Source organism: Cydia strobilella, chromosome 20 (assembly GCF_947568885.1).
Source record: "Cydia strobilella chromosome 20, ilCydStro3.1, whole genome shotgun sequence".
In the NCBI taxonomy this organism is placed as follows: domain Eukaryota; kingdom Metazoa; phylum Arthropoda; class Insecta; order Lepidoptera; family Tortricidae; genus Cydia; species Cydia strobilella.
Genome location: NC_086060.1, coordinates 6332905 through 6477083, shown reverse-complemented (window position 1 = coordinate 6477083; position 144179 = coordinate 6332905). Strand labels below are relative to the sequence as shown.

Genomic DNA, 144179 nt, shown 5'->3' with positions numbered 1-144179 from the left:
AAAAAAGTAGGTAAAAATATAATTCAAATACCGTTCTTCAACTATGTCGTTCTCAACAAAAGACGTCCTAATTACCTATTCCTAATTTTAAAGTTACATATTTTTATACAACAAAAATGTAGTTTGCAAATACTCTCAGGTTTTTTAAACAAACAAAATTACAGCCTTTACTGTGACATCCGACGCAGTCGTGTTCAATTTCAGAAAACATGCAATTCGGGTCAGCGTTCAACAATTTTCGCCGTCCAGGGCCCTACTAGTTACAATTTCAAAAGTCTAGAAATTATTTAAATACTATGCATATATAACTAGATTTCCAACATTTTAGCTACAAATTATTGTACGAGTAACTTTTACACGTACCGTACCTACTTAAATGCGCATAGGTACCCTGCTAGAATAGCTGGTAGGTAGCTTTTATGCCGGGTGGATTTCCTAAGTCTAGCTATAGTCAAGAAATTCATACACAAACAAACCAGAAAAAAAAAAAAAAAAAAAAAAAAAAAAAAAAAAAAAAAAAAAATGGAAAATAGGGGAATCTGTGCTACACATTTTCTTACAAATATACTAGCTTAGAAAATAATTAGGAAAATTTTAACAAATAATGTAACACTACTTTATTATGGACGCTAAATTGAACACAATAATGTTGATTTTGCTTTAAGTTGTCTGATAAGATACGGGGTTTAGAAATGATTTTCCTCGTACTTACATTGTCGTTATGAGGTGATGTTTGTGGTTTGCTAGCGGTCGAGAACAAACACCTCCAATGTTTGTTTAAACATGGTTGAGTAAATTTGTTCCAAATGGTGTTTCTAATGTGCGAGTACGTCAGGCTGTGGAATTACTATACAGAGACCTATTTGACACGAGAGATTCTCTCTTTCTTCCTAGCTATCTATCTCACATGGTGGTGGAGTCAGCTATCCTGTTTAACCTTCTCCACTTCGCCCTGTCCACGACATCGTCCTCGGACAACTTGCACTCATTGTAAAGAGAATATTCACAGTCACGTAGTATGTATTTTGGAGTAATCCATTCAGTCATTTTCAATTTAGAGCAGTTTTTGATCTCAACAGTGGACTATCCAACGTCATCAGTACGAAATCGTATAGAATTGGAATGGTTGAAGGGTTGTTTTAATTCATACAAGGTACTTACAAAGGGTTAAATTGAATTAAAAGGACAGGACGGACACTTATCGTAGGATTAAAATTGTATTTTTAAAAAAGCCAAATAATTGCATATGAGAAGAGAAAGCAATGCCTAGTTCTCGAAATATTCCTATTTGTATAGACATATTTTAATTCGCTTATGAACGTCAAATAAAGACTTGGTTTCTTTGACCTAGGTATGGTCAATGAAAATTACCTAAATAAAAAAGGACTAAATTTTCTAACTGCCGTTCAAGCGGCATTACCTGAAGGGAGCAGTGATTTTAAATTACGAGTTATTATTTTCTTTAGACACTGATATTACCCACCCTCGTAAATTAACTAGTACGATAAAATCAAAGTCAATTTCCATTCCCAGCGTTATTAATATATTAACACGGACAGCTGGGTTTATGCAAATCCAAAGGCAGTCAGTCCGGAAGCAATTCGTCTAAAACTCCCACTTTGGAGATTGTGTCCACTCGGAGTGAAGTGAACGAAGATTACATGCATTAGGGTCAGATGTTTTGCTAAAGTATTCACATTTGGGTAAAGGAAACGGAAATGGCTATCAAGTAGGAATTTTCTTTACATAAAATACCAACTAAATAGGTTATTAAAAAAACATGTAAAGCTACCTCCGAATTCCATTTAATTGTTAACTTATGATAAACAAATAAACAATTATTTGCAAGTTTGATAACAATAAGAGTTTACAGTAAAATTACATAAACAACTACTTTTCCGAATTCATCAAAAAAGGTTTAGGTACTTTAAGGTGTTACATGCCAAAAGTGATCACTTGTTGAAACGTATCGTGCTTATACTTATTTAATTTGATTTATAATCATATTTTTATGCCAGATATAAGGTGAAAAATACCTGACGGAGTGTACAACTCAAATATATATCTATATTTGCCAAATTCTTTAACAACTCCTAAGACACAAGATACTAACCGTAATGGATTAGTTGTGTGCACAAGCCTAATAGGATTAAGTTACACACATGTATATTTGGATGTTAGGCTGTCTGAACTATCTCGGCACACATGTCGAACAATTATTGATTAATCGTAAGTCATGTACCAGTTTGCATTACGCATCTGTGTTCTAATTTAATATATAATACTTATATTATAACTATTAGTGGGTGGGTTCGGCCTCGAGAGTCAGCCTATTGCTCGTAAAATACTTAGCCGATGCGGCAGAAAGTTCTTACATGGCGATCGTGAACTGGATGCAACAGGAAAAAGCTTTTTATAAGGTGAACTAATGATCTAGTCAAGATAATAATGGCATCACAGGACCGATCTTGATAAGACGCATACGCGTCTTGGAGGTTGAATCAAAAATTGAAATTCCTCAGGTGAACAACAGATTTATGTAGCAAAATTGCCATACTTAATGGCTTAATTCTCTTGGTCAGATGCAAACAAAGTATATAGGCATTATCATCAAGCTGTAGGTATGGTTGCATGCCCTGACGATATTTTATCGAGCGTATTTTATGTATCTAAAAGTGTGACCAAGCCTGAATTTGAACTAGCTGCAAAACTAAATAATAAGTGAAGTAGGTAGGTACCTAAGCACATCTAACACGGTTATTGATAGAGGTAATAAAAGCATGGTGATCTCTATCGAGATCTGACTTCTCCTTTTAAATCCAGGGGTTGAAATCTACACTCCGGTAGAAAACGTGCGAGAAGCCTTAAGAATGGCCATCATCAATCTAAGGCCCCCATTTTGTTTTATCCGAGACATCGATTACAGCGAGAAACCCGAGGAATCTTGATGAATCGATTGACATGACGCGGGTTCGTTAAAGTCGATATAGTTCGTGGACTAGCAGATTTTATGGACACTTATTAAGGCTTAGTTTTTGAATAGAGAAAATTATAAACTGGCTATGAACTGGTTGTACACACAGTCGATTGAGTGCGGTTTGGTATCCTGAAGTGCGATTGTGGCGCCATCTAACAAGTCGTTGTGAACTACAAATGGGCCGCCATTGTCAAGCAAAAACGCATCTCCACAATAAGATTTACGGTTCGAAATTAAATTACTAGTAGAAAGGAATGTCAAATGGTTTATGGGTTTATGCTATCTCAGATGATGTGACAAGCTTTTGTTTTTCTTCTCTTTTATTCTAACACAGCAATCATAGTTCATCATAACTAATGTGTCAAGTCACGAAAAATAGAAGAAATTAATGTCTTGTGCAATGTGTGCAATTAGGGACAACATAGCTTATAAAAGTAATTGCTTAAGATTGGGTTTAAGATATAAGTCTACAAAATTGATGTCGTTGTCAAAGTCAGTAAATTATGGGGTGTTGGGTTTAAGGCTAGGATAATGAATTGCGAATATGAAGATTGCGATAATGAACCTTTGGATACCTAAGTACATAATAAGGTTACGCCTCGATTAATTGATAGTAATCTGCCTTAGTAGTGGTCAAGGCTTAAAGAACACTACAACTGTAGCAAACAAGCGTATTACCCACAGCCTGATTACCTGATATAAACCAGACGAGAGAAGGAGGATTTAAATTTTTTAATAAAGCCTAATTCCACATAGGCATATCCAAATTATTATACTTCTCAAAAGCTTTATGATGAAAGCATTATGTACCGAAATATAAATATTCTCTACAGGCAAAGCTCGTTTTCCAGAAAGGTTTTGATTTAATGGAATATATATTATTTCCGTTTCAATTTTTTGTACCCTCATAGCTACATGCATACCAATTTCATTATTTATTTCTAGATGGAAGTTCCGATGGAACCTCATTTTTAGTATTTAGGAGGCGTACCATAAATACTAGATGTGACTGGTGTGTTGTGTTCTGGTGTGTATGTTGGTGTGTTCTGGTGTGTTGTGTGTGTATGGTGTGCAAAAACTGGGCAGAAACGGCTTTGGACAAAGTAGAATGGCGGTCTTTGTTGTCGGAGGCCAAGATCCACTTCAGGTTGTTGCGCCACAGTAGTAAGTGACTGGCGTGTTACCAGTTAAAAATATAAATAATAAGACTTTTATTACATAATAATAATCTGTTATTGATATGATTAATTACAGGATGCCTTCAAACACTACACTCCTCAATTAACATGTGTTCCACACATTCACTAATTGTAATTGATTTCTAAAAATCTTCAATCTACTCTGAATCATATAACTTTATTATTAAGATTGAATTTCAACTGTCATGTTTCCGAGTTGGATTTTAGTATTAAGGGTTGTAACACGGCAGATTCCGAGTCCATGCGCTTCTGATTAATGATTAAATGATTAAATCACACCACGCATCATTTGCCGCAATCAATCATTGTTGATAACGCGGCTTACGGGATGGTTATTAGGATTAGGTTTTCATAATGGATTTTGGGGTCTTAGTACATAAAATGGCAGGAGACTTCATAATTTTACAGCTATAGAAAAAAAACTCTTAATTTATTATTAATGGGTCATTAAATAACGTAGACCAACCGCTATATAAATACGAGTTTTAAATACGGGTTTAGTGTGAGCGAAGGCTTTAAATTGTGCCGAGTGAGCAGCATTAAACATGTGTTTTTTTTTAATATTTTTAAACTATATCTAGACATGTTGATTAGATTTTAAGCTTGCTTACTTATATATTATTCTATATTTTAATAGGCATGATTTTTGGTTTGCTCGAGAGAGAATATTTGATCCACTTATTAAAGCTACTTATTACCTAATATTTACAACCTGCTCAGGAGGAACCAGAGAGATTTTAACAGTATAGTCCTGATCATATTTAAAGACTAATATGTCCTATATTTTTTTTTTGTAATTTGCCTAGTTTCAGCGTTATAACCAGTTTTAAAAAAAAAAACATCTTTTTATTGTTACTTAAACTTGCCTCCAGAATTGAGCGATCTAAATTGACATGAGATTGACAGATAAAATGATACCAGGAATAGCAAAGAAAAAATAGTCGCGAGTATAATATGTCGATAAAATGATATCGATAAGTGAGATAGCAATTACTACCTATGTGATAATTAGTGATAAAGGGGTTACACACGATTTCGATTTATGAAAGTGACGAGAAAAGTGGTTGATTTGATTGTATGATTGTGACGTTATACTGACCTAATCAAGAGTTGCGGGTGCAAAAATTCCAAGTTTCGATGTTATAGCTTGTCAAACAACTTTGTCAGTAGAAAAATGCGCGAAAGTCAAATTGTCTGTGGGACGATAACTCTTCCCGTCTACATTTTTTAAATTTACCGCATTTTGCAGGCAACGAGCGCTCGATTGTCATCAAGAATCTAAAATTGGTCATTTAACTTTGTACATGTAGCCAACCGGTAGATGAGACTGATGCATATTTAAATTCTGACCTAATTGTCAACTTGAATATCCAGGGGGACTTGCTTCAGTTGCTTTTATTAGCAATAGGGATCACCGAGACGATTTAATTTTTGTGTCTACACCACAGAATGTAAATGACAAATTAATCAGATTGTAAGAAAAATTGCCCCGTCTGGGCTGGCCTTATTTGTATCTTGAGCACAATTTTCGAAATACCAACGAACATTTCTAAAATAACATAAAAAATTACTTAAAGTTACATTTGAACTGACCGCGCAACAGTAGCGCCCCTAGCGGTGAATTCTGGCGATATTCTCTAATTTAAACTTTTTTGAAAATATCGATATGAACAGTACTGGCCAAACTGTGGTATCATTTGTGCACATTGACTTTCATCATGTCAATTTAGTTCGCCTGATTCTGGAGGCAACTTTAGTGCGAAACGCCTTTTTGATGGCGATGTTGCCACTATGGAAGTAACACTTTGAAAAACTCGGTTTTATATAAAATAAGTTAAAATTATTTTTGAGTGAGTTACAAATAATATTAACATTTTGTGTACATTCATACAAAAATCAAAAAAAAAAAAAACTTTTTTTGCAAAATCGACCTAAACATATATTATTTTCCTTCTTTTGGCCTTAGATATGCGTGGTTAAAATCTCTCGGGTTTCTCGTGGATGCAGGGTGGCTAAAAAATAAGTACATTTCCGTTGCCAGGGAGGTTTTGGGATTAACTTTTTTTTCGCGATTTCGGGGTTGGTCCCATAGTAAAAGTTGCTCAGTATAGTCCCAAAACCTCCCTGGCAACGGGATTGCACTTAATTTTTAGCCACCGTGTATAACAAGCATTATGTCCTTTGACTTATTTTCAGAACATAAGATAAGAAATAAAGTTTTGCTACACCCCCACGTATCCTGTTTAACAGCGAAATAATTCATTCACTCAGACTTGAAGCCTACACAGAGAAGTCTTTATACTCGTAAATATAGATTGTACACAGATTCTGTTTAAAATAACTAATATATGTATATGTAAAGGATCGAAGACCTAAGCAAATCCAGGCTTTAGTAAGTAAGTACAAGGTTTTAGAACAAACAAACCTTCATCAAATTTTAATAACCATATTATTATCTCAGCCCACGTTAATATTTACTTAAAACGATTATATTAAAGGAAACATCCGGTGTTTATCGACCAATATGAATAAGCTGAACGCAGATCTTTCAAACAAACAATTCATACAATTCATATATAATAATTTAAATAGTTTTGTTACGGACCTAAGGCGATTCGACACATTAACAAGCCAAAATATAGTGGATTCCTTCAACCACAAATGTCACTTTCAACAGACAGATCATATTATCCATAACAAATCCAGATTAAATTAGTAACCTGTTTTTATAAGCAGAATACGCCTCCAGCGGCCGTAGCACGCTCGCATTCTTATCACCTATCACCATGCCTGTCACGTTCTAACAGGTACGTAAGTGCGAAAGTGACTAGCATAGTGACATGGAAGAAAAATGAAACCATGTTGCCACCGCTGGTTAACAAACGCGCGGTGCTACACTGGAAACACGTTTAATGTATTTATGATAGGTACTGCAGGCTTATAGTAACCCGCCGAGCCAAAAATAGTTGTGAGTTAGGTGACCGACCTGTTATTTAAATCGCTTACTAAACGATCGCCTCAGGAAGATCCACAGAGCAATGAACCTTTTTATTGAGTCAATTATTTATTCCCTTATCGCTCTATGTTTTGTTGCTGAATGCGCAAGCCTATTTGTCTTATCAAATCTAACGCAAGCCGTCCAACACTGAATTAACACATTTACTGCCAGCGATGCGCTAGGCGAGATCTATGTTCGTAGGTGCTTTTTGCTATAAAGCGTTTAAAACACGTTATCGGCCACGAATAAAGCGTGTGTTACCGCGCTGGGAGTGAATGCGTTAAAGATTTTCACAATGACATGGCGTGCAAGCAACAACGCCCTCGTCAACTATTTTTACTAAATTTTTAAGCTCCAAGGCTAAGTGATACCGTAAGTTATAAAAAGGGAAAATTGCCAAAAGTAGAATAACAAAAGATGTAGTTAAAACACCATTTATGTTCCAAAACATCCATCTTCTGATCTGACATGGTCTAATTTTGTGTTATTGCTGCAGCTCGAAGGATCACATCATCGCTCTTACACTGGTTACTCTAAATAAAAAGCGATAGGAACTACACAGGCTATTTGCCGCCCTTGAAACTTCCAGTCCTGGCATTGACAAATGGGTTTTCGGAAACAATGCCCTTTCATGCCATAAGTGCATAGGCTTTTGTAGTATACCTAACACAAGGAAGTAATTGAGTCGGTACTGAAAGTCAGTTAGGCCTTTTCCGATGAAATATGAGAAGCTGTGTTTTAGGTCCTTGTTTTAAACAACATTTGTGATACAAAGCCTCGTATCTTAACTTAAGGTAATGAGACTGAGAAACGGACGTAGACGTAACATGAACCATATAAAAAGATACCAGTTGTAAATCGTAAAACGATTCCTTATGAGGAGAGCAGTTAAGGCTCTTCGCAAGAGTCAGTGTAGCTCTGTGGAGCCAGATATTGCTTCTGGTTTGGGGGCTGCCACGCCGAATATCGGGCCTTCATGTTTCCGCCACAGTAGACGATGTGATAGAAGATGTTCGCTAGAAGACCCACTACAATACTAAACTTTTTTCTTATCTACAGAAGCCTACCAGACCTAGCTCTTCTGGGTACCCCTTAAGTACATTTAATGACCAAAGAATTTGATTCTTTTCTACTTCCTTAAAATAAGCTTCATCTTTCTCAATTCCCCGTTAATGTTCATGACATATTATTTCTTCGTGAATGAATTATCCCCCATCTACCTGACATCCTATTATTTAGTTGAACAGTCATTATCATAAACAAGTAAACACCTATTTACCTTATACCCTTGGAATAAGGTGAAAATGTGTATACATGTTTATGCCCGCTAATGTACGATGGTGTTGACAAGGATGACACTTATATTGTCTCCAGACGCTCGTTTATCAGTGACAGCGGCCGGTCGGCTGACCCTTTCATTAATGCCGTTAGACATACGGGTCTGAAGAGTGGAGAGCTATGCTAATTAAATTCTATTTTTCTTTATGACTAAATGAAAAAAAGCAAAAGAACCGAGCCCAATGCGTTGGACTGACTAGCAAGAGGATGCTGGATGACTTTATCCATGACAAAATAACCGTCACTTTTCATTTTCAACACGACGCGATTGAAAGTAACGGACAATGTCTTTATTATCACGCTGTCACGTAGACACGACCTTCATAACCATACAGGCCCACACTACACTCAAATTAAATTTGGCGAAACGGTTCATGCTGCCAAGAATCGGAAAAGATGGCGGAACATCGTATGGGAGAAACTGATGCCCTGATGAGTCACAACCCCCAGTATTTGGGGTAGGTACGCAAGGAAGAAAGTGCCAGAGACAACCAGCTATGACATTTATAACATACAACTATTGATTTTTAATACAATCTGTTTTTTTTAGATTTTTGTTGATGTTTATTAATTATTCAATATAATATTTTGTTAATATAACAATTACACATAAAATTAATAATAAAACTAAAACTAACTACAATTGTAATAACTAAAGCTAAAAATTAAAAATACCTATCAAAATTTTGTGCCCTTGGTAGGGTGCCCATCACGCAGGCAACGTTCCCGCGCTGGATTGCTATGGCCAATCTTTGCGCGAGAAAGCCGCCTGCGCGAGGCTCACCTGTGGCCTCCCTTAGGCGTTTGCTGAGCGCCTTGTGGAGCCCCCGTGCCCCTCTACCCCACGGGCCTAGTGTCTCGACGCCAAATGCTATACAAACTCGTAGTGTGCGCCGAGACACAATCTGTTTGTGTTGACGTAGTGACCTACTACTACCTACCTACCTACCTACCTATAATTATGCAATAAATGATTATCTTATCTTATAATACGTGGCTTACGTGCGTAAGCTTCGATTTTTTAGGCATTTAATAAAAAAACTATATTTGATGATGGATAATATAACTCGCTAGCAAACATAACTTTCAAAAGCATGGCGTTAATTGATTCTGTAATTTGAACCATGTGATAAATTCTCAGTTTTCACTAGGTAGGTACTCAGTTGTTTGTTACCCATATAATTCGCTGTGTCCCCTAAATACCAAAGCATTACCAGAAATATTTCAAGGGCACGTCGCTTCGATAATGGCGCCTCTCGCCCCTTCCTCCTCTGATGATGCCTTATTTATGTCACTGAATAATATTTAATGGTTTCACTTTATCTCTTACGAATTGAAGACTAAATGCAGGGCAATCAGCATGATTTTGAACTAATTATATTCTATAAACACTTAAAAGCAATATAAAATAGTCCATATATGTAGATATCTTACGGACAACGCATAGCTTAAACCGTTGAAGCATAGTTATTCCTAAGCTACTCGTAGGTAATGCCCGGATTTTAGACGTTCGTGAACGCAATGCAGGCGGCAGCAATGTCGCGCCGCAATATAATAACTCCACGGCCGATTCGGCCACGGCGACTGCTCACAACGTGACGTAGCCGATCTTGTTACCAAAAGTTTGCTTTGTACATGAGAAATTGGCCGCCCTGTTTCCGCTTGCACTCCTTAAGCTCAGAATAAAAGATGCGCTTAGCCACACGCTTGTCGTTCATCCGCGAAACGTGACCGCACCACCGAAGCTGACGTCGCCTGAGGTATACCTCGATACCACCCACATTTGCTCTACGCAGCACTTTGGTGTTCCGAACACGTTCAGACCATCGGATCTTCAGTATTTTGCGTAGGCATCTGAGGTGGAATCGATCCAGCATGCGAATATGGCGGCGATCTGGATTTGTCTGGGACCTTAACGCTACTAATATTCTTGCGACAGAAAACTGAAGTTAGAGATTGTGTTCTCCATGACATGTCCTTTATACGCCTTTGTCCTTCATGTCCGCATCCCTGGTGCGCCGGGTGCGCGCCAGCTCCAACATCATCATGAAGATGATAGGGAACAGCCTGGTCTCTTCCTATTTGCTACGCTGCAGTCGGCTACATGTGCCGTAGGTACTTTGCTGCAGCCTTTTATCGCCCACGGCTGCATATGTAGTTTATAGATGTAGAAATAATCCTATTATATTTAAATACCTAAATACCTATTAATACATAATTTAGAATTATTTTTTACTAACCAAGATATGAGTGTTAATCGAAATGAATGATTTATTATTATTTATTATGGTGGACTCGGCTCCACCACAGAATAAAATTGTGTTTTTGATAAAAAGTACTATTAACTATTTTTTTTTTTTTACAAAAAACTATAAATATTGATCCTGTATTGTAAATCGTATGTTATCATGAATACACATTACATCTGTAATTAATCTGTCATTTTGTTGTAATTTATTTTAATTTAAAAAATGAAGATGTTAAAGTTCTCAAAAACTTGTCTAAGATAATAAGGTTGTATGAACTTCTCGTATTGTTTGAATAACAAAAGATCGTTGTTTACCTCAACAACATATTTTGAGCAGTCAGATATCTGTAGGCATCACGAATTCTGATGAAAAACAAATTTCACCGGCGAAATTTAATAATAAACTTTAATCCACCTTAAATTAAATTTACGATCACAGAAACACTGATTCATTTTAAACTTTTGATAATTCTGAATTGAAATGTTCAATTGGTTCCTTTTATAAATGGAATTGGTGAAACAACTTGTTTCAATTATTTGGGACAGTGTGGGCGGGGATTTCGGAAACATGATTTAATATCGAATGTTTGTGTATTCGTGGTCTTCGTTCATTAGGGTTCACATTGGAGTTGAGTGGACCTTTTAAACAGACTCCTAAAAAAATACCCTAATACGAGTCGCTCATAATAATATTTACTCAGCTGTAACTTTTTTTTATATTGACTCACGGTGGCATTTTTAGGGTTCCGTACCTCAAAAGGAAAAAACGGAACCCTTATAGGATCACTCGTGCGTCTGTCTGTCTGTCCGTCTGTCACAGCCTATTTTCTCCGAAACTACTGGACCAATTAAGTTGAAATTTGGTATACATATGTAAGTTTGTAACCCAAAGACGGCCATGTAACGTAAACAAATGAATTTTAAACACGGGGGCCACTTTTGGGGGGTAAATGAAAGAGCCCATTGTGAGAATCCTAAATATATATTTTTTATAATTTTACGATAAATAGTTTAGAAGTTATTCAAGAAAATAGGCAAAAAATGACCATACCCCTCCTTTATCTCCGAGATTACTGGGTCAAAAATTTTGAAAAAAGTACACAAAATAGATCTTTACCTATAGATTACAGGAAAACCTATTATAAATGTGCAGTCAAGCGTGAGTCGGACTTAATTACTTAGTTTTTGATGCGACCCCTACGGGTTTTTTAAAGACATTTCACTCACGTTTCACATAAAAAAATACATTGTTTAAATCATGTAATGTACGGAACCCTTGGAACGCGAGTCCGACTCGCACTTGACCGGTTTTTTTATATGTAGGCTTTCCTGTTTTATATAGTTTTAATAAACTATTTTCTGTATTTTTTTTATTCTTCTGCGGTAGTTTCGGAGAAAAGGGAAAAGGGAAATGGTCAGATTTCGCCCATTTTCCTAGATATCTGCCTACAAAATCATCAATCATTTCTATTCAAAATCACTTCTATTTTTTTTAATAAAGCTCTTTCTTTTTAACCTACTTCCTTAATTATGCAGTGGCGGGAGCTTTTAATATCCGTCCTTCTTAACAACCGTATTGAGAGAGCTTTTGATGTCCGGACCGGATGCTAAAACCGTTCTTTCGACGAGATTCTAATACTGTCCTTTATAAACCTTTCTATTTTTAAATTTTTATTTATCTAATACAATTATTATTCAAAACAGGCATAAAGTCTGGATCGATTGTTTCTTTTCATACGTCAAAACAAACTCGCTTTGTGAACTTGAGTTGCTAAAATGTTTTTAGATTTATTTCCATCTACTAAATGTGTTTATATTCGCTATTAAATTGTGCTCACCGTCGCCGTTATAATTTACTACATGTCACCTTTCAGAGGTAATTCCATTTGCATGCAAAGTAAGGGCGAGTAGACAGTTCAAGCTAACCGCATTTTGCAAAGTGAGGCAATGTCATTGATGTTACATTTCTATGAACATTAGGCGTTTATAATGACACTCCCTCATTTTGTTATATAATATAGAAGTCAGTGAAAAGTTGGCTTAGACAGACTCTAGATAGCTCAGATAAAGAAGTAACTTTAATACCTAGAGATAATTGGTAGCCCAGTACCTGATATAGCAATAAGTTTTTTAGCATAATTTTCATTTTTGGTACAAGCTTTTATCTCTGACTGTACTTTTCTTTCCACAGGCCACTAATACTCATCGCGACAATTCTAACAACCCCAAACACAATAACGATGTGTTGATTTATCACAGAGTTCCTGCGGCCACCTCCTCTCTCCATCATCAGATAAACTCCATGCCATTATAATTTAATTTTAATCCGATTTACATAATGTATGCAAAATTTAAGCTTAATCGGAAATCAGAAAGTTGATCAAATTTAGCTTCCAAGGTTTGACCCACACTAACGTCTTAGCATACATACATACTAACAGGGTAAGTTAAATGCTTAAAAGTTTGTAAAAATGTATCCAAAGGGTATAATTTTGTTCAAAAACTCACTAAAAATGAAGATCTTCAAAAACCTTCCCAGCGTGTTAAGATACGGAAAATAAAAATCACCTTTCTCTATACTTTGAATTTCCTATCAAGTGCCCTATATAGGTATTTTTTTTGGCCACCCCGCCATTAAATGGGCTATTAACTCACAGTTTTTTCCTATTTCAAGGTATCTACCATTGTTTTCAATTAAACTGGATTCAGTCCACGGATGTATACCTACAGCGGATACCTATGACCAAATTATGACCAAAAGAGAAGACAAACTATGTAGAGAAATGCATCTCGTTTTGACTATTACATTAACTTCATTCGGCAACAATGATAAGTATGATAACGTGACAAAAAGCAACATGTTGATATGGTAACTTTACTTGTGTAAGTGTGCCACAGCTCCCGGGTTTGATGCTCTGTGTCGGTCCGTTTTCCCTATTCTCCTGACCTGTTTTGCTCGATAAGTTTAAATTTAGCTTGGAAATCAAGTAAAAGTATCATCCACTTTAGGTAGAAACTCATGACGCTGACTTAACAAACACTCGCTTAACGAATGAGAATACCGTGTCTTTCTCTGCAGCGACATTTAATTTTATCACCTCACGTTCTCGTATTTTTACTGCGCAAAGCGGGGGAGATATTTTGAGGGAATATGTTAATTATTCTACCTCTACCTTATAACGATATACACATAGCTACTTTTATGAAGATAAATAAACTTAGGATTCTAATTAATTTCATTATTGTCTATATTAAGCAATAATTTGCCAAACAACGACCGCTGCGCTGCCTTCTGATACCTAAGCAAATTAGAAATGAACGAAATATATACTTTTTTCGTTTTATTTTGAATTTTTTTATTTTTCAAATTTTTTACCGCTCGAATACTGAGTCAATTAGTTGATTCGAAAAAAATCGGCCAAGTGCGAGTCGGACTCGCCCACCGAGAGTTCCGTACTTTTTAGTATTTGTTGTTATAACGGCAACAGAAATACATCATCTGTGAAAATTTCAACTGTCTAGCTGTCGCGGTTCATGAGATACAGCTTTGTGACAGACAGACGGAGAGACGGACAGCGGAGTCTTAGTAATAGGGTCCCGTTTTTACCCTTTGGGTACGGAACCCTAAAAATATTCAGTTACTGTATGTACCTATGTAGGTAATGTAGTTAAACATATTGTAAGACTTATACGCGTTGCTAAGCAAGCCATCATTTTAACTGGAGGTCGATTCAAATTCAACAATTTCTTATGGTTTTAATACGAGCTTGCAAACTGCCAACGAGGACGATCCTCTTGATGATTGGCGCGCATCTCACGCACGACTTTTATTTCATTTCGCATGCACCAAGCAGTGTAAGCAATCTTTAAGATTGTATCAAAATCATTGAACAAAACAAGTTGTTTATAGTCTGCATCTTCTCAAATGATTTTTACGATTCTCTTCAGCTGAAATCAGTAATATCAGTAACGGTATAATACTTAACTTACTGATTTGATATCGATATTTCATTTTATTTTCGTATCTGTATTTAGATACAAGGCTCTGAACATCTGCTTTGTAAATCGTATAATTGTAATCAAACTTCACAGGTAAGTTTATTTGATTATTAATTATACTTCGTATCCACAACCACTATGCAATGGCACAGAAAGGCCGACCGATCGCACAAAAGAGACAATGGCTTTTGTTTAACAGATTAGCGTCTTAAGCATAAAAATGATTTAAGAAGATGCAGACTATAATCTGAATCGGGCTCCTGAACTCGTATGTTTCTGCTGAATGCGCCCGGCTAAGTGAAAATATGTTGTCTCAAGTGAGATTTGCAACATTTATAACCATTCCTCATCGCAAGAACCTGTTTGCAAGTAGTGCAAAAGTGATAAAAGACATGAAGCTGAACAGACAAGACTTTTCATACAATAAACGCTATTTTCAATAAGTGACTGTATCCGTCACGTGCGGCGAAAATGTCTTTCACGTCTTTCATATTTCAGATGAATCCTCGGCTTTCCAAAGAAAATTCGAAATGAAAGGGGTTTTGCTACGCTGTAAAAATATGCTATGAATTTAGACGATTTTATTTTTCTTTAGTCCCATATTAATAAAAGATTTATTTTGTAGAGCGGCGAGCGATTTTTGCCTCATATTTTGCTGTAAAGCTATTATTCGATAGAATAATGGATCAGTTTTCGAGTTTCAATTTGATCATAAAAAATATGTCGTGATTCTGTCCTGTTTTATTTATGTCCTATACTTTCCGACAGCTGACAAATGTAATTGGTTGTTTTTGTCAGTTGAGTTACAATATGTATATGTACTCCAATTAATTCTGAAGCGGTATCTGTTCAATAAAACCCCACAACAACATTGTTGTTGGAAATTGGAGTCGAGGACAAAAACATAACAATGTTGTAATCTAATTTTCTACCTATAAGTAAGTAGCTTTCCGGATATATACAAACAGAAATAGTTACCTGTAATAATAATTATTTTAAAAATAGAATACTCTTTATCAAATCTCTAGTGTCAAAAACGTCGAATGGCAAAGGTCAGTTGGACGGAGAAGAAAACAAATGAAGAGGTTTTACGCATGGTAGGAGAGAAGAGGAGTTTGTTGAGAACCATAGAAAATAGAAGAGGAAAGATGCTTGGACACCTGCTAAGACACGACGGATTTATCAAGAACATAATTGAAGGGAGAGTTGATGCAAGGAGGCGGAGGGGGAGACCAAGGAGAACATACATAGATCAAGTAAAGGAAAAACTCAACGTCGTGTCGTATCAGGCTGTCAAGGAGAAGGCAGAGGACCGACACTTATGGAAATCGCTCCACCGACAAGAGTATAACTCTTAAATATATGATGATGATGAGTGTCAAAAACATTTAACAGCACAGCAGAAGAAATCAATTATTAAAGATACGGGCGGACATCATTATCAGGTCTTATCGCTAAAAAGCGACTTCATACAAACAACCTCTGATAAACTAAATCAAAGGAAGTACCGTAGGAACCTATATTAAATATAAAAAAATAACTTGAAACAGGGTCAAGACTCAAGAATTACTCTTAATATTCTGTTTCACTTAATAAGATAAGTAATACTACTACTGTAGTAACTAACATTGGATAGGTAGGTAGGTACTACATAATTGCATTATTAGGTAACAAAGAACCATCCTAAGTGCTCAACCCACACGCGCCTAATGGATAATAGTACATTATTGCAGAGGCCGGGAAAAGGCAATTCGTGGACGAGTTTCGATTTTGTCGGACGACGCGAAGTGGAGTCCGACAAAGAAGACGAATCCAGGAATTGCTATTCCTGCCGATGCGTATATATTGCTTTTCTCCAAATATGCAGAGATAAGGTAAAAAAATCATTATTTAAGAATCACTCAAATCGAACCTTCACATCCAAAATAATCACATTCCAAACATAACTTTTTTTTTAGTTTACAATCTTGTTCAAAATGATAATTTTATTAAAATATCGTATAATATTGTCTTCGGTTACCGCGATAGTTACTCATGAAATAAAACTATGAAAACGGATTATATCGCGTATATTGAATTTATAATACATCCCGACGTTTCGAACCCTTTACAGCGCTCGTGGTCAACGGGTGACTGAGGAAAAATTACAAAGTGCAAAAATACCCACATACTAAAATAATGAACAATCATAGACTACAAACTTTAAGGCTGGTTGTACATGCAAAATCGGTTTATAAGGCTAGTTATACACGACAATTATTTTCAAGTAAAGATATATATATACGCGATAAAATAAAAAAAAGTACTCCTTTATCAGATAATAAATAAATAATAAATAAATATTATAGGACATTCTTACACAGATTGACTAAGTCCGACAGTAAGCTCAAGAAGGCTTGTGTTGTGGGTACTTAGACAACGATATATATAATATACAAATACATAAATACATAGAAAACACCCAAGACTCAGGAACAAATATCTGTGCTCATCACACAAATAAATGCCCTTACCGGGATACCAGATGGACTACAGGATCCCAAGCTGGTGGTAGAGAAACAAGGTTTTTTAAAAAGATGTGTCCCGCCGAGTTTGTTGCCGGTCCCATATTGGGATACCCTCCTACAATTTAGGAGGGAATTAAATCTTCTCGGGTCCGTGGTGTAGGGTTGGAACCGGCGTAGTTTTTTTTTATCGCGTATATATATATCTTTACTTGAAAATAATTGTCGTGTATAACTAGCCTTATGAACCGATTTTGCATGTACAACCAGCCTTAAAGTTTGTAGTCTATGATTGTTCATTATTTTAGTATGTGGGTATTTTTGCACTTTGTAATTTTTCCTCAGTCACCCGTTGACCACGAGCGCTGTAAAGGGTTCGAAACGTCGGGATGTATTATAAATTCAATATACGCGATATAATCCGTTTTCATAGTTTTATTTCATAAAATATCGTATTCAAACATTAAAGAAAATACCAAACGTACAGACAATTCTTTAATAATTTTAAACAAATAAGATTCTTCTTAGCATTTATTTAATACTGATAATTGGATAATTCAAGAAATATAAAATTATAGGGTACTTTAGTTTCTGAACGCATCGCGTAAAAGTTTAATAAGTTATTTAAATCACTTCGAAAAACGCCTTGCGTTATCCTTTTTTACACGTTTTATTGGCATTGATTTCTTAGTCTAAACATGTCTTTAAAACGTAAAAAAAAAATTAGAGTAATAACTTTCCGTCCGCTAAAACTGTACAGTAATGATTATTATTTTATTTTATTTTTTTATTTTGACATAATGAACATCTTTCTGTACTTAACTAGTTTTATTACAATAAGGCGAACAGTTCTGAGCATATTGGGGAAAAGAACATTCATTGTACACCAAGTCAAATGTAAGTCTGGGAATAAATTGTAAACGCAACATTATATAATTATGTACCAATACACAACACAATTTTAATACAATTCACCAATGATTTTTTGTTTTTTTGTAGGCCTTCAATCCAAGCTCATGTCGTAATATACGACTCATTGATCGTTGGGGTATTTTCATATCTTTAGCGAGTTTACTTGCACCTTGGGTTAGTTTTCGCCGAATACGCTCACGAACGCTTTTAAATATATTTTTGACACGATCAGATGGTTTTCGACCAGGTTTTGGACCTGATTATTGAAGATACTGTTGTTTTGTAAATCGCTTAATGGTCCGAGATATGAACCTTACATTAATATCTAAATGTTTTAGCTTCTTAAATGTCTCGCGCGGTCGAAATTTTTACTTGTATATAGCTGGCGTTTCGCTTCCATGTTTAAAACATGCCTTTTTACTGCCTATTTCTGTGCCATATTTGTATTCTGTGTTTTGTACAATAAAGAGTTTATACATACACACATACATACATACATAAAGCAATATAATATCAAGCTCACGTCTAAAAATCATAAAGACACATACATTAATAAAAAATTAAATAGTTAAAAAAAGTTCCGCTATATTTAAGTAAAATGGCATTACTAAACTAGTAACTAAACACTTAATCTGCCCAACCCTGTAATACCATCAGCTCAACCTACTCCACTAAAATATGAAATAAAAAAAGAAAATTTGATCCTCTTTGCTTGTGCAAAGCTCTGATATTCCTTTTATATTCTTCTTAAACTACTCGTTCTATTTTCAAACCGGAAAAGATTTAATATTTGTCGATGAGTAAATCTTTGTAAATCGACTTATGGTTATTTTCTATTCATTTTGCGGTAAAGATGGTTGAGCGCGTCGCTAACTGATATTGTAGTTCTGTTTCTATTGGTTAAGTCAGACATTTGATAAAGAAGTTTTTCAGTGATTTTTCAGTATAAAATAAGTATTATTTTGTCTTACATCATATAAGACATTTGCATTAGTGAACTAATAACTTCTTAGTTATAACAACTTTTAGTTACTTTCCGTCCAGCTCTAGTTTTCGACCACTTGACGAAATTTGAATATAAATCTACCTTTCCGCACAAATTTGAACATTGCAATCCTTAATGCCTAAACTAGCCATTCTCAGTGTGTTCCGCGGACCCCTTGGTCTCAGCATAGCCTCTGTTGGGGCTCCAAGAGAATACTTGTAATAATAAGAAAAAAATCCAGCTTTTCTATAGGTATATCTATTCCACAGTGACGATTTTTTTTTTTGGGACTCCGTCAAACATTTCGGTTTCCAAAAGGGTTCCGTCAGCAAAAAAGTTTGAGAACTGCTCAGGGACCGGACAACCCTTTCCGCGATAAAACCCTTTCAATGGGCAACACTTAAACACGGCTAACACATTGAAAGACTTTTCCTTTTGAACTGCAAGCCCATTCATACCCTTACCTTTGACTAACCCTTACCGAAATGCTAACCAAAAATAAGGCTAGCCCTTAATAAGGGTTACCCTTATCTTTAAGCGCTTTTTATAAAGGTTTCCCTTTGCGTGAAAGAGACAGGATTAGTATATATCTACGGTAGTGTATGAAAAGGAAAGAAAATACGTGCCTAGTCAAAGAACGCCGCCGTCGCCGCCGACGATCGCTCGGATTCGAAGTAATGTGTGCTTTATGAACAAGGTAGACGACTTAAATTAGCACGCTTATATGCTAAAAGGGAAGCCCTTTATAAGGCTAACCCTTATAAGCAATATGCAAGGTGTTGGTGAGCGGATGATACGGGTTTTGTAAGGGTATTTGGGCTACCGATCACTCAAATGTGGTAGCTTTATATAAGGGTTTTTAAAACCAAAACAAAGGGTTTCGTCTGGCAAAGGGTATGGTGAGTTAAGCCTTATGCAATACCCTTATAAAACCCCGATAAGGGATAGCGGGCCGGTCCCTGGAACTGCTGATCTAAACAATAGATCTATCTACACCGAACAGAGCTGATGACGGCACGACGAGATGTGGGGTGCGGGGTGCGGGGTGCGGGGTGCGGGGTGCGGGGTGCGGGGTGCGGGGTGCGGGGTGCGGGGTGCGGGGTGCGGGGTGCGGGGTGCGGGGTGCGGGGTGCGGGGTGCGGGGTACGGGGTGCGGGGTACGGGGTACGGGGTGCGGGCTGCGGGGGGCGGTCTACATAAAAATGAAAAAGTAGCGAATTAAAAATTAAATAAATTAGTTGCTACTCCGTCTAGTGGACGAAAACTGACGCAATGACCCTATTCGGCTCACATTCAAGATATTGAATGTATTTAAATCATTATGCCAAGAGACAACCCGGCAAGATTGTCGAATCATTACGTAAGTGCACCTCTTTATTATGTCATAAACATTTTATTTCTACCCTCAACATTATCGCCTCCAAGTGTCAGCCGCATTTTTATTTTCATCCTATAAACATTAATTCTTATAGCCCATGGTTTACGATATTGCCGAAAATTCCAACAGTTATAAAAGATCAACATTCGCACCGAGAAATTTACATGAACGTGGTAACATTGGGTCGGCAACGCGCGTGTAATATCTCTGGTGTTGCAGGCGTTCATAGGCTACGGTAACTGCTTACCATCAGGCGGGCCGTATGCTTGATTGCCACCGACGTGGTATAAAAAAAAACATATAATACATTTTTATATTAAATTTCATTTAAAATCAGTGCGACGCAGAACAAAACAACAAATCTGTCTAACGAGTGACGTCACGTGGCGTTTCGACCAATGGCGTTGCGTTTCGCTCATTAGCTTTTCGCGCACAATTTTTGTACTTTTTATTTATTCTTTTAAGCAATTAAATTATAATTTAATAACGTAAATGCATTTGTAACATAATATAACGGTAAGTCATCCGAATAAAAAATATTTGGATCTAAACCTCATGCATGAGGCTAATTATATTTCAAATTAACAACCAAAACCCTTTTCGGGGTGAATTATAATCAAAAGTAAATATAAAAGCTAAACCGATTCTCTTATCGTATTTTAACATGGCTGCTTCTGTTTGCTCGCCGGCGCTAATGTAAAGAATAAATAATAACACGACCCTTGCCCCGACCTAATCCAAAAAGTCATATGATCGTATGATATTCTTATATGCAAATACGATTTTCATGTAAATATTATACAGGATGGAAAAAATTTACGGGCCCTGGAGGGAGAGTGCTTTAAAACCTTCAGCTCATTATACTTAAAGGAAACATTCTTTTATTTTTTTAAAGAAACAAAACTGCGTGAAAACTGCATTCAAAGTTTTTATTTTTATTTCGCTTATCTAAAAATATTCTTGAGTATTAAATATTCGGTTTTATGGATATTTTCTACGTCAGACGAGTGTAAGACTATAATGATAATTGTTCAGGCATAATAAAACATGTCCATCGGCTACATAATTCAAATGACGCGGGAAAACGCCGTCGTTGCGCCGATCGCGCGACAGTCACGCCGCTCTCCGGTGAGCTCCGCCCGTGGCTAAAAAGGGAAACTAGTAGCAAGAGAAAACAAAATACGGGCGGCACGTTTTTGCTGTCGCGCTGTAATAAAAACGGTTTTATTGTGAAAATGCTATACTTTTGACCTGTGACGGTTCTGTGTTTGTGTAAAAGGTGTTAAGGAACTCGGAACATTAAATTTAAGAACCAACGAGAGCGGGGGCTCTGCCCCTTGCCCCATTGAAGCCGGCTTCGAGGCGGTTAGCAACAGGTAATTACCGTGTTATTTGTTTGTGTAGTTGATGATGTGTATTTGCCTGAACATGGGGTTTATGAGAGTATAGTTATTAACAATAATGATGATGTTAATGGTAACATTTCTCTAAGAAACATCCTAATGTTTCTTGGAGAAATGTTTATCGACTAGTAGAATAAAATAGCGAGTCAGTTCGATTCCCGGGCGAAACGCGAATATTAAAAAAATATTTGAATGCAGTTTTGTTTCTTTTTCAAGGCACTTTGCTTCCAGGGACCATACATTTTTTTCACACTGTAATTATCTTTAACGAAATAGCAAAAAGCCGTTTTAACACCAGGAAGATGATGATGCTATTTTTAACGAAAGAAATCACAACCGGAGACTAGTGTAAGTGCCTATTTTTTGTATAAAATAAAAATAATACTTTAAATTATAGTCTGCATATTTTCAAATTACTTTTTCGTCTAAGACGGTAATCTGTTAAATAAACCTTTGTTCCTTTTGTGTGTGCGGTCGCCCATTGTGTGTCACTGACAATGGCACGCGCCGTATCACGCGCTCATACTCAATGGTACATAATGAGCGACCGCTCGCACAAAAGGAACAATGGCTATATCTGACAGGTTGTTCTGTCTATGTTTTATGTTTTTCGCTATGTGTTTACATGTTAGTCGAGTTTTTAGATTGTCCTTTACAGTACGAGTAAACCCCACTAAATACGATTTACCAAGTAAAGCACCATTGTACACAGGTCCCTGTTTAATAATGGTTAATACGATTTTCGGAGTAATTCCTTAAAAACAATTTTGAGGGCATTTTTGCCATTAGTTATTTACCTCAAGAAAAAGATATTAGTGTCATACGTATTTAATTTTTTCATAGTCATAAATGCAAATTAAGAGCATAATATTGACAATAAAGAGGTCACATAATATATTATAATGCTACGAGATTTATTTTCAGCCGAACTTATCCAGGGTCATTTCACGATTCCCGGAGAGACTACGAGTAAATTACCTACGACTTAATTTTGTTTAGGCGAAACCCTTTACTCATTTGCCTGCGGCCATAAAAGATCCTTTGGGTTCGAACAGAATTTTATTAATTTAGTTAGTCAACAAAGTCGCAAACAATATCAATACGCGGACGTATTGTTTAATTTTCATTACTGAACTTGGGTCCAAAGGTTATTTCGGTGCAGCCAATATTTGCTTATTCAAGATAAGTACATATTTTAGGTAAATTGAGTAAATACGTTGAAGTCAATACTAATTTTGTGTTTGGTGTTCCTAAAGGGATACAGTTTGCTCCCAACGTGTAGGTACTTGGTTTCTTCGGCCATCTGAGCAGGACAGGGCCAGATAACCTGGAAAAGCTCATAATCACTGGCGGCATGGCAAGGAAGCGTAGGGATGGGACGCATGGCAACGCATTGGGCGGACAGAGTAACGTCAGAGACAAACGCCATATTGCAGGCTTGCATGCACTGAGTCCAAGATATAGCGGGTTGGAGAGCACTGGTGAAGTGTCAACAGCCGTCACGTCCCACAGCCATGATAATACGATAAGGAAGAAAAATAAAGTGTTTAACTTGAAGAAGTTACGCCGATACGAATGATAAATTAAACGGGATTTAAAATTATGAAATAAACTCACTACGAAGTATAATTGTTGCTACATACTGAGAGGCGTATTATGATTGTAATAACAAGTTATGAATTTCATCCATAACAAATCCAGATCAAATTCATAACTTGTTATTATTGTAAGTAGTTTAAGGAAATTACCTCTATGTATTTCTTAAACACAGTCGTCACGTAATCATAATATAAATGACACCAAAATGATATTTAAATGACGTCAGTCGCCCGTGCGTCTTAGTCGCGCCAATACATATACTGCACTAACATCATTTTGATATCACAATGTAAGTTTGAATTTTCCTCCTGGTTGAAGAAACGGAAAATCCATAATATAATATGCTATCGGTATTCATACAGCACTACGAAGCGTAGCTGAGCAGTGAATGAGAATAGTTGCGCAAGCTCAGCTTGCTACAAATACTACGCCGTAGCATAAAGCATGGCATTTCATAAATTATTTCGTAGCGAACATTGTATTCACTGCAATCGCAAACTACGCCCTACGAACGTAGCCGATAACACGGATTTGCCCATTCGTAGCAAAAAGCGCCTATTTACGAACAGAGAGCTCGCCTAGTGCGTCGCTGGGAGTGAATGTGTTATACTATCCCTCAACCAAACTGACGACCGGAGCCGTAAAACTTACGTGGTCATGGCAAGAGTGATAAAGATAGGGATAGTGATACTGTTTTGTTATATTGACAATGTATAATTAATACTGAATAAAAGAATATGAATATATGAATATGAATATGACCTCGGTTGTCAGTTTGGTTGACAGATAGTATAATCTAATGCAGTGGACATAATGCATCGTCATATCACACGCAATGAACCAATTTTATTAGGTTAATCATATGCTGAGGCAGATCTTAATCTCATTGACCCGACGAGCAATTCATGCTTATGAATGGGTGTAAGCAAGATATTTTAATAGATATTTTAATTATCAACAAATAGCATTATTATCAAAAGCAGATTAGAAATGCTCGAAAGCCGATCTAGCTATAACATCCTTTTTAACAGCTAAGCAGAAGTAACTTACAAATGTATTCAAATGTAATGAAGTAACGTAATTTTATAATGCATAGCTAGTAGACATATTTACTGCAAAAACGCATCCACTGAAACAAAATAATTCTTGTATGTTGTTTTTCTCTTCAGAAAGGTGCAGACGTGGTAAGTAAATATGTAATCAAGATGGACGAGTATGTATTACGCTTGCAGGGATTAAAACATTTCTGCCAGCAGTTTCGGGCAGGCCAATTAGGGATGTTTTGGTGAGCCCCCGGGATAAATGGAACGTTACGGGTTACTCCACTTGAGACTTGGTGCTTAGCAGAATGGGGTCCCTTTGTTTGACATATTTATTGAAAGTCATATTGTATTTTTTTTAATACCACGTCGGTGGCAATCAAGCATACGGCCCGCCTGATGGTAAGCAGTTACCGTAGCCTATGGACGCCTGCAACACCGGACATATTACACGCGCGTTGCCGACCCTTTAAAAACCTGTACACTCCTTTTTTGAAGAACCCCATACTGTAGTCCCTCGGGAAAACCTCGGCAAGGAGCTCATTCCACAGACGAAGTGTACGCGGGAGGAAATTCCTCTTAGACCGCACAGTACGCGACCATTGAGGTGCTAGGGTGTGAGGGTGAACACCCTGCCGATGGCGAGCGGTGCGGTGATAGAAAGCGGCCGTTGGTATCATGTCAAACAATTCTTCAGAGCACAGCCCATTGTACAAGCGGTAGAACACGCATAAGGAGGCGAAGTCTCTCCTTAGACTTAAAGGTTCAATACCGCTTGTGAGTTTGGGATCGTCGACGATTCGTATAGCGCGCCTTTTGACTGAGTCGAAGGGTCCAAGCTGACATCCAGGTGCTCCTGCCCAAAGGTGACAGCAGTACTCCATATGGGGTCATATTATCATTGTCATATTATCATTAGTCATAATTCTGAAACCGTTAACTCTTCAGGATTTTCCTCAGGTTATCCTATAGATAGGTTAGGTTAGGTTTGTTTTATGGCAATCCTGAAAAGTTACGCGTTTCTGAGAAAAAACAAATTATGACTAACGAAAATGTGGACAAACAATACATTATCACTTAAAACTATATGGGAAACAATAGAGACCTGCTAAGAATACCATAATACTAAATAAAATATTATATTTTTACGGGATTATCTGCTTCTGGCTTGGTTGGGTCAAACACATAACTGTGTTTGCGTCTTTCCTGTAGACATAAACTAAAAAACTTGTGTGTTCGTAAGAACTGTACAGTTTTCTCTCCTGTAGACAATCGTTAACACCTTGTGGGCATGTAGGTATTTTGTTCTTTTCTAACAATTTTCTCCAAGTGAAATAATATTGACTGTTCTTTAAAACTGTTGTCACAAGATTCAAGAGGAGTAAACCCGTATTCGGTCCATACCCGACCCATTCTCTTGTACCTTAATTAAATTACAAGAAAACCCCTTGTAAATGGTTAAAATTTACTCCTGTGTCACCCTGTCGTCATCGGTGATACCATAGAATGCAATTATATACATTAATCTTACTGAAGAGTGTATAGAGGGTTATTGTCATAGTAAATTTTGTAGTCACACTAAATTTACTGCCATCTATCGACACAGGATTAAAACTAAAAATGAAAATGTATAGAAATATCAAAACATATATATATATATTTAGAACGCCATATGACTTTGACCCATGTTCTTTCACTGATATGTGTTAAAACTGTTAAATATCAAACGGTGACGCCATCTACACGAGTATATAGGCCAAAGATATGGCGCCATCTATTTGAGCATGTTTTTTTCTTACGTTTTTACCTTAGACTTTATTCTTATACGGAGTTACATATATCTTTGATCTTACTCCTGGGTTATGATTAAGGTTCTAATTTGTCATCCCAGTACAGTTAGCAAAAGGGGAAGAGTAAGATAGATAATGTGACCCTAAATAAATGGTCTAAAAACCTGTTACACCATCCTAGCTTACCACACTAAAACCATACACTAGAATATAAAATCAAAGAAAGAACATTTGTAACGAGCAACCTTTTACCGCAAGCAAAGATCTTATTATATCCCTGAATACTCAATGTAGTTGACAGACTGGCTGCGGAAGATATCGTATAAAAACTACTAAAATCATCCCAACCACACACTAAAAAACATACACTAGAACATAAAAGCATAAAACCAAGGAATAAGCATTTGTAACGAGAAACAGCAATGATCCGTAATATATCCCTGAATATTCAGTGTACCTAGTGGACAGACTAGCAGCGAAAGAAATCGTCAAAAACTTCTAAAATCTCAACCACACAATAAAAAACACACTAAAACATAAAACCAAAGAATGAGCATTTGTAACGAAAAACAGCAAAAACCCGTGTTATGTCCCTGAATACTCAATGTAGCGGACAGACTGACCGCGGGAGAAATTGGCTGAAAACAGCGACGGCGGCGGTTACCAACGGCACCACACACGGGAACACAGCGTAGTTGGTGCAGTTAGACCACTTTATCGAACGGTAGAAGCGTTTGATAAAAAATTATATGCCGCAGCGGCTAGAGACGGACGGTACCATGTACAGGGACGCAGATTCGTTGTTGAAGTTGAAGACCAATTTTCCGTCACCATGTAACGTGTTGCAACATGTAACTTTGACGGTAAATAAGGTTAAATAAATGAATTGAGAACAGTATGTTCCACTTCTGGCTTTTCTAGTGCCTAATCTAGGATTGTCTCTAAGTAGCTTTTGATCCTGAATAGAAATGCAATTGATTAACGTCAAGCCACCCAAATAACAATAGTCTTAAATTGTGTTGTGAGTAATGTTGCAGAGCTCAACGAGGGTGCGGAGTGTTGTGGTTAGGATCGGCAATGCGCATGTAACACCTCTGAAGTTGCAGGCGTCCATAAACTACGGGTACTGCTTACCATTAGGCGGGCCGTACGCTTGTTTACTACCGACGTGGTATAAAAAAAACGACGATTTTGTCGCTGACTGTATATTTTTTCCAAAGTCTGTAAATGACAATCGTCCTTAATTAAAAAGTTGGGAAGTTCTAACACCATATTGGCGAAGCAGCACGGGAAAGTAGCTGCCCTCTGTACCCCATTTAAAATTCCCAACTGTATAAAATAAATTAAGTAAATATATACATATGATAACATTGTTAAATCTCCTTATATGATCATGTTTTTCTAAGAGGCGTTGATATTCGTAGACGTGGAAAAAATATATGTAGTTCTTGACTATATTGTCTTTAATATCATAGCTTCCGATACACGAATTATGACACTTCGCTCGATACAATTAATTCCCAAAGTAACCTCTAACTCGGACTTTTAATCCAACTTTACTCGGTTATTTATTATGTGATACTGAAAACAAAAAAAGAAGAACAAACAATCTTAACTTAAATAGTAATTTCATAGCTTTCGAATTTCGATATTGTAGGGTAACGTTTTTAAAATAAATAAAAATCGACAAAACTTGATCAAAATGGACACTTGGCGCGCATGCTCGTTCCCGTTCTTTCTTGCGAAATGTGACAGAGACAGCGGCAAACCGATGGAACGGCCTTAACCTTTTGGACGCCAATGACGGATATATCGGCACCGCAGGTCCAGCGCCAAAGACGGATTAATCCGTCACAGAGCACAGAGCAACATAGACACAGAGTGCATATGCATAAAGTTCAATTTCAGTTTTGATACTTCGGTGACGTGGCGTCCGAGTGACAGCTTTTGTGTTTGTCACTGCGTCGAAAAGGTTAATCTGATCACTTTGCTCTAAGCTGCAAAAAGGGCTAGTTGTTTGAAGTTAGCTATTTAGGTACAGCAAAACGACGGCGAGCTGTGTGCAAATGTCATTTACCCGTAGCTCGGCCTAATTTAAAACTAGATCCCCAACGCAAACGCGCCCCATTTTGTACAGGGCTAACTGGTTTTTAATGAAGCCTAACCGTTTCAATTCTGAGTTGTTTTGCGTTTTCAATTTGCATTTTTCCGTCATTTATAAACAGGGGTTAGAAGGAAATGGACTTAACGTCTTTGTATTTTTTATGAATGTTAAAACAGTTCGGATTGCTGGTTTTCGTTTGAGGGAAAGGCGGAATTAAAGACAAATATTTTTTCTTTTCTTACATAATGTAATAAGTCCATAATAATAAGGAAAGTTCATAAATAATTTAAGAAAATACTTGGGAATTTCAACACTCGCTGATACACATATCTCTCTCATTTAAGGCTGCCTTGCCTTTGTGCTTGAATCAATGTAATTTGTAATTCACATCTCTTCTCCGCAGGCAGCGAAAGGCAGGCTTAGCGTTTACTCCGGTTGCGTCTTCAGCTGCTGCTTTGGAAGCCAGTGTTATCTTTTTTACTTTTTCACCTCCACTTCGCACTATCATCAGCTTCCTCTTTTGCAATATTATTCCACAACGTAAACTTGCTGATACAAATTATATTTATTTATATTTAGTGGTAAGCAGTACTGAAATAAAAATTTCATTGATATACCTGTAAAATACACGTTTTTTAAATAAGAAATTTCAATTTTTAAAAGATTATTTTTTTATTATAGATATTTCAATTACAATTTGTCATCGATTTTGTCAACTTAAATTCTATTTTATTTAACAGATTTTTACCACACTTTAAAACACCCTAATATCGCTAAAAGCAGTCAAATTTTTTTTACGCTTTTAGACCGTTACTCTTGAGCGTATCTGCAGCAACTAAAAAAGAAAAAAGTAATGATATCGAAACTTGATGTCCTCTTATTATCCGACTATAGGACACATAATTTCTTTCATTTTTATAGGTACCTACTCGTATGATGGTTGTATCTCCACGTATAATTATTATAAATATGACAGAATAAAAGTCACTGGAACGTAAACGAGGCAATGTTGTCAAGTTACGAAGTTCCTTATAATTCGCAGCGAAAGTTTGAGCCGTGCTGTGCCTTCCGATTTCTCAGAACTTTTCAAGTTTAACCAGCCTTTCACTTTGGAAGAAAGCGGACATTGTTAGTTTTGACTTTTGACAGCTTTATTGAGGTCACTTGCCAGCAGCGCCATATTCGGTTGTGTTCAATTAACCTTTTCGACGCCGTGTCAAAAACAAAAGCTATCACTCGGACGCCACGCCAACCCACCAACGGAGCGGCAGCTGACGTTCACGAGGGTTCATCATACATAGCCGTTAACCACTATACGAGTTTTCGGCCGGGAGGCGATTGGTCATGGAAATCTGTTCCTGGCCCGCGGTCTATTAGCAATTTCTTTGATAAATGAGTGACGGAATGAACGTCATAATCGCGTCAGTAATACGGCGGCGAATGTCACTCATTATATTAATAGTACATTATTGCAGAGGCCGGGAAAGAGCAATTCGTGGATGAGTTTCACAAAGAAGACGAACCCACGAATTGCTATTCCGACCGAGGTAAATATAGTGTTTTTCTCCAAATATGCGAGGAAATGAGGTGAAATAATCATTATTTAAGCATCAAGCATCACTCCAATCGAACCTTCACATCAAAAACAATCACGTTCCAAACAAAACTTTTTTTTAAAGTTTACAATCTTGTTCATAATGCCAATTTTATTAAAATATCGTATTCATTAGTAAAACATTAATGAAATTACCAAACGTACAAACAATTCTTCAATCATTTTAAACAAATAAGAATATTCTTAGCATTTAATATTGATTATTGGATAATTCGAGAATATAGGTATTTTAGTTTCTGAACGCATCGCGCTGAGGGGTTTAAAAAAATACTGAGGGGTTTAATAAAAGTTATTTAAGACACTTCGAAATACGCCTTGCGTTATTCTTTTTTAAACGTTATATTGGCTATATACATTGATTTCTTAGTCTAAACATGTCTTTACAAGTCAAAAACAATACAGTAATAACTTACCGTCCGCTTAAACTGTCCAGGAATGATTGTTTTATTTATTTATTTGATTTTGACATAATGATCATCTTCCTGTACTAGTTTTGATACAATAAGGCGAACATCTCCGAGCATATTGAAGAAAATTATACCATACATCCAATATTTTACTAATATTAAACTTTACCGAAAAATAAGACGATTAAATTTACGCCATCATATTTTCCAAGCGTCCGGCTCTCAAACGAACAGGGCCGGGAAACAATATTTCTGTTCCGAAATTGCTTTCTTTGTGGTCGTTTTTCTTCGCAGTGTCTACAATGACGGTGGGAAAATATTATTTCTTACCTTCACAATGTCTACCTGAACCGGGTTACGGAAGATTTATGTGGATAAAGCATTAACCGAGACAGACAGCAAAACAGACAATCAAACTAAAATATGGGTTGTACAACAAATATGGATAATAATAATATAACACTCGCGTCTTTTAATTGTAAATCCATTAAAAGGTCGTTACAGTATGTAAATGAGTTGTGTGACACAGTGGATATATTGACGTTACAGGAGACCTGGCTTCTTTCTTATGACCTTGACATGATACATAGCATACATAAGGACTTCGATGGGATTGCAACGACATCTGTGGACACGTCGATCGGTGTTCTTCGCGGACGCCCATATGGTGGCCTAGGCATACTGTGGCGGAAATCTAGATTTCCGAGTGTGACTGTAATCGACTGTGGCAGTGATAGAATTGCCGGTATTAAGGTCTTACAAGGAGAGCGTTCTTTTGTCGTGCTAAGTGTGTATTTACCGACGGATGAACCTGAAAATATTGTGGATTTTACGGACTGTCTATCTAAGATCAGTGCAATAGTTGAGGATAGTGACATTCAAATCGCATATGTCTTGGGTGACTTTAACGCGCACCCTACCGCGAGGTTCGGACGCGAACTCTTTCAATTCTGTGAAGAAAATGATATGTGGGAATGCGCTGACTTTAAATTTTTAGGTCGCGACGCAGACATTTATACCTACCTCAGCGAAGCACACGGTAGCCGCAGGTGGTTGGATCATTGTTTAGTAACGGCAGCGGGCTGGGACACAATTAAATCAATAACAGTTAAGAATGACGTGTTATGGTCAGATCATTTTCCAATGATAGTTAAAAGCGATATAGGACTGGTGGCCCGTGATCCTTCAACCTGTAGCTCTAATGATGTATTACCCCAGAGAAATAATGTGCTGTGGGGAACGCGTAACTCTAGTCAGATAAAGAAATATGCTATGTTCTGTGATATTAGGCTAAGTAAAATGAAAGAGGAATTTGAATGTGAGAGATGTATAAATGAAACGTGTAATTTGAAAGATCACTATGCATTTGTAAATGACTATTATACTAATATAATAAATATTTTACAGAAAGGTGCCGAGCTGAGTACACGGTCGCATTTTGGTAGCAGAGGTCAGGCAAAAAAGGTAGTTGGTTGGAATTACCATGTCCAAGACCACCATCAGCGGGCGAGGGTCAGTTTTCAGTGCTGGGCGGAGGCCGGTAAGCCCTCTACTGGACCGGTGTATGACAAAATGAGGTTAGATAGAAAAACATTCAAAAATAAACTTAAATGGTGCCAAAATAACGAAGAGAAAATTAAACTTAGTATACTGGCTACCCATCAAAGAGGGAAAAACTTTGTTAATTTCTGGAAATCTGTTAAAAAACTAAATTTCTCCAAGAAGTCACCGGTCTCAGTGGAGGGCTTACAGGACGGTAAGGAAATAGCGGGCATGTTTGCTGGCAGATTCAAGGTTAGTCCCTTGGCCGTGGAGAATGTGCCCAACCTTAGCATTAGAGATGAGACATTTAAAAAGACTGATGTAAAGCAATTCAATACTGAGGATATTATTAGCGTCTTAAAAGCGATGACCAAAGGCAAGTCACCAGGATATGACGGTCTAAGTATTGAGCACATTCTCCATGCAGGACCGTGGATTGCTACTAGGCTATGCAACCTGTTTAATATGTGTATTCGGTATAATTTTATACCGGATGCACTTATGAAGGCGGTTGTAGTGCCTATTGTTAAGAACAAAACCGGGAATCTGGGATCTGCCAGCAATTATCGTCCAATATCTCTAGGTACAGTGGTCGGTAAAGTGTTTGAGAGGCTGCTGCAACCTTTGATTCAGGAGGGGTGTATTATAGATGACGCTCAGTTTGGTTTTCGTCCTGGTCTCTCAACGGATTCAGCCATAATGAGCCTAAAGCACACGGTCAACTACTACACTACACGTGAAACATCAGTGTATGCATGTTTTCTCGACCTTAGTAAGGCCTTTGACTTGGTAAATTATAATTTACTATGGAGTAAACTTAGGAACACTACAGTTCCTACGGAGGTCACCAATCTGTTGAGATACTGGTACGAAAACCAAACGAACTACGTAAAATGGGGTGAAGCGACTTCTAACGAGTATAGGTTAGAATGCGGTGTTCGCCAGGGGGGAATAACCTCTCCGGACCTTTTCAACCTCTACGTGAATGACCTGATTGTGGGGTTGAGGAGCACCAGAGTCGGATGTCACATAGGTGGCGTCTGCGTTAATAGTTTAAGCTATGCGGATGACATGGTGCTCCTCAGCCCCTCGGCTGAGGGCCTCAGGAGGTTGCTTCATTTCTGTGAGAAATATGCGATTTCTCACGGAATGAAGTATAATGGCTCTAAAACTGAATACCTTGTATTTAACCCTTAAATGCATAATGATGTATATATGCATCGTATATTTGATAGTCCGTGGCTCAATATGCAGCTATCCAAAATATTATTCCCTCAATCTATACAACATGACACATCTATTTCAATTTATTAAAAAGTTATACAAAAAATCATGCATTTAAGGGTTAAAGCGGGAAAGGGTCCGGAGAGGATACTGGACGTATTTTTTAAACGGGTTACCTGTTCGAAGGGTGCAGCAGTTTAAATACCTCGGACATATTATAACCGAAAACTTGAAGGACGACAAAGACATCGAGCGAGAAAGAAGAGCCTTATCAGTGAGGTGCAACATGCTCGCGCGCAGGTTTGGCAGATGCTCCGACGAGGTCAAAGTGACGCTCTTTAGAGCATTCTGTCAAAGTTTCTACACAGGGCAACTTTGGACCAACTTCACCAGGAAAGCAATTAACACCCTAAGGGTTCAATATAACGACGCCTTCAGAATCCTGATGAAGTTGCCAAGGTGGTGTAGTGCGTCGAGTATGTTTGCGGAGGCTCGTGTCCCCGATTTCTTTGCCGTAATTCGGTCGAGAGTGGCGTCCTTTTGGAGTAGGATGCGCAGCACTGAAAACTGTATCCTTGCCGTAATTAGTGAGGATTTGCGAAGTCCAATTTGTAGGTTTTGGCTGTCTCTGCATCAAGATGCGAACCGGAAGTAGTAGGTTGTTTTATTTTATTTTAAATTGTAATTTTAAATATATAATTATTGATTTTGATTTTTAACTGTTATTTTTACTTTTTACTTTTTACACTTGTCTCATCAAATTCTAATAATAATAAATTCTGTGTAATAATAATAATTCTGGGTAATTCTGTGTTTTATATGGGTGCTTGCCTGAAATAAAATCAATTTATTTATTTATTTTTATTTTTTTATTAACCCCTTTATTTATACGAGAAAAAATGTAGCATTAAAACTACTTCAGGTATGTTAATTACATGTATTTATCTAAAGAAACACAATATTCACTTATTATTTTAAATAAAACGGGATTTATCGCGAATTTTATCTATTTTTTATCCCGATGTTTCGAACGTGACATTACGTTTTTGGTCGAAGGCACAGATACACTTTACTCACAACAAACATAACTTTAGACGTCAAGGAAAGCCGCTAAGCATTTCGTAATATTATTGTCACTGTGACACGGTACAAAGTTACATAAAAATCAAATTACTTAATCGTAAGTACATACCTACTAATTTAAATACATATTAAAATGCCGTTAGGTGGAACAGTAGACCAAAATGTTAACGGATTGGTGTGCATTGAGATGTAAGAAACGCCTGATGGCATTAGTTACATAGCTCTATGAGTGTACGACATTTGGAAGACGGCGAATCACTACTGTTCTCTCCTTGACCCTGCGTATGAGTTGGCTCATGTTCATGACCAGAACCTAGGAAGAAAGAGAGACCTAAGTTCATCATAAGAGGCTGGAAATAATGATGACGAGGAACAAAAAGCCACTGTATTGTCTATATCCATACATTTTCCTCATTTCCCATTCGTTATTTTGCTTATTTGAAGGAGAATTAAATCCTTAAATTTTCACCTCACTCGTCAGAGAAACATAGCATTTAAGCACCTGTGCCACTCTCAAACTGTTTGGACAGGTTTAACGTGCATATTGCTCTCTCCACTCCAAAGATCGTAAGTAACATGTGTTTGAAATAACTTTATTACGTTTTCTGTGAACAGATCAGTTTATTTTGAAGCACTCGAGTTCTCTGAGAAAATTGAATTGCAGGCTTTAACGAAAATAGGTTTGTACTTATATGTATATATATTTGGACGCAATTGCAGGGAATCCTTGGATAGTTATAGAATGCTAGAACAACCATTTTGCAGATCATTCGGATGGTGACCAAATTGGTTACAATGATAAATTAAAAAAAATGTTTAGAAACTATCGTGTACGTTGTAGAAACACATCAACTGCTGGTCATAGCTCAAATATCTCCATAATCTTATTTTCGATGTCAATTTCTATAGTTTATTTCTCAGAATATGGAACAATGTTGGTTAGTAGAAGGCGTTAGGTCCGCTTATTCTGCCAGCATGCATCGGCGTAAAAATACTTACACGAGGAGTCATCGTAAAATTGTCGAAATTAAGTAACAATTCATAATGATTACCATTTGAAAAATTCTTCTAGAGAACCTATCTACTGCTGCGTTCAATTTCATAACGGCTCGTAGTAATCTTGGTCAGATCCTCGGTTCAACTTGTTGTCCTTTTTGCTTTACGGAATTTTCGGCTCTTGATCACAACTAAATAAAATCACTACCACAATGGCCATAGGCTCTGGAATCTGAACCTTTTTATTAACCTACGAAAAAAATCGTACATTAATCTTTCCTTAATCTTTTGAACCAGCCTTATAAATACTATAAAAATCTAATTAAAGAGTATAGGAACTAAATACATCAAACGCAAGGAATGCCTGGTTGTGAATTGAATAATGCATTATATCTGCGATAACTTAAACATAAGGGCGTGCTAACTAATTACTCGGCAAACACAATAACAACATAATAATGTTACGACCTTTTTTAGGTTGCAAAAATGACGGTACATGCCTTATCTCGGTTATATGGGTCGTTGCGACCGCAGGCGAATGGTATAAGTGATAGGCTGTAGTGGATAATAATACATTTTCACCTCAGCAGCTCGAACAAGCCTACTTTCGTCACTCCCTGGAGTGAGGAAAGTGCGACTTTCCTCACTCCAGGGAGTGAAACAATGTAGCTTTTTAATTTAGTGAAGGTCATGAACTTCATACTTTTATTAAAAAAAAAATTATGGTACGGTACGGTACGGTACGGTACTGTACGGTACGGTACGGTACGGTACGGTACGGTACGGTCCGGTCCGGTCTCGTCTCGTATCGTATCGTATCGTATCGTATCGTACATATTATAATATTTTTTTTCTGTTTATTCTGTGTAATTCGAAATACATTTTAACCTTTAATATGTTCTCACTACTGAGGTGAAAAATTATGTGTGCAACACGAGAGCAAAGTTATTTTACATCTCGTGTTTTTGAGTCCCTCGCTACGCTCAAGATTCTACCTTAGAATCACTCGCTTCGCTCGTGATTCAATTATATAATCTTTCGCTTTCTCGGGACTCAAAATAAACACTCGCAAGAAAAACCAACTTTCCTCTCTTGTTGCACAAATAACTATTCTTTTAATTAAAGGAGGAATGTATAAATTAACCGCTTCGGGCAATATTTGAACTTGCTACCTTTTGGAACACCGGTCCAACCAACTGAGCAGTATGATAATGTTGTATTTCAACGACACCGAAGTCTAAAGTTATATTAAGAATGTATCAGTCCATATCCCAGTCAATATAAGAGTAACATATATTTATTTCAAAACATTTATGAAATTGCAAATGTTCTAAAATAAAGATGTTTTTTGTACAATACATAATAAGATCGATATGTACTTACTTTTAGATTTTTATGAACATGGAACCCGATCCAGATTTAACATTTTGTTATAGCTTTGAACTGGTTATCGTATTTGAAAATTTCTAACGCTGATTGGTGCATGCGAAATGAAGGGCTAGTTTAAAACCATAACAAATTGTTAAATACTACATTTTTTTAAATAAATATACAATCACATAAAATTTATAATCGCAAAAAAGACATTCTTCGACAAAAAAGACATGATTCGAATTGTTAAATTAAATTAAGATTTAAGCTAGTTATTAATTTCCTTTACGTAGTACCACTGTATATATATTATCTTTAATTAAACAAGAGGTCGATCAAGGTCCTTGCTAAACCGCTGCCGCTGTCGCTTATAACTTAAGTAACTCCATTTTCTAGACAGCACTCCGCAAAAGAGGTATGAGTGTTATCATTTATCTCACGAAATTCGCTCAGTTTAAAAGGGAAAAGTGTATTGCTATTATATTCTTAACAAATTAGGCTCCCATTTATCCTTTGTTTATTGTTGTGTAAAATGGAATTAAGATCTCAACTCTCAACCATTGTTTGAGGAATTTATTTAAATATTTTTGTTGAAAATGTCATTTCCTCAATAAGGCAAGGTTTGAGGTTGTGACCCTAGTGAATAAGGGTACAAATCTCGGGCAACGCATATGTATAAGGGCGTTAGTTCCACGTAACACTTATGCTCTTTTAGATCTAAGCTGCGCAAGACTTAAACCATTTTTTCATAGGTCTACAGATTTGTTGTTACCTGTAATTTAATTTGATGACGATTTCCATCATTCCAATTTCCCACCTTCCTCGTTTAATGGCCAGGGGCTTAGTGCATGGGGAGCGGATAGGAATAAGGAGGGGGGAGGAGGGGTGGTTACCAGTTACCACATGGCGCTGCCATTGATACTCTAAGAACAAATGAAATTACTTCATTATGCAAAATATTTTAATTTGTGTTTTTACAAGTAGTCACACTACTATTTAAGCTATAAACGAAATAAATATCATATACAAAGGAAAAACTTACCAAGGCCTCCAGTGCCCGGGGCTGGAATCGAACCAGCATTCTCCGCGTTAGCGTCGTTATTTTGTTTTAGAGTATTAATTAATGGCAGCGCCATCTCTCTTCGCTAGCCCGAAATGACCTGAGTTTGATTCGGTTAGGAGGTCGAACCACCTACCTCAGAGAGGGCCAGGAGGCACCACAAGCCCTCGGAAATTGTCATATACTTGGAAATTTCGACCCATACCACCGAGCCTGGATGGCCGAGCGGTTGAGGCATCCGTCGCGTAAACGGAGGACGCTGGTTCGATTCCAGCCCCGGGCACTAGAGGCCTTGGTCATTTTTTCCTTTGTATATGATATTTATTTCGTTTATAGTTTAAATAGTAGTGTGACTACTTGTAAAAACGCAAATTAAAATATTTTCATGAGAAAGTAATTTAATTTGTTCTTAGAGTAAAATAAGTATACTTATTGTGAAATTGCATTTTTCCTAAAAAATATATGTGTCGGCAAAATAAAATAAGATGATCTGTTGACTAAATTGAGGCCAAGGTGCGCTTCAGACCAGATGGCGCCACCTAACGAAACTTCGGAGCGGTGCGGCGACAAGCAGTGGGGAGGCATAAAAACCGGTCCACTGCACCCGCGCCGGCATTCTGTTGCGAACCTCCGACGGATCGTTGTGCCTCTATTGATTGACTTAGAATATTCCTAGTAAATCATTGTTGTTGTTAATTATTGAAAGTGATTAATGTGTCATTTGTTTTGATCAATATACCGCATATTAAAAGTGTTCCATTGTTTTACTTACTACTGCTAAAATAGTCGTCTTACACGCCCACATGTCGGATCTTGAGCAACCCAAGGACCCTGACAACGGCCCTAAGCCGACATCAGAAGTGACAAAAGAACCCAGTGACGACAAAAGCAAATGTGAAAGTATGCAAGATAAACCATCCGCGAGTGCAAGCAATAATGACGCTGATATTATTATGCGAGTATAGCGTAATATGGCAAGTGGTTTACAATCTCAAGTGACACCTAATTGGGCGCCTGGGCCGCCGCTGAAGCTCATTCGTTTTGACCCGGAGGATGCTGACGCTGACATTGAAGGATGGTGCAACATAAATGAGGTGATAATAAAACAAAGGAAGCTTGAAGGTACCGATTTATTATTGGCTTTAACACATACATTGCGTGGTCGTGCAGCTTCTTGCTTAACAAAAATTAAAACTGACTGTATGACATGGAACAGTATAAAGGAATTGTTATTATCCAAATTTGCTAAGCCAATGCTTATGCAGGACTACTTTGATAGTATTATTAAATTCCAAATAAATAACAAAGAAACTGCTGCTGATGCTGCTGTACGACTATGGCAATTAATTGAAAAGATTCCTAATCTTGATTTACCTGAGAATGTGATTACTGGCTTTGCCATATCGGTTCTATCAAATACTGACCCGAATATGCGACGCGAACTAAATGCTCATGTTATAACTGCAAAATCTCATTTGTGTCGAGTTTTGCGAGGTGTATGTCTTCTAAAAAGGAAACATGATGATGATTTCGACCAACACACCGGTAATAAACGACCACAGTATTTTGATTTTCGCACTTTCAGCGGCACATGTCATCAATGTGGTGAAGTTGGCCACAATATAGTTAACTGTCATTTGAATAGACCTACCAGTTTACAGATTCCAAAGCAGCCCTCCTCTCGACCGGAAGAAAAACGCCCTGTTATCTGTTATACCTGCGGTAAGCCTGTCATCAACCTGCCAAGCCGCCAAAGGTAACAAAGATAATGTGACGATCAAGGAAGTTAACCAATGTTCCAAGCAAGCGGTGACTGGTGAGCTAGATATAGCAGGTAAAAGATGTCATTTTAATTTTTGATTCTGGTTCTGAAATGTCAATTTAAGGTTTAATGGTTAAATTTTCATTTCACGAAACAGTTCTTTCGGAGGATGTACATGAGGGTGTAAAAGATGTCATTTTAATTTTTGATTCTGGTTCTGAAATGTCAATTTGAGGTTTAATGGTTAAATTTTCATTTCACGAAACTGTTCTTTTGGAGGGTGTACATGAGGGTGTAAAAGATGTAATTTTAATTTTTGATTCTGGTTCTGAAATGTCAATTTGAGGTTAAATTTTCATTTCACGAAACTGTTCTTTTGGAGGACGTACATGAGGGTGTCATATGTAACGAGCAATTGCAACAGGTACTAACAATGTGTACGTTAGTGCAACAGTTGACATTAGAGATATTGCTGTACGTCGTTAGTGATAGTAGCCTATTAGAACCTGTATTAATAGGTCATGATATTCTTAAAATGAGGGTACGCGTTGAAATCGAGCTGCTGGGCTGACCGAAGTGGCAGAGGCTTTGTGATGAGATTTATGCGGAGGATGAGACCGTGTCGGCAAAATAAAAGCGACACTAATGAAAATAGTACGATAGTAGTAGATGTTGAGGTGCATAATGAAATGAAAGACATTCCGGTAGTCCTTGGGACTAGCCGAATGTGAGGCTGCAGAGTTTTGTGTGAAGGTGAGCTGCATATTTGTTGACTGGCTGCAATCTTCTGGCTTGCCTCACTCTATATGAGTGTCGGCCCCCAGATAGAGGCGCAGAGCTGTAACAAGTGCAGGACGAAAGTTGTTGGAGTGATTTAAATGTGATGAATTGATTTGTAGTCAAAGTGATGTTATGAATGATGTCTAATTTAATTATTATTAAGATTAAAGTGAAATTTATGGTAAATGTTTACAGATTAAGCGCCCGAGGACGTGCGAGAGTCAGGAAGGCCGTGTCGGCAAAATAAAATAAGATGATCTGTTGACTAAATTGAGGCCAAGGTGCGCTTCAGACCAGATGGCGCCACCTAACGAAACTTCGGAGCGGTGCGGCGACAAGCAGTGGGGAGGCATAAAAACCGGTCCACTGCACCCGCGCCGGCATTCTGTTGCGAACCTCCGACGGATCGTTGTGCCTCTATTGATTGACTTAGAATATTCCTAGTAAATCATTGTTGTTGTTAATTATTGAAAGTGATTAATGTGTCATTTGTTTTGATCAATATACCGCATATTAAAAGTGTTCCATTGTTTTACTTACTACTGCTAAAATAGTCGTCTTACACGCCCACATGTCGGATCTTGAGCAACCCAAGGACCCTGACAACGGCCCTAAGCCGACATATGTGTTTGGTAAAATAATTGACAAATGACTTTTGACTTTTGACGTTTGTAAAAATCAATAACAAAAACTAAAATGAGAAAAAGTAGATGAGAAAATAATTATTTAGAGAGTGAAACATCTTAAAACCTCAGTGTCCAGTAGCATTAATAGTATTAGCGAATAAAAAAACTCAACAAAAGTATCTGCAACCCAGAGTGCGTAGCCAACGTGCAATCGTTTAAGCTCCGTAGCGAACGAAACGCTACTGTCACTGTCGCACTAATATGGAAGGGTGATAGAGAGAAAAGACTACGATACGCTACGGAGCGAACGATTGGCACATTGGCTACGCGCCCTGGAATACTTTACAACTAGAGATTAATATCTACATTTCGCATTCAAATATCTATTTTTGTTAAGCTGTTACAAAATCACGCAATGATATTTTTGACGCGTAGTCTGATTCGCTACTTTTGATGCTGATCTCACGTACTGGCCGTAATATCAACTGAAATGATGTAAAGGCGGTACATCTGATAAATCGATTGGCACTAAAATAGATTTAATTGCGGTAGAAGCGACTGTCCACGCCATTTCAGACTTCTACTTTTCTAATAGATTATTAATTGAGAAACTGTCTTCGCTTCGATAAAGCTTTTCAAATTATTTTCTATTTGAATAGGTACTGAATTGTTGCGTTATTCGGAATAATAAGAAAGGTAAATATTACAATAAAATTTCCTAAATCTAAATAGAAACTTAATTTTATTTATGATACAAATGATTTATTGTATTTTAAAAATGACATTTACTTCTTTTGTAATATTTTATTTTGTTTGACATTTAATGATGATTCTAAATACTTATATTAAAAATACTTAAATGACGATCCTTATTGGGAGAGAAAAATATTTTAATTTATTTTGTATTTTTTAGTATGTAATGTTTGACGATCATGATAAGAAGGTCAGCATAGTTTTGACATTGATGCAAATTTATAGTGTAATTTTTATCCTGAAATAAATAAATCTAAAATCTAAATCTAATTCAATAGGTACAAATTAATCAAATCTAAAAATGACCGCGCATCTTTTTCTTGCAACATTATCCCTGCCCTGCTGATCCACCGAGGTTTACATGAGGGACTACAGTCCCGTACTGTAGTCAAAAAATATGTGTAGAGGTTTTTAAAGTGTCAGCAACGCGCATGTAAAACCCCTGGTGTTGCAGGCGTCTATAGGCTACGGCGACCGCTTTCTATCAGACGGGATACATATATGCTTGCTTGCCACTGACGTGGTTTAAATTGTTTTTTTCAGCAATGCTTCATTGATTTCAATTTTGCGTTGGTCGAGCTTAGTACATAGGTTTTCCGTCTTCTGTGGTGTTCCCGAGTAATTTAGATAGATTAAGTCGTAAGCTTTTTGTCTATCGCCGTGGTGTATAAAACAACACATCCCAATTACATTAAAGAGGACATGAATAGGTACATCTGTAGGGTTAAGATGGTCAGCCCTTTATCATTTTTCACCATGTCTGTCACGTTCTTACAAATATTATTCAGGAATGAATGTTTCTTTATTCAGGAAATAGATCCATTACATAATTTTAAAATACAAATACAATAAATTTTAAAGATAAAAAAAAAATACAGTAAAAGTAAAATACATAACCACTAAAAACTACTTACGGTTGCTTATGCGCGGACAACCAATGCAGGAAAAACACATATTGGTAAATGTTTTTATTTACAGTCATAACTAGCCTATTAATATTAGAAATGCGTACCCTGTTCCAGAACGACGCTATTCGGTTTCTAATAATAGCAAATAAGTCAGGTACCCTGGCTTCAACAAACATCGCTGACGCACTGCAGAACCGTGGTTGTTTGGTCAGAATTCGCAAGGCGTCATTTTATTTTATTTGAAAATATTTATGATAAAAATGCGACCATGATGCCGCTGCAGAAAAGCTACACCACTCTGAAACTATGTTTCATACAAATAGCAAATTAGTTGAGCTAATACGCCCGTAAAATATAGTTATAACAGCTAACGCCACGGTTCAACGTTAGTGACGTAAATAAATCAAGTTACGTTCGTCTAAACTTGGACGGAGAGACATAAATGGCGCGCACACATGACTCGGAGGTTTGGGAACCATGTTATAAGCTATAGCGATTTTTGATTAAGCCTGGGGTAATCTGCCGATGTAACAATCTCGCAATGGTGGTAGCATTGTGTGTTTAACGGTTTACAACATCGCAACAACATTAGGTTAGAACGCTAATTAATGGCATAAATATTCAGACAGTTGACATTTTCACAGATGACGTTTTTCTGTTGCCGCTATAACAAAAAATACTAAAAAGTACGGAACCGTCGGTGGGCGTGTCCGACTCGCACTAGGCCGCTTTTTTATAGATGTAAATTTGTGTCATGTACCACGGATGCACATGGTTGTAGTAGGAGATTATGGAAACAGTAATTTTTGATCTAAGCCAGTTGTATAATATTTATTTATTTATTTAAATGCCGCAAATTATTGTGGCCCTTCTATCATTATTCTTAAGTTATTAGTAAGATTTATTTTCAAAAAAATAAATCAGGTATTGGAGACTGTACATTGTAAACACCCTTAAAATGCACCGCCTTTACGGCATTGTAAGTATTGTAACCTGTATAGTGCTACACAACGTTAAACTTTATTACATTCTTTGAGATATTGTTTCTTACATTGTGTTCTGGTGTCTCATTGTAATCCTATAACTTGTACGTAAAACCAAATTATTGAAATGGGTACTTCCGTATATATTATCACAAAATTTCGCGTTAACGCACGCAACGCGGCAACGCAAACATTCGCCTCGTGTTATTTGCCAGTCATGGGTTGGGACGAGGTATTTTACAACCTAAAAAAAAGAAAACCTATTTCAAAAAGGATAACTAAAATAAAATATTATCCCTTTTATTATGCGCTAGTATCAGTTACTGATTTCTTTGAAATTGGTGCCAAGCAAAATTGTTATAATATCGGTTAATAATACCCCCAAACAACTCATGGCTAGCTTTCTTTCTTTCTTATCGAACTGCACCAGGGGCGGCATTCAGTTGTTAAAGATTTAATTAAATATTCTTTAAGCTTCCAAACAAAAGAAGATTTTTGATATCAGAAATTATGAGTGGATTTGAGTGTAACAATAAAAAATATGATGAAAACATTGGACCACCCATCTTATTGAGAAAAAAAAACTGCCCAAAATCAAAAAAAGAAGTTCGCTGCCTCTCCTACCGGCACACCCACGGGCAACTAGTTTGACAAATAGCTCTCCCGATAGCACACGGAACTTATATTGGAAAACTTTAAACAAAGCTACTTGCAGCAACGCAACTCTAATTGCGTTCCAAGGCGGGAAAAATGATAAGGGCTTTTGTATATGTCGTAAATATGTACTTTTAGGTCAAAAATCATCTTGATTCGAACATAAATAAAATAAATTATATATTAGGGGGCATCTTACACAGATTAACTTAGCCCCAAACTAAACAAAGCTTGTGTGTTATATCGATATGAACCTCCTATATCGCCTGAGTTGACTCGGTCACGTATACATCGCATGGACCCTGGGAGACTACCACGCCAAGTAATGCTGGGTCAGATAGCGGACATAAAAAGACCTGTTAGGCCTCGAACTCTACGGTTTAAGGAAGGACTCCTGTAGGGTCCGTTAGCCCTTACACTTGCTTGATGTGGCTGGTAGCGTTGGTGGCGGAGGTAGAAAATAATACACTGAATGGATACTGAACGATTTATTGAAGAAAACCAGGGTTTATATTTTGGCTGTCTACGTGCTTGGCATTTAGGTGACATTTTACAATATTACCAATAAATATAAGAATTATAATTTTCTTAGATGATTCATGCCCTTGACATTTCTATTGTGCATTTAATTAATCTATTTTCTACTTTCTTTATGTCACATGCCGTATGCATCACGTAGGGCTTACCTTACGCTATAGTTGATCACAACATGTGCAGTAATAGGACTGTACAACTCCTGTAAGCAGGACATGGACAGCTCTGGCATTCGGACCGACGGTTGGGAGAAACGCGCCGAAACCAGACCGGAATGGCGTCACGACATTAAATTCGGAACATCAAAGCATGACGATGACTGGCTAGTGAACGTTAAGCAGAAAAGTCTTCGTCGTGCTCTACCACCTGCGGACTCGCGTTTTGTGTGCGATGTATGTGGCAAAAAATGTTTCGCTGCTATAGGACTTTATATCCATCAACGGCGATGCGGGACCCTATAAACCCACAAGCGCCGCAACAAACATCTACAACAGATTATGTGGCGATGATGATGATTTGGATATGAGGTACGAGCAAGTTCTAAATCTTATAGTTGGCGAAAGGGTGCCGGAAGAATAAAAAGATTGTATATTTATTTATAATTATTAACAATATATTTACCCGGCATTACAGACAAGCCAATACACCGAGAAATTAAACATTGCAGATTACACAGTATACAAACACATGAACTATATATAAGAGACAATTAATGTAAGTGACATTAAACATAAGTGCTGGACAGCCTGTCATCCATCAACTCGCAGAACTTTAAACATTCACGGCACACAGTCGCCCGTCTCCAAGCAAACAAGTCACATTCAGGTGCCGATGTCAGGAGCGCATTGAGCAGCGTCAGCGCACGATAGAGCGGCGAATTCCTATGCGACACCGTGCGCGCCGCCGGCACTGCCAGCAGTGGACGCGCTCGCGGTCTCAAAGGGATTTTTGGCAAGTCCGGGACATACAGCCGTAAAACTCGAGCCACAAGCTCCGGGCAGTCGGACTCACCACGCAGTATGCGACAAGCGGTGGTCAGCAGTTTATTGTTGCGCCTTACGAGGCCGGTGTCGATTTTAGTCGCAAAAATGTAAAATTGATAGATTTAGTCCCTGAAATTTTACACCTTTTGTTACCTAATTGAAATAACAAGTACTGGTTTCTATTAGCACGTCTTCTTATCGCCTTTTATCAGCCTTTTCACGCCTTTTATCAGATCAATTTTTTGAAAACAGACTCACTAAATTAGTAATGTTTGCTTTTCTGATGGACGTTTAGGTAAACGCGCGTAAAGCACTGATTTTGTCGCTCTTATTTGTAAATTTCGTGAAGTTTGGACTGCTAAACATGGTAATTTTGTATTACACATATCCTGTACTTGACGTTTATCAGACTACATTTTTATTATTATGACTTTGAAGTAGTGTAAATGAAAGTTAGACGAAATCAATTTTCTCCAGAAATTACTTCAAAACAAGTGACAATTTCTCTGAAAATCGACTTAATTTCAACGTAATTTTGATACTTAAACAATCTACAACATTCGCTGAAACTATTCTTATACATCAATTTGTATAATTTACTACCATGATTTTTTGATGAATTTTTAAAAACTGCCCCATCTCTTCATGCATTACCGGTGACGCACGCTCGCGACCTCATTATTAAAAGGCAAGATGAGAAGACGTGCTAATAGAAATCAATACTTGTTATTTAGATATTACGTAACAAAACGTGTATAATTTCAACGACTAAATCTATCAATTTTACATTTTTGTTCCAAAATCCTCTTACCTCTAGGGAATTATATCCGAGGCATCCGAGTAAATATTTCGTTGGATATATACCTACTCGAGAAATTTGGACTGGTACCGCAGTGATCGGGTGGCCTAGTAGTTATGGCGTCTGCCACAAATGCAGAAGAATCTGATTCTATCCCACTGTCCTCTTATTTTTCGTAACTATCTGACATTTATTTCGGTTTACATTTTTATTGCATTGACAATTGACTACTGGAAAATAATGCAACCAAGGAACGAAACAAACAATTTTATTTATTCCATGAATAATTATTTAACAAATTAATTAGTCAAAATATTTTTAATATGAGTTAAGATTATAATATGTTATTTTTAAACCTAATTTTTGTACTTGATTCTTATCGGCATGTTAGAACCTTGTACATCTTTGAATTTGTATGGTAAAAGTCTTAGAAAAATCTAAGTAATTCGTACTGAAATGTACTTTTGTAATGTCCAGAGATAAGAAGCCGGTTTTAACTGAACGTTTAGACCCTACTGGCGGCGTTCCCATTACTCCAAAAAAACTTTACCTATATGTGTATCAAAGTAATGTAGTTTCGCAGCGAACAACCTGTACACGGGCACTGTGAAAACGTTTAGCTAAAGTGTCAGCACACTGAACACTGAATTGCAATTTGGAATTTATCCCAACAGAAACCATTTCGCCAGTAAATGTAAGCGCATTTCCGATATCGGCCAGCGACGGATATTGGAGCAAGTACCCTTGAAGAACCCGATCACACTAACCCTAACCAAAATATCTAACACACGGTCGGATGTCATGGATTTCTCCATCTATTTAAATTTTCTATCCAACAACCGTACTCACCTAAGTAACATTTATGTAAGTAGGTGCGTGGTGACCGCGATGGGGCAGTTTGGTGACCATTAATCGACTCTATAGATCTTCTTTATTTCTTCTTCTTCTTTATGCCGTTGTTAAAGAAGTTGCGCTATGATTTTCTAGTAAAAGAAAGCACATTTTGCGCAGTGAAACTAGTTTATTTATATATTTTTTACTTTATTTACTTTTTTAATTATTATTTTTTACCGGACAGAATGGAAAAAAAGGAAAGAATACAAATTAGTTTCATGCGGTCATGACGTCAATCAGTAAGTAGCTGACCATAATAACTTCTAACCAACCTCATGCCGCAGTTATGCCCCCCTTTACACTTAGGTGGAGTCGAGTGGAGATAGGAAGAATCAACCAATAGCATTGGTTGTAATCCACATATTTCCTCAGCTGGATTACAACATTTACAACCAAAGATATTGGTTCATTCCTCTCATCTCGCCTCAGTAGAAAGGTAGCCTTAAACGGTGGACCTATCGTATAGTGATATAATCCAGAATCGCTTTAGAGTATACCACAGACGAACAGACATATTCGAAGTTTCCTTTGCCTGTTAGCTAGGCTGAGCTCTCAGAATTCTTGCAGATATACTCTACTGTACTGTGATTGAGCTTGCAATGTTATTCTGAAATAACATTGCAAGTCTCAAATAGCATTATCAAACACACGAAACTTGAGAGTTTCGTGTGTTTGACAATGTGGATGGGAAGGGGATAGGAATGAAACCTACACGTGTACTGTGAGGATTGATCTAGTTGGTACTCAATTAACAAATACCGTAAAATGGGGTGAGTCGGGTTCGCGGGGAGAGTTGGGTTATGAATGGGGAGAGAAGGGATGAAAGGGGGGTGAGAAGGGATTTTAAGGCTAACAAAAAACGATCCAACAATCTTCCAAAATCACCTTAGTATGAAATTCCATCTCACCCCAATTACGAGGGACTACGGGGTGAGGGTGGGATTTCCTGTTTATCGTCAAAGTTATGAAATGGAACTACCCAAAATAAAATAAAAACTAAAATACAAACGTCCGGAACACTTATTATATACACCATTCAGTTTGCATATGTAAAAATAATTTTTTATCGAGGTTTTAATGTCAGTTTTGTCCCTACTCACCCCATTTTACGGTATGTCTTTAAAATATTCTACGTACCTACAGAATTTCCGGATTGAATTAAATCGAACGTGCTCCAGAGACAGCACATAGGAGAGCGGTTAAACAACAACTTTGCCCCTTTGTAAATCAAATAACTATTGCGTTCGGAAATCGGTCACTTTAGAGACTATATACGTAAATGATATTTAGTGGTCCTTGTGACGGTTACATATCAGAATACCGAAAATTGATTTACCTAATGTCGAATCACCTATGCTCGACTCACCTATTTTAAAATGCCTAACGATCATTTCACCTAAACATTGAATGACCTAAGTTCATAATACCTAATTTCATTTAACCTAATGGACGAAACACCTAATGCACGATATACCTAATGCACGTTTTACCGAACGCTCGTTTCATCTAAACCTATTATACCTAATGCACGAAGCACCTAAAGCTGATATACCTAATGGACGATACACCTAAAGCTGATATACCTAATGAACAATATACCTAAAGTTGATTTACCTAATGGATATATTACCTAAAGCTGTTATACCTAACGAACAAAATACCTATAGGTAATCAGAGCTTAGGTAAAACAATATTAGGTGAAACGTGAATTAGGCATTTCGTTCATTAGGTGTTATGAGGTTAGGTTAATTGACCATTAGGTTTTTTTTTTAAATAGGTGAATTGAGCATAGGTGATTCGACATTAGGTAAATCAATTTTCGGTATTCTGATATGTAACCCTACAAGGGTACTAGGATACTTCTGCTCGTCAAAAAAAGTACATTTGCTATGTTGATCGCCGCTATGATATGAGACCACGACCTGGAATAGTGTATAATCCCTGTCAAAGTTAAAGATAATATTGGCTTTGCTGAGTTGTGGGCCAAGCCGTTATATCTGTTGACAATTTGCAGATTCACTGCCAGCGCGAGCTACGAGCGAAGCTGATAACATGTGTTTTCCGCTTTATAGCGACAAGCGCCTAAGAACAGAGAACCCGCCTATAGCGGGCCACTGGCAGAATGTTATGACTAATGGGGCTGTTGTTCGGAACTGACAATTTTTTGTTCTAACTGACAGGCCAATATCGTCCGGCGGACTGATAGTCAGTGGGCCCCTTTAGAGTTAACTGCCATTTTGTCGTAGTTTCATATATACGTCTTCATTATTAAAGTTAAACCTTTCTGTGGCATCATTTCAATTGGCTTTAAAATTAAAAGCCTGTTGGGAATAAATACTCAGTGGCGATACGAATTATTGTTTAATTCTCATTAAATTTTGGTCGAATCTGTGATAGTTAAATTAATGCACCCTCATTTAATTAAAACATTTGTTACGCCTCCATTTGTGGTTTCAGCGTCTACTTTTAACCAGGGCTCGGAACCGGTTTTTTGTTACATCCGAAATAGCCCAATATTTTTAATTATTTTATGCTCTTTACGTATTATAAAAATAATAAACGAAAAAGAACGTAATAATTCCGGTATTTTTTGTATGAAGAAAAAACCGGTCCCGAGCCTTACTTTTAACCGATGGGTCTGACTGAACTTTTCCAAGATTTAAAAGCAGAATGTGCTAACCGCCAATAGATCTCATATACTTATTTTACTTTTCTCTAGAGAGAAGAAACGAGCCATCGATCAAGCTGACGACTTGATTTGCGCCGTTAATGGAATTAAGAAATCAGTCGAGTCACACACAGTACTTTTAATTCAAGTAGATTGACTGCCTAAAACTGGGGTCGGCAACATGGAGGCCGATTCGGATACACAAATTTGTAATGATTTTGAACTTGGTATAATACGACCTTGGCACGACTCATCAAAAGTGCAGTAAAAGAAGCGTAAGCATACAACAGAGAAAACGTGTACCTGTGACAGATATATTATTATTGTAAACACGCATCGAAGTCATTATAGAATCGATATAAAACTGCCCAAGAGCCGCAGCGTCATAATGTCCGTTAACACGGCGATGTGTCTGGCATGTTACACCTCCAAATACTAAAACGCACTAACAGAAATTCTCGACCATTCGAATTTGAACCTAAAGTCAAACAAGTATGAGTCAATATCGAGTGTTGTTAATTGTGCATTAAGGATGTTTGCTGGTGAGGAGTGATTTCTTAATTGAATGGATGGGGAGTACGTGAGTACCTTTGTACGCGTTGGCTTAAAGGGTTCACTGCTTTTTCCAGTTGAAAAACGAATAAAAGTATTTTTAGTTATTTCGCTAAATTAAGACACATCGTTACAGCAAAAGCCTGATGCGGTATTCGAACTTCTAAAATTGACATAGTGGATATCTTGGTATCTAAATAAAAATGAAAACCGACTTGAAAAAGGATAAAATAAAATATTAGGTATACCTTTTATATGGCACCGCTAGCAACTGAAATGTTTGGAGCCGGTGCCAAGCCAAATATTTAAAGCGTCAACAAACTGTCGAACCGAATGCAGACCCTATTGCGGTTCTATAAGAAATAAAGCTGTCCATTTAGTTGTTTGGCCTACTATTGACCAATACCGGTCAACTACGTGGCTTGGCACCAGCTTCAAGCATATCAGTTCATATATGACAAGCAACGTTTTAGTCGGTACTAAATATATAAATGGTACTGGTAATGGTAATTATTCTAAATGTTTTTTAATATTTATTTTTCCACTTTTGGATTTAATTTTCTTTATGACTGATGCAGCATTCTGCAGGTCTCGTTCTTGTCTGTATCGCTAAAAATGTTCGCGCTTCGGGAACGCTTTAAGTTTCGAAGTCTGGATCTAAATCCATCAAGATTTGAGGCATTCGTCATGGAACCCATCATCAGAATTGGATCTTGACAAAATAGTAGCTTAAAAATATTACTTGCTTATCAAACTAGACAAAGAAGACAAATACGTAAATAACAATGATTTATTAAACTAAAAAATTAAAAATAACATAAATACGTAAATATACCTCGTCTGTTCATAAGTTTTGAGACGAATGTAAACTCAAACAGTTCGATTACTGAAATGTTGTACGATTACATTCATATTTTTATTTAACAACTACACTTTAATTAATTAGAATAAAATTAAGTTTATTTTAAATGGACTTCTGTGTTTTTGATTATAGTCATTTCATATGTTGGCACTTAAATAAATCATAACAAAGACGAGGTAAATTAATATAATTCAACGTTGAATTGAATACCTACGTAGCGGCAGCAACTAGGTATACTTTTTTTATTTTGTGAATTACTTACCCTTTCTCTTTCACACACTGGACAGAATTTAGACATGTAGGTAACCTGTTTATGTTTTAAAACCAAAAAACCGGCTAAGTGCGAGTCGGACTCGCGTTCCAAGGGTTCCGTACATTACACAATTTAAACAATGTATTTTAATAAACGTGCACCGTCGTCGCCGCCTTAGTGATGGCAGTAGGCTAGGCACCTACTTAAATTGTAATCTTTTACTCGTACCTATTTATTACTCTAAGAACAAATTAAATTACTTTCTTTTTATTTCGTTTATACCTATTTATTGTTATTGCTTTTTTAAATTAAATTTTTGTCTGTTTTATCATCACATTACTGAAAATCAGCGCTGCGGCTTGCCCGGCTTGCTGCGGGGTCCTTTTTTCGTCCGTCCCTTTTCCCTCTTAAGTAACCAACTGATGTGTAAATAAATGTACTCTATTTTAAATATCCAAACGTGAAATACGCGTCGTTGAAAAGTTCATTTCTAATCTTCAATATACATGAATATAAAATAAAAAACAATATTAAAATAGTTTTTTAACCCAATTTAATGCTTTGAATTGTTACACATAGTTATTTTTTATTTTCCTTTACGAGGTTTAATGGTTTTTGTTTCGTCAAAATCATAAATATATATTTGCTCGGCTCTATTGCAGTTCCCGCTATCGATTATGGTCCAATAGGCTGAAATAAGACGTCGAATTAAAAAAATATAAACACGAACTTGCAGTATGGATGGTATAGAAAGGATCGCAATCTCTTATGGCAGAATTGTTGTAAAAGTGACCGCGTTAAGCTTTAAATAAAAGTTCCTAATCTCTCCGGTGGCGCTAGTTAGGCTCTGGGACATGAGTATAACATGAACCATATAAGGCAACAAATAACCCGACCAAATTACGTAGGTTGTTTTTAATAGTATTTCGGTGTATGGTGGCGCCGCCTAATTACTGTTTTTCGATGGATATTTTTCATACATAGAGATTTGGCTCCTTTATACAGTCTCCATGCTTGCAAGCAATAATACACATAAAGTATGTCACTCCCATGTTAGAGTCTGTTCGAAAAGAGAAGCGTCGTGGCAGAAACGTGAACTAACATTATCAATTTTATATGGCAATTAAACCTTTGACACCTGTCTTGTAAAAAGTAAACAAACTTCTTGTGTATGATTATTTACAAAAGCTGCAAGTTTTATGTAATAAAATATTATCAAAACAGGATAAATCCGTACATAAAACCACAAGGGATATTTTATTTAATATTGTTCGGTTTGGCTAAAAGACGACTATATCGACTTACAAAAAGTCACACAACGTGCTTCCGCTATGACGGGTGCTTATGTTTTATTTAATATAAAATAATGACCTATTTAATAGTCCCTCTAAGTAATTAGTCTCCGGTACATAATCGGTGTATGCGGTGACCACAGAATGATCAGTGTAACGAGTCACCTTCTGAAGTGGCTTCTGAAAATACTGCATGGCAGAGTATATAGAAAAATTGAAGAAAATATAAGCGAAACACAGTTTGGTTTTAGAGCAGGCCTTGGTACTAGGGATGCTTTAGTAGCCGTAGTAAACATAGTTCAGAGATGCATAGATGTACAAAGAGACGTCCATATGTGCTTTATAGATTTTGAAAAAGCCTTCGACTACGTACAACACGATAAATTATTTCAAATTCTAAAATCGATTGGCTGGGATGGAAAAGATATAAAATTTATTAAAAACCTTTATTATAATCAAAAAGCAAAAATAAGAGTAAACAATAACATATCAAAAGAAGTAAAGATAGAAAAAGGTGTGAGACAGGGATGCATTCTCTCACCCTGTTTATTTAACATTTACTCGGAGACTATTTTCAAAATGGCACTCGAGGATCTCGACGTGGGCATTCGTGTGAACGGAAAACTTATAAATAACATACGCTATGCCGATGATACTGTTCTTCTGGCTGAAAACCTCGATGACCTTCAAATAATGCTTGAAAAATTGAATGATGCACTTCAACAGTATGGTCTAAAAATCAACACTAAAAAGACAAAACACATGGTGGTTAGTAAAACAAGTGCACAAACTCGCTCCTTAAAACTAGATTCACATAGTCTGGAAAGAGTTAGAAAATACAAATACCTCGGCTGTTGGCTTAATGAAACGTGGGACCCTGAACAGGAGATTAAAACCAGAATTGGTATTGCCAAGAGTGCCTTTCAAAATATGAAGAAACTGTTGACGAACAGGAAGATTAATTTACACTTAAGGTGGCGAATGGTGAAATGCTATATTCTTCCAATCCTCATGTATGGCTCCGAAAGCTGGACGCTAAGGAAAAATTTGATCAGTAAATTACAGGCTTTTGAAATGTGGATCTATCGTAGAATGCTTAAGATAAAATGGACCGACAAAGTTAGTAACGAAAGAGTCATGTTATTAATGAAGAAAAAGGTGGAAGTCTTAACAACTATTAAAGAAAGGAAAGCTTCATATTTCGGACATATATATAGAAACGCAAAATACGACTTGTTAAAACTAATAATTGAAGGGAAGATTGAAGGGAAACGAGGACGTGGCAGAAGGAGAATATCATGGACAAGGAACATAAGAGACTGGTTAGACGTGGACAGTACAGAAAAACTAATTCGCATGACTACGGATAGAACGGCATATAGGCATAAGGTCGCCAACCTCTGGGACGGAGAAGGCACTTGAAGAAGAAGACATAATCGGTAAATATATTCATTAAAAATATGTTAATTTACGTAAATAATGAAAGTCATTCGTGATCTTGAAATAACTGACAAATAGTTTTGATACTTTACCATTTTAGTCATATTTAATATTTGTATAATTTATTCGCAGGACTGAGTAAAAGTACCTACGGTATCTCGAATAAAAGACCATTAAATTTTATTAGATGATATGCAATAACTAGTAATCCACATGTCAGATTCAAGCACATCTAGTTTAGACGAAGACAGTTTGGTGTCTTTGGTTATTCTGAAGCTATCTTAATCATAAGTTACGTTGAATATTTAGATTCAGAGGGCCTACCGCGAACACCGAAGTTCCTGAATTGCGGGCATCTTTCTCTTTTACTCTAATCAAGGCGTAATTAGAGTGACAGAGAAAGATGCTCGCAATTTGCGTACTTCGGTGTTCGCGGTAAGCTTTCAGACTTTGATTTCAATAAATAAAAGTTTTCAATTGAAAATATTTCCTTATTTTTAGTTATAAAATATTATTTCACACAAAATATCGTGTTTCGAACAATCCCAATAAGACCAACCTATTCAGTATTCACTGTTTTTATGTCCCCGATACTAAAATTACAGTTCGATTACCTACCCAATCTACCTATCCAGGTTTGTGCTAAAATAACTGTTGGACTGGGCAGATTGGAGTATATTAGAAATCTAGTTTTGTACTAATACGACAATTTGTATGGGCAAGTATTTTCAATCGAACTGTCACTGTAGTTTCTGAGATATAAAAACAAGAGTTGGTTTTAACCTTTGGTTAGAAGGTGAAGTGGCAGTCACTAGTGCCTGTATGTGCCAATTCATAGGATTATGTTGCCGAGCTGACACCGGGCTCCCTTTAGTGAGCTGTAGCAAAAAGCCGGAACAAAAGGATTCAAGTATCATGACCTTTAGTGTCCTACTATAATTACGTCACAGTGTTGTCAGCATAGCAAAATCCGTAAAATAGCACCGGCACGCCCTCAAATCCTACTACGCTTCCCTTTCCGCACTTCTAATTTTAATTAATGCTAAAATAGGACAAAATATATAAGTATTTCAAAAGTCGAGACAACACTACGAAGATGATGATGACATGCGAGCTAAAATGGGTCAAAGAGTTTTTTTGTCAAATACTTTATTAGGACTTTGAAGCCAAATTTTCTTGCCGGACCCTCATAGGCATGTTCCAACTTTCTACTTCTTAAAAGCTGTATTATTAAAGCTCAGCAAAATGTACCCAAATCGGTAAAGATAAGAGTTTCCCTATCGTTTTTGACCCAAATATTAAAAACAAAGTTCTAACTCTGGTTCCTGTTGCAATTGTCCAGGTACAAGTCGCACATGGAGCCGAACTCATTTCTCCAGGTACCGTTCGTTCCACAGACCGGTCGAGAAGCGGCCCTGAAATTACACATTCCGTATCATTAAGAGGATAGGGGACGATCGATTATCTATAAATAAAATAAATCAATAAATATTATAGGACATTCTTACACAGATTGACTAAGTCCTACGGTAAGCCCAAGGAGGCTTGTGTTATGGGTACTTAGACAACGATATATATAATATTTAAATACTTAAATACATAGAAAACGCCCATGACTCAGGAACAAATATCTGTGCACATCACACAAATAAATGCCCTTACCGGGATTCGAACCCAGTACCATCGGCTTCACAGGCACGGTCACTACCCACTAGGCCAGACCGGTCGTCAAAAACGTGGTCCTCATTTTCCTCCGTGGATATTGACATTATGGAAAATATTTTTACACAAATTGATATATTTTTATCACAGCTATTGATCGTCTAATTTTTTTTTCGATTTTTACTTAATTATAAGAGCTTTTAAAAATTTGTATGAAACCTGTTTTTCGCTCATAATTCTTATAATAGGTATATAATATGTAATGTAATTAAACTATAGCTTTGATTAAAATACATCAAATTGTGTAAAAATATTTTCAATAATGTTAATATCTAGAGAGGAAAATAGGGAATACCTTTGTATGGAAAACGGGTTTCGAGGCGGTCGTCCACTTTCGTCTAAAGGTATCATGCGAATGGTACGTTACCCCATGGCCTAAAATAAGTTGTCATGAAATTTTTAAGAATGTATTTTTTTCTTATACATATTTTATAAAATGCCATTAAAAATTAAAACTACGATCATTTAATTAAAACAAAACGTACTGTACTCATTACATATTATTATTATATATTATTGTACATTTGATAACATTTGTTTGTTAAAATATTTTTATTTGTCATTTTCAGCAGCAATGCAATAGCTGTGTCGTTTCTAGGGTGTCCACTCAGAGCTGACCTAGCTAGCATGATTTGCGTTCTCGCACGCGACTCCATACGTCTAGCGCGACTTCAAGTATGGACTAGCGCGCGCGCAACTCATGCTAGACGGTCAGACTTACGCAGCGTACTAAGTAGGCGAACAACACGCGAACGCGAAGCGGCGCGGCGCGGAGCGGGGTAAATCAATCCTTTGATGCCTATAGAAGTGTCCTACGTGGGCGATCTCGTTGCGAACGCGAACGCCTTGAGCCCGCCGCGCCGCGCCGCGCCGCGTCGCTTTGCGTTCGCCTTTGTTCGCGTAGTAAGACGCAGCGTTATTTGTTAACGTCTTGGCGAACTTACATGATGGATGTCAAGCACCTGACATGGTCGTTATAGCAGCGCTCGCCCTTGTCGGCGTCAGTGTACTGCCCCAGATACTGGTCGTGTTCGTATTGGAACTTCATCGTGGTGTACTCGCCGCCTGTGTCTATGTTCAAGACCTCTTCCAGCTCGGCGCCAGTCAAGTTTATTTTTGGTGCGCCTCTTAGAACTTGAAACATAAAGTGAAAGTACAGTTTAAAGTGAAAATGCCCATATTATACGTTTTGACATCTAAATGCTCTCTTTTTTGGGTAAAACGGGACCCTATTGCCCTAAACCAATTTTTTAACATGCAGATACGTCTGCGAGCGATACTCCAAATTGCCCTAAGTGAAAATACATTACATTACATTACCTTACATTTTGACATCTAAATGCTGTCTTTTTTGGGTTCCGTAACCAAGGGGTAAAAACGGGACCATATTACTAAGACTCCGCTGTCCGTCCTTCCGTCTGTCACCAGCGGTGTCAGCATGGTTGCATTTTTATCACCTGTCACTATGCCTGTCACTTTCGCACTTACATACTTGTTAGAACGTGATAGGCATGGTGACAGGCATGGTGACAGGCGATAAAAATGCTACCGTCCTAAGCCCGCAGGCTGTATCTCATGAACCGTGATAGGTAGACAGTAGAAATTTTCATAGGTTGTGTATTTCTGTTGCCGCTATTACAACAAGTACTAAAAACAGAATAAAATAAATATTTCAGTAGGGCTCCCATACAACAAATGTGATTTTTTGCCGTTCTTTGCGTAATGGTAACCCTTCGTGCGCGGGTCCGACTCGCACTTGGCCGTTTTTTTGTTATCATTTGCCCATGCTTCTCGCTTGCGACAATACATGTAAGAACAAGTGCGACGAAATGCATGCGCGAATGGTATCTTAATGACATAATTTAGACATAATTTTTATGTCAAATTTTCGTTAGAATCAATTACGACGAATATCAAATAAATATATACATATACATATAATCACGCCTATTTCCCGGAGGGGTAGGCAGAGACCACGGATTTCCACTTGCTACGATCCTGACATACCTCTTTCGCTTCCTTCACTTTCATAACATTCCTCATACACGCTCGCCGGTTTAGGGTGCTCTTGAAAGTCCGCCGAGGTCTGCCCCTTCCAACTCCCGTTTCTACCTCTCCCTTATATACTCTCTTTGTTAGCCACCTTTCACTCATTCTTTCCACGTGTACAAACCATCTCAACATACCTTTCTCAATTTTTGTCACTACATCTTCGCTCAGTCCACACTTTTCCCTTATGAATATATAGGTATATATTATTATATATTCATAGTATTGCACAGAATTTTCCAAACATTTTAAAATGTCAGTAATTTGGGAAGTTCCAATATTGAATATAATAATATACCTTGTAATATGGCAATTAGCCACTTTCAGTGTTTCACAGCAACGATATAGTTTGCTGCGACATAAACGCATATTGCTTGTGTCAGCGCAATATATATATAGACAGGTTTTTATAGAATATACGTTATTTTTATCTTGCACAAATGTTTTGAAACTATACATTGGTGATGAGGCTTGAATTGACGATTTTTTTCAGTCTTGCCCGTTAAAGGGTGCAGTCTAGTCAATAAAACTTTTAAGTCTTAAATTTAATTTACTTGACGAAAAAAGTTACTTACGCGGTTCGGCATCAAATAGCTTAAATGCTGACCCATTGAAAACTACACACAACAGAACGGCACAACATATTTCCTTAAAAAACATGTTGTTTGAAACAGATTCTAACCTGCAAACTGTAATATATACAGGACAAAATCTAATTAAAAATCCAATTTCTTGAAACTGCGAGCAGTTTGGTCTTTTAATTCAGTACCGTTGATGGCTATACGAATAGGCATCAAGTGTTATCTTTGGTAAGTTAATAACGCGATTTTCATTTTAGAAAAGTCGAATAATTAGTTAATTACGCATTCAGTACTCTGAAGTACTCTGAACTGTTTTTCTGATTCAACCATCGTTAGTATTCACACATTAAAAATAAACTTCCTCAAACGCTACTATTCATAATAATAACACTATGTTATTCGGTTTTATTAGGCAGACGTTCGGGTTTTTATCCCATAGGTACTTAGTCCATCGCTTTCAACTAATATCATAGTTCATTTTAGATTAGGTACATCAACTCTCAATATTCCTGACACCCCGGTGGGTGCTGCCTCTGCGTGCGTGACACGGGCAAGGGCAGCATCCGCTCGGTGTACCCCTTACATTTCATCAAAGTGTCAAAAGGGTATCTACGTGTATAATAGACATTTATTTACATACAAGATATATACAGTGGTACTACGTAAACGAAATTAATAACTAGCTTAAATCCAAAATAGGCCCTTGAGGCATTGTACCAAGGATGCTGGCGGCATTTCCCCGCTGTATCGCAATGCTGATACGTTGTGCGAGAAAGCCGCCAGCTCTTCGGTCACCAGTTACGTCAACCAGACGCTTCGCGATTTCTGCAAAATTTCTACGTGTTGGTTTCGGCTCCGCGCACGCCTTCCAATGGTCCGGAACACCAATGTTCCAAGGACAGGGATGTTAGAAGGACTCTTTAGTGCTTCCGCTGTCTTCCGTGGATGCACAGAGCGGGTGCATAGGTTAGAATGTTTTATTTCTTAACGTTGTAATAAGGAGTACCAAATCCAACTAATCATTTTTTCGTAACGTCACACACATCGCATGACACTCGGACACGTCGTACGTCGTATGACATTCGGGATGACGAAAGGATTCCAATGATATCATTTTTGGGCCAACAGACGAAATTTTTAAAAGTAAAGTATATCTCTTGTTTTGGGACAGTCGTGTAAAAATCTGCCTACAATAACGCATTAAATAATTTGACGGTTTAGACTTACTTGTTTTAGTTACTCGCGCGACATGTTTCGGAGAGCCTAGGTCTCCTTTCTCAAGCACTAATATTGCGAGGAGCGTTCACGACGGCCGTGTATTGCGTGCGTGTCGCGCGAGTGACTAAAACAAGTGTCTAAACCGTGAAATTATTTAATAGTATGTCACAACAGTTTAAATTCGATTACAATAACGCATTAAAACAATGCCAAAAAAATAAGATTTACAATGTTAACACTCATCAATAAACAATGCAGGATGAACCTCCGTGTTTCAAGCTACGACTAAGTACAAGGAACATTGTTGAGGCTGTAAAAGTTTTACGTCTCACATGTTTATGTTGCTCGTTTACTATGAGATTGCCAGGCATACTGAAGAGTTTCCACGTAACGAATGTGGGCCGTAACCTTTTCAGGCCAAGGCTAATAATTTAGGGGTCTGATTCGACTCGAAAAGTGACAGAAGGTGACGTGATGGTAAACTTTTTCACATTGGCCATATTTGGAGATATATCGAATTGCAAATCAGCTACCTCGTCGATTGTAGTACAATTTAAACTGCCAGGATTTCATGTAAGAAGTGGGAATATTCCATGCCCACCGTCGATAATTTTAGTCAATATTTTTCATACTTAAATAGCCCGGTCAATTTCGTAAAATTACTGCAGCTCCTTAAGGAATCTTATAATTTCCACCGCCATATCAGGCCCCGTAGACAACATGCCAATCGCTAACGCTAAGTAGCGAACGAAACGCAACTGTCTCTGCCACACTAATATGGAAGAGTGATAGAGAGATACAAAGCGATTTAATAGCGAAGCGTACGCGATCGTGACCTTGGCTAGGCCGCCTGTTCAGTTAAGGACAGGTAGCGTAAGTAATTAACTTTAATTGAAACACTTAACGAGGCCCGGCAGTGTATCAAAATCGTTCAAATTATGGGTAATTTTGACATGACCCAGTTAGGCATCAGTTAAGTGTCCATTAAACCATGTTGACGCCACGGTGCGATACGTTTTATAGTGTCATTCCTATCGCTTACCAAGCGTGGGCAAAGGCCACGCCAAAAAAAAACAGGACATGTCTTATGAAATTAGACAATCTGATATGAAAATGCGCTTAACAAATCTATTGTAAAATATACCTAATTGGATAACTAATAGTGCAATTTGTATAAAAAATTAACAGATCATTAAAAAACGCGCATTGGTCCAAATACATGCTTACTTATGTAGCCTCCTCTTCAGGCATTAGATTTGTCGTCTAACCAGCATGCCCTACTTATGCTGTACAATAGAAATACTTACTTTTAAAAAAGAGGGCAGCATGTACCCACAGCGAACTGCAAAAGTGCATGCGTGCATGGGTATACGCTTTTGCAGCTGTTTGTACCTATTAATACCTACAAGTTATCCAATTCGCGTCGATAATCTACCCAAATCAATAGGTTATTTGACTGTATTTAAAATAAATTATTGTACACCATGCATAAAAGAAAGCACCAGAAGATTAATAGAGAAACGTAGATAGCAGTTATTTTTAGACACAATTTTTATTTTAAAACCCATAGAAAACTATAAAGAGTAGGTAATTTGATTGTGACGTCACATGCTAGTGTTTCATATAAATTCCATAGTAGCAAAATTGTTTTGACGGTTCGAAAAAAGAAACTGATTTGACTAGTAGTCAAATACCCTATTCACCCGTTAAAAACTATTGATAATTCTACTTTTTGCCTTCTCACCCGGAAACTAAATATGATAATTAATTGTTAAGGGACTAAAATTAGTCCCTGACCTAAGAATCCCTAAGGAATTTTAACAGCGAATTTGAGGAGCATATCATTTCCCCGTGAGCCGCCGCTCGGCGATGCAGCTGATTTATTTTGATTTCTCTAGGGATAGAAACTGGCAATAATTTTCCCTCGTTTCTAAGTCAAGTTACAAATATGTGAAACATGTCTCTCAATGTTTAATGAAAAACATACATTTACAACTATCACAGAACTTAACAATCGATGCATGTATCACTCAAACATTAATCTCTCTTAACTCTCGCTTTTCTCTTTTTGCAATAGGTATCTAGCAGTTAAAATTTGTTTTACAAGGGGGCAAAGTTCAGTGCTAATATTGATACCCGAGCAAGTGAGAGATTCGAGAAGTGGAATCTTGAGCGTTGCGGGGGTTTCAAGGCACGAGGGTTACACTAACTTTGCCTCCGAGTAAAACACAAAATTTTTCACCACGCCAACGCAAGGCAAAGCGAGTAGGAATGCTTACACTATAAAGCTGAAGTTAAGATCTCAACTGCAGCTGCATTACTGTTGCGGCGTTGTTGTTAACGTAACGTTAAAATGAGTGACGGAATTAACGTCATAATCGCGGCAGTAATGCTGCGGCGAGCGTCAAATCTAAATCAAATTCATAACCTTTTATTACAATCAGAGCCAAAACGTCAAGTGAAATGAAAATATGATCAGCAAAGAAATCATTGCCTTTAACACTAATCAATGTGGGTTGGGCTCGTTAGCACTAACGGCCCGGCCACGACATCGCGCGGCGGCGGCAGCGGCGAGCGGCGACCATAGGTGGAAACGAAAGGTCCGACTGCTGTGTCTCGCTCCAACCTATGGCCGCCGCTCGCCGCTGCCGCCGCCGCGCGATGTCGTGGCCGGGCCGTAAGCCTGCTTATTTTGATTCAGACCAAATACAGTTATCAAGTAACAACGTAAACCGAATTTTAATTTCATAGGAAAATTGATCTAACCCATTAGCGCCTAGCGCCTAACGATGCGGGCATAAATTTTTGTATGAAACTGCTTGTACCACTCGCCACCGGCAGAACTCCATCCTTACTTTGGAACCTAAACGGTTTAATAACTTTTTTGTGTTAGTGTGAGTAAAGCCCCATTCGCACGAGAGCTTAAAAAGCGTTGCGTGTGCGACGCACCCATAAGTAAGAGCGAGAAAGCGATATTTCTTTGTTGCTCTTACTTATGGGTGCGTCACACACGCAACGCTTTTTAAGCTCTCGTGCGAATGGGGCCTTAAGGTTAAGGTCTTTCCTCTGGACGTCATAAAATAAATGTATTTTAAAGTCTAATTTCACTGGACTCTTACTTACACCAGGTATGCTGTAAAATTTCTCCTTCTTAAAATTTGCTAAAAGCTGTATGATGAAATTCTAAAATTGATTTCGACGCGAACACCGATCAATACAAAAAATACGCCATAATAAATAAGACACACCCGAGGATGCCGAAGACCGGGCAAAGTGGAGAAGATTGAGTAGGAAAGCGGACCCTGGCGCTAGGCCGGGAAAACGCTAGGTCGAAGAAGAAAAGAGAAGAAGAATAAATAAGACAATGATTTTAAATTATATCTGATGTTAAAATTAATATGAACCAGAAACTAGAACACCGGTCAGTCTACCTCAAGGTCCACAAATTTAATACGGCAGAGTAGTTTTCTACGGTCAAACCTAATATTCCAAGACGCAATTCCGCCTAATTTCGTTACTTTGAAACGAGCCGGCCTCCAAGGAATCAAAATGAGATGAGCACTTAATATAAAAATGTCCATCTCATTATATTTTTCCTTAATACCTGAAACTTGCGTTATGATTCAAAGTTTAAATGATGAGAATTATGTATGCTCGTAATAAAAAGACTATATAAGTATGGAAATAAAAATACTCCAAGGGCGGGTTTAAATCCAGCAAGCACCTTTTTCATTACACAATCAAATTGTTGCACAATGCTTATATAAATTTTTAGCTATATTATTATTATTACGAGCCTATTGTGTCCCACTGCTGGGCAAAGGCCTCCCCCCTCTTCTTCCACTCCTCCCGGTTTTGAGCTACATCTGGCCAGTCACTCAAAAAGGAGTCCAAGTTATCCCGCCATCGCCGACGAGGTCTGCCGGATCCCCGGTTTGGCTCATGGGGCACCCACTCTGTGATTATTTTGGCCCACATGTCATTCGGCATGCGGCAGACATGACCAGCCCAGTCCCACTTTAACTTGGCCGCTTTCCGAGCTACATCTATTATTTGAGTTTTAGAGCGCAGCGTGGTGTTCCGGATGCGATCCCCGAGTTTCACACCTAATATGCTGCGCTCCATACCTCTCTGACAAACCCCGAGTTTGGACTTCTGAGCTTCCGTCATAGACCAAGTCTGAGCACCGTAGGTGAGGACCGGAAGTATGCACATGTCCATGAGCCTACGTTTGAGTGATAGAGGTAGGTCTCCCTTCATGAGGTGTTTCATGGACCAATAGCTCTTCCAGGCGTTCTCGGTCCGTCTGTCGGCCTCTTTTTCTTGTCGCGCCTGGAAAGAGACTATTTGGCCCAAATAAAGGTATTCATAGACATATGCAATGTGTTCTCCGTTTACGTCAATCCTACGTTTTGTGCTGTTAGTCATGACTTTGGTCTTTGACATATTCATCTTCAGTCCAACCTCGAGGCTTGCGTAGCTAAGGTCTTCTAGCATATGATGTAGCTCGGATGCCGTTGAGGAAAAAAGGACAATGTCATCGGCGAAGCGAAGGTTTTAGTTATTAGGAATTTTTTAGCTAACTCTTAATAACTAAGATGGACTAATTACCTACCTAACCCTTATATACTGTGAATAGCTGTAAAAAGTAATGAAATAAATGCATTTGTATTCTATTTATCACGAACAACTTAATGAAATAAATTAAAAGTGGAAAAATTCACTGTCTTGGGAGGGACTTGAACCCACGACCATTTGATCACTAGTACAGTGCTCTACCACGGTACGGTACGGTTGGCCGGTCTTGGTGGCTCAGATGGTAGAGCACTGGTCCAGTGATCCAGTGGTCGTGGGTGCAAGTCCCACCCTAGACAGTGAATTTTTCCACTTAAATTTCTTTCTAAGCTTAATAGCATTTCTGCTTGATAGAAAATTAACTTAATGAAAGTTGCGGTCATTTTAGAGGTCGATGACATTAAATAAATTGAGCTGAGCCAAAGCGTCAGCAATGCTATTTTTTCACTTTTCTTTCTTTACGATTCGAACAGACACTAAATAAGTTAGTTACACCCGTATTTCAAATGCAATTATCGCTTTATCTTGCCCCTGGGAGAACTAAATAGCAGCATCTGTCGAAAATGCCATTAACAACCTCACTGCTAAATAGTTAACTGTATTGTCTAGGAATTGTAAAATACGAGTAGTGTAAGTTTAGGTACTTTACTTTTCCTTTTATTTATTGAATCACTTAGTAAAAGAAATGTAGTGTGGGAAAAATCAAGATAACCGTTTTTAGGGCACAATAATGACCACCTTTTAACGTGCCTGTTCTTTTTGTACTTCATCCTTGCAAATTTTGTAGATCTATAAGGTGGCAATGCGGCTTGAATTAAGGATTTCTTATGATCTCGTTCGCTCATTCTTTCGTTAAGGGTTAAATGGTGAAAATACTAACTGTTCAACTTTCGTTTAAATATTGGTTTTAGGTGACATCTCTATTTGCCTTTAACTTCCATGTAATACTATTATTTATTCTGTGTTTCCGGTAAGGTTAGTAACAACACTTGCCGTTTCCGGCCCACCCTGTTGGCCACCACCACAAAATCACCCATTTTCAAAATTCACATTTTCCCCAAATTCGGTGAAAATACAAAAATAAGATTTTGAAGATTTAAAGTATAATCATTTCGTTTGACCCAATGAAATCATAATACTTCATGTGTGTAACTTAACTTATCCGGTAAGCAAAACACATACGTCTTCTATCTTAATTGTGAGCTTTTAGTGCCATTAAACAAATTGATTTTGTTAATTACCGGTAGTGTCTTAAGGAAAATGGATACTAGGACGAAATACAGTATCATATTTGAAACAGTACGAATACAAATCATCTGCATTCAGCAAAAACAAAACATTGTTTATTTCTGTGTTGTTGAGTCTTATTACTTATACATCCCAGGTGGCATCAAAGTCTTCGTAAGGCATTTATTGCATTGATAACAATAATTAAAATTACATAGAAAAATACCAGTACATTTTTAAAGGCGATTATAATGTTGAAAAATTACATTACGTCATAATTTTATCGACATCGATTTCTAAATTGCACTCTAACGTCAAATCAAACAAATTGTACCCGTCATACCGGGGAATGCTCATAAATGCTCTCAATGCTTACAATATTTTTCTCTAAAATATATTGTTTTGTACATACTGTCAGTTACTGTGTATTGCGGAGCCAGCTTGTGAAGCTTGCTCGTTAGTAATAATTAAAATCTTAATTATGAAAGAACGTGTTAAGATAAGCTTTAATTCAGTAAAAAATATGCCAGAACCTTGGTCTGTCTGCTTAATCAGAAGTAGGTAGTAAAAGTAAAGGAACACAGATTTTTTTTCCAAACAAATTACCTAATTCGTTTGACCATTGCTTGAAGTTAAAATAAAACCAGATCAAAACCATAACAAATTCCTGAATTAGAATCGACCTCTCTACTTTCTCCGCTGCCGTGTCAGACGTATCTCTGCTATCTTTAGATAGCAGAGATACGCCTAACCAGTGCTTAATGAAACTAGACACTATGCTTTATATAATACTTAATCAAAATTTCAAAAAATGTCTTTAGTTACTGAGATATTTCATGTTTTAAGATAGACGTTTTCGAATTTTTGGACATTGAGTTATGCGTATCTCTTCTAACTCAAGTTAGAATAATTATGCGTAACTCTTCGCAGTTTTTTTACGGCAAACTGGATATCTACTATCTCGAGTTATCATAGTTTCGCGTAACCACACGCAGGTAGTACGGCGATAGGCGGCTCGAGGTGAGGCGGGGGGCGGGGCGCGGAGGGAGCGGCTCGTCGCTCCTTGCCACGTGTATTTGTTTATTTGTGTCGTTTTCAAGCAAAAGGTACCACATTGTCGCTTTTCATAAGGACATTCTGACAGGTTTTTCGTATAAAGATACAAGCAATTTTCGTCCTTATGGTAAGCGACAATGTGGTACCTTTTGATTGAAAACGTCACATTTACATTTCATTACGTACGTAATATTGACCCGGTTAAGTTAGCGTTCCGGTGTTTTTTTATGTTGTTTGTTCAAAATATGATAAATAAGTCTTTGAAATGAGTTTTTTACGAAGTAGAGCCTTGTTACGAATGTGTAGTGATAGAAATGTGGTAGAAAACAAAGGTTGTGCGACTAATTATCTTAGCTAATCTCACTTTGTAATCATTGCTGAAAACCCTGTGAAAAACTAAACTATTTCGTTTTTTTTTTAATCTTAAGATAACCTACATAGGTACTGAACAGTTTATCGTCGTCCGCTGTCTGTCATAAACTAGTCGTCAACTGGTCTTGTGATTGTCATGTCTAATTTTGAATTTAAATGTCGGTCGTTCCAAATGTTCCAATATTCCAAATATGTATGTCAGTCAGCCAGTCAGTCAGTCGGTCTATGTCAGGTCGCCACGGAGGTTATAAGCCCCGACAGGTACCTACTTACAAAAATCTTAACGTAAATAAAAAATAAAAAATGACAAACACAAAATTAATTGAAATAACTGACAATATAATATAAGTAATGCACGAGTACTATCTTGTTACATACTTCTGTAGTAGTTTCTTTCTTCTGTAGAAGATAACTAATAAATGCATAAAAAGTAAGTAAAGTTATGAACATAATTTATAAAACATATTTTTTTACTCTTCTTTTCATTTTTATTACTAAAAGCAAGAAAAAGTTTCAAACAGTGTCAGTAGAGGCAAAATATGACCAAAACAGCGTTTGCCTACGTTGCACCAAACCTGAGTTCCACTAGGTACTACCGGGGTTCATCATCAGCTCTATCTTGGGTACTGCTCTCCCAAGTGCTCATCAAGGCGTGTCGGATGACCAAAACAGCGTTTGCCTACGTTGCACCAAACCTGAGTTCCACTAGGTACTACCAGGGTTCAGCATCAGCTTTATCTTGGGTACTGCTCTCCCAAGTGCTCATTAAGACGTGTTGGATGACCAAAACAGCGTGTGCCTATGTTACACCAAACCTGAGTTCCACTAGGTACAGCCGGGGTTCAGCATCAGCTCTATCTTGGGTACTGCTCTCCCAAGTGCTCATCAAGGCGTGTCGGATGACCAAAACAGCGTTTGCCTACGTTGCACCAAACCTAAGTTCCACTATTAGGTACAGCTCTCCCAAGTGCTCATCAAGGCCTGTCGGATGACCAAAAACAGCGTTTACCTATGTTACACCAAACCTGAGTTCCAATAGGTACAGCCGGGGTTCAGCATCAGCTCTATCTTGGGTACTGCTCTCCCAAGTGCTCATCAAGGCGTGTGGGATGACTAAAACAGCGTTTGCCTACGTTGCACCAAACCTGAGTTCCACTAGGTCCAGCCAGGGTTCAGCATCAGCTCTATCTTAGGTACTGCTCTCCCAGTTGCTCATTAAGACGTGTTAGATGACCAAAACAGCGTGTGCCTATGTTACACCAAACCTGAGTTCCACTAGGTACAGCCGGGGTTCAGCATCAGCTCTATCTTGGGTACTGCTCTCCCAACTGCTCATCAAGGCGTGTCGGATGACCAAAACAGCGTTTGTCTACGTTGCACCAAACCTGAGTTACACTAGGTACAACCAGGGTTCAGCATCAGCTTTATCTTGGGTACTGCTCCCCCAACTACTCATTAAGACGTGTTGGATGACCAAAACAGCGTGTGCCTATGTTGCACCAAACCTGAGTTCCACTAGGTTTACTTTTTTTTAAGGCGGTTAAAAATTTTGGAGTAACTGACCTTCTGCCGTTAATTCCGCCTTTTACACTTACTGGGATTAAATATTAAATAAAGTACATACAAACAAACACACACACACACACACACACACATACATACATATATACATACATACATACATACATACAGACATACATACATACATACGTACATACATACATACATACATGCAATACATGCAAACGCTATTAAACATAAGGCTCTTTCCACCATACGATTGATCTACTTTATAACCAATGATGTAAGGACTGATGGAAATCGGGCTCCTTGTATGTAATGTGAGTTAGCACAATATAAAATGGATTATCTTGTGTAGTCTGGTTACGCGTTTTACTAGGAGCACTAATACAACGAACTCTTACAACTTAAGATAAAAGAACTACGCGTGACCACCTCAATATTCCCCATGCCCTGGTTACACGTTTTACTAGAAGTTGATACAATGTAGTCTTCTAACTTTAGATAAACGAAAACCGCAATAAGCCCGCGAGCCGTGGCCACGCGAAATAGTATGAGCGCTCATACAACGAACTCGTCTAACTTTAAGTTAACATAGTTACGCGCAACCACCAAATGTATGAAACAGTGGTTACGCCAAACTATGTTTATGCGTTTATTTCAAAAACTATGTACTTTTACAAAAAAAAAGTAAAGAAATATTATTCTTCACGTCTATTGAAACACAAAACACGTATTAAAAATGACTTAACTCAATAAACTCACGAAATATATGAGTTTATTATTTTTCACGCTCACCAAAAACTAAAGTCGATTTACTCAAAACTATGTTTTTTGAGATAGCAGAGATAAGTCTGACACGGCAGTCCGGTTTTTTTCGGAAAGTAGAGAGGTCGATTCTAATTCAGGAATTTGTTATGGTTTTGATCTGGTTTTAATTTGACCTTGGTGTTTGGTAACTGTTCATGGACTGCAATTTTAAAGCATATTGCTTAATTTTCTCGAAAATGTAATTAGGTGCTGTGCTACTTCGCATACAAGTTTAAGTTTAATAGCTCTATTTAGTAAGAAATGAACCTTGCATCTGCGAATACATTCAGAGTTGAGTGTTAATGAAAAGTGGACGACTACTTTTCCATGCAAACATAGTCCCCATTCATTCCTCTCTGAATATTGACAAACTGCTGCTATAATTGCTACAAATTGCTGTTATGGGACAAATTTTTACACAATTGGATGTTGTACGGTCAGCTGCAGAGAAAAGGTGCCACGCTGCATACAAATTTCTATACAGGGGTGGCACCTTTTCTCTGCAGCTGACTGTACATTAACCACAGCTATACATAGTTTATGTGACTCGTTTCGTAGCAGTTTTCATAACAAATATCATGTTCAACTTTTCTTATTTACAAATATCATTTTGCCCCAATTGTTAAGCCAACTACAAATAAGTATTATGATATCACCAAACACAATGGTTTCCCATAAATGTATTTTCCTCATCCAACTCATCCATTATCATCATTTTACTATTATGTAACTATGTAATTTTACTATGTCATATTTGAACAATACAGAAAAGATAATATTTCACCTAAGTTCTTTATACCCCGTATACAGCAAAAACCAGCAAGTCCCGTCCATAATGTACAGAACCTTTCAACGGCAAGGTAGCTGACCCGAGCTTAAGGTTTTATCCTGAAGCATAAGTATGCTATATAACTATACTATACTCCTATAGCTAATGGCGTAGCTGAAAGGTTTATAGAACCAATATACTACCTAGCTCACTAGATAAAATACTCAAGTCTCTAGAAACTTCTATAGAGATATGACTTTTTAGAATAAGAATATGAACACCAGCTTACCTGGCCGCGACATTTATTGGTTCTGGACGCAAAATACTTTTTATCGAAAACTATTCTAAGAAATAAAATGCTGCTGGGTACTTTTATTTTTCAACGACTTTCCGATTTTAATGAAACTGTAGTTTATGAATGCAGTTATGGAATAAGTACAGCGTGTTTCAATCAAAAATATATTAATTTTTAACAAACAGAAACGTCTGCGATCGATGCTATTAAGCTTAGAATAAATTTAAAAATGGTAAAATTCTGCCTTGGGTGAGACTTGAACTCACGGCCCCAGAGGCCGTGAGTCGATACTCCAGCGCTCTACCAACTGAGCCACCAAGACCTCATCCATAGTCAGCAAATCTTCCCACTATATGGGTTTAGGGGACCCTAGCGATCTACCGTAAGAGCGTTACACTTCTTAAACGGCCACCGGAGTTCCAAGTCATATTGGAAATTCACCAGTTACGATGTGCTACCCATTCTAAATTAATTTTTAACAAACAGAAACGTCTGCGATCGATTCTATTAAGCTTAGAATAAATTTAAAAGTGGAAAAATTCTGTCTTGGGTGAGACTTGAACTCACGGCCTCTGGATCGATACTCCAGCGCTCTGCCAACTGAGCCACCAAGACCTCATCCATAGTCAGCAAATCTTCCCACTATATGGGTCTAGGCACCCAAGGCAGAATTTTTCCACTTTTAAATTTATTCTAAGCAAAAATATATTGATGAGAAATCAAAAACTATAAAGCTTGACATGTTACTCGCACCACATCCGCTCGCATCAATATACAAGTACATACGTGATGCGTGTTTGCATGTGAAAATGAGATCAAATTAACATCATTATTTGTTCAAATTCGGATCGACCTTCTAATAATTTCACGGAGTTATGAGTTGACACATACAGTGTGGAAAAAATTAATGGGCCCTGGAGGGAAAATAGGGAAAGTGCCTTAAAACCTTAAGTTAGCTCATTTTACTTAAAAGTAAACATTTTTTTATTCATTCAGTCATTTTGGACTCATTCTTATCACAATAGCCCCAGAACAAACCTATCTCAATCTAGGGATCCCAGAAGCTTAGCAAATAGCAACTCATCCTAAGAACCGCAAAATATCCGATCAGGGCCATTATTCAAATTGAAGTCGCAGATTGCTCTCATATAGTGACGTGCCGCGGATATAGGTACCTATTACTCTTTGCCAGTATAATCTTTGAATGCTAAATCAACTGTACCTACACATCTAAGGATATCAAAACAACAACAGTGATACCTAGTTTCAAGTTTTTTTTTGTATTAAATGATATACTAATAGTCGATCATTTTGTGAGATTTTTATAGCTAAGATTCTAATTGACATAAATTCTACGGTAATTTTATTTCAAGCTACGAATGACATATTAATTCGACGGTAATAAGACTGTCATATTTCAATAACTATTTTTTTAACTTAGCTTAGCTAGCTAGCTTAGCATTTCTGGAGTTAAAACATTATTTATTTAAGTCATACATGAGGAATTTCCGAGAATATTATTCAGTTAAGAATGTTGAACACATCACTAGCCGTTTCTTAAAGGTTTGACGCTAACGCTAACGTGTGTGTGGATGAGCGTGCAAATTTGACCATTTAAATGCATTAGATCGCGTATGAAACGTTGTCGTACGCGTGAATATATCTCGAGTAAATAATGGAAAGATGCATAGTTAAGATGAAAAGGTGGGAATCAACTGACACACCTGTGTTCAAAAATAATTGAAACGAAATGTTACAGGTATTTCGAAGCACGCGAAAGATGTACAGATAGAAGTAACTACTTTTGTAAAGTATGCTAGCATGCAGCAATAAGTAAGATAATAAAAGGCTCTTATGCAGAGTGTGTAATATACTGTCACACTGTGTACACACAATATGTGTCATGGCCAGATCATAGAATTCGATCATTATATGAAATAACATTTTAAAAGTGATCAATTCATAATATGGGTAGGTGGTACAACTGAATTTCTCCTCAAACTTGTATGTCTCTTAAAATAAAAAATAAAATGTTTTATTGCCAATAGCAGAAAAAATAAAAACAAGAGACAAAACAAAATACACAATACACTTAAATTCTACATTACATTAGTTTTTAACTCGCTTCTCTTTAAGTTCCATGTCAATGTAGCCGCCAAAAACATCGTTGCCATTGTGGGTGAGGTTTGCGAAGATCCGGCCCTTTGTGAACGGGAACCCTGGAGGTATAGCGGCCGTGGGGATGCTCATGTTGTACATGTGATAGTCGCCCTGTGAAACCAAAATTTGCAATGACACCAAGTTTGCAATAACAGTGTACTAAAGAACTAAAAAACCGGCCAAGTGCGAGTCGGACTCGCGCACGAAGGGTTCCGTACCATTACGCAAAAAAAGGCAAAAAAATTACGTTTGTTATATGGGAGCCCCACTTAAATGTTTATTTTATTCTATTTTTAGTATTTATAGAATAGAATATAATAGAAATAATTTATTCGTTAGCACACACAAATAGAAAATTATACAAAACAGAGAAACATAAAAAAGAAAAAGTGCCACGAAATGGTATTTGTTGTTATAGCAGCAACGGAAACACATCATCTGTGAAATTTCAACTGTTCATGAGATACAGCCTGGTGACAGACAGACGGACAGCGGAGTCTTAGTAATAGGGTCCCGTTTTTACCCTTTGGGTATCCGTACCCTAAAAAATGTAAATTTAACATAATGATGGCACTACCACCACTCTGTCACTGCGAACTGTCACTCTGTCACCATCACCACTTTGCACAGTTGGCTAGGTCCGTCTTTTAAAAATCAATTGGTTGGTAAAACAGGGTTTTTAGAATTGTCTCGATGAGTATTAGTTGCCTGTGGAAAGAAAAGTACAGTCAGCGATAAAAGCTTGTAGGTACCAAAAATGAAATGTTTGCCGAAAACTTATTTTATACACTGATAACTATAAAGGGTTAATTGTTGATTAATACCAAAATATTCAGTGCTGCAAGTGCGTATAATTTTTTTATAATTTTTTTTATTTATTTTTTATCAAACAAGTTAAACAGCATGACAGTAAATTACCAAACCACTGCTAACTTACACAGAAAATACAAAAAGAAAAAGAAACAATATACAAATAATCACAAATTAAAATACTAACATTTAAAAATAAATAATTAACACATTTTAAACAGTTGAAGGACGTGCATCCATCTTCTCACAGAACCTCAAACATTCATCACGCACAACCACCTGTCTGCCTGCAAACAAATCACACTGAGAGGCTGATGCAAGGAGCGCATTCAAAAGGAGCAAGGAACGAACCAGAGGGGAATTCCTACGCGATACAGTACGCAAAGCCGGGACTGCCAGGAGACAACGGTCACGAGGTCTGAAATCGATTCTGGTCCGCGAGGGAACGTACAGACGTACCAATTGCTCCGCCAGTTCGATACAGTCCGACTCCCCGCGCAGGATACAGCAAGCAGTAGTGAGAAGTGCAAAGTTACGCCTTACCTCCAGCGAGTTGAAACCCAGTATGCCTAGCAAAAATTTGGTTGGGTATAAAAACGGATAGTACCCATACATTTTTTTATAGAGGAACCGTAAGAATACTTTTTGCACTCTCTCCAGAAGTAAGACATAAGATGCTTCATAAGGGTTCCAAACAACGGAGGCGGACTCCACTTTGCTTCTCACTAGGGCACAGTAAAGGAGCTTTATGGTACCAGTGTCATGAAAATCCCTAGAATTCCTGATTAGAAACCCTAACCTCTTATAGCAGTCACGCGCTAACATGTGATCATGAAAGTTGAGCCGGGAGTCAAGGATAACGCCAAGGTCCCGAATGGAATTGACACGGGATATAGCCTCTGAATCCAGAGTATACTCGTAGAGAAGTGGATTGCGAGCTCTACTAAACGTCATGACTGCACACTTTGTAGTATTAAAAGTCAGCCTATTTTTGATACTCCACAGGTAAACTCTGTCTACGTCTTCCTGGAGAGATATACAGTCTGATATGTCTTGGACACCGTAAATAATTTTGAGGTCATCGGCATACAGTAAGCATCTGGCAGATCCAAGAACAGATGGTGTTTAGTTTTAATACCAAACTATTCGGAACGCATCCTTAAATTGTTTCGTTATGCCACTTTTGTCATCTCGTTCATTCTCACCTTTTATCTTATATATATCTCTCGTTTGGGGCATGCGCATAACACAAACAAAAGGAACAGAATTTTGAATTTGATGGAAAAAAAGAAAGAAAATGTCAGAGCTCCGTGCGGTCGGATTTTAAATGTGATTCGGTGAATTTTATTATTAAAATACTTTAAAGAAGATCATTGGATGTGAAGATAGTAAAAGTGAAGTTACACTTAAAGTGGAGTTTAACTGGAGCCACGAAGACCTGCACAAGCGCCACGGGGGTGAGTGTAGGGATATATTTATATATATTTATCATTGCATCGAGAAACGGGTGCAAATTCTTCCGAGGCGCGAACTAGAACCAGCGCAACAAAAAACAGTCAAAATCCAGGTCAACCGGGTGACTGGAAGGCTTAGAATCCATTTGGTCTTCGAGTCGGATTTTTCATTTTCGGCGCCTCGGTAAATTTCATCCGTTTCTTATCATCTTTATATTTCGAGCGGTCGAAATATAATCATTTTTTCACTGCGGTTTCATTTCACACCAATTTTGTGGGAATTATTTATTTTTAGGCCTCATTTTTTAATATTTTATATATTGGCTGGGGATTTTATTTTACTATATTTCATTCTTATATTTCATACATACCACATTTTTTGGTCGCGGACTTTGTAAAAGAAATTCAATTGCAAAATTCAATTTGTCATAAATTCATTATATTGGTTTTGACATTTCAAATTCAAACAGTTTTGGTTGCTAAGTTACCATATTGTCAGTTTCAGATACTATAGGGTTATTTCGTTCTGTTTGGTAACTGCTACTATAGCCTTGTGGTTGTAGTAGTTGCTTAATATTAGTGAGGTCGAGGGTTCGATCCTCAGCTAGGTGCAATTTTTGTATTTTTCTAAACATTTATATTTCTAGTAAAAGCGGTATAGAGCATTATTTATCGGTATTTAATGCTAATTACGGTACATAAACAATTTTTCAGGGGTTCTAAACATTTTCTTTCAAAGTTAGCGGAATAAATATTTTATAGTATATTAAAGTTAGCGGTTAAAACTTAATATATTAGTTGTGCGGTTTAAATTTAAAGATTTATTGCGGTGTGCGGTACAAATACATTAAAAATAAAAATAATGTGTAATTGTAATTTGTAGCTTTCATGGTGTGGTTCTTGTTCGGGTTCGGGATCCTATTGCTTATATTTATTTGGATTTCGTATTCAAATACTAACGTAAACATGGCGGCAGCTAGGCGGATACAGTTGCTGCAAATGAAATATCATACGGCATGTCGTAGTATGGATGTTTTGAATGGATTGGCTTGTAATCCCGAACTGTCTTCGGAACAAGAAAGTGATTTTATGGTGCGGTTTCAAGATTTAGAGAAAGTTTATGAGGCATTTACGGAAATGTTTTATGAACTTCAACTCTCTGCTGCGGATATAGAGAGTTTTGATTTGGAAGGTCATCTTCAGGAGTACGAGACTTACAACAAAAAATATTATTTTATCAAACAACGTCATTTAGGGTTGACTAATTTGAACGCTTCAGCTAATGCGGACAATAGCTGTAGCAGCGGTAGCGGTAATGACAATCCTAAGAGCGCGCGGAATAGGGCAGTTCTCCCTAAAGTCAAACTTCCTACCTTTGCGGGACAGGTGGAAGAGTTTGTTTCTTTTATGGAATTATTCCAATCTTTGGTGGGCAATGATACCACTTTATCGGATACTGAAAAAATGTATTATTTAGCGGGGTCGCTTTTAGGTGAACCAAAGTCCTTGGTCCAGCATTTGTCGGCCACAGGGGACAATTATTCGGTCGCGATAGATTTATTAAATACACGGTATAACAACAAAAGGTTGTTGGCGGATCGTCTGTTGCACAATTTGTTAAGTGCACCTCACGTCACCACTAAAGGGATAAGTGGTTTAAAAATGTTTTTAAATACTTTGATGGAAAACACAAAAGCCTTGGAAAAGATGGAGTTTCCTGTTGATTCGTGGTGCTATTTGCTGTTTTATATTAATTTTCAAAAGTTAGACGGCAACATGAAGAAACATTTTGAAGACAAGCACGCTGATAAAGAATTACCCACATTCTCGGACCTTATAAGGTTTTTGGAAACCGAAATACGGATTTTGGAATCCAGTGCGGAGCCACAGGCCGGTGCGTCAGCGGGAAGACGTAGTGGAAGTGGACAGAGCCATGCGGTAAAGGCTCATGCGGCATTTCAGAGTGCGGGTTCGGCGTCGTCGTGTCGACTATGCGGAAAAAGCGGACACTTCATTGCTAAGTGTGACAAATTCTTGGAGATGAAACCTGCGGCTAGGAAGCGACAGGTGGTGTTGCTTAGGTTGTGCTTCAAGTGTTTGAATGGTCACAACATTAACCAGTGCACTTATAACAAGAACTGTTACAAGTGTAATTCGGCTAAACACCATTATTTATTACATTTCGATCTTCCGGCAACTGGTTCAGATCGTGAACAACGTTTGACGTCAAACAATTTTATTACAAGTGGGGAGGCTCACAACGCTAGCTCGTCCTCTCCAAGTGCTCCTATTGTGAGTGCACCTCTGCCTAGCGGCAATCCAGGAAGTGCGGTCCCTGGAGTCACTGGACTAATGGCATCACAGGTCAATAAATCTAATATGTATCAGCGAAAGGTGCTACTTGCGACGGCAATAATAAGAGTACTGGACAGTAGCGGAAGCTTCCAGGAGGCGCGGGCCTTACTGGATGGAGGAAGCGAGAGTACATTTATATCGGAGTCATGCGTGCAGAAGTTGGGCTTAAAGCGGTTTAAGCCTGACGCCTCAATCACAGGACTGAACTGTACTCCTATAAGCGGTTGCAGGGGAGCAGTTAACTTAACCATGGCACCTAGGCTGACGGATCAGCCTGTGCTAGTGACCACAGCTACGGTCTTAAATAAAATCACACATAACCTACCTGAATATTCGTTGCCGGCTCAATTAGCGGATAATTATCGGGGACTGTATCTTGCGGATGAACAGTTCTTTGTCAGTCGAGAGATTGACATTTTAATAGGCGAAGATCTACTTGGTGACATTGTACTTAGCGGGCGCATTAAAATCAATGATCACATTCCACTGATGACGAAAACGGTGTTCGGCTACGCGTTATCTGGTCCAGTCACTATTGCGGCTTCCCCTCAAGTTTCGTGTGCGTCCCAGGTCTTCTTCTGTAGCACAACCACAGATCGGATTTTAGAGCGATTCTGGGAAGTGGAGGACATTCCAGTTACTATAGAAAGCCCCAAGGATCTGGAATGTGAGAAGATGTTTAAAGAAACCCATCGACGGGTTGAAGAGGGCAGATATTCAGCACGGTTGCCTTTTTTATCTGATGCCCCTGAAATCGGAAATACTGTACCAATAGCCATGAAGCGGTTCTTGGCTATGGAAAGGCGGCTCCTCGTGAACGGAAACGAGGCTTTTAGAAATAAGTATGTCGGATTTATGCGGGAGTATTTGGAGACTGGACACATGTCTTTGTGTAACGGGGAACCACAGGACTATAGAAGTGGTAGCTATATCATTCCACATCATGGAATTTTTAAGGCGGATTCGGATAAAATTCGTGTTGTTTTTGATGCTAGCTGCGCATCAGCGAATGGAGTCGCCCTAAACGATTGTTTACATGCGGGTCCAAAGCTACAGCGAGACATCGCGGTAATCATATGTAGATTTAGGCTACATCGCTATGTTTTTACAACGGACATCAGGATGATGTTTAGACAGATTTTGATTGCTGAGGAGGATAGGCGGTTCCAGCTCGTTTTCTGGAGGGAGTCCCCAGACTTACCTTTGCTTGTATATCGGTTGAATACCGTAACTTACGGCATGAAGTCGAGCCCATACCTCGCGATTCGGGCGCTAAGACAATTAGCATCCGACGAGGAAACGCGGTTTCCTGCAGCGGCACATCTTCTCCGCTCTTCGGTGTATATGGATGACATTTTAGGTGGAGCTGACTCCATAGAAGACGCGAGCAAGTTGAAGCAGGAGCTGACGGACTTACTACGCTCTGGCGGTTTCGAGCTTAGTAAGTGGACGTCAAACAGCAAAGAAGTCTTAAAAGACATAGAAGAGGAGCATTTAGAAAAACCTCGGAAGATATTTGACAATTCGGATGGGCCTAGCTTCTATAAAATCCTCGGTGTTCAATGGGATTCTAGCAGTGATAGTTTCTCATATCGTACTAGACTAGACGACACTAGCGAATGTACTAAGCGGTCAATTTTGTCAACATTAGCTAGGGCTTTTGATCCTTTGGGATGGATCTGTCCGGTCATCTTTCAGGGTAAGGTTCTCATGCAGCAACTCTGGTTGAAGAATTTGTCATGGGACGCGAAAGCTCCTAATGACGTGGTTGCGGAATGGCAAGGTATTTTGAAAGAAATGCCCGAAATTTCAAGTCTACGTATGGAACGGTTTGTCTTATTGGACGAAAAGTCTTGTTCTCTGCACGGATTCTCAGATGCATCAGAACTGGGATATGGTGCAGCGGTTTATCTGAGGACTATGGGACAAGATGGAAGGGTGATAGTTAGTTTGATGATGGCCAAATCCCGAGTCTCACCGGTCAAATCAAAACTAACTATCCCGAAACTTGAACTTAGCGGTGCTGCGTTGCTAGTCAGACTTTTAAAATACGTCGTTGCTGCCATCAGTGATGACATGACGATCGACGGAATCTTTGGGTGGTGTGACAGCACCATTGTTCTCTCGTGGTTGAAGGTATCACCACATTTGTTGCAGACTTTTGAGGGCAATCGCGTTTCTCAGATTCTGAATTGCGGTTTAGACATAGCCTGGAGACACTTACCTTCAGAAATGAACCCTGCTGATGTCGCGAGTCGCGGTTGTCGGGCATCAGTACTGCTTGAGCACCCTTTATGGTGGGGTCCTCCTTGGTTGTCAGGTGATGCGGAAACCTGGCCCAGGAATATAATGGATAAATCGGAAGATCCATTACCTGGATTGCGGAAGGTGAAGGTAAATGTTCGGGCCTTAGCCGGAATTGTTGACGAAGATAATATTTTTATGCGGTTTAGTCGGTTGGATATGTTATTGGCGGTCGTAGCATATTGTTTCCGGTTTGTCAACAATGCCAAGAATTCGTCTGAAAGACTTATAGGGGTGTTGACAGTCTCAGAGCGACGGTTCGCTTTGCAGCGGTTAATGAGATTGGTCCAGCAGGAGGAGTTTGCGGACGACATCCACTGCTTGGCCCAGAATAAACAATGTTCCACGCGGCTACGTCGGCTTCTGCCATTTATTGGGGATGACGGCTTGTTGCGCGTTGGAGGTCGTTTGGAACATTCGAGTTTATCATTTCCAAGGAAGCATCCGGTGATTTTGCCCAAAGCACATAGTTTAACGATTTTGATCGTAGATCATTTTCATGTGACTTATTGCCATGCGGGAGCTACGGTGCTCATGGCGGTATTACAACGGCAATTTTGGATTCTTTCAGCAGGACAAGTGGTTCGTACACGAATTTACAAGTGTATGAAATGTTTTAGGACCAAGGCTAGGCCTACAGCGCCAATTATGTCAGCGTTGCCCTGGGATCGGGTTAACGCGACTGGTGTGTTTCACACTGTGCAAACTGACTTTGCTGGTCCGTTCAGCATTAAACATTCTCGTTTGCGGAACGCAAAAATTCTAAAGGCGTATCTTTGCGTATTTATATGCTCTGCATCCAAAGGGGTCCATTTAGAGTGCGTCACTGACCTTTCGACGGAAGGTTTTCTCGCGGCTTTGACTCGCTTCACATCTCGACGCGGTATGCCGAGTGTGATACGTTCAGATTGCGGAACTAATTATACCGGTGCAAATAGGTATTTGGATGATGTGCGTAGATATTTGGCTTCGCAGGAAGTACAGCAAGGGCTTAGCGACGGCGCAGCCAAGCAGTCAATAACATGGCGGTTCAATTCTCCAGCGGCGCCACATTTCGGTGGTCTATTTGAGGCGACCGTAAAATCGGCTAAAACATTATTGCGGCGTGTCATAGGTGAACAGGTTTTGACGTTCGACGAATTGGTAACGGTATTTACCAGGGTTGAAGCGGTTCTTAATTGTCGTCCGTTATGCCCGTTGTCCCAAGATCCTCATGAACTAGAGGTCTTGACGCCTGCCCATCTACTCATAGGTAGACCTTTGCTTTCGGTTCCGGAGTACAATTTTGAGGATATGCCAAACTCGCGGTTGAGTCGTTTTAACTTAATTCAAGCTATGTCTCAACGCCTGTGGAGAAAATGGAGTGACCAATATCTTCATTCTCTTCAAATGCGTAGAAAATGGACATCTCCAACTGATCCGCCTAAGCTGGGCGATCTTGTTCTTATAAAGGAGGAAAATTTACCTCCTCTGAAATGGAGGTTAGGAAGAATAGAGGAATTGCTACCCGGCAAAGCCGGTGTTGTTAGGGTAGTGCGTCTTAAAACTTTTACAGGTAGCTTCACGCGGCCGGTTGTTAAGATTTGTAGGCTTCCTTTGGAAGATTAAGCGGAGGTAGCGATACCAAACTGTTTTAGTTTAGTATTTTAATTTATTAATAGAGTTGAATTTTGTTTATTTGTTGATAAAGGCTTTAGCCTTTCTCGGGCGGGGGAATGTTTAGTTTTAATACCAAACTATTCGGAACGCATCCTTAAATTGTTTCGTTATGCCACTTTTGTCATCTCGTTCATTCTCACCTTTTATCTTATATATATCTCTCGTTTGGGGCATGCGCATAACACAAACAAAAGGAACAGAATTTTGAATTTGATGGAAAAAAAGAAAGAAAATGTCAGAGCTCCGTGCGGTCGGATTTTAAATGTGATTCGGTGAATTTTATTATTAAAATACTTTAAAGAAGATCATTGGATGTGAAGATAGTAAAAGTGAAGTTACACTTAAAGTGGAGTTTAACTGGAGCCACGAAGACCTGCACAAGCGCCACGGGGGTGAGTGTAGGGATATATTTATATATATATATCATTGCATCGAGAAACGGGTGCAAATTCTTCCGAGGCGCGAACTAGAACCAGCGCAACAAAAAACAGTCAAAATCCAGGTCAACCGGGTGACTGGAAGGCTTAGAATCCAGATGGTAAGTCATCGATCATGATTCCAAAAAGCAATGGCCCTAGAATGGAACCCTGGCTGACACCGGACAGAGTCTGAAAGGTCTTGGACACAAAGCATCCGTGCTGCACGTACTGTAGCCTGTCACGCAAATAGCTAGCGAAAAAACGAAGAAGCTGGGGGGAGAATCCAATTTTGCACAGCTTGCTCAGTAACACGTCGTTATCTACTCGGTCGAAGGCCTTTTTAAAGTCAAAATACAGCACGTCTACCTGTATGCCCTTATCTAAATGGTCTGAAATGGTATCAGCCAGGGTTAACAAATTTGTTTCGACTGATCGCCGAGCCCTAAAACCATGTTGAGAGTCACAAAGAAAGGGCTTGATTTGCGGGACTACTAGTCTATTTATGATAGACTCAAACAACTTGGCTATCGACGACAGGATGGCTATAGGTCAATAATTGTGTCTTGTCTTTTTTATTATACAACGCAGTTCCAGTGAAACAATAGAAAGTGAATTTGAATGCTCAGGTGCTCTGTACCCTAAAAACAAATTATAAACTGAAATAAATGTCATATACGAAGGAAAAAATGACCAAAGCCTCCAGTGTCCAGAGCTGGAATCGAACCAGCGTACCCCGTTTACCGGACAGGTGCCTGAACCGCTCGGATATCCGGTCACGGTGGCATGGGTCGAAATTTCCAAGTATATGACAATTCCCGAAGGCTTGTGGCGCCCCCTGGCCATCTCTAAGGTATAACCGTATGGTTCGACCTTCTAACTGAATCAACTCGGGTGATTACGGGTTAGCAATTAGGGCGGGTAATTTAATTTGTTCTTAGAGTAAAAACAAATTAATCAGTGAATTCATTCTCGGTATGGAAGTGTGACTACTTTATGAAAAAAAAGGTACGTATTATCTGATGCTACCTCCGATTTTCATCTCGGACACAAAAAAAAATCGCGTTCAAAAAATTACCCGTGAGATACGCGCCAATCAACAAGACCACAGAATAAGTAATAGTACAGAAAGGACACTTCCTACAAACCCGAAGTTTGACGACAGCGATTCAGGGTCGAATCATGCTGTCCCTTTCTAATGTATATTATGGCACTATCCCTTTCGTCTATTTAGGGTTGTCAAAATTCACGTCATTATTTTATCTGCGGTCGTGCAAGCAAAGGGACGTCAAGTTGTGCCAACCCTAATAATTGTTCGGAGCAATGCTGAGCCGAGTGGAGCCGAGTTTGCCCGAAAGGATGAGTGTCCCCCCTCCCATACGAAAGGTGGTGTTTACAAGTTGTTAAATCTGAATCAAGCTCGTGGTAAACCTTTCTTGCCCGAAAAATGTGTTACCGGTGGATATGGACACGGCTCATTAAGCTTGCCCTGTTTCATCGCGGCGCCGAAGAACGGGTCATCATGAATTAGAGAACACCACCTGAAGTGCATTTCCACGAAGCTACGGCGATACTCGTTGCTCAGAAACTGGTAGAACCAGAAGTCCACCTGTAAGTAAGTAAGTAAGTAAGTAAATATTAACAAGTTTGGGAACAAATCAAATTATTTTATTAAATATATATATATTTGTGGCGGGGTGGCCTAGGGGTTCATGGCGTTAGCCGCGATAGCTAAAGACGCCGGTTCGAATCCGGCCTTCACCACTGGAGGGCTTCGTCACTTTTTCTTTAATATATGACATCTATTACAGTTTTTAAGTAAATATTATTTATTGTGCACCATAAAGTTAAAAAAAAAATACACAGAAAGCGAAATACAAGCTTAAGACTAGGTAACAACAGACGGTCTTATCGCTAAAAAGCGATTTCTTCCAGACAACCTGTAATGTTGAAACTGCGATAATTAATTACTACAGTAAAAAAACCGGCCAAGTGCGAGTCGGACTCGCCCACCGAGGGTTCTGTCTTTTTTAGTATTTGTTGTTGTAGCGGCAACAGAAATACATCATCTGTGAAAATTTCAACTGTCTAGCTATCACGGTTCATGAGATACAGCCTGGTGACTGACAGACGGACAGACGAACAGTCGGACAGACGGCCAGACGGACAGTCGGACAGACAGACAGACGGACAGCGGAGTCTTAGTAATAGGGTCCCGTTTTTACCCTTTTGGGTACGGAACCCTAAAAATACACTTTTCTGGTGTACATTTCTAGTTATAGTGTTAGATGTTAATAAACATTTAGAATAGAATCTAAGCTTACAGGACATGAGTTAAATCGTTCCCAATCTGAATTAAATAAGATACGATACAGATGTAGTGCATAATTGTTTCCTTCGTATTTTCTCGGAAACGTTCGTATTTGAAAAGCTGCTTCAGTCAACCCCAGTACTTTTTGTACCGAGTCCGACTGAAATAGCAAGACTAGGGTTTGTACGACGGACCCGAAACGTATGGGAAGATCCACGATTCCGGATCCAGATCCGGATAATTTCATACATTTCGGATCCGGATTGCAAACCCTAAGCAAGACACGTTCGTACGTTTCTGTGAAAATACGAAGAAAAACAATTATGCACTACATCTGTACCATTCGAATTTAGAATACACCAACATTCTGTCCGTCCGTCTGCCCGCATGTCTGTCACCAGGCTGTATCTCATGAACCGTGATAGCTAGACAGTTGAAATTTTTACAGATGATGTATTTCTGTTCCCGCTATAACAACAAATACTAAAAACAGAATAAAATATATATTTAAGTGGGGCTCCCATACAACAAACGTATTTTTTTGCCGCTTTTTTTGCGTAACCGTACGGAACCCTTCGTGCGCGAGTCCGACTCGCACTTGGCCGATTTTTCTTTAGTATCTGACATTTATTTCAATTTATAATGATGACTTTCCTTAAAAGTGTCGTCAAAGGGAACTAAAGAATTGTAGTGGATGTCCACGTAGTACATGGGGCTTCGGCGGCGGTTCTTCCTGGTAGCAGTGAAGTTGATATAAGACACGTATTTTGGACTGCGGTGAGTGATCACAGCGCGCTCTGTTATAAAGTAGTATGTTACCTGTGATGAGAGAAATTTTTATTACACCTAACTAAAAGAGATCCCTCTTAGGGATAAGTTCGAATTTGTACTACTTTTATCTGATGTAACCATGATTCCTTTGTTTTTCGTACAATAAAGTGTTTACTTACTTACTTACTAAAAACCTTAAGTTAAACCTTAGTTTTTTGACAAGTTTTCACTATGACATTGATGCATCAAGGCGGTTTGTTTACAGGTGGCCTACCGCGAAACGCGAAAATCGAAAGTTCGTTATCTGCCTCTCTATCGATCGAATAGGCAAGTGATAGAGGCAGAAACCGCATTTTCGATTTTCTTGTTTCGCGGTAGGCCCTGTGATTGTGCTAGTGACGCCCTCTATACAGAGTTTTACGTAATATTCCCTATTTCATTTCGTACCTTGTCTAGTCTGAGTGACAAACAATATGAAAGTCGCTAGGGACCTCATACTGGTGTCACTCTGACCAGGCTCCTTGACCGTATATAGTTAGTGTATATATTTCTGACTAATAACATTTACAATATAACTTTACCCTAAAATAACAAAGCACAGTTGATACTAATGTCAGCAAACATAAAACGGAGCTTTTCATGACTTCACTGTAATGTATCAAACGAATCCAACTATGTACTGCAGTGTGAGTACAATTATTGCTGTTGTTGTTGAAGACTGGATGTTAATTTTGATCAGAATGATGGTATGCAGAAATGACTATTCCTTATAAAAGTAAATATAAAAAAAAAATGTGTTTCGATTAGATATTGGAATTAATATTTATAGTGTAAACTAGCGACCCGGCGGCGGCTTCGCACGGGTGCAATGCTGATGTACCTTCCTCTTGAATCACTATTTATTTAAAAAAACCGCATCAAAATCCGTTGCGTGGTTTTAAAGATCTAAGCATACATAAGGACAGACAGACAGCAGGAAGCGACTTTGTTTTATACTATGTAATGATGACCATGATGCCTGAAAACATAATAAACCAACTACTGTTATAAATAACTGTGGTGATTAAATAACGAGAAACTGACTTTTACTCTGATTAGAGAGCGGTAGATAACTACATTTTCGCACAGCATCAGGAAGCCTATTATTATTTTATAAAAGGAACAATAAGAGCGACCAATTAAAGCAATAGGACTGGCGACGGGGGAGAGAGAGCGTTAGTCGCGTAAGCTCCGGTCACGGGAGGACTTGGGCAATTTTTCTTTAGTATATGACATTTATTTCAGTTTATAAGGAACAACAAGCCGAAAATAATGAAAGTAAAATTTAATGAAAAAAAAATCTACCACCTTTTGCCTGTTGCGCAATTCGCTGCGTTGCTCTACCGCAACGCAATATTCGCAGCAAGTTGCCATTGCCCGCTTATTGTCTTGCCGTTCATCAACCGCAGCAGACAACCGAGCTCGGTCACGGTGTTTAACTACCACGGAAAATTCAGCTTCAAAATCAATATCTTTCTAGGTATTCGGAATAGGGACTGGACAAGGATAGGGGTGGGTTTTAGTGGGTTGGTTTTTTGAAGGCGATTCCCTTTTTTTTAAAGAAATGAAATTAAGTTCTTACAGTTTTTACTTATTATTTTGCTATACTCGTAACAGTGGCCACCCAAGTTTAGTTTCAACATATTTAAATTCGCTTATCTAAATCAACAAATTTCTAGCCATAGTATAATTTATGTTCATTATTTTTGTACACTTTGTAATTATGACGGAGGTGAATATAATTATTATTCTTTAGTCTAGTTCTTTAGTTTATGCGAATAGTAGGGATATTTAGATTCCTTATACATACGCGATAAAATCCAAGGACGGTGTTTGTTAAATTTCACGTCCATTTCGCCATACAACATCCATATTATAAATACTTACAATATTATACCATACACATAAATTAATCCTTAAACAGGTATAGCATAGGTGGGTACCCTATAGCATAACGTGGTCCATGGGATACAATGATGCACGCATACATAAATCATTACGTTTTGTAAATATATAATGATATCAGATTATTTAAGCAATTGACTTTGAGGAATAGCAAACACGGTAAACATTTTGTAATACAAAATTAGTATAGAATGAAGATCAAAATAATGTTGATACAAATTGTATTCAATTGTTTGGTTGATACCTAACTTACAATTTAAATTGTATCATTTGCAATCTCACGCTTACACGCACACGCAATATAATGTATCGTTAATTGAAGGGTATCTATTTTTGAACGACACTGCGCGATGATAATAATTATAATATCACTACACTTTATAAAACAAAATCCCCCGCCGCGTCTGTCTGTTTGTATGTTCGCGATAAACTCAAAAACCACTAAACGTATTTTCATGCGGTTTTCACCTATCAATACACAGACAGACAGACAGACAGGCGTGGAGCAAAATGGAGGAGGCCTTTACCCGTTAAGAAATGGTCACTTAATAATTTTAACAATGAATTTTTCGACGGCGTGCACTCTTGAACTGGTTCACAATCCCAAGCTATAGAAATATAACATATGAATTTAACTAACCATAATTATGTGATATACTTACATAGATAGATAGATAGAGAGATTTATTAATCCAAAATTTTACATACAATTTATACAGTTTCCTGCAAAACTGTTGTTCACAGTTTGCCTGCAGGTAAGATAGTTAACTAAATTATTCTACTTGCTATGCTTACTTGCTATGCTTGCTTGTTATACTTATTGCTTGTTATGCTAAATGTTAATTATTGGCACACTTAAGCGACATCCTGTTTGTGATACAGGTGTCACTTAAGTGTATCCAGTAAGTATTTCTTAAGCTGTTTTTAAATTTAGATTTGTCGGGCTGGTGTCTTATCTTATACGGTAGGTTATTGAGGTAGTACGGTAATCTTTTCTTTAGGGTTCTGTCACCGAAATAGTTTTGTACTCGTGGTACCTCATATTTGCCAGCAGACACAGATTTTGTGCTATGCGAGTGGTCGATCAGTACTAGGCTATGCGCTTGATTACCATGGTTATTTACTGTTAGGAGATATTTGTGTTTTAAACTAATTGGCAAGATTTTGCAGACTTTGAATAATTTTGAGTTATCTTTACACTTGTTTTTCGTTTTATTATTGACCAATAATTTTAAGAACCTTATCTGTAATGTTTCTAGTTTATCTATGTGGGATTTGGATGCGAGTCCGTAGCAATCTAGAGCATAGCTCAGCGTAGAGTCTACCAAAGCAAAATATAGACATTTCAATATATTACATGGCACTTTACTGCGTAAGTGATAAAATTTACCTAAAAGGATTCGAAGCTTATTGCTAACATAGTTTATGTGCTGAATCCAGGAGAAACCAGAGTCAACCTTGATTCCAAGATATGTCACACAGTCTACTTTTTCTATGGGTTCACACTGGCAATTGCTTACATTATTGTGGAAACAACTGTAGCTGTGAGTATAGAGTAATGGGGGCGACCCTGGTGTGCACATGTAGGGAGACTGTATAATAATAAATTTAGTTTTTGCAGAATTTAGTATGATCCCATTATCATGGGACCATTTCACTACTGCGTCTATGTCTTGCTGAATTAAGTGACAGGCCTCGTTAAGATTGGTTCCTGCACGTAGCGTACATAGATCGTCAGCAAACATATATGCAGAACTGTTTCGCAATGCTCCACACAAACTGTTGACGTGCATGAGATAACATAAGGGACCACATACGGAGCCTTGGGGAACTCCGTATCGCACTTGTATCTCGTCACTTAAGCAGTCACTTATTTTGACGCGATATGAACGCGATGTGAGGTAGTCACGAAACCAGCAGTTTAGTGGCTGCCCCACTCCGCATTCGTCCATTGCATTTAAAAGGGTGTTAGTTTCTAAGGTGTCAAATGCTTTTTTAAAATCGTAGAATATGGCTACAACGAACTTTTTATCTCCTAGATAAGTATTTATTTCATCTGTAAATTTCGATAAAAGTGTAGTTGTACTTTTATATCTTTGAAAACCATGTTGGCAGTCATTTAGTATATTATTTTTGTGTAGGAAAGAATTTATTTGATTAATGATGCATTTTTCAATAACCTTGTCAAGACTTGATAGAATTGATATTGGTCTATAATTGGAGTGTTCTTTGCGATCACCTTTTTTATGAACTGGGCGAACAATTGACTTCTTTAAATTATTAGGATATTTTTGTTGAGCTACTGATAAATTAATCAGTTTGGCTATCACTGGGCTAACCTTATCTATGATTTGCTTTAGATCAGACATACGCACAAGATCACTTCCCGGTGCTTTATTTGCATCCATTTGACGAATGGCAAGTTTGACAGCTAAGCTATCCACGGGTTGCCACCTTATGTATACGTTCGTCTTACTTACATATTCATTTCGATCCAGCCATTTGTCGTTACAAGCATGCTTAATCTGATCTATTTCGTTTGAGAAAGTAAATGCGAATTTATCAGAAATTTCTTTAGTGCTACCTTGTTTTTTCATATTATTCATGATGAAACTATCTATTGATGGCTTTTTTCTACCTAATAAATCGTTAATTTTATCCCAAATCTTTTTAATATTATTGTTACAGTTCAATATGCTTTGTTTGTCATACTCATTTTTGCATTTTTTTGTTGCTTTATTACACTTATTTCGGTATTTTGTATAGTTAAGCCTTTTTAACATATTCTTTGGGTCATTGCACCATATGTCAAACAACCTATCTCGTTCCAAAATATATTTTTTAAAATTTTTAGTGACCCAGCTTTTATTATTTCTATTGCCGTTTTTGTCTGTTAATTTTATTTCTAAACATTGTTTATATATATTCTTAAACAATTGAACTAGTTCTTCATACAGTTTAATTGGGCATTGTATTGTTAGCAGTTTCTCGAAATTAGTTTCCATCAGCTTTTCCCTTACTAAACGATTGTCAAGTACGTGTTTAGTAACACACTGTGTGGACGTGTACGTCGAGTGTACGGCCGACCCGCGAGACCTTGCCGGAACCACGACGCCCGCCCCCCTATCGTTCAACGCGCAACTACGTTGTTTCCATTGAATTGCAGCTGCAATAAGATAGTGGTCAGAGATCTTATGTGTAATAACTGCCGAATCAATAACGGACGTAGATGACCTTACATATATATGATCTATACACGATTCTATTATCTTGCCCATGACAATTTCTCTGCGTGTGACATCCTTGATACATTTTGTAAATCCGTATTCTGCCATGATATTTTCATAGGCAGTAACTTGATTATCTTGGTAACTTAACAAGTTGATATTTAAGTCTCCACAGATTACAACTATAATATTTCTAGGTAAGCTGTTAAAGAGTGTGCGTAACTCAGTAAGGAACTCTAGTGTTTTATTCTGTTTATTGTGTCTAGGTGGTCTGTATATGGATATTACGCAAATATGTTCGTTATTTTTAGTAAACGAAATTGAGACACATTCTGCTGTCCGTATAGTGGTCGTGGCGGCTGGCGCTCCTGCTTCGTTCATGCAGGCAGCAAGAGGCTCTCGTGAATAAACAAGAACGCCCCCACCACTGCGTCCCTCGCGAGTAAATGCATCGACTTTGAATCCCTTGATACCAAATAATGGTAATTGTGAGAAATGTGTATTTGCTTCGGTAATTACTAAAATGTCTATATGCTTTAAGTGATCGTTTAGGGTTACAAGTAATTCATTAAAATGTTTTTTTATAGAACAAATATTAACATGAAGAATATATAAATCTACCAAATTATTGTCAATTTTCCAGTTACCTAAACTGTCAACACATACGTAGTTGACTGATTCATCTATTATATTATCTAAAATATTTAAATCTACCATATTTGACATATTTAAAAATAAATATAATATTAGTATATGAACTTACTGTAAACAGTTAAAGCTATAAATAATAAATTTTAGATAATAATTGTACCTACCCGACATAATTATCTTATACCTAATATTATATAGTACATACTGATGTGTTTTATTATGTAACTTAGATATAAATAGTTGTTAATATGAAATACTGTGTTTGACATGTAAAACTATGTTTTATAAAGGAATAAATGAATAGGGTGATTCTTGAGGAAGGTTTAGGGTTATAATTTGTTAAGGTTTTGTGTAACCCGTGCAAAGCCGCGGCGGGTCTCTAGTTATTTCATAGAACCTTTGCGCAAAACTTTTTAAACATAAACTCTTTAAATTGCATAGACAATAGAAATTATCTATAAGTAGCCAGTTTTTAATTGAAAAAAATTACGGCTGTGTTCAAATATAGTCTGTCAAGCCATTTCCGTCAGTAGAAAAAAGATGCAACTTTTAAAAATGTAGGCGCGAAGGGTAATCGTCCCGTAGAAAATTTAAATTTCGCGCTTTATGCTACTGACAAAATTGTTTGACTAGCTATAAATCTAAATATGAAAAAAATATATATGAATAAAATATTGGTTTGATATTTTTTGTAAATATAAGTTAAATTAAACTACGTTACATTTTTTTTATTCCATTGTGATAAGGTAAATAATTTTGAAAATAAAAACTAACCCATTTCCAATATAATGCCCAGACGGATCGAAAAAGGTTAGTTGAAGAAGGTTACATGACTGCTAAGCAAATGCAATTGTCTTATGATGCTTCAAGCCCGGTCCACACTCGTGCGCGAATTGCGGCGCGAAGACGCGAACGCGAGTGTGGAGCGAGCGTCGCAGATCTGCAAAATCGGCTCCACACTCGTGTTCGCGGCTTCGCGCCGCGATGCGCGAACGAGTGTGGAGGGGGCTTTAGATAAATAGATCTCATTGCTACCTCACAAATAACTTGACAAAGTTGATTTAAATATCTCCGCCAGTCAATTAATTGACAGACTGAAGTGACTGAGTAGAAAAAAACCGGCCAAGTGTGAGTCGGACTCACGCACGAAGGGTTCCGTACCATTACGCAAAAAACGACAAAAAAACACGTTTGTTGTATGGGAGCTTAAATATTTATTTTATTCTGTTTTTAGTATTAGTTGTTATAGCGGCAACAGAAATACATCATCTGTGATAATTTCAACTGTCTAGACTGTTCATGAGATACTGCCTGGTGACAGACAGACGGAGAGGCGGACAGTGGAGTCTTAGTAATAGGGTCCCGTTTTTACCCTTTAGGTACGGAACCCTAAAAAATGGACTAATGGATCAATAAATTACGTCTATGTCTATGAATATAATGGACATATCAGTAATAAGTGTTTACATGCAGTTATTTTTTATTTATTTTCAAGAATAAAAAGATCACCAAAGTCCTTAACCAAAAATATTTATGAGCCATCGCAGCCTTAAAGGCTTGAATCAGGTCGAGGCTTGCTCTAGTTCACGCCAACGATAAACAAATTACTGGTTGGACCAAAACATGTATTCCCATCGCTTTCAATCGAATACGGGACAAAAGTTTAGGCGAACCAGGGTTTAAAGAAAATGATATACTTACCCCCTTATTCATAAAACTTTACGGGCCTGATTTAGATAAATTATGTTTTATCCCTTTCTCTCAATTATGTAAAGCCAAAATGACAGAAAAGGACAAAAGATTTATAGCAAATTCAGGCCAGTAACGCGTTTATGAATAACACCATAGTCCCGCCAATAGTTTTACGCGATTAAGTCCCGCCGTTGTAAATAATACCGCCAATAGTATTTTTCAACCTCGATGGGTAGCTTACAGTTATCATTTCAATACAAAACTGCGAGATTTGGCATTTTTAGGTTATAAATTATATGGAAATGAGAATCCTACCCTTCAAGTTTGAAAAATATAGGGTATTTGACTGCTAGTCAAATCAGTTTCTTTTTTCGAACTGTCAAAACGATTTTGCTACTATTATATAAAACACCAGCATGTGACGTCACAATATCTATCTATCTTTATAGTTTTATACGGGTTTCAAAATATAAATTGTGTCTAAAAATAACTGCTGTCTACGTTTCTCAATTAATATTCTGGTGTATTATTTCATGCATGGTGTAAAACAATTTATTTTAAATACAGCCAAATACCCTATTATAACAAAAAAATACTAACTGAATAGGCCGAGATACAGAGAGAAGGGTCACGGACTGCATGTGCATAATAATGTACTTACCTAACGGGGATAGTGAAAGCTATACTTTTCCTTTTTTTTATACTTGGGAGCAAACCCCTTGAATGTCCAATAATTATGAATATTAGACCTTACATATTTGCCACATCGAGCGCACTACATAGCCTACTCTAAAATCACTCTTTCTTTTGATGCTTGGTTCTCAAAATATTAGTTTCTACTCACACGCAGCTACTCGCTTCCATTTTGTAAGAACACCCCAGCAACATAAAAATTGAGCTTTACCGCCCAGGGCATACTGTAATGAAATTCAAAACAATACCTGTCTTTTTCTAACATTACATCCCAAGTATATAGTGAAAAGGACAAGACTATTTAGCACTGCTAGGCGAAGACGCAAATTGCGTTGACTGCGGGGTCTAATTTTATAACCTAACAAGCTGGTGTTTTACGGTTTGAAGTTAAGTAGCAGACATGAGCGTCTGCTGAAATTACAACATAAAATGTAGAAGCTATAAAATATAAACTACAATAGTTTATCTTTTATGAAACTAAGCGTTGGCGTAAAGTGAGACTTTCAGTCCGGAGGTCGTGGGTTCAAACCCCGACTTATTATAATTACTTATTTATCATTATTAAATAAATGTGACGTTTTCAACCAAAAGGTACCACATTGTCGCTTGTCGATAAGGTTGATTTCTAATTGAAGGTATATGGAAATAGCGCCTTACTGACAAGCAACAATTAGTACCCTTTTGGTTGAAAATGGCACAAATAACCAAATAACATTTTAGATAGAAAACCCGCAAAACTGTTACCTATAACAGCGTGTAGGTACCAATGAGTCGAAACTTATGTACGAAAATCATTTAATATTTACCAGTCGCTTATCGCTGAATACAAACATGATGAGGAAACAGGACTAATCCCAGTAAAGCTTAGTTTTCCCTCTGGGTAAGAAGGTCAGATGGCTGGCGGTTCAGTAAAAACTAGAGGCTCCGCCAAATCTTGGGATTAGTTGCAGCGTGGACCCCGGGCTCCGATGAGCCGTGGTGAAAACCAGGACCACACTAGGAATATGGCGATGAGTTTATCTTATAGCAATTTAGATTCAAAGCCTTTTAGATTTGACTGCGATGAAAGAAATGTTTATATACCTAACTGTTTCTCTTACCCTATATTACCTTAACTGTTACGTATTTTCCAGAAAGGCACTTGATTACTTTCAAATACCAAAATATTTTCATCCCAATCATATCATTTAAACAACATCATTTTCTACACTCGACCATACATATGTATGCATATTTACGTCTTATTCCATTGACATAAGATTTGAAATTGTATACAAGTTTATGACCTTGACTCGTTCTTATTCAAAAACACATTTTCATATCTCGTAAAACGTAGTAATTTAATTTAACCGACGGACCCACAAAATCAGGGGCTCACAGAAAAAGCATAATCTGGTTAGGGGAAGGCGTTATGCAAGAAGTTGTTAGACTTGTTTGTCCATTTTATTAGGTAGTTTTACTGGGGTTTCATCATTGTTTTCTTCTTGTTCTGCCCTATCGATTTAATTAATTTGAAGATATTACCTATTTATCGTAAACATGTTTAACATTACGTAACGCACTTTCGACGCTGAGTGATGAGTCGGGTCAGTTTAATACTTAGGCATTTTAAATGTAAGTTATTACTTTAATGTTAAGTTTTTAACAGATGCCTTCTGATTTTTTTGACAATAATTATTATTTTAGTAGGTGAGGTTATTTATAACCAAATTAATAAAAAAAGCGATCTGAGCCAATGAAAATATTTTGTTTTAATATATATTGTTATACCTATTTTGAGACACGACAATAATGTTCTATATTTCTAAATAAGTATTACGCTTTTGAATAACGCAATCCAACAATCTTTTCCCTTTGACATTTTTATTCGATTCGTTAGTGTGGACGAAATTTGGTTACCGAATAATAAATTGATTAATTTATTACCGATAACGAAATGATAATTTCTGAAGAATTTTTCTTAGTAATCATCTCCCGCGTTATCCCGGCATTTTTGCCACGGCTCATAGGAGCCTGGGGTCCGCTTGCAACTAATCCCAAGAATTGACGTAGGCACCAGTTTTTATGAAAGCGACTGCCAGACCTTTCAACCCAGAGGGGAAACTAGGCCTTATTAGGATTAGTTCAGTTTCCTCGCTATGTTTTCCTTTACCGAAAAACGACTGGTAAGTTCCGCGAAACCCATACGTACGAGCCGGGGTTTGAGCCCGCGACCTCCGGATTTTCTTACGGATTTTTTTTTCTTAGTAATATTTTATAAAATAACCCCTAAATTCAACACAATCATCGTCTTCGTAGCGTTGTATTTACATTGTATTACTTTATTTAGCCACGGCTCGCTTGTGAATTCGGGGGTGCGCTCGGCAACCTAATCCCAAGAATTTGTACAGGCACTAGTTTTTACGAAAGCGATCCATAGCGATACTATCTGATCTTTCAACTTAGAGGGTTTTCTCATGATGATTTCACGATGTTTTGTTTGAGATGTAATCTCAATATGTTTTATAAAGTTAATTGACCGAGCGTTAGCGAAGGTCTCCGTTTCAGTTTGGGCAAAAATGCTGTCGTATATAATATTCTCCTCTGCAGGTCGCATTTCTCAACCGATTCTCGTGAAATTTTGTGATCAGGTTCGGTAGTTAGATTTTTTCTGTCGTTTAGTTTTTTTGGAAAAAGTTCAAAATGAAAATTGGCATAAAGGACTTAAGCGCCAGCTGTAGTGTCTATGTAACTTAAAACTATTGTGAGTTCGCTGTGATACATGCCTCAACGAAGTATTTTATTTTTTACATTTTTTTGCTTATCGCGAGGTTTACAGCTCACAGAATCAATAATTAAATCGAAACTTCAATGATGTTTACGAACTAATTTACGCACGATATTACCGGAAGTAATTATCTACTCGCTCCAAAAGACGATAAAAAGAAAATTGAAACTAGATTAAAAAAGGCCCGAAGGGACCTGTGTTTCTACCTTGTTATTTTTAATCGAAAAAGTTTTTTTTTACGAATTGACGGGCCGCGGCGTAATAACGTAAATAAAATTTGCACATTGCTAATTCAAATAAAATGGCAATTTTAATTTTATGTGCGCGGGAATGCAATTAATACACGACAGATGTCTGGGGATCAAAAGGGCGTTAATGGCGTGCCGCGTGATACTTGCGACGGAAGATATGGCCATGTCGCGGGTTTTATCTTTTACCTTAATCACTCTTAACATATACATAATTATGTTCAAAATTTGCTCCTCAGGTTCCTTGGGTACATCGCTAGGTATTCATACTAAAATTATACTGATTTTATAATTATACCCTTAAGATTAGATTTAGATTTATATTTATTTATTTCAGGATAAAAATTACACTATAAATTTGCATCAATGTCAAAATTATGCTTATCTTCTTATCATGATCGTTCAACATTACATACTAAAAAATATAAAATAAATTAGAATAATTTTCTCTCCCAATAAGAATCGTCATATAAGTAAGTGATCACAAATTCAAACAATTTTAGGTTCAAAATGAATTTTGTACCCATCATCATCATTAACTTAAAGAGTTATTCTCTTATCGGTGGAGTATCTTCGAGCTTTCCTTATCCTGCGCCAGCTCTTTGACTTTTTGATACGACACGACCCCTACTTTTTCTTCCACTTGTTCTAAACAGACCCACCCAGAACCCATAAAGAACCCATATAGAACCCATGAACCAATGTTTGTACCTACTACCTACCTATCTACCTACCTACCTACCTACCTACCTACCTACCTACTCTCTACTACTACCTACAGAATTTTTCATAATATGTGGATAAGATGTAGAGAGATTATAAAAAATAATTTCAAGGATGTGCAATGTACGATACATTCTTACTTATGAGGAAATAACAGCATTTTTTTTTATTTACTTTCTTATCGTTATCGTTAGTATTAGTTTATAGCATATAAAATACCTATAAACTATCTCTGCACGGGCACCTGCATGCAGAAAATAGACAAGTTTTCAGATAAGCTTAGAATAAATTTAAAAGTGGAAAAATTACTGCCTTGGATGAGACTTGAACTCACGGCCTCTGGATCTGGAGTTCAAGTCTCACCCAAGGCAGTAATTTTTCCACTTTTAAATTTATTCTAAGCTTAATAGCATCGATCGCAGACGTTTCTGCTTGTTTAAAATTAAGTTTTCAGATAGTAAAGAACCGTTCCTAAAAAAAATGTAGTCATTGAAATTAACAAGTCTCCTCTTCTACTCCTAGGTCTCCTAGTCATGAAACGATGAGCAAGTTAAACCGAATATTATATTTAACCAAATATTTTGTGTTCGTCGAAGGTAACTCTTTACAGTGATAAAGTGTGGTAGTGTTATACACTGTTATTATAAAAGTATTTTATGCCTTAATCTACAATTTACTTTCAATTGACGGAGACTTCTGCAGCAAGTCTGAAGCGAGAAGCGAGAAAGTGCTGAGCAGAGTACTTTGATCGTTTACTTATTCATGTTACGACCCCGTTAGAGGCGCAGCCCTTTAGTAAAACTGTCTAAAAAGCTAACCGAATCCTGAACCACCTTATCACGACGGTTTAAAAGCGATTTTCCATTGACGTGACAAAAACGTCGTTTTTTGCATAGTTATCTTTTTAGCGCCCCAAAATTGGTGTGTCTCTTACAATGGCCAAATAGAGCTCAAATTCCGAAGGAATTTTGTAGAATAGTGTAAAATATAAATTTGTTTGATTGCCAGTTGGTGATGTAGACTTTTTAGTCCCAAAGTGCTTGTGGTGGCGGTTAGCTCAAAGATTTTAGGATCGTGTTTATGTCTTACCGTGCCAACAAGGATATAAAATGTGTACCTACTTATTGGCATGGATAAATTTATTGGACTTACATAGGGATAGTTGCAAATTAACAATAAAGATGACACTCGAATGGTGACTGTAGCAGCAAAAAATACAAGGGCACTTGATTTTAGAAAACATGAATTAGTTCAGAGCAATTGTTTGTTGCAAATATACGTTGTTGAGGAAAAAACTCTGTTCCCGATACCTGTAGTTCCAAAGTTAGAGCTATCTACAATTTAGGCGCGTCTGCTTTAGAATAACCGTAACATTTTACTGGTGTGTTCAGGCAGCAGTAATACATTAGGGAACAATGTAACTTGAAACTTTTCTGTCCATGCAGCTGCGTGCCTAGCACAGGAGTGGCGCGACAGTATCTCGCCCACGAGATAGACTAGCCGTCCCTCTCAAATTAAGACGAAAGTGGAGGACCCGCGCGAAATCGCCTTTTCATATAAACGTAGTTCTCATTTTCCTTTCTGGTAAATTGATAAAATTTTGACACAATTTGTTGTATATCAACCACAGCTATGCATGCCCCTACGTTTTTTCCTAACTTTTATAACATTTTTAATTACCTATTATAAAAGTTAGCATTTAAAAAATTGTATGAAATCGGTTTGGGTTCCGTACACAAAGGGTAAAAAAGGGACCCTATTACTGACTCCGCTGTCCGTCTGTCCGTCTGTCTGTCTGTCACCTGGCTGTACCTCATGAACCGTGATAGCTAGACAGTTGAAATTTTTACAGATGATGTATTTCTGTTGCCGCTATAACAACAAATACTAAAAAGTACGGAACCCTCGGTGCGCGAGTCCGATTCGCACTTGGCCGGTTTTTGGCTCCTAATTTTCACAATATTTAAAAAAATCTAGAGTAGGGGCATAACCTATGGTTAATATACATCAAGTTATGCAAAAATATTTTGTATAATGTCATCCAGGGAGGAAAATGGGAACTACGTTTGTATGGAGAAGCGGCCGTGCCCTTTCCTCTAAATACAGTGAAAAAAAAGGGTAGTCTATACCGCGGGCGAGATACTATCGCGCCGCTCTTATGCTAGGCCTACTGGTAGACATAAAACCTTTCAGAGATAAAAGTAGCCATCGTAAAATGCATTTTCAATGCCACTGGTTATTTCACCAGCCTATAAAGCCACTTCCATTGCTGGTGCACATTCTCCTCTCATTGTAAAGTCAAGGATATCTTAGACTTACATAGGTATGCAGCTATAAATTAAATTTTTAAAGTGTAAATATACCTACTAGGTATGCTAAGTGCGACTAATATTATCATATTTTGATCAATTTCAAATTTTATTTCACTTCATTCCAATCATTACTTATATGAATAGTATTATGTTAATGTCATTATTATTGACAGTCTGTTCCGTTCCGTTCAAGATAACGTGTTCATGAACAGAAAACAGCCAAAAAGGCTACAAAATCCAAAACACACACACACACACACACACACACACATTTATACAGTGTGGAAAAAATGATATTGTTCAAAATATCCATAAAATCGAATATTTAGTACTCAATATTTTTAGACAAGCAAAAACAAAAATCCTCAGTCATGAGGGAACGACGAAGAAGAAGAAAAACAAAAAAACTGAATGCAGTTTTGTTTCTTTTTAAAAATAAAGGAATGTTTCCTTTAAGTAAAATGAGCTTCCTTAAGGTTTTAAGGCACTCCTTCCAGCTGGCTCAGCACGGTCACCGTTTTTCATGTTTTTCATGTCCACATGAAAAATACATAGCCACATTTATAAACACCATAGCCAATACCTAGGTAAACATTACATTATAATAATCTTTTTTTTTACAATATAACAGAGATGTACTTACCTACATATCTATAGTCTCTAGGGTTATCAATCTTTCACAAACTCGTCTATTCTGAACTATTATTTATAAATCCCTGTTTTAAGGCCGTTCCATCGGTTTGCCGCTGTCTCTGTCACATTTCGCAAGAAAGAACGGGAAAGATCATGCGCGCCAAGTGTCAATTTTGATCGAATTTTGTCGATTTTTATTTATTTTAAAAACGTTACCCTACAATATCGAAATTCGAAAGCTATGAAATTACTATTTAAGTTAAGATTGTTTTTTCTTCCTTTTTTGTTTATAGTATCACATAATAAATAACCGAGTAAAGATGAATTAAAAGCCCGAGTTAGAGGTTACTTTGAGAACACTTTCACAACCTTTCCTAACCCCTTTCTCGCCGTGCCGCCATTTTTTCGCCCCCAAATGTGTCACTTTGCGTTGACAAATGTCTAAACTTACTCAGCACTACAACTATACTAAAACTAAGCACGCGTGGAAGTGTTAAAGCATTTTCTCAGGATATTGCTCATCAATCATGGGTAAATTTAACATTATTTTTTCGCCTGACTTGTAAAATATTAGGGCGTCGTGTTGGTTCGGAGCTTTATAAAGATGGACGTGTTTTTCGGGAAACCGGGCGTGTTTTTTGGGACAAATTATTTAGTATAATGATATTGATGTTTAATATAGTAGGTATCCATCATTTAGAAGAAAAAGAAGAAAGACATTTATACCATAAAGCACACATACACAGGACTATACGATGAAATTACAATAATTTCTTCTTCTTCTTCTGCTACCATGCCCTAGCGGGCGTCGGTGGCCACCTTTGCAAAGTCGTTTCTACTCTTGGCCAGTCTTGTTAGCGTGGCCGCGTCCTTGATTTTTGTCCATTGTTTGATGTTATCGAGCCAGTTCATCCTCCTTCTTCCCCTTCCCCGTTTTCCCTCTATTTTTCCTTATTAGATTCCAGTTAGAGTCAAAATCTGCTTTTCCTTGAAAACATTTCTAACTGAGTGACGGTGGTGCAAGTGAAAGTGAAAGTGAAGTTACTTACTTCAATGAAATAGAATTAACAGTAAAAATTATATGTAGGATATAGTCTGATTTTGATCATAATTATACAAACAGACATTATTAGGAATAAGATATGAGTGATCTTGATTCATTATTTGAACTAAAATGGGGGTCTACCTGCGACTAATATCGTAATGTCATATTCTTCTTAAATGTCAGAACAAAATAATACAATAAAAGCAAGTTAACGCGATAAAGCCCCATTTTAGTTTAAATAACAAACTGTTATTTCCTCAGAATACCCCACCAATGTTAATATTCTTATCAGGAACTATGGATCTCAGCTAGCTCGAATGCCCGCGGCTCCGATAGGCACTGATAATCCTGAGGCAATGTTGGCAACGACGAGGCCTATTAAATGTGGGCCGTTTTACATAGTGGCCAAATGTTAGTGGTTACGTGCGTTGAAGGCTTATATATGGTGAGAACAATAGAGGTTTCTGCCGAGTTTGTTGTTATTTTTATGGTAAGAACATGGGTTACTTTTATGGGGTTCAGGGGTATATTGTGCAATTCCATGATGTATACGCAGACAGTAGCAGTTGTTTTTACGAGCTTTTATTTAACTTGCAATGTTTGCATGTATATATGTATGTATACATTTATTTTCGAGTCAAACCTTGCAAGCAAAATGTTCCATTTCTTATTGCAATTTATCTTGGGTTCTGTGCGATAACGAGTTTCCTACTTAGATAGGTATGCCTACTTCTACTACTACTGAAGTAATTCGTGGTTTAGATCAATTGCAAATCAATTACTGTATCTAAGGAACTTATATCTTACGTAAGCGAACAACTCGCGAACGCGAAGCCGCGCGGCGCGGCAGGCCCACGGCTCGGCGTTCGCGTTCGCAACGAGATCGCCCACGTAGGACACTTCTATAGGCATCAGAGATTGATTCACCCCGCGCCGCATCGCTTCGCTTCGCGTTTGCGTGTTGTTCGCCTACGTAGTACGCTGCGTTACTCTTTTATAGGTAGGTATATTATGAACATCGTGACTTCTAACAATCTAGGTTACCTAATTAAGGCAGAACCACGTAGACGTGTGGTTGGCAGTTACATATCCATCAACACGCCGTTTCGAAACTTACCTACTTAGCGAACATTTATCAAAATGGATGTCTTGCGAATGTGCCTGGTTCACACTGCCAAAAGTAGGTAATTATGTTAGCTAATAAGCTTTTTATTATAAGATCACAATAAGATAAAAAAAAGCTTTCTATATTATAAATTATTATAAGAGATTAAAAATACATTATCCACAGATAGCAGTTTGAAAAAGGATCACTAATTTAATTTATATTATTCTTTTAATGTCATTAAAATATATTTACAGGTAATAATGTATGCATTCGAGTTTATTATTCTGCTATTAACACGTTTCAAAAGAAACTTTAAATAAAGATGTGAAAAAGTAACGAACCTTTTCGTCGCGTTAAAATTATCTCTTACTACTCCGTTAATTGAGATTGAGAGCATCAGAAGAATTTTAAATTAACTTTTTAAATAATCTTTTTAATTTACTAGCGGTTGGCAGTCGTCTTTCGGCTGTGCTTAAGACAGAAGCTTTTTGTTTGTTTGTTTTTTTAATTTGTTCTGTGCGAAATTTATGAGAAAAGTTTTGTTGTTTAATGTTCATCGTTTCTATACAACTGGTGCTCTGGTAATCTGGTGTGTATCATTTTTTTAAATAAAATGTTTTCTATTGTCGTTGGGCTTAGTATTTCCGGCGGCTGGCTGACGAATATATTTCACATTTGAAAATTAGAAGAAGACCTACCTCTGAAATTCGAGTCTATACTTATTATTATAAAGCTACTTTGTTAAGCCATTTATTTTGTGTGTATTTGAGAGTTAACAAACTGTCATGCGAGATAAATCACGAGCACGAGCCTTAGCACGAGTGCGCCATGACAGTATCTCGCGCGCTACATAGACTACCCTACCCGTCCTACAGTATCTCGCGTGCTACATAGACTACCCTACCCGTCCTACAGTATCTCGCGTGCTACATAGACTACCCTACCCGTCCTACAGTATCTCGCGCGCTACATTGACTACCCTACCCGTCCTACAGTATCTTGCGTGCTACATAGACTACCCTACCCGGCTGACAGTATCTCGCCAGCGAGATAGACTACCCGTCTTTTTCTAACTATATTAAAGTCAAACGTAGGGGGCGTAGCTGTGGTTGGTATACAACAAATTGTATCAAAAAAATGCAATAATGTTAATATCCAGAGAGGAAAAAGAGGACTAGGTTTGTATGAAAAGGCGATTTCGCGCGGGTCCTCCACTAGCCTTTTAGTACAGTTAGAAAAAGACAGGTCGCGGGCTAGATAATACTGTCGGACGGTTAGGGTAGTCTATGTAGTGCGCGAGATACTGTCATGGCGCACTCGTGCTAAGCTCGGGTTAATATACATCAAATTATATAAAAATATTTTCCATAATGTTAATATCCAGGGGGGAAAATGGGGAAGGAGATGTGAAAGCGGCCGTCCCCTTGCGCGCGGGAGAGCTCTAGCTATGTCGCGCCTTTTCTCGCCTGCCACGGCAGTCGCGCGCAACTTGAGCTAACCTCTCGCTAAGCGTGGTCAGGGCAAATATCACGAGCCGAATTCGAGTCAAGCCGTGCTACGGGCATTGTTAGTACAATACAATATTTTAGTAATAAAACTGCTAACATGTACGCCCACGCGCTAAGACTGCTTCTCAAACCTCGTTCCTAATATCACCCACCCGGCGCGATGAAAGATGATTGATGGGGCATCAGCTGATTTTGCAGTGTGCTAAACTTTTCAGACATACGCGTATGTACTCAACGCATAGACATTTTTACATAGACTCCACATTAAGACTTAGTTACCACACATTTTTATATTCGTCGTGAAACGAATTGAGTTCCGCGCCACTCGCCACATGCAATCGTTAACGCTCCGTAGCGAACGAAACGCAACTGTCACTGACTACGGTACGCTACGGAGCGTTAACGATTGGCACGTTGGCTACGCGCCCAGTTCACTTGACGCTGGAGATATAAATAAAGAACTAAGTAAACTTATTCAATCCGTGCATGACTGTGGTGCAGCCTTAGTGGGTGACATATTGCTAACTTGACAGTTTGGCAGCTGCCAAATAGTATGAAGATGTCGTTCCAAATTTTCACTACGTGCGTTGGCGTCGCTTGTATTTCCCCCACCATCACAAACTTCCCACAGCCAATAGCCGTCGACTGGATAGAAACTGCATAGGACAGAGAACCCTGGCCGACTTTTAGTAGTGGCGGAGGCCAAATTTTCATTTCGGGTCATTGCGCCATAGCAGTAAGTAACGGCCTGATTCGAATTTTCAGATACGGCATAAATTATAAACCGAAATACGTCAAAATTTGTTAAAGATACGATATTGATCGATGTCAGTGTCAAAAGTGACGTTTTCCAATTCCACGTGTGTCTTTAGAGTTCATTTTTGTTAGTATTTTTATTTCATTAGAATATATGTACCTCACTGATCTTAAACATTTCATCTAGTAGAAAAGTGGTCCGTGACTAAACTTATATCTGCCTCAACTACATTCAAAACCTGTTACGATAATGCGCCTTATTCTGTTAGGACAAAGTTCAAAATCGAATTATTTTTCAAATGTAGTTACGGCAAATATTGAAACTAAGCGCGGTATTGACGCATCATTTACAAAGTATGTATCTATTATAAATGTGAAGACCTCGGTATCACTTCTTGTATTCATTAGTATGTGAGATGATACCGATGTTGCCTTCGCCTTGACTTTCAAGAAATACAGAGTAAGTAAAATTAACGATTGACTTTTCGAAATTTTTGAGCGGATGATGTATTGCGTACATTGTCATTACTTGTGACATCGCATAAGTGCGACGTTTTAAATAAAAATTAAGCAGTGATACATTGCGTGTTGAATTTTATTATAACGAAAAATTAAAGTCATACCCGTATTTTTTTTTTAAGTTACCTATTCTTTTTTTTTTTTGTTTAATGCCGACTTACTACTGTTTCTGTTTAGCCTGATGGTTAACTGGTAGAGAATGCCCGCCGTCGTTAAGTCCGCCATTTGTACTTTATTTGTTATATTGTGCAATAGTTTACAATATAATAAATATGATTGATGCGATATGATTGAGGACGTGTACCACATATTGGTGGAATGTGTGCGGAACGAATCCTTTAGGAGCCAACTGAAAATATCATTTAATATTTTTAACAATGTTGGTGGCTGCAATAGTGCCCTGGCTTCTCCATTGTCGGACGAGGCCAGAGCACTGTTTAAGCTAGTAAATATAGGCCTTAGTAATCGTAAGTGAGTGTGATTGTATGATGACTATATGGAGCGACATAATCGCTAAGCGATAAAGCTCTTTAATAAAGATTAAAAAAAATATATAATAAAGAATAAATCTTGGTCAAACATTATGTAACTTTATTTAAATTATTTATTAGGATTTATACTATAACTTACAATAATTATGAGGTTGTATCAAAAATACACGCTATATTCAGCAAGCGTACTATTTTTCTATTGTACTTTTGTTTACCTACCCTGATATGATGTGTATGACTACGTGTAATGTGTTTGCTTGTTGTCTGCTCTAATGGTGCGCCAAAGTAAAGGTTGGCGCGGTGACATTTTACGATCTTTTAACCCCTATATCGCCGCTATACTTACTCAACCTCGTATCTGCAACACTCATTTGATGACAAAAACACCCGTATTCCGAATGAAAGAAAAGCGACTATTCCATCAAATGATTGTTACAGATATGAGGTTGAGTAAGTAGGTATAGCGACGATATACGGCGAGGTCGCTACTCCCCAACAGTGTGGCTAGTTGGCTACCACCAGGTCGGCACTGACATAAACGCTAGCGAGAACGTAACTTAATTTCTATGCATCTCGCTCGTACTCGCATATTAGTGCAAACGAGATGTACTGAGAGTTAATTACGTAGACGTTAGCGTATATGTCAGTTTTGATACTGTCAGTGATTCATGTTACGGGTACAGCTCGCCCTGTAGGTATCTGCCCTTGTAAATATTTATTATTAATTTTCTACAACAATGAACAACCTTATTACGGACACATTGCTAATTGTAATCCATTGTAATAAGTAAAAGAGAAATCTTTTAACGTTCTATTAGAACTAACAAAGCTTAATATTATGTCTAAAATATAATCTAGTATGAAAACCGACTAATAATGCTAAAGAACACAATAACGTCTAATTTATGACTGAGCGGCAACTTGAAAGTTACTGACAACTTGAAAATGCACCAGCTAGCTGCTAATTTAACTTCCTCTGGGCATTCTCTGCTTCCTCGCTCCCTTGCATCCTTATCCGACATCTCTAAGGAACATGCCGTAACTAACGGCTTCATAAATATTACAAGATTCCAATTTTGATATCGTTGCAGCTCTATTCTTGTTAACATGCGAACCAAGGCTAGCCAAAATGAATATCATTGCCACCAACGCCAATCTAAACTTATATAATGTATGTAAATAGTCACGTGACTTTTTGTAGCATTTGTCATACCGATACTTTTTCACTTTTTTGTTTTGCGTTTGTCAATGTAAGATTGTCATCATGGCTAGGCCCCCATTGCGGCTATAGAGGGCCCTTAAAATAGCTGTAACAAATACTTTTTTGACAAAGTAGAGACTATAATATCCAAGATATACCTACATAAAACATAAAAATAATTATCACGATAATTATAGCCGTTCCAAATAGCTTGTTTGGCCGAAGGCGGTACGGACATGATACCATTACAGTAAATACGTCTTTAAGTAGTACTTTATTTATTTATATTATAGATATCTATCTTGCTACGAGTATGTCTGAATTGCCAAGTCTCACGCAGCGTACTACGTAGGCGAACAACACCTGAACGCGAAGCGAAGCGATGCGGCGCGGGTTAAATCAATCTTTTCAACATTGTGTACGGTTTCAACTGTAGTTTCTCATAGAGTATGTCTGAATTTCTGCCAAATTAAATCAGTTTGACAGTACTGGCTTCCTTCGAATGCGGGCTTTGATACCAGCTATTGGAAGTGTCTTACGTGGGCGATCTCGTTGCGAACGCAAACGCAGCGGGCCCGCCGCGCCGCGCCGCCGCGCCGCGCCGCCGCGCCGCGCCGCTTCGCTTCGCGGTTGCGAGAGCGTTAGGATGTATATACCTGTATAATAATATTGAGTAAAATCTCTGCCAATACTCCCCTAGAGCAGTATTCAGCGATACCAGCTATTGGAAGTGTCTTGCGTGGGCGATCTCGTTGCGAACGCAAACGCAGTGGGCCCGCCGCGCCGCGCCGCCGCGCCGCGCCGCTTCGCTTCGCGGTTGCGAGAGCGTTAGAATGTATATACCTGTATAAATATTGAGTAAAATCTCTGCCAATACTCCCCTAGAGCAGTATTCAGATTTAAACTAGGTTAAATTATGATTTTTATATTGACATGACACGATAGGTGTGAACCTATTGTAGCGTGCGAGATGCACAGCGAGTCGTGTCAATGTCATAATAATAATAACAAATCAAGTTGACATTTCTAACTTAGAACCCATGGAGACTAGACTATATAAAGGAGCCATATCTCTAGGTATGAAAAGTGTCCATCAAAAAACAGTAATTAGGCGGCGCCACCATACACCGAAATACTACCAAAAACAACCTACGTAATTTGGTCGGGTTATTTGTTGGTTCATGTTATACTCATGTCCCAGAGCCTAACTAGCGCCACCGGAGAGATTAGGAACTATTATTTAAAGCTGAAAGCGGTCACTTTTGCAAAAATTCTGCCATAAGAGATTGGCATCCTTTCTATACCATCCATATTAGAACCCGCCTCCTATAGTTTACAACTCATGTAGCACAAAGAGTAAATTTGTCCGATCTATAATTAGGTATCTTAGGTCCCTAATTTCGGGTGTAACAAGGGGCAAACTATTCCTCTGTAAAGCTTGGAGTTGTGTGCCGAGCAAATACTCAACAGTATATAATACAGGCGTGTTTGCAGACATCGGAATTGGGGGCCATTTCTGGCGTAAAGTGCCTTTAGGCACTCTAATTGGTTATAAAGAGGTTCAATGCGTTACTTTAGGTTGTTGGATTACAATGAGGAATGTAATATAATGTATTTTTTGTAGGTACTTAAATACATAGTCCGTCGACTATATAGTCCGTCTATGCTAACTCTGCAACGACTTTGACACAACAAAGTGTGGAGTGTCATAGATAAATGTCACATTTTCATAAAAAAATTACGTTCATTTGAAAAATTAAGTATAATGTTCAGTATGTACTTTTACAGTTTTCATACATTTAATTTTTTGTATTACGATATGATATAAAATTTAATGTAGGTACCTACCTCTAGAAACACGAACCGTAAAAACGAACAGATTATTTATACATACTTTAAAAATTGTAATTTTAATTCAACTTAGCACTGGATTTGACTTTGATTTATTTAGAAGGAATTTTATAACTGACCAATTTGCTAACTCTTCTCGCTTTTCAGACATTACACTTTAAGTGCTTTCAGAATATAAATGAGCTTTAGAAATGTGACACGAATTATTTAATATCTTATTTTATGCTCTAAGGGTTTAATGTCAGCCCTTTTATAAAACATTGTACTAGTATATGATAAGAAAATATAGATGTTTTTATGGATGATGTTAACAATTTTAATTTTAAACAACGCTTTTTGTTATACAGTCTTCTCTTGTATAACAATATATACATTAAACAATATATACATTTTAGCAATATATACATTTATGGCCAAATGATTTTTCGTTTTGTTGGAACAAACCGTTTCGTTCCAACTATTAACTATGTATGTCATTTTACTCTAATCACTACACTGTTAATGTATTAAAATTAACGTTGAGATAACATAGATTTATTTTGGTATGTTGTCAAATAGTGACTGCTACCATAATTATGTATGGTATAGAAAGGATGCCAATCTCTTATGGCAGAATTGTTGCAAAATTGACCGCTTTCAGCTTTAAATAATAGTTCCTAATCTCTCCGGTGGTGCTAGGTAGGCTCTGAGACCAAAGAGTATTGTAATATACAGGAGACTCTATGACACGAACAATAGAGGTATAATAATGTAGAGATGAATTGGGGGAGGGGCAGCAAATAACCCGACCAAATTACGTAGGTTGTTTCTTCTATGTTGTCAGGAATGTTAAAACGTGTTTTTAATTTTGTCGCATTGCGTATGTTCTGTCCCTCACGGTCGCACGGGTGCACATCTATATAAAATACTAGGTGTATGGTCTAGGTACTTCAGTGTATGGTGGCGCCGCCTAATTACTGTTTTTTACGGTCACTTTTTGATACATGAAGATTCATTTCCTTACCTCTACCTTCCATAGTTAGGCCCGAAGCGTCACACGAGAGGGGGAAGTTGGAGCATAAACACGACCCAATAGTAAAAATGGCTTAGACAAGCGAAACGGCGGGCCGAAGGCCGAAACCATAATGAAAGGCATTAAGTTTAAGTACAGATTAGAAATTTGTTCTAACAAAATAGTTTATCTTTATGTTAGCCGTAATTTGCGGTTTTTGAACACATTTCATCAACGATTTATGATATATACAGAATGTATCGTTAAATGTTTAGATAAAAATAATTTAAGCCTGGTTCTCATTAAATACTTTGGTATTATCGAGAGCATTAAATATTTTTAAAAGCATAAAGCGTATGATTTAACATTTTGTATAATGAATGAAAAATGAGAAACTTTTATATTTATTATTTAGCTACAACAAAAGATTTCTTTATGAAAGTAGGAACGCCGCAGTCCACAATGAGAGGGATTAAGTATGTTTAGCCTCTAAGACCTTGCCGCTTTTCTAATAAGCAGTATCACACGATTCTGCCTCAGATTAAACAATTTTCTTATGTTGTTTATTTGTAAACAAAATGTAGTAACTAACATAAATACGCCTCTTGAAATACGCCTTTTCAAAATGGGAATAAGAAGCCTCTTTTGAAACTTTCAGGCTGAGACGGCATTGTCTTGTAACTTTATCATTAATAACTTTGTCTTTTGTGCCAGATAAAACACAGTATTTTGAGATATTTACTGCTTAAACTCATAAACTGTTACCTATAGTAAAAGTAAATGAAAGACTAAAAATTTTTATTTATCCCCGGATTTTTCATATAAAACCTTTATTTTTTGCATGTCACATAAAATGTGTCATAACAAACTAATATCACAACAAATGATTCGAAAACTCACTCATCAAGTGCGGCTACGCTTTTTTCAGGTTACGGTAAAACATCACACTCACACACATAGACTACTAAAATGAAAACCCCATATCTTTGCCGGAGTCAGGTAAAACTCATTGGTTTCCAACAATCACCAAATTAGAACGTCAATTGAGTGACGTATTTTTTTCTGCGATCGGTCGGAGTCGAATGGAAAAAGGCATTTATTTTTTTCGGTTCATTTCATCATAATTCGAACTACAAAAAATATAAAGTATAATAAATAGGCTCCCTGAATTCGCTTTACGAAAAACGTCCAAGACCGTTTCAGAGCCTTTTAAAGCAATATTCATCTTAAAAGAGAATGTAATCACAAGAAATAATATATTTTATTCTTATTTATTTAATAAGAACATTATTTCAAAATGAGAAATTTCTATTGTATCATTGTTTGTAAGTAGACAGATAATGGAGCTATTCTTTGTACAATGCAAGATAAATAAAGTGGAAAATTTAATTTAAATAAAATGTAGGTCCATCGAAAGGTTTTTATATCGTTTTTAGAATAGTTATTTACAGACAAACGGTTTCTTTGATAGTCGCATTGTTTAGCTGGAAAATTTTCCGATTCAATTATTTTGAGTTACCTGCTTTTATGCATCTGAGTAGTTAAGTATTGTTGTGTTTAATTTATTTTTATTCAAGGGGTACGATTGTACTTTGTCTAAGAATGTACTAATTATATTTGAACAAACATAGTATTTTTCGGATTAAAAGCGGTGGATCAAAGTTACCTCAATTATACAAAAGAGGAACGCATAAAAAAAGTTTAATTACTTATTTTGAAATTACTTTAGGTATTGTAATCCAGTAATTAAACCTTTTTTTGCGTTCCTCTAAATTTGTCCAAGAGTATATAGGTAAATAAGAAACTATAACCATACGTAAATATGTAGGTACGTCATACTGTACAACTTTTACTTCAAGGCAAACTCCAGAGGCAAAAGAAAATCTGCTGTCTGATGTACATTTCTTTCGGCGAATCACATGTCAATGTTTTGTATGAAGCGACAGATTTTTTTTCGAAGTTGGCTCACTTGATTGGAAAAGTTGTTTAGTATGACCTGCATATTCGCCCCTCTGAGTATGGTCAGATACAACAAAATCACTCTATATAATATACCCAGGACTGGTTAGCTTTGGCCAGAGCGTAAACAAATAAGTAAGTTTTATTTAAGAAATAGTCGAAATAGACAAAATAGGTAATGGTTATTGTTATGTAACTATTTACACTTTATCATCACTTGCGTATATCTCTGGACAGTTTTTCTAGACATTTGAATTTTAAAATCAAAACTCGCAAACTTACGGTGATACTAGGCTATCTGTAGCAAACTACTACCTCCACTGAAAGACCACAATCTATAAAACAATGTCTTAACACAAAAATATGTTTTCCATAAAAATAGCAAACAATCTCAAACGAAACGACTGTTTCCCGTATTTTATCGATAAACGGTAGCAGATTCGAAAATTGCTATCGAAAAATTCAATGCAAAAACTAACAATGGAAGATTGTTAGCCGATGAGACAGTGGAGAGGCATTCTCTCAATTTCCAGCGAATAATAAATTGCCACGTACAAAAGAAATGGATAAGCATGAAATTCTTTGTAACGAGGGTTCCATTGAGTGGAGGGCACTAGAAATATTTCCCGTTCTGTTGTGTTTTCGATGTGTTGGTTGTGTTTCTATTTAGAGATTTCAGTTTTTATTGTATGGTGAATGGAAGAATGGTAACAAATGACAACAACGGGACTATAATCGAATGGTACTCTGGTACCTCTATTTTTGCGTTAAAATTTATTAAGTTTAAAAACTTAGTCCGGCAAATCTTGCTCGACTCATAAGGAGACTCGATGTTGTAGTTGCAGGCACTTCCATTTCCATCAATAGGCACTTGCTAAACAGCAATTCAAACGAATAGGATTAACAAACATGGTTGGGACGATGACAGGTGATGACTATGATGTCAGAGTCATTGATTTTATTATTTTATAAAATTATTGCGCTTTTATTATCTGTCATGTTTAATAGGTATGTTTTCGCATAGAGAATTCAAGAAAGAGTCTCCTCCACTCCATACATCAATTTTCTTACCAAAACGCGAGTTGTTTTGATAATGGATCTCTGGATAATGAGATTATGGAAGATGTTTTTACATAATTTGATGTATACCATAGCGTTTGATTTATAGTAAAAATTAGGTGCGAAAAACAGATTTCATACAAATTTTTAAATGCTCCTAACATAATAATAAAAAATTTGAAAAAAACAAACATAGCTGTGGTTGATATACAACAAATTATGTCAAAATATTTTCAATAATGTATATATCCAGAGAGGAAAATGAGGACTACGTTTGTATGAAATTAACCTCCTCCACTTTCGTCTTAATCCCGACAGTCTGACTTGCTCTTGCTTGTCTGGACGTGACTGATTATTTATCGCCTTTTACAGCGATAAATAATAAAAATGCGACAAACACAATATTCGTGCTGGTACTTAGAGGCACTAGTGATTGCAATTTACCCTAAAACATGAATACGACAGACAGCACCCGAGCTGCAGTCTAGCTCGATTTACATTCGGATTACAGACATCAAACATCAAACATTTATTCAGCAAATAGGCCACAGGGGCACTTTTACATGTCAATTTTTACAAGCAATACAAAACCAAAATAACCAAAATTTACAAAAAAAAATACAAATATGGAATCAATACAATATTAGATACTTTGTCAGAGATGTATCCAGTCTAAATGTCGAATTAAACAAAAAAAAACTAATAAAAAATATACAAACAACAGACAATTACTAAAATTGTTTAGAGATGTAAAAGTCTCAAGGTGTCAGAGATAAAATATGTATAATAAATAAAAGACCTATCCTGATACCTGATTGCATACCTTCCACCATAGAGTAACTTATACTAGAGCGGTACTGTCATAGTAAATTTTGTAACCACAGTAAATTCACTGCCATCTGTCGACACACTTTAAAACTAAAAATGAAGATTTATAAAAATACGATAGAATGTATTTAAATATAGATAAATGATTTTTTTTATTTGCATTAATTATTTTTATGATTTTGACCCATGTTCTTTCACTGATATGCGTTAAAATTGTTAAATAACAAACGAAGCCGTAAACGCCATCTATACGACTGTAGGCCAAAACTAGTAGCGCCCTCTGAGCGAGAATCAAATTTTCTTGATTTTCGAGGCACGTTTTTTCCTTAGACTGTATCCATCTATTACGGAGTTATATCTATCTTTGCTTCCACTTACAAATCGAACGTCTATTCTTTCATTCCTGTCTTTTCCTATTATGTCTTGTTATTTGTGAGAACGTTAGAAAATTGTGTTCTCATTTTCTTTTTGTGTCCGTTGCAATATTTTCATTCGTAGGTATAATTTATAACCTAAAATAACCAATAAAGGATGCGGTTTAAAATCTAGTGCACAAAATTGGAGAATAATTTTAGATCTACTATAATCACAAAAATACATATAAATATTATAGGTATCTGAAATAATTTCAAGTTTTTTCAAATGCAGTAGCAAACTAAGTGATACGATATTCAGAGCAGTTGTTGTAGCTGAAACTTTTCTATTGGTGCATTCTAATTAGAATGATAGAATAACACACAACAATTAGAGTTAAGGCAAAGATAGATATAACTCCGTAATAGATGGATACAGTCTAAGGAAAAAACGTGCCTCGAAAATCAAGAAAATTTGATTCTCGTTCAGAGGGCGCTACTAGCTTTGACCTACAGTCGTATAGATGGCGTTGACGGTTTCGTTTGTTATTTAACAATTTTAACGCATATCAGTGAAAGAACATGGGTCAAAATCATAAAAATAATTAATGCAAATAAAAAAAATCATTTATCCATATTTAAATACATTTTATCGTATTTTTATAAATCTTCATTTTTAGTTTTAAAGTGTGTCGACAGATGGCAGTGAATTTACTGGGGTTACAAAATTTACTATGACAGTACCGCTCTAGTATAAGTTACTCTATGGTTAAGGTAATCACGGTCTATATCCCGGTCAATATAAGTCTAGTGGAACACACAACAAGTCTAATAACTATCATTAAATTATCACCACAAAAGTAAATTAAAATCGTATTGACAAGGTTCAGCTATGTATTAAAGTCAAGCCGCCCTACTTTTTGTAGCATTATCATTGTCTCGCTCAAACACCAGAGCGACGAGCGAATCGCATTCCTTTTTATTCGGCATGTTTATACTTCGCCTCTTAGTAAACTACCTATATGCGTCAAAATATCAATTATACCTATAGAGATACAATAACTATTGGGCTAAACAGACATAGGAAAATGTGATGTGAAGCAAATACAAAATCAGGCACATGTTGTTTTATTTCACCGACATTTACTGTTAGAATTATTGAAATTCGACACGAATATAACCTACCTTTGTCTGACAGCGCGAATTTTCTGCGTATTGTATTTTAACTTTGGAAAGCGAGCGTAATATCTAGAACGAAATGTACATCTGAAAAGGAATAGGTAGAGTACCTTTTGAAGTAACTTAAAGTAACTGCAAATTTTCCATTTCATCAAGATTTATGTAAGTGCTTGAAAGAGTTAGATCTAATGAAACCTAAAAGATGCTGAAAGCTGGGAGTGGATTGATTTTGACCTTGGGACTAGTAGCACCGCTATCTTAGTTATCGGTTGGTATTGGTAGGTAATAATGTACTAATTAATTTTACTACTGACCTAGTATCTTAAATTTAAAAAAAACAGCCTATAAACGTCCCACTGCTGGGCACCGGCCTCCTCTCTAGTGCAAAAGGGCTTAGGTTATTGTCCCCATTCGAGTTTAATGCGAGTTGGGGACTACACAATACAACTTTGAATTTCTTTGCAGATGTATGCAGGTTTCCTCACGAGGTTTTTCTTTACCGAATAACCAAATGATATTCCATACACAAGTTGTGAAAACCTCATTTTTACGAACCAGGATTTCAACCCGCGACCTCCGGATTGATCCGGATTTATCTTGTTTCTAACCAGGTTACACAATTAGAGAAGTGTTGAAGCGATTTTACACATAAATACTCTAGCTTGCGGCAGAAAGCCAGAATCACCGCCAGCGATCTTCGACGGTGACCAACGATTTGGTTCCCACAGTTACCGGATCTAAGGTAACTTCGCCTAAATGGCCGGCCGGCCCGGCCGCAAATTTCACTTCCTCTTTCGCCCCTTTTCTCGCTAATACAATCCACCTTCGCTATCGAACATAGATACTTTCGCTTATCACACCCTCAGATCGAAAATTATTGAATATTAATAACGACTCGGATCTCAAATAAGTATTCTTATCAACACACGTAATATTGTTTAGTAAAGTGTAAAGGATTAATAATATAACCCCTTTTGCAATTTCTCACTTTTGGCGATTTTTACTAAACTAATGGAAACCACTTCACGTACAGCCGGCGCTCAAACCCCAGTCAGCTTTAATTTACTTGGGCCTTCAGTATTTGCAATATTAACACTTTCATTATGAAAATGTAGCAGCAACACTTCTAAACTTCTCGCTACGTAGTAGTAGAGTTAAATCAAGTGAAAGGGGATAGGGGTTCATAGTCAATCTCTTTGAGTAAATCCATTAGTACCTCTTGGTCTAAACATTTTCACTTACATTTTTGTTATTAGTTTTTTTTATTGAATAAGGAAACGACTTACAGTCTAGAAATTAATACAAGACCTAACCTAACCTAACCTTTTTTTTTTTTTTTTTTTTTCTTTTTTTTTTTGACCCAGGGGAAATCCGTTATGGATCCCACCCGGCCCTGGAGAAGCCGAGTGGGTATGTCCGACTCACACGGACTAAAACCCCTGGGGTGTTCCACCGCTCGCTTTTGGACGGGGTTTCGGGAACGCGGCTGCCAACTTCCGATACCCCGTCAGCGTTACCTATTGGGACCCATTCTGTGGTGGCTGCTCATGCAGCGTCCTCCGCTGAAGGCGCCTCGGAACACTGGAGGGCCCTCCAGCTCAGAACCTCTTCAGGCGGGTGATGGAACTCCCGATCCATCACCCTCAGGTTCCCGTTAAGGCGGCAGCAGTAGCGGCAGCACTCTGGCTGCGAAGGCTCTTCGCCGCCTTCCTATCCTCCTGCGGCGCTGAGGAAGCGAATTGGCGTCGTCCTCGCGCATTCTTTCAGCAGCCTCCTTTCGCGTCATCACTGCGACACTGAAGTTGGCTACTGCCACCCACGCCTCCTCACTGTCAGCCATTTGGTGAATTAGTGCTGGAAGTGAGAGGTCTCCTCCCATAGCCGTGGACAGGACAGCGCGATGCTCCGCCCAAGCAGGGCACTTCGCGCGTGTGCTGGGCCGTGTCCACGGCTCTCCCGTCACAATGATGACACTCTGTGGTTGGCTCCCGTCCTACCCTCTCACACAGGTACCAGCCGAAGCAACCGTGCCCCGTCAGCAGCTGTGTGAGGTGGAAGGAGGGTGTGCCGTGTTTACGTTCGACCCATTTTTTCAGAACGGGCCGAACAGCAGTAACTAGATCCCGGCTAGCACCCGGGATTTCAAGTCGCTCCGTCCATTTATGGTAGAGGACGTCGTGCGCCTCCTCCCTCCATTTTCGGACCTCCTGAGGTCCAGGCCAGTTTTCTTCTGCTCTTGCTCGCATAACCCTCCAGTATACGCTGGATTGGACCTCAGCTTCGGGGTATGCCCCCCCTTCTGACGTTCGTGACTGGGCTTCCCCCAGCCACGCATCCCATCGGCACGCCAGTCACACCTTGGGATTGGGGATTTTTTATAGTGGTTAACTCCACGTGACCTTCCTCTCAGTGAGGCAGGTCCCCGATCCGCTCAATGCGGGTTACGGGTTGCCCGACGGTGGCCGAAGCCACAACGCCGCACCGGGCGGTCTGCGCCAACCCACGGCAGCTCGTTTCCGAGCACCGACTCCGTCCCAGTGGGACCTGGCGTCTCACACTGTGCCCTCTGCTGGTTTCAGAGGGACACGCGGAGCCGCACATCGGGACCCCTCTCCTCAGGCCTGTCCGGTTTGGGAGGCCCTGTCCGGCATAGCCCTGAGGATCATTGGAGCACACAAACACGGCATTAAAGCCAGCGCAGGAGAAAACTCGACTGCCATTGCCGACTGTGACTGGTAGTTTGCAGAGGGAGAATAGCAAACGCGCAACTGAGCGGCTATCCTCCCCCTCCCAGGGTGCACCACAAGGAGGTCTACCAGCCCTGCACCCCAACCAGCCCTGCACCCCAACCTAACCTAACCTTTTTTTTTTTTTTTTTTTTTTTTTTTTTTTTTTTTTTTTTTTTTTTTCGTTGGAAAAATGCTTTATGCATACCCACACCCTCGGGGGAGAAAGTGCGGGTTATGTGGGACTCGGCAAAAGGCGCCACTACCCACTAAAAAACCAACGGTATGCCTGCGCGCCGCCAATGGGGCGTGGCCACGGGTTCTCTTAAGTACGCAACCGTGACCACGCCGGCGCCGCCCGCCACTACCACATGCAGCGGGCCCTTCTCTGGGGGGGGGGCTAGGGAGTAACTTCTAGCCCTGCCTCCTCAGAAGGCGCGTGGGCACACCACGCGCGCCTTCTCTGCGAGGCCTATGTAATGGGCAGCGACGCCCCCGCGCCGCTGCCCAGACCTCGCTAGGTAGGGGGGAGGAGATGGGCATACGCCCTCCTCCGAGCCCCTGCGCGCTTGCGGCGGATCGGGTGCGAGGCTGGGTCGGCCTCCCGTTCCCTCTCCGCTGCCTCCTTCTGCGACATTACATCCTCGCAGAAGGAGAGGACCGCTTTCCACGACCTCTCGTCGGCGACCATAGCCTTAACTACGGCCGGCAAGGAGAGGTCGTCCCCCACCACTGCCATGAGGTCACGGCGCTGCCCCGCCCAGGCTGGGCATTCCTCCAGGGTATGCTGCGCCGTGTCCTCGCCGCAGCTGCACTGGTGACACTCGGCCGTCACCTCCCGTCTTGCGAACCGGTGCAGGTAGCTCCCGAAGCAGCCATGACCCGTGAGCACCTGCACCAACCGGAAGGTTAGCGAGCCCCGCTCTCTTTCCAGCCAGTCTTGTAGGACCGGCCGGACCGCCTCGACAGTCCTGTGTCCTCCCTCGCGCCCAGCTAGTTCTTCCTCCCATTGGAGGACGATGGACTGCCGGACGAGGAGCCTCTGCGCCTCTACTTCCCTGGGCGCAGGATGGTACTCCTGGAGCCGGAGGTCCCTGCGCCACTCGTACAGGGCCGCTTGGGCCTCCGCCTCCAGATCCCAAGGAGGCGTTCCCGCTAATAGGCACGCCGCATCATATGAGGTGGTGCGGTACCCGCGTACGACGCTGATGGCCATCGCCCTCTGAGCCTTCCTCAGCAGGGCGACATTTCGGGCCACCAGAGTCACCGCCCAGATCGGCGCCCCGTACAGGGCCATCGATCGCACCACCCCCATATACAGACGGCGGCTCGCAACCTCCGGCCCCCCGATGTTGGGCATCAGCCTCTTCAGTGCGGCCGATGCTGCCATTAGTCGGGGGGTCAGGCGGGCAAAGTGCTCGCGGAAGCTCCAGCGGGAGTCGAGGACAAGTCCAAGATATTTCATGTTGGACTCTACCTCGATTCGAGTGCCACCAACGACGATGCTGGATCCTGCAGGTGGGGCCTTCCGGGGCTATCCGGCATAGCCCTGAGGGTCATTGGAGCACGCAAGCCCCTTCACCACGGCAAGGTGACAGCATTCGAAGGGGAACCTAACCTAACCTAACCTAACCTAACCTAACCAGTCACGTGCCACCCTGCGTCGTAGCAACATCTTTTCCGCCGAGCTCCGCAGTTAAAAATTCGTGGACGTGGCAATTCTTACCCGATCGGGACAAAATAAACGTCAGTGTGTGCGGAATAGTGCGGCCGATCTATTGGATTACAGTGAGTGTACGGCAGTGCTCAGTGAAAACCGCAAAGTGCAATAAACCACGTTTTTAGAGGTTAAACACCTTCAAACAGCCGTCTACAGCCTCACAGGACATCGGTATCGCTACTTGCGATACATCGCCGGAAGCGCCTCAACGAGCCCCACAATTTGACACCCCGCACGCCTCCGGGCGACACGCCGTTGGAGCACAAAAGCCAAAAAAACAAAAACCACGTGGCGGCGTGGTCGAAGATCCAGCGGTGTTCGGCTGATTCTGACGACGCAGCAAGAAGGAACACATCTCCAGGACACGTACGGTACCTTTTTTGGAATTTTTGGTCAGTCAGTTTTCAAGACATTAACTTTTCAAAATTAAAACTTTGAAGTGCAATAGTGAAAAATCTTCAGGCAGACGATATACTTTTCGCATTAGATCCTGTTGCGCGCTTACAAGAAGAAGAGTTCTACAAAGTTTGGAAAATTTTTGGACAATATTTCACATAAAAAATTTAGTTTAAATATATTTTTAGAGAAATTAAGTCTGCATAAAATATTTGTATTGTACGTGTCTGTATTATTATTGTCTATTGTAGGTGTATATTTTATCTTAATTTTGCAATTTTTTGTGTATTTTTATGTCAAGCGGTACCGGAGTTATCGAATTTTAACTCATTTTTGGCCTTAAATTCCAAATTAATAAAAAATATTGTTTTTTCTTCATAAAATCAGGTTTAGAATAGTAATACCACCTTGGGAAACCGAAAACCCGGACCCCGTAGCGTGTAAATTCAGCAGATACCGGTTTTTCCGCCATTTTATTTTTTCGATACCAAATTTCAAATAGGTTTTTCTCGGGTACCGTTTGACGTACAGATCTCGGATTTTCACCCTAGGCATAACTTTTTTACCAAGAACCGATATTTACCGGTTTTGGGTGAATATCTCAATAACTATTTTTAAGGACTGAGACCACTTTTAAAGAATAGAGGAGATAAGGCCAATAGTAGGAGAGAAAACCCGAACCTCCTCCGACCAACGGTTCCCAAGTTATAGGTCTTCAAACATTGACATTGACAGTTCGGCGGCCATCTTGCCTATTTTCAACTAACGATAACTTGGCAACCGAGGGTGCTAGAGACACGCGGTTTTCTTTGCAGAGAACACACGAGGCCAAACAACCGTCCCCAACGGTTTCCAGGAGTTTTCAAGACAATTTTGGACTGAAAATTCCTGAAAATTTTGGAGATCTGAAAGTGGTCCCAGACGCTAGAATAAGTCTAGCTTAGTAGCCCTAGCCAAAATCCAGGCTTTCTACGACCCCCGGAAGCGAAGATACGGGCGGTCAAAGTTCGACTTTGACAGTTCTCGCCGCCATCTTGGAAAAATCTAAACAGCCATATCTTCCTAACGGTAGGTCGTGGAGAGCTGCGGTTTTCAAGTCTCATACCAGCGCGGGGCCCTCTACGTGGAGACTCACCTTTCAGGACTCCTTCAGGACTTTCAGGAATTCATAAAGTCAATAAAATTTTCAGTCCTGAAGGGTGACTCAAAGGATAGGGCTTACCGAGACGAGAAAAACGAGCCCAAGCACGGTGGAATTGGCCGAAGGGTTCCCGAGTTACGGACAGATACCCAATCCGATACCGGTTTTGGGGACCGATACCGAAAATTTTGAACCGCCACTGCTCGGAAACCCGTTGGACTGGTCCGGTCGTGTTTGGTACCGTTGGAAAGGTCTCGGAGAGAGCTATCTTTTGGGTTTGGAATTTTGGCTCTACGTAGAGTTCAAAAATATAAACTAGATTTTAAGTAGTTTTAAGACTAAATATAGAGTCAGAGACTCTAGTAGCCTTATTTAGCAGTAGAAAGCCGACAGTAGAGCTGCGACTCTACATTAAGACACAACAACTTTCAATATTTCTAATATTTTCAATATTTTCTTCGCGCTTTAGACAGCACCCCCTCTTTACAGGGGTGATAAATAAACATATATACAATAGGGTAACTGACTGAAAGTCGGTCCTTATTGACTGACCCAGCAAAACCTCCAACAATGATAGGATTTAGAACACCGGTCAAAAAGGCCACCAAATCTCCGTCAAAAGACACGGCTAAGAGCCCGAACAAAAGTGTCAGAAGGAGCATTGACAAATGGGAAGCGGCTAGCGGGGATGTTACTCAGACTTTGATCCCCACAGTCATCCCAACAACATCGCAGGCTGGGCCTGCAGGAGTTCCACCCCAAACAAGACAAGCTATCCCAAACTCGGTGGAAAAAGGCCCGCAGCGGAGAGTAGCGGAGGCCAGGGCTCTGCTTGAGAAAGCAAAGGCCCAAATGAAGTTGTCAGGGAATATTAAAAGGGAAATAAAAGCCACCGTCCAGGAAGTAATTGAACAAATGTATAATATAGTGAAGGAATTGGCAAAGGACTTAAAAACAGAACAGGATAGAAAAGAGAGTTCCGGGAGGGTGGTGCCTGGAGCAACTGCTTCAGACACAACCTTCACGCTGGATGAGGAGCAAAACCGGCCTCCAAACACAACGAGAGAAAGAGAGGTAGACGAAAGGAGATGGACGAATGAAGAAGAAGCTCGAGAGATTAAAACTCTCATACAACGAAATACCTTGTTGCTAGAGGAAAACACAGCAAAAATGGACGAGCTGAAGGCCTCGATGGAGACCCAGCGGGAAACCCTAGAGAGGGTGGCGACGACCGCGACGTACGCAAGCGTAGCGGCGGCGGCCCCAAACACGGCGCAGGGTGCAGGACCAACCTCCAGGAGAGGTACTCTGCACTCGGTGGTCGTAACCTCGACGGACGAAACCGAAACGGGAGACGAGGTCCTCGGCAAGATAAGGAAAGCGGTGGACGCCAAGGACGGGTGGATCAAGGTGGAAAGGGTACGGAAAGCAAAAGATAGGAAAATCATAATGGGGTTGGCAACTAGGGAGGAAAGGGAAAAGATTAAAGAAAGGCTAGCGAAAGAGGGAACTAATCTCGTCGTCGAGGACGCGAAGAATAAGGACCCCCTTCTGGTCCTTAGGAGTGTCCTCACTATAAACTCCGACGAGGATATAGTGAGGGCTCTAAGGAACCAGAACAAGGGAATTTTCCGCGACCTCGAGGATTTTATTTTTATTTTTTATTTTATTTTAAGGTTCACCGACAGTTATTACATTGAGGCTTACATCTATTCAAACATTAATTACATGCTAAATGTATAACTAATTACTGGTAAACACCACATGCGAATAATTTAAAACCAAAGTCAACGACAAAGCCGACACATTTGAACACCTTATTATTGTAGAATAAGGAGCAAAGCGCAACCATGATGTCGACTGTTTAAGTTGTATTATTAAATATGGAATTAAAACTAAATATACTAACTACTAGTGAATAAATTTCTAATTTTGGACAAGGAGTCAAAGTGAATGTCGAACTTGTCACTATATTTATTTATTAAAATGCTCAAGCGTGGTACCGGGGAGTTTGACCCTAAAACAGTTCGGCGCTGGGGGCGAGACAGTGGCTTGATAGCAAAACGCGGTGTTCTTCTTATGATGAGGATGAAGAGAACAGGGTGGAAATTAAATACAGAAGGAGGACCCGAAACCCACATACTTGTCACGTTGTGGCCTGTGTCTCTCCCATAATATGGCAGAGGGCGACGGGGGTGGGAACCGTCCATTTGGACCTCCAACGCGTAAGGGTGGAAGACCAGACGCCATTGGTGCAGTGCACTCGCTGCCTGGGCTTCGGCCACGGCAAGCGATACTGCACTGCAGCAGCGGACTTATGCAGCCACTGCGGTGGTCCCCACCTACGCTCCGAGTGTGCTGACTGGCTCGCGAGAGTCCCTCCGAAGTGTCAAAACTGTGAAAAGGCCGAATTGGAAGACACAGAGCACAACGCGTTCAGTCTGGCTTGCCAAACACGCAAAAGATGGGACGAAATAGCAAGGTCGAGCGTGGCATATTGCTAAAGGCGCCCCTGGCAATCCAATACCTTACCAGCTTGCACAAGCTAACCTGCAGCGAAAGAAACTTGCCACTGAGGAGCTCTATGCAGAGGCGAAGCAGCGAGGTATCGCTGTCGCGCTTCTCCAAGAGCCCTATGTAGGAGGGGCAAAAGTGACAAGAAGCTACAAGGGAGTACGAATCTTCCAGGGCACTGGCGCGGGGGAGGGAACAGTAAAGGCTGCGATCGCCGTCTTTGACGACGACATTAAGGTAACACAATACCCGAAACTCACCACCGACAATGTTGTAGCAGTGAGCATCCAAACCAGTGCCTGGGAAGTCGTACTCGTTTCCCTGTATCTTGAACCAGACCAACCCATGGAACCCCACCTTGAGCAACTTGAGAAAGTCGCAAAAGAACTAAAACCGCAGAGGTGGATAATAGGAGGAGACTTTAATGCGAAAAGCACCTGGTGGGGTAGCCCTGTAGTCGATGGCAGAGGGGAACAGCTGGCCACTACACTGGATGAGCTTGGCCTGAACATACTCAATAGAGGGGATACTCCAACATTCGACACCGTGAGAGGCGGCAAACACTACACAAGCTATGTTGATGTAACGGCCTGCTCCATTGACATACTGGACCTGGTAGACGACTGGAGAGTTGATCAGGGGCTGACAAGCTCGGACCACAACGGCATTATATTTAAAGTCAAGCTGACAAAACTGGTTGGCATAACGGTACAAAGGACAACAAGGAAATTCAACACTAAGAAAGCCAATTGGTCTGAGTTTTATGGAAAATTCAGAAAATTGCTGCAAGATCACAAAATAGTAAAATCAGAAATAGAAAGCTTAAACAACAATATAAAAATAGAAAAAGTAGTAACAGAATTTAACGCTGCAATAGAAGAAGCCTGTATATCGTCTATGCCTAAAAAGAAAGTCAAACAACAACTTACATTGCCGTGGTGGTCCGAGGAACTCGCCAAAATGAAAAAAGGGGTCGCTACCAGGAAGCGCAGGATAGGGTGTGCTGCCCCAGTCCGGAGGTCAAAAGTAGTAGAAGAGTACGTACAATACAAAGAAGAGTATGAAAGGGCAGCGGCAAAAGCGCAAGTGGACAGTTGGAAGGACTTCTGCCATAAACAAAGCAGAGAAGGGAGGGCATCTACCGGGTAATTGGAAGAACCGCACGCAGGGAAGAGGACTCACCGCTAGAGAAGGATGGAGTAGTGCTCGATGCGAAGAGTTCAGTGCGCCTGCTAGCGGAAACTTTCTACCCCAAGGACTGTACCACTAGCGACAATGACTACCATCGTCAAGTGAGGGAGAGAGCCGACATTTTGAACGACGGGGAGCAAGATAACACTTGCGAACCCTCGTTCACAATGGCGGAACTGAAACGTGCGTACGACTCCTTCAACCCAAAGAAAGCCCCAGGGGAGGACGGCTTTACCTCTGATATTTGCCTTCACGCCATAGAAACGGACCCAGAGACGTTCCTTGCACTGCTTAATAAATGTTTAAGCCGAGGATACTTCCCTAGGGCTTGGAAAACCGCAACGGTGGTGGTCCTCCGAAAGCCTGGTAGAGGAGACTATACAACGCCCAAATCGTACAGGCCAATAGGACTGCTTCCGATCATGGGTAAAGTGTTTGAGAAGATGGTGGTGAACAGGCTAAAGTTTTACTTGCTGCCCCAAATGAGTGATCGCCAATACGGGTTCATGCCACAGCGCAGCACCGAGGACTCCCTTTATGCCCTAATGAAATACATACGAAAGAAATTAGACTCTAAAAAGATCGTAACACTAATATCACTGGACATAGAGGGGGCCTTCGATGGTGCTTGGTGGCCGGCTATCAGGTCCCGGTTGGCGGAAGAGAATTGCCCAGTTGAACTGAGACGCGTAATCGATAGCTACCTCACAGACCGAAGAGTAACAGTTAGATACGCGGGAGAGCAATACAGTCTGGACACCACCAAGGGATGCGTACAGGGATCGATAGCGGGCCCCATTCTGTGGAACTTGCTCTTGGACCCACTACTTAAAAGTTACGGGCAAAGGGGCGACTACTGCCAGGCATTCGCAGACGATGTCGTACTTGTCGTTGATGGGAATACCGCTCTGGAAATTGAAACGCGCGCAAACGCTGCTCTCGACCATGCTCGGGAGTGGGGTGTCAGTAATAAGCTTCGATTCGCACCGCATAAAACTAATGCAATGGTAATTACACGGAGGCTCAAGTATGACACCCCTCGACTGAGTATGGGCGGAACCAGCATCGCCATGGTAAAAGAGATGAAATTACTTGGTGTAACCATCGACGACAAGCTGACTTTTAACAGCCATGTTTCGAATGTCTGCAGGAAAGCGATAGCAGTCTATAAACAGCTATCTAGGGCTGCCAAGACAGACTGGGGGCTCCATCCTGAAGTCGTAAAAATAATATATGTGGCAACCGTAGAGCCCATCATACTGTATGCCGCTAGTGTTTGGGCGCATGCTGCAAACAAATTGGGTGTCCAAAAGCAGTTGGCAGTGGTGCAACGCGGAATGGCGCAGAAGATATGCAAGGCATACCGCACCGTGTCCCTCAACTCGGCGCTGGTTCTGGCGGGGATGCTCCCTCTTGACCTCCGAGTCCGAGAGGCGGCTTCGTTGTACGAAGCCAAGAAGGGAGAGTCTCTGCCTGCCCTGTGGCCTGGAGATAGAGAGGTGGAACAAATGGCATCCGCAACTGAAATGCCTCATCCTGCGGATCGCGAAGAATTGAGGGTGGTTCGCCTGGTGAACCAAGACGATGTGAACTCGAACAGTGAGTTCGATGTGCGAATATTTACCGATGGCAGCAGGCTTGAGGGCGGGGTTGGAGCCTCACTTTCTATTTGGAAGGGAGAAACCGAAACCAAAGCCCACAAGCTTGCTCTATCGAGATACTGTACGGTTTACCAGGCGGAGCTCCTTGCCCTGTGCAGGGCCACTAGGGAAGCAAAGAAGTATGCCGAGAAATCGTATGGAGTCTACAGCGACTCTATGGCAGCCCTTCAAACAATACAAAACCACAGTTGCCTTCACCCCCTCGCTGTAGAGGCCAGAGAGAATTTAAAAGCTATGTCTCTCCAGGGTAAGGTAGTCACCCTACACTGGATTAAAGCTCACGCAGGGTTAGAAGGCAACGAGCGGGCAGACGAGTTGGCGAAAGGAGCAGCAGTAGGCTCCAAACGAAAGCCGGACTATGACCAATGCCCGGTTTCATTCGTCAAGCGTAGCATTCGCATGTCGACGCTTGACGAATGGAATCGGAGGTATAAGTCTGGCGAAACGGCTTCCATCACGAAGTTATTCTTCCCAGATGCAGTGGCGGCTTATAGGGTGACAAGGAAATCAGAGCCAAACAACCTAAAGACGCAGTTGATGACGGGACACGGTGGATTCTCTGAGTATTTAAACCGCTTCAAGTGCAAGGAGAGTCCATCGTGCGTCTGTGACAACAATACGCAAGAAACGGTGCCACATATAATATTTGAGTGTCCAGTTCATGATAGTGAGCGCTTTGATATGGAGCAAAAAATTAAAATTAGTATAACTGCCGACAAACTACACAACATAATGGCTAGTGCGGAAATGGACCAATTTATAGAGTTCTGCTTAAAAATTGTGAGAAGAGTCGTAAAAAGAAATAAAACTAGATAGAAATATATGTTTTTAAAATATAGTAAATATATTTAAGAAAAACATAAAAAACCCAGTAGGAATAATCAAAAGAGAGAGCCAAACTCGTGTCATAAGAAACGCACAATATGTATATTAGATTTAAGATAATAATACAATAGCGAATATATGAAAAATGTAACATAGATAATAATATTAAATATAAGCATGTAATAAGAAATTGTATAAAAAGCGCTACCCATGCAGTGAGCACTCATGAATAAAGTTCAAACCCTGTTTCCTTATTTTTCCCGAATAGTAAGTAATAAGTAATAAGCTGATAGGTGGGACTACCCACATAAGGAACGAAAGAGATGAATGAAAGAAAGATCAAGTATGAAGTATGCTAGTACGAGAGGTATACAAGCGAGAACTGGTATGAATGAAAAACTAGCTAGGCAAAGTCTCCGATCATGTTGGAGGAGCACTGTTAAAAAAAAAAAAAAAAAAAAAAAAAAAAAAAAAAAAAAAAAAAAAAAACCTAACCTAACCTAACCTAACCTTAAGGAGGTTTGTGTGCCCATGCCATTTAAATTTTCACAGATGATGTATTTCTGTTGCCGCTGTAACAACAAATACTAAAAAGTACGGAACCCTCGGTGGGCGAGTCCGAATCGCACTTGGCCGCTTTTTTATACTAAATTCTTACAAGTTGTTGCAAATTCAAATGCCGTGAGAAAATCACACGAACACTAGATTATTTATATGTTCAAGGGCAGACTTCAACCAAAACGTTACTAGGTTAAAAAAAAATCACAAGCACGTCTTATTTTCATTTAATTTCATTATATTACCCTGCATACCACAGAAGTATAATTTTAATATAAAATACCTACTGATAATAAATAGGTGAGGTTCGAGCAAAAATTACAAACAATAGTATATTTCCAGAGTTAATTACGTGCGATGGCCATATATTCGCAAGTTTCACACAGCGCACCATATCTTTTGTCTACTTCTAATTTTCTGGCTTTACGCCTCCTTTTAGTTAAGTAACAATTTAGCGTTGTGTGTTTAATAGGGATTGCAGTTTAGTACGAGATTACTGAGGGAGTGGGGGCAATTAAAGACTTCTTCGCAGACGACTCCGCGGGCAGACCCTAGTATAAAAGAATTAACCGTTTAAATTCGGTCCTTTACTATAATTTCCACTGTAACAAATATTAACTTCCGATATATTGACAATCGGATTTTAAATAATTAACAATCATTAATTAACACGAAATTGACAATCGGCCGTAATAATGAAGTACTTTATTAATTACGCTCATCGCAATTCCAATTATTTAATATTTACACAACGATTGTCTGAATCGCTTTGGAATATTTCTGATGATATAACCTCAACCAATAATGATGACTGTTTAAGTTATTTGTTTTACAAGGGGTTGCCCCTTGTAAAACAAATAACGAGGGTTAAACAAATCTTGCCACCGAGTGAAACACAAAATTTTCACCACACCAACGCGAGGAAAATCCTAACTGTTAAAATATCATACAAAATAAAACCACATCAAATCTAAATGAACGTTATTAAAAAACCTGCCAATTGCGAGTCGGATTCGCGCATCGAGGGTTCCGTACTTTTTAGTATTTGTTGTTATAGCGGCAACAGAAATACATCATCTGTGAAAATTTCAACTGTCCCGCTATCACAGTTCATGAGATACAGCCTGGAGACAGACAGACAGACGGACAGACGGACAGCTAGACGGACAGATGGACAGCGGAGTCGTAGTAATAGGGTCCCGTTTTTATCCTTTGGGTACGGAACCCTAAACAACATTCAATATCATTATTTAAATGTCAATTCTACCAGCCAACATAAAGAAACAACTCTAAATTAGCATCAGACTACTTTGCCCCACGTGTGGATAAAATGCAACTTTTCCATCAGTTTTTGAACAATCAAAAGAGCCTTTAACCAGCTGGAGTGGTTTTGAGATATAACAACAAGCTTATTGAAAATAAATAACTCTTTTTTTGGCATTTACAAGGTCGCCGTCGGACCTCCAGCTCATCAGTTTGTTTCCCACACAGCTACACAGTATACCTATCTTATCTATACAACCCATTCAATAACCTGTCGAAAGGCGACAAAAATACTTATCGTTCACTCCATGGCCCGAGTGATACTTATCTTGACCCCATTAACGGTGACTTTAAAAATATACCTAATGTTAGAATGAAAAAAATATAATTGCTCTATTATAGGGTTCCGTACCCAAAGGGTAACAACGGGACCCTATTACTAAGACTCCGCTGTCCGTCCGTCTGTCTGTCTGTCTGTCACCAGGCTGTATCTCATGAACCGTGATAGCTATTTAGTTGAAATTTTCACAGATGTATTTCTGTTGCCGCTATAACAACAAATACTAAAAACAGAATAATATAAATATTTGTGTGCGGCTTCCATACAACAAACGTGATTTTTTTGCCGTTTGTTTGCTAAATGGTACGGAACCGTTCGTACGCGAGTCCGACTCGCACTTGGCCGGGTTTTTTATCAATGTTTTACTGTATTGCGATTATTTATGCGAGTATAATATCGACGCGTGCAAGTGCAATGTGCAAGTTGCAGTAGATTCTCAAAATTTCCGAAAACTGTAAAAAGGTTTGACAGTGTTGCACAAGAAATATCGAGAACATTTCATGGGAACCGCAATTTTTGAAAATTCTCTGGCATAGCAATGTGCCAGAGCCAAAAATAACAGATATGCTCCACTGCCCTATATGTGATAACAAAAGGGACATTGTGTAAAATAATAACCACTCTTGCAGATCGAATTTAAACTCACGTGAGACACACTAACTTAGATAACTTAGCTTATACCGCTAGGCCACCAGCGCTTCCGCTTAAATAATAAACATCCCCAGAATGGGGGTTTATTAGTGCAGACATCCAGTGTCTTTGCAAAAGACTGTCTGGTCTATCCGCTAACATATTTAGAATGCTGTTGGGACTGCCCTGGATTCTGCTTCTAATAGACACAATCTTTTTGCGCATTACGGCGTGGAAGTTCTCTAAGCAAACATTCCAGATACGCTGCAGAATCTAGGGAGTCCCATCAGGACCCTAAACATGTTATTATAAAGGACTCGTAGGAATTATATTTTATCCCTTTTTTGCAAATACATAAGTCAAAATGACAGATAAAGACAAACGATTCATAGTTAATTCAGGCCAGTAACGCGTTTATGAATAACGCCATTATAAGTGCAGGAGTATTAGTCGAGTACCTACATCGTATTGGCAAGCTGTCAGAGCACACGTCAAGTACATCACAGGGTATTTTGAAAGCGTTGGCTGCGAGCAACAAGTGACCCGAATGGAACGATAACATACCAGAATGTACGCGCTGTACGGTGCACACATTCAGCCTACAAATAAAAACCAGTCGAGTACTTTTAAAAACGAATTCTACTCTATATTTAAAATAACAGGAACCAATTCCACTTTTCGTTTTTTTTTTATGTAATATAATTATGTATCAGTGTAAGTCCTGAGTGAACGCTCAAGTTGGGCGTGCAGCGATGCGGGGCGTGCGGCGTCCATGTTAAACAAAATGGGGTATAGGAGCGGCCTTAGTGCGCGCTCACGCTGCTCACATCACTTATGAGCCCGACGCCACGCTGCACGCCCCGCCTAACGCTCTGCTTCGAGCGTCCACTCAGGCCTTACACTTAGACATAAGCGTGCGCCTGTGAGAGCCTTTAGGAGCTGGTGTGATGAAAAATACTGTACTTATCTGTGAAAGTTTACGTATTCACTATTGTGCCGTCGCTATCACAACATAAAACGGAGCCATTTACCATTTTTTGTCCAGGTACTCTTTATTTTCTTTGTAAATAGGTATTTGTTTTTTACAAACCCATTTTATGTTTAAAATTTTCGCACTGTTGATATATAAGTATGTTCCTCACTCCTCACCAAGCTATGGTGGGAAACAAAAAAAGTGAGACTATGACAAAGACAAATAATAATCTCTGCTACTTCTATTGAAAGGTCCATAAGACCATGTTTGATGGTTTTAGTGTTTGTTCCTCTCTCATTTTCTCAAAGGTTAGCTGGAAGAGATATATATTAGCGATAAGTTCGCCTTTGTACATACATATTTGTATCATATTTGTTATTTATATCATACATACCACCCCGATCAACTATCCCCCCCCCATCCCCCTTGTCTGTTCCATAGTTATACTTCCTTAAAATTTTATTTAAGGCCTCTCTACAACTCATCGTCTATATTGTTATCTTTATCTACCTACTACGCTGGAAGCACTTTGTACTCTAGAAACACTTACCAAGATAAGCATTGTCAAAGTTTAAAGTGCTTTTCCGCCCACGGTAAAGCCAAGACTAAAACAGTTCCTCTTCGGCTAAAATAATTCCGTAGCTTTTTGAACTGTTATTATCTCGTGGTCACCACACATAGGCACAATTTGACTTGTAATATGCTTCTTCACACTATTTTATACCATCATTATATCAGCCGACAGACGTCCACTGCTGGACATAGGCCTCCCCCAGGGATCACCACGGACCATCTTGTTGTGGGTCTTTTCCTGCTGCGTTTTCCGGTTCGCGGTCGCCACTCAAGAACCTTTCTGCCCCATCGGCCATCGGTTCCGCGAGCAATGTGGCCCACTGCAACTTAAGTCTGGCAATTCTCTATGTCCACAACTTTGGTTCTCCTGCGGATCTCCTTTTTTCTGATCCGATCACGCAGGGAAACTCAGAGCATAGCTCGCTCCATTGCTCTTTGAGTGACCTTCAGCCTTCTTATGAGGCCCATTGTGAGCGACCACGTCTCTGTTCCGTAAGTCATGTCATATCATTCTGCCATGCCCATCTCTAAAACTATTTTTTGTAGATTTTATAATTTACATAGGTGTTGCGAATGTCTTTGGTGTCAAATGCGTAGCTCACAACAGGTGGCTTGCACTAAGCTCATGTTTTCATTTCCCAATGCCCTTTTAACGCCGACATCACACGACGTTCAGCGGCTTGACTGCCTTCGAGCCAGCCAGGGAAGTCGAAAGAAGAAGAAAGGTGAGCGTTATAGCGTTTTCACATTGTGCGATCCGATATCGGATGTCGGAAGCTAGTGAGATGTAAAAGACATACCTATTCTGTTTCTGTATTTATTTATTTATTTAATAAATCATTATCATCACTACATAGTATAAAACAAAGTCGCTTTCCGCTGTCTGTAGGTCTAACCCTATGTATGCTTAGATCTTTAAAACTACGCAACGGATTTTCATGCGGTTTTTTTAATGGATAGTGATTCAAGAGGAACAAAAAAAATCGAAACATATACTAAACATTTATAATCGATTTAATGGCTCTTTTGCCTTCGAAAAACCACATTTTATATACTTACACGCCATTTTTCGATGGCATACAACACAAAAGCGAAGCCTTCCAATTTGAAGTAACACAAAACAGAAACTGCTAACTTTTTTAGGGTTCCGTACCCAAAGGGTAAAAACGGCACCCTATTACTAAGACTCCACTGTCCGTCTGTCTCTGTCTGTCTGTCTGTCCGTCTGTCTGTCACCAGACTGTATCTCATGAACTGTGATAAAAATTTTGAAATTTTCACAGATGATGTATTTCTGTTGCCCCTATAACAACAAATACTATAAACAGAATAAAACAAATATTTAGGTGGGGCTCCCATACAACAAACGTGAATCTTTTACCGTTTTTTGCGTAATACTACGGAACCCTTCGTGCGCAAGTCCGACTCGCACTTGGCCGGTTTTTATCTCAAGTTTCGATGTAAGCGAAACTTTGTTCAGGAAATTCTCTTCTTTCAGATTTCTTTTTTATTCTTTACAAATATGTTCTTGTCGTTTGGGGCATGAATAATAAAAAAGAAAAGGCTTAAGTATATCTACTGTTAGAGGAAGTGCTTTTAGTTTTATATATATTCGGAATGAGAAGAAGAAGAAGAATGAGTGAAAGAAGGCTTACAAAGAGAGTGTATAAGGGAGAGGTAGAAACGGGAGTTGGAAGGGGCAGACCTCGGCGGACTTTCTCTGATCAGATCGGGGAAATCCTGAAGAAAGGCCAGGTCAAGAGCACCCTAAACCGGCGAGCGTGTATGAGGAATGTTATGAAAGTGAATGAAGCGAAAGAGGTATGTCAGGATCGTAGCAAGTGGAAATCCGTGGTCTCTGCCCACCCCTCCGGGAAATAGGCGTGATTATATGTATGTATGTATGTATGTATATATTCGGAATTTTCAAATTATCCTTCTTTCGAAATTACCCCAATGATTCTAATGAGTAGGTTCGGAATCTACGGAACCCTAAAAATGTACCACAAAACCGTTGTGAATGATACATTACCTTATGAGAGCCGCTTTAAACTCGCATTTTGTTCAACGGATAAGCCGGAGCGTTCGATTTCCTTTCGGAGATGACATCGCGTTCGTGCCAGTTTCATTAAATATGTGTAAACTTTTATATATTTTACTAGTTATTAATTTAGTGGACTCTGATTACGTAAATGCTGTATTATAATTAAAATATACGTTAGTAAAATGTTGATATTAGGGTACATGTAAGTATATTTCATATTTAAAATGTATTCTTGGGAAGTTGTTAAATACGAAGACCCTTTTTAGAGCATTTGTTGAGCACAAAATATTAAATTTTTGTTATTAGTTAGTTTAGTACTAATAGTTTTAACGGCCCTCTAGTGTAGTCGGTAGTGACTCTGCCTACCAAGCAGGAAGTCCCGGGTTCGAATCCTGGTAAGGTATTTGTGTTTATCACAAACATTTGTTGCTGATGAGTCATGGATGTTTGTGATAAACACAAATAAATACCCTTACCATCAGGATTCGAAAAAAATATAAATGTATATCATCCTATAGTTCCCACAGCACAAGCCCTCTTTAGCTTACAATGAGACTAGCTCAATCTGTGTTAAATTATCCTACAATATATATTTTTATTTGTAACTAAGTGGTTCTGTGAGCTGTACACTTTGCGAACATACATTGGGTCCGCCATTAAAAAAATCAAAAACTGAATCAATAAAATGTATTAAGTTTTATAAGTTTAGTTTAGTTTTAGAGATTAGTTAGTTTATTTAATTTTAAATTTATTACATTATATATGTTATGCCTAAATTGAAAAAAAAAATGTATTAATATCAACCTATTACAAAAACAACATAATAGAAAAGCGCTGTGGCGGTAAGAGCGTGCGACTTGCAATCCGGAGGTCGCGGGTTCAAACCCCCGCTCGTACCAATGAGTTTTTTGGTTTTTTGGAACTTATGTACGAAATATCATTTGATATTTACCAGTCGCTTTTCAGTGAATGAAAACATCGTGAGGAAACTGGACTAATCCCAGCAAGGCCTAGTTTCCCCTATGGGTTGGAAGGTCGCTTTGGTAAAAACTAGTGCCTACGCCAATTTTTGGGATTAGTTGGCAAGCGGACCCCAGGCTCCCATGAGCCGTGGCAAAATGCCGGCCCAACGCGAGGAAGATGATGACAAAAACAACATAATAATTAGCTCCATGCATGAATTTATTTTTATTTTTGGATTCATAATTTATATCGTTGGAACACCGGAAATGATAAAAATACTTTTGTAAACCTTAACATTATTTTATTAAAAAATATTTGAAATGTTGAAAATTTTTGAGCGGTTGAAACGCTCATAATTTTTGGCGCGAATTCGACAGAGCGTGATGACGTCACACGTTGGGCGGCCCAACTGACGTTTGCTACTAATGACACTAATCTGTCGAACGCGTGACGTCACGTGGCGTTTCGAGCGTTTCGCTCACTAGCTTTTCGCGGGCAAATTTTTGTACTTTTTATTTATAATTTTAAGTAATTAAATGGTAATTTAAAAACGGAAATGCATTTGTAACATGATATAACGGTAACAAACATCCGAATAAAACATATTTCGTTCAAATATAAACTTCATGCATGAGGCTAATTATCGAATAGGTTTGTTTTTAGAAAATGGAGTACCTGTGTTGTGTGTAATCTATGACCCCGCTTTAATTAATTAAGTTGGAAACGAATGTAATGCGGGCAAAACTTCCACTCTGTTTGAGAGGACTTAATTCAAATAAGCAATCCTACCTAAACATTTAGCAATCACGCTTCGCTTGATTTTAGCCGAATTGCAGAAAAGTTTATTTATCAACGTTACTCTCTTAGCGCCTCGAATACATGAGGATCGATATTACTCCACTTTTCAATGTATAGAGAGAATCATAAATACTTACTCTTATCCTATCATTATTGTAGGTGACTTCAATTTGTACTCGGCCACGATGAGTGTACGAAATGCCTTTGAAAGTGTTCTGTCTTATTGTAATCTTACACAGCAAAATACTGTATTAAATAGTCTTAACCGAATATTGGACTTAGTCCTATCAAATGAAATGATTACTGAGATGACTGTTACTGAGGCTACTGCGGGGCTAGTTTCATTTGAAAAGCATCATACTCCTATTAGCATAGAAATTACCTGTCCTACGATATTTAATAAGCGACCTACCCATCAAATTCACAGTCGATCTACTATCACAACTCGTGAGAGAAATTATCGAAAAGCAAATTTCTTAACCCTATATCATAGGCTGGCAAATTGTGATTGGTCGGAACTATATAACATAAGCGAAGTAAATGACTGCGTCGAGTGTTTCTACTCCATTTTGAATGGTATATTGTCTGAATGCGTCCCATTTAAAAGCCCCCAAACAACTAAAGCTCGTCAAAGCTATCCTGAATGGTTTACTCCCGATATTATACAGTTAAACAAAGTAAAAAACTCGTATCACAGACTATTTAAGCAGACGGGACATCAACTATACTACGCTTTATTTGCTTACTATCGAAGAATGATAAACGTCCAATCAGAAGCTGCTATGCTAGCTTTTATCAACAAGTTACAAAATAATATTGCAACGGACCCCTCCTCTTTCTGGGCATATGTTAAAAACCGCCGTGGTTCTAACCAACCTGCTACGTTTGGCGACATGCCTCCACAAGAAGTCGTAGACTCATTTGCCAAATTTTTCAAAAGCGTTTTCCTCCAGAATGCCCCCGCACTGGACGTAACGGCAGCATGCACTTCTGCTACGGCAGAGTCACAAGATACAAATGGTCGGATCGTTAGCATTGACTATATTAGTGATGCGGATGTTCGCACAGCTATCAATCGTCTGCGTCCCAGGTCTACTCAAGGCCCCGATGGCATTCCTCAATTCTTAGTAAAGGACTGCCGTGATGCATTCGTCAAACCACTCAAGCATTTGTTCAATCTGGCATTAAAAAATAAAGCATACCCGTCGGTTTGGAAAACATCAAAAGTCCTACCAATACACAAATCCGGTTCCAAATCTGATATACATAATTACAGACCGATTGCAATATTATCGATATTCGGAAAAGTATTTGAGTCCATTATATATGCCCAAGCAAGAAAGCAGCTGAATGGTTGGTTTTCTGACGAGCAACACGGTTTTCTGCAAAAGCGATCAACCACATCAAATCTGATTAATACTGTCACATTAATAGCCAATAACTTGGATCAAAGAAGGCAAGTAGATGTTGCCTACTTTGACTTCCAAAAAGCATTCGACAGAGTACATTGTGATATTTTACTTAAAAAACTGTCTATGGCCGGATTTACTGTACAATTACTTCAGTTTTTAGCCAGTTACCTCTCAGATAGGCACCAGTACGTCCAGTTTAATGGCTGCAGATCTACCCCATTCGTAGTCACTTCTGGTATTGGACAGGGAAGTAATCTGGGACCCCTAATGTTCCTAATTCTCATAAACGACTTGCCGACAGAAATTAAATTCTCGACCTGTCTGTTATTTGCCGATGATTTAAAATTAGTTCTCCCGATTGTCGATCCGAATGATCCCACATTGCTTCAGCTTGATATAGAAGCAACTTGTAACTGGGCGTCAAAAAATAGCCTTACCCTTAACATAGACAAATGCTCAGTAATGACATACGCCCGAGTTCGCCAGCCTATAACCTACCAATACACTCTTCAGAGCAAACCTATGAAGCGTACCAATGAAATTAAAGACCTTGGTGTCACTTTTGATTCCCAACTAACATTTAATCCACACATAGCCAACGTTAGTAAAGAGGCTAGAAGATGTCTGGGATTCATAATTCGGCAAGCTAAATCATTTACCAATCAGCACGCCATTACCATCTTGTATAACGCTTACGTGCGTAGCAAGCTGGAGACGAATGCCATCATCTGGAGCCCCCATGAGCAACAATACGTGCTTCTATTGGAAAGAGTGCAAAAATCGTTTGTGCGATTCCTATACAAGAAAATATACGGCGCATACCCTTTCCTATATCCAACGCTCTTCATATATGGTATGGTAAACTATACATCCCTTGAAGCCCGAAGAAACATATACTTAATTAAATATTTTTTCCATCTAATTCGCGGTCAATTAACAAACTCCCAGCTGTTAGCACAAATACCGTTACGCGTTCCCCGTTTATCAACTAAACAACTGCGTACTCGCCGCCGCCACACTTCTCCATTCCTCCAGCGCGCACGCGCGCGCTCGCCTCCTCTCCACTGCACCACGCGTTAAAATTGATGAATGACATACTGGACAGCGACAAGCAGCTTGACATTTTCTTCTCCCCGGAGACTAAATTTTTAAGTGCAACATCTCGTTACTTGGAAAGTATTGTAACCCCTAGCTCTATTGTAGAATCTGTGACATAATTGTTGTAAACGTTTGTAATTAAGTTTAGATTATATTATGTTATGTTGTATCTTTTATTTGTTAATGTGAATTTAATTTATACTGTGAAAATAATAATGATTTGTTGAAATTTCGTTTGGATTAAATTGTACTGTAATATTTGTTACAATAAAAAAATAGTTAATAATGTGACATGTGACATACATAATGATGATAATTTAGTATAATTTCATAATGACATAATAATATAATATAAGTATGTACCTATTTAATGATATAATTCGTAATGAAACATTTGATAGAATTGTATAATAACAGAAAGATGAATATGTAGAATTATATTAGTGTATAATCACATGAAATAATTACTAACAACACTATTAGCACGTAAGGTTTATCTGTAAGTGCTGATATGTATAATAATAAACAAACAAACTCTTCCTATTTTTTTAGCTAATCATATTAAATACGACTAACACGTTACTTGCTCTAACAAACTAAAATTAACACGATTTTAATTAGAATTATATTATACATATACGTTGAGCTCAGACGTTTCAAGAAACTTCGACACTAATTTATCCAAGTCCTAACATCTATAATTATACCTAGACACGCGGTAGCGAGTCCATTGTATATCTCAATTCTATATGGTATGGTAATAATGTAATATATATGGGTGCCAAGTTCTTTGCTGTGTAGAAAATCCTGAAATTATAAAGGATTTGTCTTGGCTAGTTTTTACGTATAGGTAGGCTATTATATTTGTCTATTTTTCTAAAATTTGTTTTGTTGGTAAAAACTACCCAAGTCAAATCCTTTATAATTTCAGGATTTTCTACACAGCACAGAACTTGGCTACAGAATATAGATCTCAATTGTTTTGTGCGCGCGAGTCAACAACGACACATATTATATTTTATTTTATTTTTTATTTATTTTTTATATTCTTAATATTATTATTGAACTTGGCTCTCATTTCGCATTTATGTTTTCGTTGGGATCTAACGTTATCGCAAGTTTTCCTAAACTCCGCCCTGTAGTTGTCAATTTCTAGTTTAATTTATGCTTATATTATCATGTAGGCTGGTTCAAACTTACATTGTGTCTTCAAAATTAAATCTAAATGATGTCAAATGCACGTGAAATGCACGCGCGACTGACATCATTTTGATAACACAACGTAAGTTTGAGTTGGCGGTTGTAAAAAATGAGGTCCATCGATCATAGTAATTGTAGATTTTTATAGTGTTGCTACGGTGTAGGTTTATTATCGATCGTAGTTCGACTCGTAGCACCTTAGAGTATTGCTACGCTGAAATTACGTCTAACAACAAAGTGGCTTTTCGAATGTAAAACTATTTGCCTGCTTCATTTATGACATTACAAGTACCTAGGTAATGTATTTACATATAGGTATTTACCTTTTTGGCGTAGTAAAACACAGATCCCCGTCATATCTCTTCGAGAAGTTGTCATGGATATTATCACTATCATTATCACTCGTAGGTCACTTGGAGCACGCAATTGCAGTGTACAATTGATGACACCTCAACATGCGTCGGCGGCTTTTCGTGGGAGTTTTAGGTATGTAGGAATCAAGTGCTAGAACATTATTCCCCCTCCAATCAGGAACCTATAAAGTTTAACAACTTTTAAAACCAAACTTAAAATACTTATACTTCAACACCAGCAGTCACAGGAGGCATTACGACATGACACAAGTTGCTTTTAATATAATTTTAATAGAATATAATGTAATATAATTTTAGTCATAGTTACGTATTTTACATTATCCAAGTCAAAAATAATGTATACCTGTTTTTTCTGTCCTTTATACACGGTCACCCAACGCGTCTGTAAATATGTATATAGTTGTTGTTGTAATGAATTTCTTCGCTGTCCCACATTACAATTGCGCGTGTGGTTATATTCTTGTAGCTATCTTGTTATTTATTTTCCTTAATATATGTAATTCCCTTAGTGCACAGTATAAACTCCCAACTATGTAGATAGGCACGATCACTCCATGGTCAACTGCGGAAACTTTCACCTTGACAAAGTAAACTTCACCACTTTTGTTCTGTTGTATTTGTTTTATCTCTTTTGCTACTTGTAAATTTAAACGAATGAAAGGCAAAAATATATTTTATCGCGTTGTACGGCATAGCCATTTCTTATTCTTATACACTTGTTGTTGTCAATAATGACATTGTCAAGTACTGCCATAGACAGTAGACAAGATGGCGCTGGTCGATGCTGCAAAGGCTGCGTTCAGCTTATGGTTGGGCCGTGTCGTACGGCTGCGATCGTGACCCAAAATGGTCCCGCCGGAAGATCAGCGCTGACCTTCGGTTCAGCATTATGCTGAGGCGAGACCATTTCGTGGTAAACTTCAACTCCTACCTATTTTATAAATTCCTATAGCTTTAGTTATACTTTTGTATGTAATTTTAGTTTTAAGTTTATCACGAATAAAACATTTGATTGATTGATTTATTGATAATTAGTTTTTAACCTTTAAGCGGGATGTACATTACGAAATTAGTGTCATGCATGTTGAAATCAGTTTCACGAAAGTAGTTTCGATATATGCAAAAGTAATTTCGTGAAATAATTACTGTCGTGAAACTCACAGTATTGCAGTGACCTAAATCAAGATATAATTTTAAAGTTTTAAAAAGTGTACAATAGACTGCTTCCAAATAGTTTTAAGACAGGTTTTTAATAAATCATTTCGTCGCATGCTTTACCCCCCGAATAACGTCCACTACTTATAGGCTGAATTGTGTAGGAGCCAGGAACACTAGCAGGCGTATTCGATTTTAAGAACTAAAATTGCAGGCAGATGCACTTCCGTTCGTATTGACATTAAATTATTTACTAAAAGCTTAACCTACTCTCTAGTTCACTGACTGAGCGATCAGCTGTGGTATGTGTCTATATACATATATACCTATCCGTACTATACGTACCAATACATATGGGTATCACATAGGCCTCCTCCAAATATCACTGCAAAATGAACAGTCATGCATTGCCCTCCTACAATCCCAGCGATCTTAACCCAACCGTCAGTACATTCTTGAGGGCCTTTCCGCAGTCGGTACTCAACGGCTTTTCCCCTAACCAATTTCGCAAGAGAAATGACAGTCGATATCTGAAATAACGGCCTTCTTAATATTGTCCTAAAATTGACGTCGTTACGTCTATTGTATGATCTTCATCTGGTGACGGCGGGATAAATGGCTGCCCATTTGCGGAATCGAGACAACTATATCACTGGTTTACAATAGGTGCATCGGACAGCGTAGGTATATATTTTATATAACTACGAATTCAAATTGGACGTATGGTGTAGTGCTATTAAACGATTATGAAAGAAATTTTTAGTCTTAGCTAATACAAGTACTCATCGTGCATTTTAAATAAAACATATGAGAATTGGTTCGTTAGTGCCATATACCTATTTACCCTTAAGGGCCCTCTGATTACCACTCCGCCGGAAGATACCGGCCTGTCAGTTGTTCGGAACTGTCAAATTTTTGTTCTAACTGACAAGCTGATATCGTCCGGCGGACTGATAATCAGTGGGCCCCTTTAGAATAATATGCAGTTGTATCAATAATAGGTATACGTTGTATAGCTATAGCTCACAGGAACACGTTGTGTAGGTAACTATGTATTACTATATGACAAAATTTTAACCTAGTCATGAAATTGTCAGCAACATTTAAAAAAATAACTACCTATTCTAAATATGTACACACAACAAATATTCGTGATGAACACAAATAATTGCCCTTACCGGGATTCGAACCCGGGACCTCCTACTAGGGACTAGGCTAGGAGATCGTTAAAGCCCCTGTTAGTATAAATAAATATATGTTCAACACATTAAACTTGGTATTTTTCTATTTAGCTTAGAATACATTTAAAAGCGGAAAAAATCACTATATTAAGTGAGACTTGAACTCACGACCACTGGATTCCTAAAATTATAAATTAATTTGGCATTTTCCTACTTGGCCTACTTTTTTAGTCGGATAACAAAGCAATTTCCTGCGTCTTTTATAAATTGAAGACTTAAAGAGTGGGTATTCTAAATACCATGAAAATTCACACTCAAGTCAAAGACAGCAGGAACAGGTGGTGTTTACTTTCGCACAAAATACCTCAGTCAAAGAGGTAAACCACAAAATAAGAAGCCTGTTTTAGATTTAACAACATGTTATGGTTTTGAACTGATTTGGACAGGACCTTGACAATCGTCTTGGTGATTGGCGTGCATCTTACGCACGAATTTCCCTTATTTCGCATGCACCAATCACCGTCAGCAATCTTCAAGTTCGTATCAAAACCGTAACAATTTGTTAAATCTAAATATGGCTTAAGTTTTACGAAACAACGATGTCACGGTAAACAAACAAACATAGTTATTTTTTATTTTATTTTTTTATTGCAAACAGCATATAATCACACATATAGTTTAACAAATTGAGTTAACACAACAGCCAGAACAGTTTCCACTTATAGGTAACACAATTATTGCTCAATTATTGCTCTGTTATATATAAATGCTCATTACAGTCTGCTAGGATTATAACTGTAATACGGCCTTAATTTCTGCGCCACGTCACAAAGATTAGTGAATTAATTACAGCTTCACCAAGTACGAGTTTTGACACAGTGTCCCTAACACACACATAACATAGACTCATGGCTAATTACAACGAAGGTCTCCAAATTCCAAGTTAAAAGGATTGTTCTTACTACAAGTCAATCAGTCTTGTATCATTAAAGGGGCCCACTGACTATCAGTCCACCGGACGATATCGGCCTGTCAGTTAGAACAAAAATTTGACAGTACCGAAAAACTGACAAGCCGATATCGTCCTGCGGACTGATAGTCAGTGGGCCCCTTAATGCTTGATTAATACAAATTGGAGTATAATAGTAGGTACTAATATAGTAAAAACATACAAATTATTATCATCTTATCGTTAACTGCGAAGACGAAATAATTATGACTGTCAACCAACGCCCTCTGTGATCGGAGTAAAATGCTTTATAGAATTTACGACCGCTTCGAAGATCCAAGTTTACAAGTATGGGTGACGGCGAAATTGAGGCATCGGCTCGATACTTTTCTTAAGTTATTCTGTTAGAGGGTGAAAGCGTTTAAACCGCCATCATTATCGCCAACAGCTTGCAGATATGATTTTTTTATTTTTTTTAATGACAATTTTTTTGACAAAATGCCTGATAATGTGCGATAAAGCTCACCTCCAAAGATTGCTACGAGCAGTTTTACACAAGCGTATGAATTCCTTAAACACGCTCACTAGATCTCTTATATACCTATAGATATGATACGGTATTAAGTTGTCGCTTGTACGAGTACTAGTGACATCCATCAGCCATCCTGTGGGCTTATGAATGACTTCAGTCTCGTACTAAAAACCAATGTATCCTACCAATGAAACACTTTAAACTCTCGCGATTACATTTCATTATTTTACCTATCCTATCAATGAGCTTTCACCCATAGCACAGCATAGTACAGTAGTACTGCTGCGGCCTTGACTTGGGCGCTATTACTGCCAATTGCCTAGATAAAATGAGTAACTAATTGAATGTTCGAATCATGACAGTAATAAGAATTGACAATTGCAGCGGCTGCGTCCGCGCCGCAGCAGTAATGCAGTTGCAGTTGTCATACAAATATAATCTTCATGCAAGCCTATAAACGTTTCGTAAAACGGACTTGAAACGCTCAGATAGCCTAGCCGCTATCTGAGCGTTTTAAGCCCGTTTGATACATTGAGAGGTTGCAAATAAAGCTAACCTTTCGCTTTATTTGCAACCTTTCAATGTATCTGGGCGTTCATCTATACTGTTTGTAGTGGCACTTACGGACGGAACTCTCACAACGAGGGCCCTCACGGTGTCCGGTTGCGTTTGCCGTCAGGCGCCGCCGGAGACGGTAAACATGTACAAGTACATTTTATATATTGTAGGTAGGTTAACGTTGCATTTTTTATATTATACATCCCACTGAGGGGAACAGGCTGCCTCCCGGATGAGGGAAGCGAATAAAAAAAAACTTCGAATGCAGTTTTGTTTCTTTTTAAAAATAAAAGAATGTCCTTTAAGTAAAATGAGCTAAGTTAGTAAATATTCTTTATTGCACCAAAATTATACATTTAACTAACTTAAGGTTTTGAGGTACTTTCCCTCCAGGGCCCATTAATTTTTTTCCACACTGTATAGTGCTATCATAGCGCATTAAGAGGAGACTAACGCAAATTTATACTTTTTACCACCAGTAAGTACAGTCAGCAGCCGAAGTTACTAAGCGGGCGAGGTCTTCAAAATTAATAAAGTCGCGTCAAGATCATTCTTCTATCATCCCGATGCATTTTTGCTTTTCGTTAACGAAACGTTGCTTAAGCAACTTTTGCTTCAAACCCACAATTTTCAGTTCCCGTTTTCGCTATTTTTTGTAACTACAGCATCCACTCGCAAAATTCAATTAACACATCGGCGCAGTAAAATCACCAAAT

The 144179-nt window shown here is 38.5% G+C and overlaps 2 protein-coding genes and 1 non-coding gene across 3 annotated transcripts; all 3 read right to left on the bottom strand.

Annotated features, from left to right (window-relative positions):
* Window positions 1–52361: 52361 nt before the first annotated feature.
* Window positions 52362–58971, bottom strand: LOC134750730 (uncharacterized). Its single transcript, XM_063685969.1, has 4 exons — window positions 58862–58971; window positions 57182–57371; window positions 55833–55930; window positions 52362–52473 (listed from the first exon to the last, which is right to left on the bottom strand). The coding sequence occupies exons 1-4, from the start codon at window positions 58944–58946 to the stop codon at window positions 52370–52372; spliced, it is 477 nt and encodes a 158-aa protein (XP_063542039.1). The 5' UTR covers window positions 58947–58971; the 3' UTR covers window positions 52362–52369.
* A 12281-nt stretch (window positions 58972–71252) lies between these two features.
* Window positions 71253–71325, bottom strand: Trnad-auc (transfer RNA aspartic acid (anticodon AUC)). The gene has a single exon. It is a non-coding gene; the product is annotated as a tRNA-Asp (tRNA).
* Window positions 71326–72819: 1494 nt separating this feature from the next.
* Window positions 72820–116934, bottom strand: LOC134750777 (uncharacterized). The gene is made up of 4 exons (XM_063686020.1): window positions 116686–116934; window positions 84842–84998; window positions 83325–83485; window positions 72820–72981 (listed from the first exon to the last, which is right to left on the bottom strand). Exons 1-4 carry the CDS (start codon window positions 116932–116934, stop codon window positions 72820–72822), a joined length of 729 nt encoding a protein of 242 aa, XP_063542090.1.
* Between the last annotated feature and the right edge of the window lie 27245 nt (window positions 116935–144179).

Bases quoted from the DNA above. Each gene is read 5' to 3' on its own strand.
- LOC134750730 (XM_063685969.1), bottom strand. From the start codon at position 58,946: ATGTTTTTTAAGGAAATATGTTGTGCCGTTCTGTTGTGTGTAGTTTTC. The intron at 57,372-58,861 runs GTAAGTAACTTT...TTATGTTTCAAG, and splicing joins GCTATTTGATGCCGAACCGC to TTCTAAGAGGCGCACCAAAA. The intron at 52,474-55,832 runs GTTAGAACTTTG...GTCTTATTTCAG, and splicing joins CAATTGCAACAGGAACCAGA to CCTATTGGACCATAATCGAT.
- LOC134750777 (XM_063686020.1), bottom strand. From the start codon at position 116,934: ATGCGAGCAAGAGCAGAAGAAAACTGGCCTGGACCTCAGGAGGTCCGA. The intron at 84,999-116,685 runs GTAGGACGGGAG...CTCTCATCACAG, and splicing joins GCTGGTACCTGTGTGAGAGG to GTAACATACTACTTTATAAC. The intron at 72,982-83,324 runs GTAACACATTTT...TTGGTTTCACAG, and splicing joins AGCCGTGTCCATATCCACCG to GGCGACTATCACATGTACAA.